Consider the following 144,179-nt stretch of genomic DNA (forward strand, 5'->3'; position numbering starts at 1 on the left):
AACTGACGAATTCACATTTTAATCTATTAATAGTTTAGTTTGGAAATATCGCATTATCGTTTGGGAATATTACCACAGATATGTAGTATCTATAAGGACATGGAAATAAGCTATACAATTAATACAATAAATTTCAAAAGCTTTCATTGAAATATCTCGTTGCGGATACAATTAGCATTTCATTATGAGCATTTTTTATTCACAGCGGCACCGTGGTGCTTTGTAGATCAACATAAGTCCGAGCAGATAATTTTGAATGAGGTTTCTTTGAAACACGGCTCCACCTCAATCGAACGGACAAATGGCGAATGACAAAACTACAACTATATGAATAGACATCCAAAAGCGAAAGATTAGACTATACTTACATAACAAAGACTTCCTACTTTACGTGTAAATCGAATCTTTTACAGGTAGGAATTAAGACAGAATGAGAAATAATGAGAAATAACTAGCATCTAGCGTATTTCCCCTTGTGTTCTACAAGTCTTGCATTGGTTATTTAAAGGCAGTTCTGCACGTTTGATAAACCGAAAGTGATGTCGTAACGTCATTTATCCTGAAAACGTAGAATAAAGCCTGGATTTGCCGCACGGAAATGAAAATCATTTTATGAATTAATGGCAACCTATTACTATCTTTATAAAGTTAAGATATGATATTAAAACATCCGACACGTTAAATAATTCAAAATAATGGCTTAAAACCAGCTTTAAATGTTTGGATCATTTAAATTATGGGCAAATACATAAAAAAAAAAACAAGCACACGGATTTATACATTTTATTTCACCATATTATAGGCCATATGTTTTACAACTGTGAAAAGTTTCATTAAACTCTACATGGTAGAAAAAATGCACAGGTTCCTATTTTTTTATTTGCTGAATTTTCTTAGTACGTTCTGAGGTTTAAAAAAATGCAGATTTCATTGATTTTCTACATCGTAGAAAAATGACCTGAACGTTCAGAACTACCTAAAGAAGCTGACATAACGATTTTTGAGCAATTTTGTCCGAGCATTCATTTTAAAATGCTTAGACATGACACAGGGGACACTTAATCTACCAGAGTCACATTATTTTACTTAGTTCACATCCGCTGATATGAAGACAAATCACAAGTGTGAAGCAATCTAATTCGATATATTTTGTTGGGTTTAACGTCGCACCGACACATTTATAGGTCATATGGCAACTTTCCAGCTTTGATGGTGGAGGGAGACCCCAGGTCCACATCCGTGCATTATTTCATCACGAGTGGGCACCTAGGTAGAACCACCGACCTTCCGTAAGCCAGATGGATGGCTTCCTCACATGAATTAAGCAATCTAACGCAAAGCCGAAGCTTCAAAGAAAAGTGAAACACTTTGTGTTCGCTTACATGACACTAAGACTTTGTTGTCTTGACAACAATTGTTAAGAAACTCTTCCGCCCATGCACTCTATATGCAAAATAGAGAAATAATTCTAATATACATTCCAACTTTATCTTAATCAGTTTCTACTGAATGTCTGTTAAAATAATAAAATATACTTGCCAACCCTTATTCTTTTCGGCGAGCGCGATTGAAGCGTAATTAATCCAAAGTAATCAGGCTGTTCACCTAGTTCGTTTCAGGTGTTATGCCTTTAATTAAGTATCAAATGCACTCTACAACCCCTTTGAGTATTTGATATAAGTATATTTAAATTTTAACAAATCACATGCTATATATAGCATACACTACTTACGAAGTCTTTCCAAGATCAAATATTTTGATAATATTTACCGGCATAAAATTTTATATTTCCAGGCTCGTCTCAGAGTCAGAGACTTATGGAAAGTATAAAAACATCAGAAGGTACTATTAAAGAGGATTTAAAGGAAGATAAGTGTATTTTAACAGAACAATAGCGGAAAATGTCAGTCTAGCTCTAGCTCGATGCCTTCAAAAGTAAATGATATCATTTGAGAAGGAGAGTTCCGATATAATAATGAAAATATCAAAATACGTATTCCATTAAGTTTACCTGTATATAAAACAATTTTGATTCCATACGACAACTCACATAACATGAGGTCCATGGTTAGGTTTCACGTAGCACCGACACAATTACAGGTCAAATGGTGACTTTCCAGCTTTGATGGTGAAGGAAGACCCTAGGTGCCCCTGCATGAAAAAATTCATCACGAGTGGGTACCTGGGTAGAACCACCGACCTTCCGTAATCCAGATAGATGACTTCCTTACATGAAGAATTCAACGTCCCCACTCCCCTCAATAAAACGAGGCTCGAACCCACATTGGTGAGGGGCAAGTGATCTGAAGTCAGCGACCTTAACCACTCACCCCTTCCATAAATTACCATCATTATCATTATCATTATTCCATATTTATATAGCAGTATGTTCATGATAAACACCTTCAAATGTGCTTTACGTATAAGGGAAGACATCTAGTGTGTCAAATACCTCTACTAGTATAGACATGGAGAGATCTTACCAGAAGTATGAAGCAAGAGAAAGTCCAAGAGGTTTCCACAAGGTCGTGGTTCAACATAAACAACCCTAGCGTGAAATATACTAGATGGGGTACCTGTGGTTTACCTCTACAGTGAAGGTGAACATTTATTATATTAACTGTTTGGGCTGATTTAAATTCATACTAAAAAGGAAGATATCTTATATTTTGAATAAGAGATAACAAAACGATTTTAATCATTTTTTTTTCGACCAAAAACATATATGGGTACACTTATTCATTCATTTTCATTTTTATCAAAAAAATGTTCAGCATTATCTTACTAATAGTTTGTACTTATTTATTTTAGCTCGGTTGTTATGAAAGTTTGAAGCTGATTGAATCTGTCTAGAGTCTGCTGTACTGGTGCCATATTGGTGTAAGGCAGTGGACCTGACCACACGGTGAAATCCCCCAGAAGAGGAAAAATCATACTGTACCTTTTTTTGACTGACGGATTATCTCTAGTCGTCAGGACAAAGCCAGTGCCAGGGGTGAGCAACCATGATGCAGTATTTGTAGATGTCCATGTACGTGCTTTACGTAAAAGAACACCAAGAAGGAAGATCCTACCCTGGAGGAGAGTTCAGATCAGGGCTATATCCCTTTCAAATTCAAGAATTGTGCATCTCAGTATACAAGTAAACACACCAATGACACAGACATAGTGACATTATAGGAGGAGTTAAAAAAACTCATGTATGTCCATTATTGAGGAGAATGTTCCATCCAAGGAAATTACTTACCGCTTCAACCAACCATGGGTCACCAGAAATATAGCATATAAAAAGCCAAACACAGTCGACTTCAAGAAGATCATGACAAATACAAACATATACAGAAAGACACCCAATATGAATGTAAACAAGCCTATCAAAGTTACATCAACAACATGGTCACCGAGGAGCAAAGCCCAAAGAAACGTTACACTTTGATCGACAGCAAGCGGTGTAGCACTACAGAAAAAGAATTGTGTCGGTCATGCTGATCTCAAAATGAATGCTACCATCTTGAACGAACAATCTAGTAGCGTGTCTACTAATTCAAAAAAAGAAGTCCATTCTAGCATGCCATCAATGGACACAGATTCAGCTCCCAAAATGTATGTGTTTACCATCGACATCAATGCCATACAGAAAGTGTTCAAAGACCTTAACCCACATAAGGCACAGGGACCTGACAACATCCCATTCCAGTTTCTTAGAGACTATGCCAAAGAACTAACTCCCACTGTTTGAAGCCTCATGGAATGAAGGTAGAGTACCCAAAGAATGGATACTGGCAAATGTAACTCCTCTGTGTAAGAAAGGACATAGAACTCCACAAACTACAGATCCATTTCCCTGCGGTCAGTCTGTTATAAGCTAATGAAGCATGTCGTCCACAGTCACGTGATAAGACCTCTCTAGACTGACCAGCAACACGGGTTCAGGAAGCGGCAAAACTGTGAGACTCAGCTCGTACATACAGTCCAAAACTTTGCTGCTGGAATCGAAGATGCTGAGCAGATCACCGCCATAACTGTCGATTTCAGCAAGGTCTTTGACAAAGTACCACATCAGCGCCTTCTGTATAAGCTCCATCATTACGGTATACGAGGTAATGTACAAACGTGGATAGAGAGCTTTCTGTCAAACAGAAGCCAACAACTTCTTGTTGAAAGACATGCTTCCCATCAGCTCCAGTTGTTTCAGGCGTACCACCAGGAAGAGTCCTGTGACCCTACTGTTTCTGGTCTACATAAATGACATGCCAGAGAAGGTCAGCTCAAAAAACCAACTGTTTGCTGATGATGCATTACTATACAGGCGAATTCGGACAACGCGAGACACCGAAATCCTTCAGTTAGACCATCCAAGATTTAGAACAGTGGAAGAAAGACTGGATGGATGGATTTAAGTTACCTCAAGAAAAGTTCTACAAACGGTACATACTCCATTCACCGGCACACATTGTAGATTTCTCCAAACGGGAAATATCTTGATGTAACACAACGAGAAAATGTCCTGAAACAGTCATGCTGACGCCATTATCAAGAAGGCCATCTACAGTCACCCTTGCTTCGAGGCTATAGTGACATCGGTCAAAGAATATGCCTCACCAGTCTTGGACCCTCACACTATTAATAATATCCAGAAATTCAAAGCGGTCTAGCAGAGAGCAGTCAGGTTTGCATTGGATGACTTCAGAATGACAAGCACACCAGCGATATGCTCTCTAGACTACAATGGCCTTCACTTCAAGATAGACGCCAAGGGGTCAAAATCATACTGATGTAAAGAATCAGTTACTTCCGATGCATGCTGCCTCACTGCCGCACAGACATCTACTTGAATAGTTTCATCTCACCTGATATTCGATTGTGGAACCAGCTGCACGAGAGCCAAGTTACCCCCAAGCGTTGGACGCTTTCAAAACTGGGTTGGTGGCCCACCATTAACTCAACGCCAAATAACTATTTTAACAGGTTTTTATCTGCACATTTTGGTTCAGCTTTCACAACGATCTTGTATAGTTTCACCAAATGCGTCGATGCTTTTCAAAGGCAGGCATGGTTGTGACTTCAGTGGGGTTAGAACCCACGATCTCTGGGATAAGCGGCTGACGCCTAAACCACAACAACACCTCTACACTTAATTTGCTAGTTTATCTTAATGAATAAAGAAAGCAGTAGCCTGGTCTTGAATGTGGGTAACATTGATTTACTTTAAAGCGAAAAAGTACCAGGGAATGGCGGTGATTCCGAGAAAAAGACTTCCTTACGTTTCTTATACGTGCCAAAAATTAAGGCTACCACATCACTAAGATTTGATATATGTCTTTAATTTCTGATCCTGTATCATGGTCCAGTGTTAAAAAGCTCGGCTTGGAGACCAGTCTCTAAATTTAAGCTTCTGATTGGTTGATTTTGAGCTCGAACAAGTTCCTGTATTCATGTTTAATGTCTGGCTTACGAGGGATGTTCGAAATGAATTGCTTATTTCTATCTGGAGACTTCAAATTTCAAGTTAGCCCAAAAGGGCTCATTTCATGCCCTCGAAGTACTCCCCGTGGCTAGAAATGCAAAGTTTCAGCCGATGTATCCACTTCTTGAAGGCGTCACGGTACGCTGATTTGGGCACAGTAATAAGGTACTGATGAATAGCAGATCCAAGTGCCTGTCGGGACTGGTATTTCCGCCCAGCAAGGAATGATTTCAATTTCGGAAACAAAAAGAAATCACATGGGGCAAAGCCTGGGGAATACGGGGGGTGAGGCAAAACAGTTACTTTTTCTTTCTTCAAAAACGCCGTAACTATTGCGGAGGTATGAGCGGGGGCATTGTCATGTAAAGACGGACATGTTTAAAACCAGTGGCAGGGCGTCGTTTCTGATAATACTTTTTCAGTTTCTTCAGTACTACGTCTTTGTAGTACTTTCCGGTGATGCTTTTGCCCTTTTTCACCGGAACTTTTATTGCGACTCCTTCACCAGTGAAGAAGATTGCATACAAAACCTTCTTTGCACTCAAAGAACGTTTGGCAATTATTGATCGTTTGCTGTGTTTAGTGGCCCAGATCTTATTTCTAACCTTTCTGACGGGCTCAAAATAATGAACCCAGGTTTCGTCACCTGTGACGACATTGGCAAACTGCTTTTTGTCATATTTAGGAAACATTTGAAGCAGCTTTTTGGCCACTTTAACCCGTTGCCTCTTTTGCTCATCAGTCAACAGATGTGGCACTCATCTAGCAGAAATCTTTCTGACTTTCAAATGCTTCTTCAAAATAAGGTGAACCGTTGATAGTGATATGCCTACCTTTCGTGCAATATCACGAACTGTAAATCTGGCATCTCCTTCAATGATTTCCTTTATTTTGGAAACGATTTCTTTACGAGATGCAGATTTTGGCCTACCTGATTTCGGTGCATTTTTGATGGACTCTACACCAGACTCAGATTTCTTTTACCACCACCGAACTGTGTCATAAGACACACAAGAAGGACCATAAGCAGTAGAAAGTTCAGTCATCAGCTGCTTCAAAGAACAACCAAGTTTTGAGCGAGCTTTGATGTAAGCCCGTATTTCATCTTTCTTGTCGACGCTTCTACCAACCATTTTTACTACAGTGGTCAATGATTGCGTGTATTCAAATGGCAAATTTTATGTCTTACACTTAGTCTAACATTTATACACCGTTGTGTAGGTATTGAATAACCCTATACAGGTAGGTATTGGTTTTTACCGTGTCCCACGTGGATATCGAGCTAGAGGACAATAAGCAATTCATATCGAACACTCCTCGTAAATGCATTGTGTTTTTACCGTTCCTGACTTCCGTCTGAGGCCGATTACACAACACGGATTTTTATTTTACGCAAAACTTGGTTAAAAATAACAAAATTCACTACAAATGTACTTATTTAACCTGATCAAATGTTTTATCCTGCACAATTAATATTGATTTGAGACATTGACATATCCTTCGGATTTATGTACTTAAGTGCAAATACGTAAATTGGGTAAACTGGCGTAGAAGACCAAACCAAAATATCAGCATTGCAACTGTCAAATTGTTCTAAGAATTTTGAATTGATATATAAAATACACTTTAAAAATGGAATAAAAAAAACTCCTTTTATTAGATAATTACATCTTTTAACGTTAACGGAAGCACATTTCTGAAATTTGAATATTTCTTAAGCCAACCTATAATTTAACTCCTTTTAACGAAAATACTCCATTTTCAAAAAAAAAATCACATATTTTGAATTTTTTAAACACAGGAAAATTAGTTTTTAACATATTTTTTGAGAAAATTAAGTGTCCATAATTTCGTGTCCATTCAATAATGTTCCGCCCATTTCAGCCGTACGCATACATTTTTTCGGTTACTAACGTGAATATCTTTAAAAAACGAAGCTTTCGAAAAAAATTAACATGAAAATAGTTCCAAGTTTAAAAACTTTGTGACCTTGACCTTGGGTATAATGGGCCCAGCCCCTGCACATACTTTGTTTGTATGCTGAACAATATTTATGTGAATTTACAGTAAGATATAAGCAAAAGTAACAAAGATATGACAAAAAAACAAAGGTTGCCAAAGAACTTTAACCTTGAAAAATAACCCAAGTATAACACCTTGGTGACCTTGATCTTGAGTATAATGGGCCCAGCCCTTGTACATACTTTGTTTGTATACTGGACAATGTTTATATGAAGTTATAGTAAGATATAAGCAATAGTAACAAAGATATGGCAGAAAAACAAAGGTTGCCGAAAAACTTTAACCTTAAAAATAACCTAAGTATAACACCTTGGTGACCTTGACCTTAAGTATAATGGGCCCAGCCCCTGCACATACTTTGTTTGTATGCTGAACACTATTTATTTGAACTTACAGTAAGATATAAGCAAAAGTAACAAAGATATGACAGAGAAACAAAGGTTGCCGAAAAACTTTAACCAAGAAAGGCCGGGGCGAGTAGAACAGCACCCCCCCCCCCCCCCCCCATTCTCCGAATAGTGGAGCTAAAATGGTTCAAACAGTATTGTATTTCGATCAATTGAGTTATCCTATATATTAAGTAACACATGATATATTATGAATTATTTTCATCGTTCAATTATATATAAATGCTCTGTATAATTTGTTGCATTCAAGTATTTCATACTGTATTTATTATAAATATCATATTTTTGATAGTTCTCCTTAATGGAGAAAGTAAAGAATCCATCAATCTATCTATCTATCTAATATGCTACGACAAAGAACATAGAAAGGACCGTCGTTTATATGACTGAAAAATTGTTGAAAAAGACGTTAAACCCGAACATACACATAGAAATTTAAGTGCATTGTACAAAACAAAAAAAAATAAAATCTGAAAAGTAGATCCTTCGGAAACACCGAGAACAAAGCAAAGAACCATAACTCTGCATATCTTACTTTCTGAATTATCTCCGTTGAGATAATTTATGGAAATTATCTAAACTCTACGAGCGTTAGTAAAGAACAGTTAAAGAACTTTAATGTGTGTAAATTATAGCTATTGCATACATAATTATTAACTAATACGCATACAACTCATTATTTCTTTTCTTGTACACCTTTGCTTTGGCGGTTGGATAGCCATGTCTAACATGGCACATGTGTACATTCCGGATTATACGTTAAAACTTGGCCTCGTATATTTCTATGCACTTACAAATACCTTGATGCTCTTGGTCTTTTTACGGATTTATAAAAGACCGTTACTCTATGCGATATAACATGAGATTGATCACTGGTATGATCAGTCTAGGTATTCTGAAATAATAATCAGTTGTCATTTTAAAATAGCTAGCTAGGCTAATACCATATTTTGCGCTCTGGATAGTTTTTGTAACTTTAATCTGAATGTTTTGGGCATTTTTCTATATTTCTTTCCAGATCTCTTCGATTAGAGTGAACAAAATATATTTCTGCACTTTTATTCTATTTTACAATGCAATCATTCTGCATCTCTGTGATGTATAAAATTCGTCATCCTATAGCAGTGGAAGCATCCTGATGGCATTGCGTAAGGAAATCCGACAATCTGTTGGTGAAGCTAAAATGAAAAGTAATTTTATTATTACTACCATATCGATAATCAAAATTTATAGAATGATTTATTATTAATGCATCGTCTAATGTTTACCATATATGCCTACTGTATTTTAAATGGACAATCCTCAAAAGTCATATCCTGCTATACTGTGTTTATACTTAACATACGTTGTTATTTGTTCTAATATTTTGTTAGAAAGTTTGATACGCCTTAATTAAGTCCTCTGTTTCAAAAGAAGCAAACATACCGCTGACAGTTCCAACGCAGAAAACCATATCGTATACCCTTGTTTGTCCAGGCCACCTCAAACTCTCCGACTCTGTCTGGACAAGACGTAGTTCTAGAAGTTTGACGGGTACTTGTCTGGACACAGCAAGCAAGAGCTTGGTCGTCGCATGACAAATGTCTCTGTGTAATAACAAACACATTAGACTCTATTACCTTTTTATGGGAGTGGGGTTATACAGGAAAGTGCCGGATACATATCTGTCCCTTGTAGAGAAAACATAAAAGAAACAATTTTAAGATCGAATTGCCCCTTCGCCTTTTTATAAATCGAGAGAATTTTACCTTGAAGCTATTTTTGGACCTCGTCTATACAGGTATCTCCGCTTAATTTACGCAACAAGTCGGTTAAATACACTGAATGAACTTGTTGAAACGGTTGTAGATAATAATCGTCATTTTAATCTTAAATGAGTGCACACTACATTTAGGTCGCGTGAATGTGAAAAAAAAGAACCAGGCATTGTCTTGCCTAAATTCCAGTGCCTTTTGCTGTAGACTTTTCTTTAAAATAAAGTAGGCCTATCTCGTGTTTAGCTTTCATGATAAAAAATGCGACAGACTCGTGGTTGATTTATTGGAGTCGCTCATTTTAAATCACTGTAACCTATCATAAGTTCAATTCCCGGAACCGACCATGCCTCTTTAGTTGAAAAAGTCGGTAATTTCTTACGGAATATGTGAGTCTAGAACTGGTTCTTCCCAGGAAAGAAGACAAGGCTTATCCAATGCCTGTCTGTAAATAACTCAGATAGTATACAAACGACGGGCGTGAAACCCTTCAAATAGATAATAGATAAATTCACATACACGTAAAGGATCAGACTGAAGACTCCCCTACCCCACACATACACAAAAACAAAACAAAAACAATAGTCTAGGCCTAAACTAAAAAAAATATCATGGACTTACATTTGCGATAGTTAAATTATGGAACATTTTATAATAAATCTTTATGTAGACAAAAAAGTATCAACCGCATTCTGCAGAAGTTTATCAGATTTTTGTGGATATTACAAGTGTTGTGTGTAGCTTGAATGTTCTATGATTGCGTGGCCGGAAATAACTATAGACGCAAATGACTGTATCTTTTTCACTTTTCTCTCGTCGATAATAATTGTCAAAACAAACAAAGTTGGACGTAGTTTAAATATAAGTATTTTACCTTTAAACAACGTAATCCAATAGCACAAGGACGACAATACTATCAAGTTAAAAAGAGATCTCTACATTTGGAGAAATTTGTTGAAGAATTTTAGTACTGAGGCAAATTTTCAAAACAAAATACTCTTGGAATTCTTTATTTTAAATAGCAAGTTATTTAAATGAAACATGAGCGAGGACACAGGACCTGTGACTTTAGTGTGAAAATATTTAATGGAATATGACTAATATGACCAGCATAGATATTATGTTGACGTCGCGTGAACGTGATGTTTAGCGCCATGTATGCAACTAGAAACAGCTAGCACTTTCAAATTTGATCAAATATTCTACTTAATAGCATGTTTGAAACGAAATTGGGTTTTCGCTTTGCAGAATAATTCGTTTGCGCCCTAATGATTCTCTTCCGCAAGATGTTAACCGTTTCCGGTCCTGGCATGTATAAAAAGAGCTTGGCGACCTAACATTTAGCACTATACATGCGCGAAGACACAGTCCTATCATATTCGATCTAAATTTTATAATACAAGACACGTCAGAATCGAATAATTTATAGCAAAACCGTGTTTGAAGACTATCTATACACTCCGGCTGCGCCCAAGTGAAATCATTACGCCCGACATATAACCGCCCATCGTGTATAAATAGTGTTAAAACACGTTTTGCTATAAATCATTTCTTAAATATTATAAACTTATTTAGTTAATAAAGGCGCATACCTGAAAAATGTATAACCGGACAAAAAAATGCATAACAATATGCGCTTGTCCACTTCATGTCGATGAAGAATATCGAGTTTCATTCGAAATAGATAGAAAATGCAGGTGTACAGATGTAGTTGTAATATTGTTAGGTCCAAAAAAGGGGCATTACTAAGAACACGGACATCGCAGTCCTGGAAATATGTGCATGTCCACTTAAGGTTTCGGCGGAATCTACTGGAGTTGAGTACACAAGATAGTGTGACGGACAGACGGTTGGACAAACGGTCTTAATCGTGGCATAAAAATATACCCGCAGGGTAAAATCAGTCTTTTTATGACGATTTCATGTTTATTAGAATCTTTTAATAGAAGGATAGTTTTGTATTTCGAATAAAAAAGAGTCTGCCTGATAAACAGTTTAATTCAGATTAAAGAATTTACTTTGACAGCCTATAACTATAACTGACTCCATGTCAAGTTGACACGTTAAGAATCGGGCATGTTAAAGACCCAGCACAACCTAGTGACCTGCTTTCTCCTTCTTTACAACTATACAAGAAGGCGGCAGGTGGAGAGTTTATGCCCTCCCTGACTTAATATGTTTACACAGCTTCATCTGCAAATTTATTCAGTCTATCTCCTTTCAGTACAGTAAAAAACACAGATAAAAAATCATCTTACACTGTAGAAACTGAGTGTGGTCTAAACCCAGTACAGTGCATACTGCTACATTGATTTGATAAAGTGTTTGGACATTGTCTTGGCCTTATATATAGGAAGCAGATACTGGGTTTTCTCAATGTTTTTTATGCAAAGCATGTAAAAAATACCATCATGGTTATATAAAAGAATACATTTATTCTGTAGCTCATCTTTAACACTTGTAAACGTAAGCACAATAAAATGTCCTCATTCATCTCAAGGATACGGAAGCATGGAAGTGACATTGTCGAAGTTGTGGGAACGACATAATATTAAAGGTATTTTTAGTAACGTGTGGCCATAACTTATTTATTAACAATAGTTTATTTTTAGTAGCTTGTGGCCACAACTTATTAACTGGAGTTTATTTTTTAATAACTTGTGGCCACAACTTATTAACAATAATTTATTTTTTTAGTAACTAGTGTCTCTAATATTATGTCATTCCCACAACTTAGTAAAATATCGACCATGTCACTTCCATGCTTCCTTACAATGACATACAATGTAAACATTACGCAATGAAGCGAATTACTCAATATTTTCGTTCTAAACATAAGAGATATCTGGGAAGAAACTTTTTATTTTCGTTTATGTTATTTTACAGAGTTTTAATATGTTATATGATAATACCCAGCAAACAAAAGACGTCTTGAAGACGTCTTTATTTGGTTATTTTATGGTCATGACGTCTGTGACCAGAAAAAGACGTTTTTCTATGTCGTTTCTACCTATTTACTAGGGTTCCAAAATTCATGAAAATGGACTAAATGTAAATGATATTTTTTGCACGTCCGAAAATATTTCCAAAATATTGGGCTGTTGTCTATATATAGCTATTTTCAAAATTGTGTAATTATTACTTTTAATAATAATATTCATACATTTTAAAATACTCAGGAAAGCGATAGTATAATGATTAAACTGGAATTCATTGGGAACATTTATAATACATGTTTATAACTATGGTAACTAAGGGTCCGTCTCTCTCTCTACACACGTTATCTATTAGTCACGCCTGTATACTGGTAATGGTTTACACACTATTCAGTTAATTTGATAGAGTGTAAGACAGAACAAGTTTATCATGTACAGAAGGGTGATGCAGAAAAAGTGAGTACAATACTTTAAACATTATTATAACATTATAATTATATTCGTCAATAACATTATATCTAAAAGACTGACGTATTTATAAAATATCTATTTTAACATGATATTAGCTTTTGTTAAATCTGCTTTTTCTTCTTAAAATATCTCGTACTTACAAAGTCAGAGAGGATATTTTAATCAGAAAATGTTGATAATAGATAGTTTAAATATTTCCATTAACTGTTTTATAAGTACTTTATTTAACAAACTTCTGTTTTTGCATTTTTATTTAATTTACGGGAAAATGATGAATGATAATTATAAAACACTCGAATTTAATACATTTTAGGTAATTCCAGGTCCAGTGGTTTTGCCATGTACTAAGCTATTAAATTACGACTCATTTATTGGATTACCTATTGGAAATACTTAGATAAAATACGATCACAGATCTATGAAGTAAAGATCAGAAAATACATGCTGATTACAAGTGCTGGATAAGCAAAAAAGGTCAATGCCTAAAATACTAGTTCTTTATCCGTTGGATTATGGTTGGAATTCACATTTCAAAAAGATGATATCTTATTTTTTCTTTCATAAAGACATCATTATAATGCAAGACAAAGATGTCTTTTAATAAACGTCATAAAGACGTCTCTAAAAGACGTGATCGCACCTTTTAAAAACAACCGAAAAAAGACGTCTCCAAAAGACGTGAACGCACCTTTCAAAAACAACCAAAAAATGATATCATAAAGACGTCCCAAAAAGACGTCATAACAACCAAAAAGACGCGTTTTTGTTTGCTGGGTATGCTCCAAGTAATTCCAAAATAATATTTAAAATATAACCGACGTACATGTAACAACAAAAGCTGCGCCTCGGAGCAATTTGTTTACATTGTATAATTTAATTGTTTCGATAATTACTTCTTATAACGACAGTTAAATTCATTCAAATGAAGCAAATATATTCCGGATATGAAAATTGAGATTTTTTTCTGACAGGTCAACACTATATCTAGCTAAAATGTGGGTATGAACACACGAGTAATAAGGTTTGTTCACATTTCTATAACTGCAAAAAATCTCCATGAAAAATGCTACCAAAATGTCAAGTGTAGCTCCACAATGACAGAAAAACAGGAACTGGCTTACTTAAAACATGAAAATGCCACTTTGACTGGGAAAAAATTGAGGATTTTTTTCTTTCCGCAATTATCCGATTACCTATTTACTACTATTTTTCCTACAATACATATGCGGCGAAAAAAGTCATCAGTGCAAAACGTAAATAATTAGAATAATGTATAATTTGTTTCACAGTAAAGAGAAATTCAATTACCTAGAAGTTCTCTATTATTTTTAAATTTGCTTTTTTTTGGCGACTTAATTAAGATGGATAATACCGACTTGCATATTCTCTATACATACAGGATAATTCCAGTTTCCCCAATCATAACATGTTGATTCTATCTGTAGGTATGTGTGGGAAATCCCGTAGTCTAAATCCCGCTTACTGCTTGAACAGTCTTTATTACTACTTGAGGATAATGATGATGCTGTTGAAGATAACGGACAAGAATAGACGTGAAACGTTGTTGCCTCTGCAACACCTGAAATTAGGTTAAATAAAATAATGAAATCGCAGTGTGTGGTTTTCATTTTGATATTGACTACATGTGTGTTTTCAAAGTCATAAAACGTGAAAAAACATTTTGAAAATGAAACTTTTTGCAAGTTTTAATGTTCTATCAGGTTCATTGATATATGCAACAAATATGAGGAGTTTATTCAGTTTTTCCGTTCAAACTTCTCACCTATATTCTTGTACTGAATGCGATCTGAATACGTTATGTTACAACAGTCATTGTATTTGACTGAAGACATTTCGAAATATTCAAGTCTTAAAATGTACATAAATTGTAATTTTCGAATAGCTGTTCTACAAAAAAAGTCAAATTTGTGTTTTATAATACAAATATATACTTACCAATAAGAGCCGTCAGAACAAAATGTAACACAATCTTCATTCTTGTCTCCGTCGCTGGACTCAGTAATAATGGCGTGAAGCGACGCTATTTATATCTAAAGACTATCTTTGCTATGACCTTTGTTGCGTAACTTCCAGATTACATTTTTCTGTTGCACTTATTTACCATATCTTACTATTCTAACCGGTCCTATTTTTCACCTGTAAGTTCATGACAAACTTGATCAACTTTTGTCTATGATGTTTTTATGATGTTTGGTTGTATAAAAATGTTAATAATGCTGATCACTTTTAGTGAAACAAAATATTTAAGACGGCTTATAATGAACTAAAGTTGCTGAACGGAGGATATGAGTTTGAACATATATTCGCACAATTGAAAACAAATACCGCATTGAAGATATTCCTGCAGACCAAATTCAAGAGTCCATTATCATCTGCCTAACAGACTGTGAAGATGACATTGAAATATTCATACACGGCAAGCAAAAGTAAAATGTAGACTGTCGATAGCAATATGAAAGGAATTGAAATACCATAAATATGTAATGAAAAGATACAAATATAAAAAAAAAGTTAAACATCGTTAAATTTAATCATTGATTTACGATTACATTGTTTTTGCATTTAACACATGCGGGTTCTGTCTGACGAATGAATTAATGTGCACTTAAATTTCACTCACTCATACTCTGATTAAAGGTCTATACATTAATATATATAATTTTTTCTATTCGTTCCATTGGAAATTGTGACGTTCGTTTTGTATGAAGCAAAAAGAAAAGGCACCAAATTTACGACAACGTCGCTGATTAATGCCGAGAAGGTTCCTTTAGATGACGTCGCAGTTGTTCCATCTGGTAAACAGAATAACCGGGAAGAAGATTCTAACGTTAAATGCTACAAAATAGGTGCAATTATATATAACAAGAGGGCCAAGATGGTCCTAGGTCGCTCACCTGAGAAACACACCATAACAGTGTAAACATGTTTGACCTAGTGATTTCGTGGAAACAAATATTCTGGCCAATTTTCATTAAGATTTGACCAAAAATGTTGTCTCTTGAGTTTAAACAAGTATTTTCTTAGATATGACCTAGTGACCTAGTTTTTGACCCAAGATGATCCATATTCGAACTTGACCTTGATTTGATCAAGGCAATCATTCTGACCAAATTTCAAAAAGGTCAATTGAACAAGAGGACCATGATGGTCCTGAATCGCTCACCTGTTCCCACATGACCCAGTTTGGAGTATGACGTCGTTTTTTCTATTATTTGACATAGTGACATAGTTTTTGAGCTCATGTGACCCAGTTTTGAACTTGACCTAGATATTATCAAGATAAAAATTCTGACTAATTTTCATAAAGATCCATTGAAAAGAATGGTCTCTAGAGAGGTCACAAGGTTTTTCTATTGTTTGACCTATTGACCTAGTTGTCGAAGGTACATGACCCTGTTTTGAACTTCACCTAGATATCATCAAGTTGAACATTCAGATCAATTTTCATGAAGATCCATTGACAAATATGGCCTCTAGAGAGGTCACAAGGTTTTTCTAATTTTAGACCTACTGACATAGTTTTTGACCGCAGTTGACCCAGTTTCAAACTTGACCTAGATATCATCAAGATGAACATTCAGACCAACTTTCATACAGATCCCATGAATATGGCCTCTAGAGAGGTCACAAGGTTTTTTTATTATTTGACCTACTGACCTAGTTTTTTATGGCACGTGACTCAGTTTCAAACTTGACCTAGATATCATCAAGGTAAACATTCTGACCAAATTTCATGAAGATCCATTCAAGGGTATGGCCTCTAGAGAGGTCACAAGGTTTTTCTATTTTAAGACCTACTGACCTAGTTTTTGATTGCAGTTGACCCAGTTTCAAACTTAACCTACATATCATCAAGATGAACATTCTGACCAATTTTCATAAAGATCCCATGAAAAATATGGCCTTTAGAGAGGTCACAAGGTTTTTTTCATTATTTGACCTACTGACCTACTTTTTGAGGGCACGTGACCCACTTTCAACTTAGATATCATCAAGATGAACAATCTGTACAACTTTTATGGAGATCCATTCACAAGTATGGCCTCTAGAGAGGTCACAAGGTTTTTCTATTTTTAGACCTACTGACCTAGTTTTTGACCGCACATGACCATATTTCGAAACTGATCTAGATATCATCAAGTTGAACATTCAGACCAACTTTCATACAGATCCCATGAAAAATATGGCCTTTAGAGAGGTCACAAGGTTTTTCTATTATCTGACCTACTGACCTAGTTTCTGAAGGCACGTGACCCACTTTCGAATTTAACCTAGATGTCATCAAGATGAATATTCAGACCAATTTTCATACAGATCCCATGAAAAATATGGCCTTTAGAGAGGTCACAATGTTTTTCTATTATTTGATCTACTGACCTAGTTTTTGATGGCACGTAACCCACTTTCGAATTTGACCTAGTTATTGTCAAGTTGAACGTTCTGACTAATTTTCATGAAGATCTTATGAAATATGTGACCTCTAGAGAGGTCACAAGGTTTTTCTATTTTTAGATCTACTGACCTAGTTTTTGAAGGCACGTAATCCAGTTTCGAATTTGACCTAGATATCATCAAGGTGAACATTCTGACCAATTTTCATGAAGATTTTTTGAAATATGTGGCCTCCAGAGAGGTCAAAAGGTTTTTCTATTTTTAGACCTACTGACTTAGTTTTTGATGGCACGTGACCCAGTTTCAAATTTGACCTAGATATCATTAAGATGAACATTCTGACCAATTTTCATAAAGATCCCACAAAAAATGTGACCTCTAGAGTGGTCACAAGCAAAAGTTTACGGATGCATGGACGCACGCACGGACGCACGCACGGACGACGGACGCCGCGCGATCACAAAAGCTCACCTTGTCACTTTGTGACAGGTGAGCTAAAAATACAGTCTCTATCACATACACAAGATTTTTCTTTGATTTGACCTAGTGACCTACTTTTTGACCCCAGATAATCCATATTCAAACTCAACCTAGATTTCATCAAGGCAATTATTCTGACCAAATTTCATGAAAACCAATTGAAAACTAGAGATGCTTTTGAGAAAAGCGCATGTCTCCCACAACTGCCCCTATGAAAAATGTCTAGTTTCTCTAGATGGTTTAGACGAGTGGATCCAATTAGATGGTCTGGACGAGTGGATCCAATCAGTAATTCAAGGGCCATAATTCAAAAGTGCCTGGGCGGATTTGGCTAGTTATCGAACTTGGCTGAGGTCTTATGGTCAAACACATTTTGTTCAAGTTTGGTGGAGATCGGATGAGAAACGATCGACTTAGAGTGCGAACAAGAGTAAAAACGCTGATTTTTCGGTAATTTAAGGGCCGTAACTCCAAAATGCCTGGACCGATTTGGCTAGTTATCGAACTTGGCCGAGGTCTCATGGTCAAACATATTTTGTTCAAGTTTGGTGAAGATCGGATGAGAAATGTTTGACTTAGAATGCGGACAAGAATAAAAACTCTGACTTTTTTAGTAATTCAAGGGCCGTAACTCCAATATGCCTGGACCGATTTGGCTAGTTATCGAACTTGGCCAAGGTCTTATGGTCAAACATATTTTGTTCAAGTTTGTTGAAAATCGGATGAGAAATGTTTGACTTAGAGTGCGGACAAGCTTTGTGACAGACACACACACACACACACAGACAGACAGACAGACAGACAGACAGACAGACTGGAGAAAATCAATATGTCTCCCACACCACTGTGTGGTGGGAGACATAAATACAGCCTCTATCGCATACACAATGTTTTTCTTTGATTTGACCTAGTAACCTACTTTTTTGACCCCAGATGACCCATATTAAAACTCGACCTAGATTTCATCAAGGCAATCATTCTGACCAAATTTCATGAAAATCAATTGCAAAATACAGCCTCTATCGCATACACAAGGTTTTCCTTTGATCTGACCTAGTGACCTAGTTTTTGACCTCAGATGACCCATTTTCAAACTTGGACTAGATTTCAACAAGATAATTATTCTGACCAAAATTCATGCAGATCAGTTGAAAAATACAGCCTCTATCCTATACACACGGTTTTTCTTTGTTTTGACCTTGTGGCCTAGTTTTTGAACCCAGATGAACCATTTTCAAACTTGGCCTAGATTTCATCAAGATAATCATTCTGACAAAATTTCATGAAGATCAGTTGAAAAATACAGCCTCTATCGCATACACAAGCTAAATGTTGACAGACAGACAGACGACAGACGACGGGCGCCGGACATCGAGCGATCACAAAAACTCACAATTGCTCAGGTGAGCTAAAAATGTGAACAAAAATGTAAAGAAAATATAATGTAGCGCAATTAATGGATTTGCATATCATACTTAGATGTTCATTTCACATGAACTCCGAGAAAAACAAATTCATTTATTAAATGTTCTAATTACATGTAGTTTGTGCGCAAATGAAATTTTAAATGTTTGTATACATATTTAATGTTGTTTGTGTTTGTTGTTGTCTGATGAACATGTTTATGTTACGTATATCCATAGAAAGACTTTGTTATAATTTTCATCATTTTTGGAATTCGATGAGGTGAAAATTACTCGAATATTGAAAATAAATGTGTGTACACATATGCTTTTGACACACACCTGTAGTTGTCAAGTATTCCAAATTTTGCCAGTTATGGAATGAAAATTCTTAGGTCGGCATTTATTCTCCCACATTGAGTGTACGCACGCATTGAATATACACTATCAAACCTATGTTAAACCTAACCCTAACACTGTAAACTCAATACGTGTGTACATCCAATAGGGGCGGAAAATCTTAGGTGCAGACTGTTGAAATGATTTATCTGTACTTTACATATAATATTCTATTTAAACAATTACGTCCCTCGTGACCTGTCCTCCATTAAGAAGTTTATCACGTTTGTGACTAGTACGTTTCCATTTCGTAGAAATCCATTTTTGAAACTTTATCTGACTAAACTCCTTTACCTCCAAATGGCATTGAAAGAACTGTTTACGAAAGCATTCATAGTTCTATTTATATCATTGTAAAAGTTGTTACTAAGTGTATATTTGACCTGTGTTCTTTCCTCGTTTTTTACATACGTCACGTTGTCATGCATGTTAGGAAGGTGCACTTTCCGAGCAGTTGCATATGGAAAGCGTACGTTGTGATGCAAAACTCGAATGTTTAATATTGCAACAGGCGCCGTTATTTGACTGTTTTGTCGTTTCAGTCAATATTGAATCAAATAAATCAACTTAACAGTCCAGATGCACACTGGCCATAGCATTATCAGATGAAGTGGTTCCAACGTAGTTTGAGTGATGAATTTTACAAGTGGAGAAATATGGTCGAAATTACACATTTCCAGTCTTGTAAGTATGAATTAAAGGAATTTATACCCGTTTTATATCGAATTAAATGAAAGCGATTGGTGCACATGGAACACACATGTGTCCATTTCTTAGCACATGTATTCGTTTAGCTGTGACTTGTGCCGTATATTCAAACACTTATGTACAGTCTGGAGGGTGAAGCAGATTTTTGTAAATTTTTGAGAGTATCGCCAAATATGCAGTGCTTATCGGAATAAAGTAAGTTAACTTAAAAACGAGTATAACATAATCGTGGCGTTGTCTTCCATAAGAAGTTATATGGTAGGCTCGATTCATACAACACCGAGCTATCCCGCTCACGTGATCAATACACCGAATTATGCCATGATGTTTCAACCGGGCTATTCGGCATGTCCCGCAGGTGTATCGAATATATGCGCCCGCATCTAGCCAGACTGAAACGAGTAAAAATTGGGCGAAATCGTTGTACCGGGCGAAAACGGGGTACACAATCGAGCCCACGTATTCTTCTTCTATTTCTTATAGGTATCTTCACGAACCTTAACTTTGTAAGAGAATAAAGATGGCAATAAAACACTGAATTTACTCTATAGCTGGAGCTATAATAATCTGACTTGATCGATTACGTCAGCGATGCGGCAGCCATTTTGTTTTTAGATAACGATAACTTTAAATACAATGTATCTTTAGATATCACAAAGACATTTAATAAATATTATTGATATCAAAAAGTAAATTAAGCATATCACGAAATAAATTTAGGATGATACAAAACAGTAAATAAATAGTATATAGAACAATATAACTCTGTCTTACATATTGTCTAACACTTATCAGACCTGCCCTTACACCGGAGGGGGCATTCGTTAATAATATAACATGACCATAATTAATAATCGCTTCAAAAATAACATTGGCAAAATACTTAATGCTTGTTGAAATGCGAATAGTGTACATGTACGGCGGTCGTGCTGATAAATACCGATATTATAAAATTGTGCACTAAAAGGAACCCCAAAAGTGAGTGCATTGTCTTGAGACTTACTAAAATCACGGTGAGAATTAAATATAGTGACCAGCTACATGTGTCTATGTAAACAAGTTGCTTGACGTTTGTTTCGGCACGTATCCAGATCTAATTCTATAGTTTTCGAAATTAAGGTAATGCTTTCATTAGTTACATGTATACTGTAAATAAAACGAAAAAAAGGGCCATGTTGAACATGGCCATATCCGTGCCGAAGTAATTTCTAACGTGTAAGTTGAACAAGAAAAGGAAATAGTTCAAAATAACAAAGTCTATGCTTTTTAGTTAGAGAAGAAAAGTGCGTTTCCAAGAACCACTGTGTTCAATGTGCATGCAATATTATAATATTCTTTCACTAGTTCCGCCGAGTTACCGCGTAAACATTTTCCACGAGAGCTAGATATTCCCGTCTGCACCTACAGCCAGTGATCGAATCTTTTTCTTGCATACCATATTCAAGATATTATTGTAGAAATAAAATCAATCGAACGACTTTTTTAGAACTATATCTTATAGTAGCGTATTTAAACAAAGTGCGGGAAAACAACGTCAGTAAACAGAAAAGACGTCATGGCGAATCAAAGACAATGGCAAAGCTAAGTTCAAGTTTTGTGTTATCAGTTGCAGAGTAATGTAATGATTTTTGCATTAATTAACGTTTTTTAATCGAGAAATATACTATTAGGAACAAAGTGGGACTGTCAAGGTATTTGATTTCCATTCTGTTTTATGAAATGACATATAAAATACTACATAAATCTTCTACATATATGTGAACCGTAACTGGTCATTTACTGCACGAGAGTGGTGTAAGATGGATTTTTCCAGCACCGGTAAAAATGCCGGAAATGGCCGTCTATACTAAGGCGATTAATGGATTTGCCGATCCTATTCTGTCGTTCATTTCGCATGAACACCGAAAATTTCTTAAATAAATTCCTTTCAAACGTTTCAAGTAAATTTACAAAATGGAGATCATTCAAGAAGTAACGAAATTAGAGTGATGGTTCTTGTACAGTATATTACATCTCAAATGCCTCTGTCTTTGTGAATCTACTTAGCAAAATCCGTTCACAGAGTTGTACGAGTAAAATAAAGAGAGATAATTCAAAACGTAAGCATGGTTGATGAATGATTCTTATATTGTGCATTTCTCTACAATGTTCTTCATCTTTGAATGCAACCCTTGATCCTAAAGGGCTAGTAAATACAACAACACTTGTTGTTGGTCATCTTTCTATGGTGGTCAGTCAGGCCTTACACATGTTGTTAATTTCATTGGAAGCTTCAAGCCAGTATAATGAACATACCTTCAGCACTAACAAGAGTTATGCATCGGATAGGTAAATTAATCGAAGCCAGTGAGATAATTAAAAAAGTAAGTGTAGCGAATATACTACGGTAGGTCCGTACAGGATTAGTATATTAATAGATTCAGACAGTCGCGTAGTGGTTTCCCTTGAATTCTGCTACGCCATTTGTAAGAAAATACAACGAGTATCTAGGTGACACTGGGTAATTTCATGATTTGTGACCATAATATATAATGATTCCTATAAATATTGATCTTGTTTATATCAGAAATGACAACATTTAACTTAAATCAGGTTAGAATTTGTATGTATATTGTATTTATGGTGATATAGGGTCAAATAGCTAGACGCTGTAAAACGTAAGAATAACAGACGCTTACTACTTGAAATAGAAAGATATTAGCCAGTCAGAACGAAACAATGGAGGGCGCTACTGACAGTCATTATAAAAGTGAGTATCTCTGAGTATTTATTCAATGTTGTGTTGAATTTCGAAGAGGACACATACTATACATTGGCTTGACCGTGTTTTCTATTGGTGCATTATGCCGTAGAAAGGTTGTGTCAGTAAAAGTAGACAGAAAACGAGGTTTGCAGACAAATAGACGGGCAAGGTAAAGGTACAAATTAGATAGTTTGTTAGATGTGTTCATAGGGACAGAAACCTTTGTTACAATCTATAGAGGACAGAAGCCTAGATTGGTCTAAGGCAAGAATAGTTGTGAATGTAAATACACTATATAGGGTCTAATTAAAAAGCAAGGAAACTTGTAGGAAAAATTGTTAATGCTTGCGAGGGACGCATGCTTCATTTACATTATTTCGAAATAATTCTTTTCTACTACGTAATCATTTAAAAATCATTTGATCATTTGTCCATAATCAAATAATCATAAGAGAAATAAGTCTGAGGGAAAATTCTGTATTATTATATCTATTCCTCGGTGCACGTTACATAAGCAAGACATTGTTATGGTTCTTGTACACTACATTTTTCCGCAATAGCTTCTGTCAATATTAAAATTTATAACAGAAATCCTTCCGTAGTTTTAGAATGCTCCGAACAAGAGTTTAATAGCTAAATTAAATAAAGGGAGGTAATTCAAAAAGTAAGCAAGTTATGGTGCAGTGCACTTTCGCTCAGTAGTATCCATCTTTATATGCAGTTTAAATCTTCAACACCTGAAGCTTTGTTTTGACAAGTATATTTAATAAAGAGAGATGATTAAAAAGTGAGCAAACCTGAGTAACTGTTATAGCTCTTGTACAATGTTCTTCCTCTTGATGGCCTCTGTTATTGTTTGAAGTTTTAACAAAATTGCTGTAATTATTTTGGAGTTACGTTCTGGACAAAAGTATAGATCTTGTGAAATTCACTTTCTTACGATACCCTCTGTCTTTGTGTGTGAAATTTCAACAATATCCCTTGAATGGTTTTTGAGTTATGCTCAGAACAAAAGTGTGACGAGTAATTATTAAAAAGGGAGATAATTCAAAAGGTAAACAAAGACTAAGGTTCTTGTTTATTGCACTTCCACTCAATGGCCTCTGTTAAAGTATGAAGGTTCAACAATATCCCTTCCAAAATACTGTAGTTATGATTCAGACAGACAAATGTGTTGTGAGTAAATCATAAAAGTAAAGTTATGGTTTTTGCACATAGCACTTCGCTTAGTGGTCTCTGTCATTTTGTGCAGTTTAACATTATCCCTTCAAATGGTTTGGAGTATTCTCCGGAGAAAGGGTTATAAGTACATCATAGAAAGCGAGATACCTAAAGTAAGCAAAGTAGAGTTATGGTTCTTGTGCATTGCACTTCCTCTCCTCTGTCATTGTGTGACGTTTTAACAAAATACCTTCAATAGGTTTGAAGTTCCGGAGAAAAAGTGGGACTGATACATAGACATACGTACGGACGGACGGAGACCATCACCATATACCTTAGCCTTCCAGCGAGGGGGTAATAAAGCGATTCAGAGTGTTCCAAACAGTATTTATCTGTAGACAGCCGTGAAGTCTGTAAATAATATAAAGAATACTTCCGAAAGCAAGAGTCAGTGCATTGATATAATATTTCTTATGATGTGAGATAGAAGTTGTTATTTTCATACATGTATCGACTTAATAGCATTTATTTATAATTCTACATATTCCGCAGGTTTTGAAGATTATAATATGATTATAATCAGAGGATCAGCCTGACTCAAAATAAATGTACAACGGGACCATAATTCTGATTTTTTCACAACTGAATAGTACAATTACCGTTTGCTGAATTTTATCTGTAACCCTTAAAAGGTTTAAAGCTTGCATACATTGTGACCTCAAATTATCTAAACCTTTGTACTTGCTTGATCTGAGATGTCAATTGCCACAGAATGGCATATGGCAATTTTCCCTTTAAAATGTCCCTATTTTGAAAGCAAACTTCATTAAACTGGTTTAAATTTTCTTTCAGTTAACATTTTCATATGTGCTCAAAGGGAGCTGTTGTGACCAATCACCATCCGGCGTGTTGTGGCATCCGTCTTCCGTATCTTTCGTTCACATTTTCTCCGAGCGACATCTCCTCTGAACCCGTTTAATGGAAGCTATGGAAATTTGACATGGATGTATTTTGATTAGTCTCCTTCCAATGTTTTACAAATTGTTCCATTCGACAGCATATAGGGGTTTTCAGAGTTAAAAATAGAAACGTCTTCAAAGGATATTTTAACCTTATTGGCTTTGAGGAACCTGAGATTTGCACTTGATACCCTGTCTCATTAAAGCAAACTTTCTGTTATGTCAAATACAAATTGATTGCTCAATGTTTGTCAAAGTTACAAGCTCTAAAATGAACTTTGACCTTTGTGAGTGGGGTCTGTGTTTGCGCGTGACACTCAGTATCATTGAGGAAAATATTCCCGCCTAATAAAATCAGCATTGCTCCATGCATGTCAGAAAGTTAAGGCCCAGACAAGATCGTACATGACCTTTGAACCCCAACTGCGACCTTTACATTTCAGATAGGAACTTTGGGTTTAAGCGCGTTTAAACACTTATGCCAAATATAACAAGCAAATTCGATGAATTGGTCTCCCCCGCCGAAAGGGTTTGTGGTGAGGAATGGCAAAAAATTTATCTGGCAAAAGTTAAGGATGTCAGTAAGAAGCAAATAATTACGTAAGTCAAAACCAATTTAACAGAAAATGAATGTTTTTTTGGAGGAGGTGGGGGGGTGGAGGGGGGCAGAGGGGGTGTCCAAGTGAGGGTACAAAACTTCACATGTTGATTATAAATATTGAGGGAAAATTAAAAATGAAAAAAAAAATGGGGTGGGGGATGCATGATCGGGGTGGTGGGCATGACTGGGTGGAGGACTGAGGTGGGGGAACGGTACAACTTTGCATGTTGATAAATATTCATGGAAGGTTTGGAAAGAAAATTAAAAAAAGGAATGATTTTTTTTTCGGGGTGGGGGGTGGGGGTGGGGGAGGGGGTGTGACCAAGGCAAGGTGGTGACCAGGTGTGGGTACACAACTTCACATGTTTATAATAAATGTTCATGGAAAAGAATGAAATAAGTTTATTGAAATTCTACCAATTGGTTGGTTTGTTACGTATAAATCTATGGATTTTTAAACAGTTAAAGGGCAATAACTCTAAGGAAAATTGACCAACTAAAAAAATGACGGGCATCATCGAAGTATGTTGGTTCATATTTATTTCAAGTTTCATGAAATTCTACCAGCTTGTTACTGAGAAATGGCTGCAGACGTGGATTTTTCATTAAATCAAGGGCAATAACTCTAAGGGAAATTGACCAATCCAAAAAACAAACTTAACAGGCATCATCGCAATTTGTTGGTTCATGTTTATTTCAAGTTTTATGAAATTCTACCTGCTAGTTACAGAGAAATGGCTGCGGACGCACGCACGCACGCACGGACAACGCCATTTCAATACCCCGCTCCCGATTTCATCGGCGGGGGATAAAAAGGATGGCTACATGCACTTCGAAGTTTTTGTTCTAGCATAATCGCACGCACGCACGCATGCACGCACATAACCGAAGAGTTATTTTAACAAAAATGTGCAAACTGGCTCGATAAAAATAGTCTTATTTCACGAATATGGGGTTTGGAACGTTTATACCCTGTATTGGTGTTTTGCCGCTGGCTGTTTCAAGGCGGTACCCAACTGTAGTCCTTAATTTGTTTGTTTTGTCCTTGTGTAACTCTTTTACTTGGTCTATGTGTTTGGTATAAGTAAAACAAACCGAGCATGCGAAAACAAATTGTCAGAGATCAAGGTAATGTGTTATCTTATCAAATGGTTAAACTAATATTGTACAAATTTTGACCAATATATTTACCGCAAACTACGTATTGTCAAACCAATATGCGTTTGGCAGTAACACGTTTGTACCACTACGTTTATACAGCACAGAGATATATATATGTTTTGATTCAAATTTGAAAGTTTTCAACAATACAAAATAGCAACCTGTTCACACGAGATAATGAAATGTGAAACACCCTTCACACCCCATACCACTGGCTAAAGAGGAATTTTATTATAGTGCAACAGAATGGAATCCCTTAAAGACCTTTGGAAGCATAGAACATATTCAAGCTAATAATAACGGACCTAGTTCAAATGCGTCTGTTCATAAGAGGTAATAAACTTGCAACGGCTTAAGTAGAATTCTTTGCTCCCAAAAAAACCCAGAAAAATATAACAACACTGAATCTAAATACAGGGAGACATTTTATAGTCGCCACTCGGCACTTAAAGACTACTGGAACTTAGAGACTGCAAACATCAGTAAATATGTTCCAAACTCGAAACAGGACAGATTATGTTTCATTTATCTAAACAAAATAGAAAAAGTGGAAACTCCACAGGTCACGAAAATGTTGCAGGCTCGGTTTGATTGAGCCTGTTCACGGACATTAGAATGGAAATGCTTGCTACCATCCACGCCCTCTAGCCCCGGGTTGAGCAGAACTCAACGTTTACACATGCTACAAGTACAAAAATAATTTAGAGACATCCGCAGATGTTTTCATACGGCGGTGCACATGGAGCCTTCAATAATACACTTGCATGTAATTCCGTGAAAAGTGGCGTATGGTCCCCAGTTAAAATAATGGGTTTGTCCTAAACGAGAATGAGCAGAACTAAATGAACTGGAATTTAGAAAGGGGAGCTGAGGTTATGGAGCCTGCATATCACAGGAACTGCCAAAAGACAAAATTAAAAAGCAGGCACCATATCCAAGGGATGATTATACAATACCCAAAGCTGTGAAAGCGGGAGTATTGGAACCATCCAGGCCGAAACATCTCAATATATTTTTTATTTTTTATTTTTGGTAAGAAGACGTGTTATACCAACTGGCTATATATGGTTTCCATATTATTGAAATGCTCTAAAGTACTGAAAAAATGAGGTCTACAGATTTTATTGTTTACGAGGGGCTATCAAAAAATACGTAGACACATGTAACTGACTACTGAAATGTGGCGTTGTCTATAATTCATTTGTTAATTTGTGTTTATTCATGTATAATTTACCTAATATGAAAAACAAATAATATATTATAACGTTATAAAAATGTGTTTCTTGCTTTTAAACGACCATATGTACGCTCCTATGGCGCAAGCCGAAATAATAACCAAATAAGAAAAATACTCCAACTTGTTTATGCATATTGTCCTGGTGATTAAAGTCAAATTGCGCCAAAACATCACGTTTACGTTGTCTGACGTCAGTATAATATGTGTGCAATATTATGACGTCATAATATAACACGTTATTGAAATATTCAATGTTTTGTAGTACAGGTGTGAAATCGTAAAACGAAAAAAATGACAACGCCGAAATTGACGGAGCAGCGCGCTGCTATTAAATTCTGTGTTAAACTGAATAAAACGCCCTCGGAAACCATGAATATGTTGTCAGATGCCAATTTGAAACCGCCGGTATGTAGGGCACTTGTGTATAAGTGGCACAAACGTTTTCGAGAAGGAAGGGAATCACTCGAGGACGATTCCGGAAGAGGACGGCCCAAAACTTGTGTCTTCTGAAATGATTCAACGAGTGAACGACGTCGTGGATGAAGACAGGCGAATCACTATAGGGGAAATATGCGATAGAATTCATGTGAGTTACGGAACTATACAAACAATATTAACTGAGAAACTCTGTATGCACCGTATATGTGCCCGTTGGATACCTCGTTTACTATCTGCTGATGACAAAAGCCGTCGTGTTGTGGCATCCAGGGAATTTCTGCGCCGTTACAACAACCAAGGCGATGCGTTCTTGAAAAGAATCATCACGACAGACGAAACCTGTCTGTTCTTTTATGACCCGGAAAGTAAACAACAATCGTCCCAGTGGAAGAGATCATCATCACCACCTCCATTAAAAGCAAAAGTTGTGAAATCGGCAAAAAAGAATATGTTTATATTCTTCATGGACATGGAAGGAATGATCCTAAGTCACGCAGTACCACAAGGACAGACGGTCACAGCAGCATACTATTCAAAGGTTTGTTATGATATTCTATATAACAATGTAATATGAATATTTGTATTTTTGAAACTACTATTATTATAATAATCTAAAGTAATTCAGTATTTGAATAACATATATGAAGTATTTAATTTGAACAAAAATGCGTAAGCACGTGATTTGAAGATAAGACATCTCTCAATTTTCAGGTCATCAGACGAGACCTGATGCATGCGTTACGAAAGAAACGACCACACATTGCAGCTGAACATATTATATTTCATCAGGACAATGCACCAGCCCATCGTGCCGAATCAACCACCCTTGAAATGGATATTCTGGGGTTTGAACGGCTGATTCATCCTCCATATAGTCCGGACCTCGCACCCATGGATTTCAGTGTTTTTCCTGCCTTGAAGTCCGAATTGCGCGGTCACAAATTTGACAATCTTGATCAGTTGCGATACGCCACGAGAACTATACTTTCCCAGAAGTCATGTGATTGGTACAGAGGTATCTATAACACTTGGGTCCGGAGACACACGAAATGTATAGAGAAAAACGGCGAGTACTTCGAAAAAGTTTAAATGACTGACGTCGTTTTACTTGCACCGTGTGCGCCGTGCTGTAAGCAGTGACTAATTTTATAATACCATGAAAATGTAACTATTGATTTGTTTACTGTAAAATATTCAACATTTATTGGGTGAAAATTAAATATTTATGCTGTGTTTATTTCGAATATCTATTACAAACCATTTGCTTAATATACCGAATGTCTACGTATTTTTTGATAGCCCCTCGTATATGAAATAAAAAAAGGAACTGAATAAGTATACGACAACCTAAATACAGACATGTTTCGTTCAAATTACAGCATGTGCTTAATATTCACTGAAATCATGTAGAAAATGAGAGAATTTTCGGAAACATATTGAACGTTTCCAGTTTCTTTAAATTTCATATTATTATTAACAAGAGGACCAAGATGGCCCTAGGTCGCTCACCTGAGTAACATACCATAACAATGTAAACATGATTGACCTAGTGATTTCATGGAGACAAATATTCTGACCAATTTTCATTAAGATTGGACCAAAAATGTGGCCTCTTAAGTGTAAACAGACATTTTCTTTGATTTGACCTATACCCTAGTTTTTTACCCCACATGACCCAGATTAGAACTCATCTAAGATTTTATGAAAACAAACATTCTGACAATGTTTCGGGAAGATTGGAGCAAAAAAAGTGGCCTCTAGAGTGTAAGCAAGCTTTTCTTTCATTTTAACCTAGAGACCTAGTTTTTGACCCCAGATGACCCAGATTCGAAATTGACATAGATTTCATCAAGAAAATCATTCTGACCAAGTTTTATGAAAATAGATTTAAAAATGTGGCCCCTAGAGTGTACACAAGCTTTTCCTTATATTTGACATGGTGACCTACTTTTTAGCCCTATATGACCCAAATAAAAACTCACAACAAATGAAAAATGCAGCCCGTATTGCATACACAAGGTTTTTCTCCGATTTGACCAGGTGACCTAGTTTCTTACCTCAGATGACCCATATTCGAACTTGACCTCGATTTTATCAAGACAAACATTCTTTCCAATTCTCATGAGTTTTAAACTTAAAATGTGGTCTCTATAGTGTTAACAATATTTTCCTTTGATCTGGCCTAGTGACCTAGTTTTTGATCACACATAACCCAAATTCGAACTTAATCTAAAGATCATCAAAATAAACATTCTGACTGTGTTTCATGATGATAGGGTCATAAATGTGGCCTCTAGAGTGTTTACAAACTTTTTCGTTTGATTTGACCGTGTGACCTAGTTTTTAACTCCACAGGACCCAGTTTCAAACTTATCCTAGAGATCTTCAAGAAAAACATTCTGACTAAGTTTCATAAAGATTGGGTCGCAACTGTGGCCTTTAGACTGTTCACAAGGCACATGTTGACGGACGACGCACGACGGACAATGACCGGTCACAATAGCTCACCTTGAGCACTTTGTGCTCAGGTGAGCTAAAATATGACCTGTCATAAAGGAATTAATGTAACTTGCTTTAGCATAGAGTGTGTTAAAACAACATGGCTCAACTTCTATACAGACCATGTACAGGTTATATGCAATCTACTTAGCAGATTTTGCTAAAAGGAGACCTATGATGAGTATAGTGTTATCAAGGTTTTACAATAATCATCGTCAGCTAAAAACAAATGGAGGTTATCTGACATCAATCAGTTCAGAGGTTTCTAACTTGGTCATCTGAGTACCCTGATGACAATGATGAAATTTCAAATCAGTCTTGTCAGAAGTTAATGAGAAATATCCATTCAAACTAAAAAAAAGGGAGATTATTTGTCAAAAATTCACTCCGGAGTTGACTACCCTGATTGTCTTGGTCCATTTGATCACATAAATGAAATTTGGAACCAATCATGTAAGTAGTCACCAAATTATGTTCATTTTAATTAAAGACAAAGGGAGGTAATTTGAAATAAGATCAGTCCAGAGTTATTTACCCTGATAATCTGACACCACCTGAAGACATAAACTTGAAACTGAATACTGAAACTGAATAATTTGATTAAACGCCTATTTCTATACAACGACATATTCAATGGCGTTGTACGTAATAATAATAATAATAACAGTAACAATAAACGACAATAATAATAATAACAATCATAACAGCCTTATTTAAACAAAAAGTCATGACCGCACCCTGAGGTGTTACATAACCCTGAGGTTATTGACCCCTATTGCGAATATCAGTGCTATAAGCCTTACATGATACGTCCAGACGGGCTGCATATAGAGGTTCAAACCCCCTGGTTAATGGTGCCATAACAGATTATTTGAAAAAAAAAAAGAAATACTGTTAACTTCCCTACCCATAGAGCCGTTACCAACAATAACGTTTAATTAAACAAACCTTAAAATTATAAATGTTGAAAATTAATGTAAAACCTTTTACAAAAATTTAAAAACAGTTAAAACTATCACCTGCTGATATCGCAAATAAAACAGTTATCAAAAAATTTAAAACATTGACACGAAGTCTCTGAAATACAGTGTCTTAAGATTTTTCTTTAAATTTGTCAAGTGATTTACTTTTGCGTAGTTCTAACGGCAGTTCATTCCACAGTTTGGACCAATAGTACAGAAACTTCTATCATTGAATGTTTTGCACTTGTTGTATGGAACAACATAACGACATTCAGAATTTTCTGACGATCTCAAACCTTGTCTTCTAGGAGTATAGTGTGTAAGCAATTCTGTTAAATACATTGGTGCTCTGCAAATGTGACAGCTATACAAGAAAGTATCTTTAACTCAATCCTTGCTTTCATCGGCAACCAATGTAGGTCATACGATGCTTGTTTAGAACTCTCAAATTTCCTTCTGTTAAGGACAAGTTTTTCGCACATGTTTTGAATACGTTGCATCTTACGCATCTCACCGCTAACTGCAACCATACGGTGACCATACAGTATGACATTGCAGTAATCCAGATGTGAAATAACTAGAGACAAAACTAAACTTTCAGTGGCTTCTTTTGTTAAATATTTACGGAATGATGATGTTCTTAATTCGTAGGTAATTCAACATGGTTGTACGACATGTGCGATTTACATGATCTATCAAGTTCAAGGTTTCGACAAGAAATGCACCGAGATAATTAATTGTGCTTTCACGTTTGAGAACATCACCAGCAATGTTAATCGAATTTGTAAAACATTTGTTTAACTGAGGTCTGCTGACAGACATGATAAATTAAGTTTTTCAGTTTGTTACTATTCAGTCATTGATAATAACTGCGCACCGTTCAAGGTCTCAGATCGCTTGTGATTCTACGGAAACAGATGTGGGACGAAAGTTTTTATTTGCTATATGATCATCAGCAAAACCATAGACTGATATGGATTTTGGAATGAATACAAAAAGAGTTCCAGCATAGGTGAAATACAACCACGGACCAAGGAACTGCCTTTGGGCACACTGCATTCAAGATGGCGGTCTGATGAATATACATTGTTGATATTAATCTTAAAAGTACGAGGCCTAAAGTAGGAGTCTACCCATTGAAGAGCTGTTTCACAGACGCCATAGTGTGCTTTTAGGACATCTATAAGAATGTCGTGGTCGACAGTGTCAAATGCCGCACTTAAGTCAATTGCAATAAGGGCCGTGACTTCCCTTTTCTCCATACTACTTAGAAGATCATTAACCTACTGAAGCAGCGCAGATTCAAAGGAGTGGCATTTCCTATATGCAGACTGGTTCTTAGGCAAAAGACTGTTTTGATTTACATGTTTGTTTAATCTGTAAAGAAGAGCTTTCTCAATAAGTTTTTATAGAAATGAAAAATTACTCACAGGACGATAATTGGAAAGCTCTAGTTCAAGACCTGCTTTTTATCCCCCACCGATGAAATCGGGAGTGGGTATTGAAATGGCGTTGTCCGTCCGTGCGTGCGCGCGTCCGTCCATCCGTCCGCAGCCATTTCTCAGTAACTAGCAGGTAGAATTTCATATAACTTGAAATAAACATGAACCAACAAACTGCGATGATGCCCGTTAAGTTTTTGTTGGACTGGTCAATTTCCCTTAGAGTTATTGCCCTTGATTTAATGAAAAATCCACGTCTGCAGCCATTTCTCAGTAACAAGCTGGTAGAATTTCATGAAACTTGAAATAAATATGAACCAATATACTTCGATGATGCCCGTCCATTTCTTCTTTCCCTTGGTCACACCCCCCCCCCCCCCCCCCCCCCCCCCCCCCCCCCCCACAAAAAAAAAAATTATTCCTTATTTTAAATTTGTTCAAACCTTCCATGAATATTTATCAACATGCAAAGTTTTAGCGTTCCCCAACCTCGCTACTCCACCCAGTCATGCCCACCATCCCGATCATGCATCCCCTCCCCCCCCCCACCCCCCAACATTTTTTTTTCATCAATATTTATAATCAGCATGTGAAGTTTTATACCCTCACCGGGTCACCCCCCGCCTACCCCACCCCCACCCCGATTTTTTTTCCATTCCTTCTTTTAAAAAATGTTATAACCTTCAACATAACACACCCATTCCACAGCCAGCCATGTTTAAGATATCTTACTTGATTGTGCTCCCTTAAGGACATCTGTTCTTTTAAGTTCAAATGTTCATGTTACATAGCAACACTTGGTGCCAAACTACTCGAAGACAATATTTCATTCTACTTACACTTCAAGCTCACATTTCAAATAACTCCATTTAATTCTTAAAGCTACGCTTATTACAGTTAACATATTCCATTCAAAATAATTTCATTAGTCAGGATCAACATAACATACATTTATTACGTATACTTAAAACATTCATTTTCTGTTAAATTGATTTTGACTTAATTAAATGAAATTATTTGCTTCTTAGTAACATCCTTAACTTTTTGCCGGATATATCTTTTTGCCATTCCTCACCACAAACACTTTCGGCGGGGGATACCAACTCATCGAATTTGCTTGTTTAGCAAAGGTCTAACAACTGCTTGTTTGTATTTCACAGGAAAAACACCTTGTTTTAATGAGAGATTTACCATTTTAGTGATACTAGGGAGATTTCAGAATACGTTTTAGCATAATATCTAGCTCTGAAGACGTAGTATTCAGTTCATTGATGAGTGTTTTCACTTCATCTTGAGTCAGTTCAGTAAATTTGTTTAAAGTTTGTACATCCTTTACTTGAGGTTCAAAGTTCTCCTTGAGGCAGTGGGTTTTCGGATTTGGTGCCAGTTAGTTCAGATACTAATCTATACAGAGCCTTGAAATCTACTTTTATTAGCGTTCTCTATCTTTTCACTGAGTGTGTTTCTCTTTTGACGTTTGATTTCAAAATTGTATTCGTTTCTTACTGCTTTATACGACTCAAACTGATCTGTTTTACCGTAACGTGTCCATGTACGCTCGGACTTCCTAACTTGTTGTTTAAGATGTTGCAAATTTTTATTGAACCATGGTTTGTGTGCTCTCTGAATTATAGTTTTCTCTTTTATGGGAGCGTGCTTATTCAGGACATCCTCTGTCTCCGATTCAAACTCATCCACAAACTTGTTGATATTCTGTGAATCAACGTTTATTGCACTTAGGTCGCTGGAAAATTCTGATTCATTTGAAGTTTCTAAATGATACGCTCTTACAAGTAATAGTATCTTTTTTAACATCTAAGAGCACCTTAACAACACAGTGATAACTTAAAGATACAAATGGTCCAGGCTCACATTTATCAACTTGAAGACCACTAAGTGACTCCGTTATGACTAGATCCAAGCTATGTCCTCCGGTATGAGTACTGAAATCAACTTGTTGTTCCAGGCCCATTGCTACTAGGGAGTCCTTGAAGTTTGTAATAGAGCTGTTATCACCGTTAATATTCAAATTGAAATCACCCATTATAAGTCAATTGTCATAATGTGGTAAAATGTTTTCGGTGAAATCAAAGAATTCAGCAACGAACTGGTTACCAGTTGATAGAGCCGGAGGTCTATACACACCCACTACGTGTATGGTCAAATTTTTGAAAACAAGTTTCCAAATACCATATTCAAAGCTTCGAAAAGTACCGTGAGTTAGTAATACCCTTCGCATATTGATCGTGTTTCGACAAGTGATCTCAACACCACCACCTTTTTGATTTTTTCTATTAGTTACACTTAATTTATATCCATTCTGGTTCAAGCCAGACGTTTCAAACTGATGTTGCTTCTCGTCCGAGTACCAAGTTTCAGTCAAAAGAGCGAAATCAATTCTCTCATCTCTGAGGTGTTGACCCACAAAATCATCTTTGTTCACAACAGATCTACAGTTCAAAGTAATGCATGGTACATGTTCGCGTATATTTTTTGTACTGATTGCATTTCTTAGGGTATATCAAATTATTAAATTTCACACCATTTTGTGTAGGAATTTCTTTACTTTTACCACCTCGTTTACTTCTGTGTGTTTTCTTTTTACAGGCTATATTGTGTACGTTTATAATCCTATATGCTGCAGGGTCTAGTTTTAAAATTTCCTAATCCGCTATTGTTCGATACCGTAGATCCAATATCCAATAATTGATCTCTAGTGTAGGTATACTTTACAGGTGAACGACGGTAATGTCTGATGTAAATTCATGAAGAAAATTATCAAAACTTTCACTGGATGCAAGCCACTCAATCACTGAATATACAGTAACATAGAAGGACACACAGACGCAAAGTACATTCATATCCATTATACCCAATTTTTAGCACAAACTCAGCACAAATAACAGAGTTATTATGGTAAGATTCAAGAGCAAAGTAAACACGTCTGCCTCATACGGCGACAGTGTTCACTGTATACTTGAACTTTCAAATCAATCACATACACATGATTAGGACTGGTGAAGAAAAAATGCAAAACAATGTGAAATATAGCATTTTTTGTAAATCAAGGGCACATAACTCTGGTCCTATTAAACTGATTTAGCTCTTGGAACACATCCACGATCTTTTAATCATACACATTCTGTGTAAATTTTATTTGGATTGGTGAAGAAATGAAGTTGCTTGAGTGTAAACAAGGGAAAATATAGCAATTTCTGTAATATCAAGGGCGAGTAACTCTCGTCCTAATGGTAAGATTTCACTCATAATCAAACTCATTTGAGATCTTATGCTCATACACATTCTATATAAATATGATTTGGATTGCTGAAGGAATGTAGGTGTTATAGTGTAAACAAGGTAAAATATAGGGATTTTTGCAATATCTATGACCCATAACTCTACTCCTACTCGTCTGATTTTGGCGAAAATTGAACTCATCCAAGATCTTATGGCTGCACATATACTTTGTTAATATGTTTTTAACTGGTGAAGAAATGATGGTGCTAGAGTGTAAACAACGTACAAAATAGTAATTTTTGTAAATCAAGGGCACATAACTCTGGTCCTACCAGCCCAAGTTTGCTCATAATCGAACTCACCTAAGATCTTGAGGTCAGTCAAATTCTTTGTAAATATGATTAGGATTGGTGAAGAAATGAAGATGCTAGAGTGTAAATAGCAAATTTTGTCTATCAAGGGCACATAACTCTTGTCCTACCGGCCTGATTCCGCTAATAATCTCAAGAATCCAAGATCTTGGAGTTATACACATTCTACCTAAATATGATTAGGATTGGTGTGGAAATGAAGATGTTAGAGTGTAAACAAAGTGAAATATGGCAAAGTTTGTCAATCAAGGGCACACAACTATTGTCCTACCGGCCCGATTTCGCTAATAATCTAACTCGTTCAAGATCTTCAAGTTATACACATTATACTTAAATATGATTAGGATTGGTGAGGAAATGAAGATGCTAGAGTGTAAACAAAGTGAACTATAGCAAATTTTGTCAATCAAGGCACTTAGCTCTGGACATACTGATCCGATCTAGCCCATATAAATTGAACTTTTCCGAGGTCTTGTGACCAGAACATTGTGACCAAGTCTGATTAAGATTGCTTCAAAACTGTGGATGCTAGAATGTAAACAAACTAAATGTGAATGGACGACGGACGGACGACGGGCATTAATCGATCCTAAAAGCTCACTATGAGCCTTCGGCTCAGGTGAGCTAAAAAGGTAAAACATTCATGATGTCTTCATCAGAAAATGAAATAGTCAAGTCCACAGACTGTAAAACATAATTACAAACAAGATTCAAAAGTCGACAAATTCCATTTCAGCAGCTCAGAACGACACTTCTCAGCTTGCCAAAGCAATCGCAGTTCAATTATAATTGCTCGCACATAAAGCAAAGGTAAAAACTGTCACAATAGGATTCGATTTTTTTGTCTTTAAACAAATGTCTTTTCGAAATACCGTCCCGTCGAGGCGGGCCGTAATATAGTATCTGTTTTGTGCAATCATCTGTGCTAGTCTCGATAACATGACAGAGAAATACTGAAAACGAGGTTCTGAGAAAATCGTAATGCGGCTAGAGAGCCATTTTGATTTTGGAATTAATATATTTATCCTTAATGAAATGACAATGTTGAAAAGTATATCAATCCATAGACCGCTTAAACCCAGGCACAATAGAAACACGGTCACTACTGACATCTAGGCACACTGTCTACCGAGCAGAGATTTAAGAACTTTTACAATGTACATGAACACGGAAAATGATAAGTGATAGTTAGTAATAGTTTAAATAGAGTGGTTGACTTGAAGAATATGATAACCCTATGGTCATGGGTGCGCTGGCTTATTTAACTTAAGACAAGACATGCGTGCAAATTGAGAGGAAGAGCTACACTGCTTTTCACAGTATAACGTGATATACAAAAGACTTTAGTTACAGATCGTGCTTCGTGATAGGATTTAATTCCTTAATCATAAATACTCGTACTACATTGGAAATGCTATCGTTAAACCTGAAAATATACTTTGGCTTTTAAAATTATGAATAAAAAGTGCTATAAGATAGAACATTCATTATTCGTTTCTGCTTGGTCTTATACTACTAAACTTCAATAATACTTCATTGAATGTTTACCTATTCATTGTCCACCATTGTAAGACATAGGTAAACAATGAAATCCCAACATTATCATTATTCAGACTACTGCATACATGTAACATTACATTTACACACATTATTGTAGACAAAGAAGTCTTACTTTTCAGAAGCCACTTCAACGACCCACAGTTACTGCATTTAATGACCCATATTTGAAGCAAATATTTGTTTTAGAAAATTGTGTTCTTCTTGTAAAAATATAGGTTACTGACGACATTTGAAACAGCACAGTTAATATATCTTAGGAATTTTAAGCTTATATTAGAATCACTGACGATTCTGTCTTCTAGAAAAGTCATTACTGGTGTGTTATGATAAGGTACGTTCATGACCCCAACAGAACTCGAACCTCTTGCATATGGTTCATATGATGATACAATGATTCGTGCACAGAAAGAGCGTGAAGTTCAATAAGCATATAAGGAGAAATGTCCTTTGAAGATGTTTCTATTTTCAGCTCTGAAAACCCCAATCTGCTGCCCATCGGAACCATTTGTAACACATTGGAAGGAGACAATTCAAAATACATCAGTGCCAAATTTCCCTAGCTTCCATCAAACGGGTTTAAAGGAGATGTCGCTCGAAGGAAAATGTGCACGGAAGACGGATGCGGACGCATGCCGGACGTCACAACATCTCACCTTTTGCACATATAAAAATGTTAACCGAAAAAAAAAATTAAAACGGGTTTAATGGTTTGTTTAAAAACTAGGGGCTTTTTTAAAGGGAAAATTGCCCCCTGCCTTCCGTCAAATCAAGCAAGTACGAAGTTAAGATTATTTGAGAAGATAATCCCACACAAGCCTTATACCTTTAAATGATTAAAAGATAGAATTTAGCAAAGTGTTTTTGTATTTTTCAGTTTTGAAACTTCAGAAGTATGGTTGCGTTGTACACGTATTTTGAGTCGGGGCTTACACCGATTAAAGTCATATCACTACTTTTCAAACATTAAAAAAAAATCTGCGGAGTATTTAGAATCACAAATAAATTTATTAGTCGATATATGTATTCATGAAAGTAGCAACTTCTTTTTCACATATTAGGAAGAACACTGACTCTTAGTCGGCTATCTACAAAATAAATACTGTCTTGAACGCTCTGGATCGCTTTTTTAAATCTCTCGCTGGAAGGTAAAGGTATATGGAAATGGATTCCGTCCGTCCTTCCGTACGTACGTATATGCATAAGTCCCAATTTTACACCGGGGGCATAATTCCAAAAACTATTAAAGGGATTTTGCTAAAACGTCACATGATAGAGATCAAGTGAAACTGTACACGGACCATAACTCTACTTGCTCACTTTTTCAATATGTCGCTTTCTATGATGTAACTTATAACCTTTTTCCGGTGCATAACTCCAGATCCATTGAAGGGATTTATGCAAAAAATGTTTTTACAAAACAGAAGCCATTGAGAGGAGAGGAAGTGAAATGCAAAAGAATCATAACTCTACTACTTTTTTATGTAGTATCGTGCTTTCTATGGTGGTACTGTTAACCTTTTCTAAATTAGAAAAAATCTCCAAACCTATTAAGGGATAATTTTTAAAACGCACAAAAGGGACGAGGCATTAAGCGAAGTGCTTTTTCAAACACCATAACTTACTTTAATGATTTTACTCACAACATTTTTTCTGAATAACTCCATTGGAAGGGATATTGTTGAACCTTCATACTTTAACAGAGGCCATTAAAGGGAAAAGTGCAGTGTACAAGAACTTAACCCATCTTATTTACGGGGGCCTCCGTGGCCGAGTGGTTAAGGTCGCTGGACTTCAAATCACTTGCCCTCATCGATGTGGGTTCGAGCCTCACCGGGGCGTTGAATTCTTCAGTGAGGAAGCCATCCAGTGGCTTACGGAAGGTCGGGGTTCTACCCAGGTGCCCGCTCGTGATGAAATAATGCACGGAGGGCCACCTGGGGCCCCCTACCCCACCATAAAGCTGGAAAGTCGCCATATGAACCTATCTTGTGTCGGTGCGACGTTAATAAAAAAAAATCTTATTTACCTTTTAAATTATCTCCTTTTTCAATAATTGCTCATCAGACTTTTGTTGGGAGCATAACTCAAAAACCATTCAAGGGGTTTTGTTGAAATTTCACACATTGACAGGGGATATCGTAAGAAAGTGAACTGTACAAAATTATAACTCTTCCTTCTATAAGTTTTAATTATCTTACTTTTATTTACTCCTAGAACATTTTTCCAGAGCATAACTCCAAAACAATTACAGCGTTTTTTTTAAAAAGCTTTGCTCACTTTTTAATTATTTTCCCTTTATTAAATATAAATTGTCAAAATTAAACCTTCAAGTGTTGATATTTAGGTGGATGCTATGAGCGAAAGTACCCCGCACAATAAAGATATATTCTAACTGGCCTACTTTTTGAATTACCTCCCTTTCTTTAATTTAGCATTAAACTCTTGTTCGGAGCTGAACTCTAAAAAAGGAGGAAAATTACAGTGTACAAGAACCATAACATTTTGTCACTTCTGAATTATGCCCCTAAATTTAAATTGTCCGAGACACAACTCTTATTATTTGTTGTAGCTAGGGATTTGTAAAGGAAGTGCAATATTAATGATAGAGGACATAGAAGAGGAAAGTACAATAAAGGAACCATACATTTACCATCCCGCGTTTTGAATTATCTCCATTTATTTTACCTCGTAAAACTCTGTGAATGGATTTTGCTAAACATTTTTTTCCCAAATGACTAAGGTTTTGAAAGGAAGTGCAGTGTACAAGAACTATCACTCTACTTTCTTACTCTTGAATGACCTCCCAATGAAAGGTATTTATTTAAGCATACGGCGTTGTAAAGAACAGTTAAAGATTTGTAGTGTGTAAATACCATAAATTTTTGCATACACAGTGGTTTCTTGGGAACGCTCTTTTTTCTACACTTAAAAGCATACACTTCAATATTTTAAAACTTTTTTAAAAACGTTTCTGTTCTTGTTCAACCTTTTACCGAAAAAAACTATTTCGACATGGAGAAGGACGAGCTTGACATAGACACTGCAAAATGGTCACTTTATATAATTCTCAGGGCCATTTTGAAAGTCCCAAGAAAATTTGCTATCGCTTCTGGGTTCCCTTTATGCACGCACGATTTTATAATATCGGTATTTATCAGTACGAATGGCGTACATGTATACAATTCGCAGATCAACGCCGAAGTATTTGGCCAATGTCATTTTAAAGCGATCATTAATTATTGGTCATGTTATATTTATAAAAGAATGCCACTTCCAATTGTTATTGTTAATAGTTGCTGGTTTTTTTTTTCTGTTACTTTACTTACTGTAAAAAGCAATTGTTCCCCTCAGACGTAACAGAAATTGGGGGCTCGTCCGGGATATGGACTTATCTCGATGTACTAAGGCGAATCTAGTAAGTGTCAGACGTTAGGCAATATGCAGACAGAGTTATGATTCTTGTTTTTTCCCTTACAGATGTTGCGACAATGTGTTGTAGATTTACTATTTATTTACTATTTTGTATTATCCAAAATTTCCCTTTTGTGATAAGGTTAATTCTCTTTGTAAATTTTCCACAATTCTTATAATAATTAAATGTCTTTGTGATATCTAAAGATACAGTGTATTTAATGTTATCTCGCCGTCTACAAGTTTCTTGTATTCCTATTGGTCAAAAGACGCCATGTTCAGATAGAATATATTCCATATCCTGATATGAATTTTGATTAAAACAAAATGGCTTCCGCATCGCTGACAAATCGAATCAAGTCAGATTTAAAGCTCAGCTATTATAATATCTTTCCCGAGAATAATTCAGTGCCGTTTAATTCTCTGCTAGTATAGGTTCGTGAAGATAGCATAAGAAATAGGAGAATAATATGCGGACTCGATTGTGTAACCATTTTTGTCTGATTTTACTCGTTTCAATCTGGCTAGTTGCGGGCCCCATCAATTCGATACACCTAGGGAACATGGCGAATAGCCCGGTTGAAATATCATGGCGCTTTCCCGGTGTATCGATCACGTGATTGGGATAGCCCGGTGTTATATAATCGAGCCCACCTTGTAACTCTTTATGGTATACAATGTCACGGTTATGTTGAATTCGTTTCTAAGTAATTGGTCTGCAGGAATATCTTCATGCGGTTTTTGTTTTCACAGTACGAATATTGTCAAACCCCTTTTCTTCACTCAGCGGCATTGGTTCTTTATAAGCCATCTTCGATATTTTGTTTCACTAAAAAGAGATCAATATTACCAACATTTTTAAACAAACCAGTCATAAAAACATCATAGACAAGAGTTGATCAAGTTTGTCATGAACTTACAGGTGAAAAATAGGACTGGTCAGAATGGTAAGATATAGTAACAACCTGCCACAGAAAACCGCATTCTGCCACATTACGATTTAAATTAAGCGACGAAGGTCATAGCAAAGTTTGTCTTTAGATATAAACGTGTCGTTTCCCACACTATTTTTGGTCCAACCCCGGGCCCGACAAGCATGAAGATTCTGTTACTTTTTGTTCTGACGGCTCTTTGTGGCAATTTACATATTTGTATTATAAACCAAAAATTGGACTTTTGTAGAAAAGCCATTCAAAAATTACAATTTATGTCATTTTAAGTTTTGAATTGTCGAATGTCTAAATCATATTAAAAAACATGACTGTTTTAGCGTAACGTATTCAATGACATTCAGTAAAAGATATAAGTGAGAAGTTTTCAATGCAACAATTATTAACTGCATAGATCAATGTACCTAACAGAACTACACTTGTAAAAATTTTCATCTTCAAAATGTTTGACAAAGTGGTGTTTTCTCACGTTTTTATGACTTTGAAAACACGCATATAGTTAATACAAAGCCGCGAATAAAATTTATTATCTTTCCTAATTCCAGGTGTCGCAGAGGCAAAAACGTTTTACCTCTATTCTTGTCCGTTATCTTCGTCAGCTCACTTACCCTCAAGTGGTAATAAAGACTGTTCAAGCAGTAAGCGGGATATAAAACCACGGTTTTGTCCACACCTACCTACGATAGGATCAACATGTTATGTTGGGGAAACTGGAATTATCCTGTATGTATAGAGAATATGAAAGTGGGAAATTATCCATTTTAATATAGTTGCAAAAAGCAAACTTAAAACCATAGAGAACTTCTAGTAATTAAATTTCTGTGAAACAATTATACATTATTGATTTTTTCTAATTACTTGTATTTTCGTTTGCCTGATGTCGTTTTCGCCGTAATGTATTTAAAAGAAAATAGTACTAAATAAGTAATCGGATAATGGCGGAAAGAAAAAAAAACCTCCATTTTTTCCCAGTTAAAAGTGGCTTTTTTCATGTTTTTATGTAAGCCATTCCTGTTTCTTTTCATTGTGAAGCTATACTTGACATGTTGGTACCATTTTCGGGAGTATTTTTGCATTTATAAATGTAACCAACCTTATTACTCGTGTGTTCATACCCACATTTTAGCTGTCAGTTTGGATAGAATTCCATAGTGTTTAAATTCAATTTTCGTTTCCGGATATATTTTTTTTTGGGAATGATTTTAAATGTCGTTATACGAAGAAATTTTATCGAAACAATTTAAATTATACAATGTAAACAAATTGTTCCAAGTTGCAGCTTTTTTTGTTATTTGTACATCGGTTATATTTTAAATATTATTTCGGATTATTTGGAGCATGTTATCATATATTCTAACCAGGGACTCGATTTGTTTCCAGTTAAACAAGAAGGAAATCAAGCTTTGTATATTCTACGAAAAACAACGGTTGACGCGCGGACCGGTAAGGAGCATTATGACGTCACTGACGTCAAATTGCCGCATGACGTCCGATCTTTTACTCCTCGGGTAAATGAAGTCCAGCATAATATCTATTACATATGTCATGAGCATGTCAGAATGAAAACAATCAAGCCCTTCTTGTGATTTATCGTCTAATTTACCACGGTTCGTCGTTCAGATGCTTCAGTATTTAACCACTCGGGCTGACGCCCTCGGGTTCAATTCCTACGCATCTGAACTCCAAACCATGATAAATTAGACGATAAACCACTCGAAGGCCTTGATAATTGTTAAACTATTAAACTAAATAACATAACGAAATAAAATTTCTTCCCAGATAAGGCTCTTGTTTGCACGAAAATATTGTTATTCGCTTCATTGCACAATATTTACATTGTTGTCATTATGTTTGAGTGAATAGGGACATTTTATTGACCTTAAGCCCAATGCAAAAATTTACAAATGTTAACATGCCTGATTCTTAATGGTCAACTTGACATGGAGTCAGTTATAGAAAAGAAACATTAGGCTGTCAAAGTAATTTCTTTAATCTAAATTAAACGTAGGTCAGATTCTTCTTTATTCAAAATTTAAAAAAATTATCCTTTCTACTAAAAGTTCAAATAAACATGAAATCGTCTAAAAAGACTGATTTTAACCCTGCGGTATATTAAGTATTAAGACTGTCCGCCCAACAATCGGTCCGTCACAGTATTACAATTAATCTGACCCCTATATTTTCTATCTATTTCGAATGAAACTCGATATTCTTCTCGACAGAAGTGGACATGCGCATATGTTTATGCATTTTCTTGTCCGGTTTTACGTTTTTCATTATGCGCCTTTATTAACTATATAAGTATATAATATTTAAGAAATAATTTAATAGCAAAACCGTGCTTTAACATATTTTATATATGATGGGGGGTTTTAATACGTCAGGCGTAATAATGGCACGAGGGTGCATCGGAGTGTATAGATAGGGGTTCAAACATGTTTTGCTATAAATTATTCTATTCTAATAGTCTTTTATTGTAAATTTAGATCGAGTATGATAGAACTGTTTTTTTCGCGCATGTTTTAGTGCCAAAGTTAGGTCGTCACGTTCCTTTTTATACACACCAGGCCCGGGAAAATGGTTATACATCTTGCGGAAAGGTTCCATTAGGGCGTCCATTTGAAAGACCTTTGTCATTATGCATATTAAATCGTAGGGCACACTTAGAAGAGGATTTTACGATGATGAAAAACACGAAAACACGAAGGTGGAAAATGCGAAATTGATATCGCGTTTTAACATCGTAGTTTCTTTATTTCGACTTTCACCGTCCCTAGTTACGTCTTTTCATCATCTTTATTGACTATCACCACGTGATTTTGACTTTCATCATCGTAGTTTCATGATTTCGACTTTCGAAGTATTTGGGGGTTTTTAGAATAAAAATCTCGATGGTCCAAACGGAAAAACGTAGTACTACCCTTTTTTATAAGGAGATGTGGAAAAAAATAATAAATAATAAATTTTAGATTTTTAACGTCTTTGTTATTACACAGAGACATTTACCAGCGACGAACCAAGTCTTGCTTGCTGTGCCAGACAAAAGCTTTATTAAATTTTAGAACTTTCGTCTTGTGCAGACGAGTCGGAGAGTTTGAGGTGGCTTGACAAACAAGGGTATACGGTATGATTTTTGGCTTGGAACTGTCCCGCGGTAAGTATGTTTGCTTCATTGAAACAGAGGACCCTTTAAAGGGGCATCAAACTTTCTAACAAATATTTTGAACAAATAACAAAGTATGTTAAAGCACAGCTAATAAATGCTACCTCTTCTTTTGTGTGACTGACGCTTCCTGTGTTTCTCGCAGACAATACAGGTGTTTGAGTACTAGTATATCAAGTAAATAATTTCTGGAACTCACTGGCTTCATGTCATCATGCTAATGAAATCACTAATTAATTTCCACAAATAAAAATGACATGAATCTTGAAAAATTTTCCATTAAAACGATTGCAATGAATAAATTATTCGATGAATTTTAATTATCGAAATGGTAGTTTACATGTAGATAAAATTTATTTCTTTTCATTTCAGCTTCACCAACATGTTGTTTAAATTCCTTGCGTCATGCTTTCCGGTTTCTTCCACTGTTATAGGATGACCTTTTATACATCACAGAGAGCAGAAAGATTGCATTGTAAAATAAATAAAAGTGCAGAAATATGTTTTGTTCACTCCAATCGAAGGTCTGGATGTTTTTTTTTTAAAAAAATGCCCAAAACATTCAAATTAAAGTTACAAAAAAATATCCAGAGTGCAAAATTTGGTATTAGCCAGTTATTTTAAAATGACAAGTGATTAATGTTTCAAATTACCTAGACTGTTCATACCAGTGCTCAAGCTCATGTTTGTTTAAATGCATAGAAACCATTAAAAAAGCCAAGTTTTAACGTATTTTCCGAAATGTACACGAGCCTGTTGGGCACGGCTATCCAACCGACAAAGCAAGGTGTACAAGAAGGAAATAATAATTTGTATGCGTAATTTGTTAGAAAGAAAAGAGTGTTAACAAGAATACTTTGTTCAATACCCGGGATGCAATAGCTATGATTTATACACATTGAAGTTCTTTAACTTTTCTTTACTAACGCTCGTAGAGTTTAGATAATGGAGATAATTCAGGAAGTAAGGTATGCAGAGTTATGGTTCTTGTACACTGCTCTTTCTTTCTATGTTTTTTTTTGTCATTCTGAAATGTTTTAGCAGAATCCCTTCACTAGTTTTGTTTTTCGAAATTGTATGAGTAAGATAATGGGTGATAGTAAACCCTTATCATGCTGGACACGACTGATTCTGCCTCTGCGACCAGCGTAGATCATGGTCCAGCCTGCACATCGGTGCAATCTGATCAAGATCTGCACTGTTCGCCATTCAGTCAGTATCTTTTTGGTAAGCATCTTAACAGTTAATGGTCTTGTCCAGATTGAAAGATGGACAAGTTCATTATAAAGATTTAGCAGGGTAAGGGTTAAAAAAATAGGGATAACAGAGTTTTGGTTCTTATACGATCCGCTTTCCAACCGTGTTCTCCATCATTTATTGTTCTCCATCTATGTATACAGTTTCAATAAAATTATTTCACCATTTAAAGAGTAATGCTTCGGACAAAATACAAGCGAGTAGGTTCTCGTAAAACAACATTTTCTCTAATTGGCCTCTGTTATTGCTCAAAGTTATAACATTACCAATTCAAATTTATTAAAGTGTTATATGTTATTTATCCCTTCAAAAAATGCCTTATTTGAACATTCCATCATACACCTTGATAATATCAATTAAACCTATAACAAACATGTACATTACAAAGACAGTAACTAGAGATCAAAGTTTAAAAACTCCTTAACTAATCCGCACTGAAAGGTATAAACATATTCAGAATTTTGACATTTTTGTTAAAAAAAAAGTACTTGACCCCTGCACAGTTTAAACCCTAAGTAAAATTCATTTTATTATTGAAGAGTTAACCGTTAAAGGTATATTAGATCCAAATTTCATTTTTAACGAACCTGATATGGGTTGGAAGGGGTGAGGTTCTCTTGGATCTCTAAAATTATCTATCTTATTTCGTTGAATTCAAAGACAACGTTCATTGATTTTCTGGTATTCTTATAAAAATTAACAATAAAATCTCCTACCTGCATAAAGTAAAATATTTATCTCTTGAATGAAGCAGAACTTTTTTAGGATTTACAATGATCGCAACCCGACTTTTGTACATTCTTTCCGAGGCCTATACGGGTACACGACATTTAACCTTCCACAAAGACGCATTACTCGGGATTGAAACGCCAGAAAAAACAAAAAGCCGCATAGTTCTATCGGGAACTGCGGATGTACGCAACTCGTACAATTCACATTCTTATTAATATCTTTCCCGATGCTGTAAGATAAAGTTTTCTGTTTATTCAGAATAAGGCAACGGAAAATATATTGCTGTTGTTGTTGCTCGTTCTAAATGTAAACAAACGACGTTTCCATTCATTTGTGTAGACCTCTATAATAAACAGAAAATTCAAGTCTTTATCATTATTGAGGTTTTTTTTTCATCAAATGGTATGGAAAAATATCATTCGATGAAAATAACAACCATATTCATGAAATAAATTGAATATCCTCTATTTATTCCACATTTTTAACAGCTTAAACAGCAACATGTCCCAAGCATTGATTTTTCACTTCCAGCCTCAGTCAGAGATACTTAATATATAATAATAATTAGAATAAGCACTTTTGCTCTAAATTATTATAATAATCAAAATAAATGTTTAAACCCAGGAAGGGGGTAAATAAGAATGCACAATTAAGTGTAAAAACCTTTCCAAGAATCGATCATGTGGACATTGTGATGTCATGATGTATGTTACACAACATTGTTTGTTCGATAAAAATGAAGACAGGTAGAGTTTAGGAAATTGCAAGTTGAGATTGTTTAGAACATTTCAACCGGACTCTAAGATAAAATTGAATTTCGAATGGAACTGATACAAAAAAGTAGTCCATAAATATAGACGGAGCGAACTTTTGTTATCAGGTTATTGGCGTGATAAAAAGATAAATGAAGCAGTTTCATAGTACTTGCATGATAAAAATTGTTAAAAGTTATTTCAATCAATGTTGTATCGTGATGTGCTATGTTATAATTGAAATTAAAAGTATATATAAAAAACGGGACCTAACTTTTATATATTATTAAAGACACTCGCGAAGAATAACGAAAGAACAAACTGGTATGCTCGTGTTTTCAGTTTCTAGAGCTAGTGCCTAACCCATTAAACAGCTCCACTGAGTGCTGCTTACTGGTAGCTTGTAAATATATTTCAATATTATTCAAACTTCAAATATCTTTGCAAATATTTTGTACTCGTAAACAATTCATCGTTGCAAAGGTATCAGTTTCAATCTTCTTTTTTCATTTACTTTGGACTTTTAAACTGTGTTTTTCGCCCCGCTGTTGTTACTTCCAACACTATCAAACTACAAGAGAAGAAGTATAACATTCAAAAAAATTTGATCTAACAGTTTTAGTTGTTTGACTTTAAATCGCACTTGTGCGTAATTTCCAAATTGATGATCCCTTACGACAAGTCATGTTACTAAGTAGGGAAAACAGCCATTCAGAAAGTTGTCACGAAAGGAGTTAAAGCTGACATATGAAATGTTGAATTTCGGAACCCCTTCGTTCCTTTTCGTTTGACTGAATTTATCGCGTAGTTTGGGAATTTCCTACTTTCGATTCAAAATCAAACAGATGAAAGCTTTATCGTAAAAGTGTATTTAAAAAAATTTTTAAAAATCCATCGCTTTAATGTGTTAACTTTAAAGGGTTTTTCTTGTCAAAAGTGAAAGGGAAGAATAGTTTTCTTTAAAACCTTTATAACAGTTTTACCGTTTTGTATGCTTCAGGGAACAGTATGGGGGTTTAAAGAAATACTAAATGGGACATGGAGCTGGAGTGGATCCTTACAATGAAATATTGTCAAATTCCAGTTTCTATAGAACAGATCGTGAGATTAGTTCTTTATTATCGCCCCTCCTCTGGCAGTTATCTTAGATTTCTACACAAGGCATTTGGATCAATCGTTCAGAATAGTATACATTGTGACATTTTATAATTTTAACATATACTTTGGCCTTACTCGATCATGACTCTTTGAATTAAAACCCAATAAATTGATTCAGTATTTTCATCGTACTACCAACATCGACAACTCAAAACAATGTCGATAACAAATATCTAAATTCGAAATATACAAATAGCTATGTCAGATATATGGCAGCAGAAAATCTCTACTGTAAGGGGAAGACTATTAATTCAAGCAGACATCATTTCTTTGTAAACACAAATTATTACTACACACATTAGGTGACTTAGTGTAACAAATACCAAATTATATACTATTTGATTACAAATATGGTATAAAGACCCATAGCTTAATAGTGACCAGCAGTGCCCGTCACGTGGAGTCAATTTTCTGTTATTTCTATTTCATGTTGGAGTTTTAATTTCACTCTTCTTGTTAATATGACTTATAAGCCAGTTTAGAGTTAAAATAGAAATGAAAAACTTTCTAGTTTAAGTTTTTAGTCTATACATTGGTATTTCTGAATCTACTCCGCATCGTCTACAAAAGAAATGGCCAAAGAACATTCGTTAAAGTTATTCTGTATGACCTTGACAGAGACGTAGCTTAAAGAAATAGAAACATGAATGAGATCTGGAATTTAAAAATCTTAGCCAAGATTTGAACCACAGCTATATACATGTAATATTATGCAATCACTTGTAAACGCCTGACGTCAATACCAATTGCTCCACGTTTCCGATAGGGAAAAAGGTACTACAATAATTACAAATATGAAAATTATCATCAAAGCTCGATGATCACTTTTATAAATACACCTGAATACGTCATATCTGATGACGCACATACAAGATATCATAAAATCACTGTAGTATCAGACACAAACATTTGATAAAGCTTGTTGCATATTTAAAAAAAAAAACAGTGTGTAGGCTACATTAGTATAACATAATTGACAGGTTTAATTTAAGGGTCTGCTAGCATGTAAACAACACTGTGAGAAAAATACGAATTCCAAATTTTCCTTTTTTTCTTGTTCATAAATTGGTCCCCTACAATGTACAAAAATGTCACTTTGAACATTGATTTGCATATTTCTTTTTTCTGTTAGATGATGAATGTATTTCGTTCTCAGCTGTCAAATAATATGAGTTTTCCAATATGTTTAACTTTCTAAGCACCATATACATTTGTATATCCTCCAGCAATACAAGAACAAATATCGGTTAGATATATTCAGTTTTGTCAGTATTTTTGTAGGTTTATATTTATAAGTATGTTGTACTCTACTAACGAATGTGTATTATCTATGATATTTGATAAGGTTTAAGAGTGGTATTTTTTTATCAAGATAAAGAGGGTTTTGATTATACATGTTTATATTTTTTGAATAATAGCTATGTTTTGTAATTTTGATAACTTCTAATTATAGGTTACGTTTAACGCCATTTATTAATTGTTACCTTGTGAAATTAAAAGTCACCATACCATCACTGAAAACTATCATAACACACTGTAAACTTTTTTTTTGGGAAAAAGATAATGTTTATCATGGACCAATGCCACCATTAAAATCTAATTAATGGAAACAAGGTAATAAATGATGGTAATAATGTTATTGTTGTTGTAATTATTATTGACGATGATGATGATAATGATGTTGCTGTAATCAGTTTAAACAAATTTTCCAGGACCACCAACGCCCCCTACCCATAACACTAAAAAATGTAAAACTACCATATACATATTAAACATCATTTTTCAACAACAGTCGCAACCTTTTAAAGAAAACCGTCCTTTTCTACCCGTCATCTTGCATGAAATACATTTAAATTACAAGGAAAGAGATTTTGACTCCAGTACATCACTGAAGATTTCACTCACTCCAGTGTCTCCAATATCTACAAAATTTAACACTTTCATACTGTTCAAAAGCCAGTAACATATTTTATTTCAAAACCCAAGACGGATGGCCCTAGATATACAGAATGCCTAAATACACTTGCCACAGGGAAACATTTTCACCGTTCACTAAAACCCACTGAGATCTGTGAAAAATAACCTTTCTCTACCACGTTCCGGGACGTTGATTATTAATTTTGTTTAGAAAGTGTCAGAATATTAACGTTTAATCCCGTCCTGTCATTTATTTGTACATGTAACATTTTTTTTTCAGATTTTAAAAAGGAAGTGAAGATGGCAAAACGGAGAAGAGTTTACACCTATGCCCCTATGGAAATAAACGACTTTGTTCAATTTTGACAGAAGAAAGAAGTCAATTGATGTTTTATACGACATCATTTCTGTAGATAAGACGACAAAAGAGCTTCCAGAGACTTGTCGACGACACTCTGAAAGCGATTGTCGGGCACATTAGAAACAACCAGTTGTACGGCTACATATACGACCATCGTATTGGAAAGCCGGAAGTCATCCTATTAATGCCAAATAGGATCGGCGGACGAATTTGACACTAATATCCTTCTTAATCTTGACAAGAATTCTTGGTATCGATGTATGATTCTAATGAAGGAATAGATTACAGTTATGTCACGGTTTAAAATGATTAAAATAAGATAAGCTGAAATTGTATTACTGGGTTATAATTTAAGTCTACTTTACTTTAGGGTTTGTCTCCCTCGATAATTATTTCCCCCTGCACAACTGGGCCCTGTTGTGAAACCCCATCTATCATAGATTTCGGTGGTGTCACACGGCAATCTATATGGGTATCCTTTGAAATTTCAAATGTTTGGTTTCATTATTAATTGTGATATAGACAATGGACTAACAAAAGTACATTCAAACAAAACAATGCATAAGTACGGCGTAAACAGTGTTATATTAAGTCTAGAATACATTTTGTGTTATCCTGTTATCTAGTTTTAAAGAAAATATATGTATTCATTATAACGATATCGCCAGAAAATATGTCATTGTTTACAATTGTCTTGATGAAATTGGCTATCTTCCTGTTCAAATTGAACAAGGTCAAAATAAGTGTTTTCAATAGAACTGACAATACTTGGATAATAATTGAGTAATTAATAAGGATTAGTGTGTTTACTGTTACAAATGAACATTTATTTTTCCTGATTGTATGCATTTTTATTGTAACTTTGTAATAATTAGGAAATTAGTGAATACCTTTTATTTCATGCTGTTGCTGATATTTTTTATATCATATATATATGATATATATAAGTTGTGATTCGATGGATATTTGACATCTTGAAATTTGAATATCATCAAATCATAAGAAGAAAGAGTTGTTTTACATGAATATTGAACAGCTTATAAAATAGGTATATTATTCTAACATGAGGGTCATGATGACCATGGATCGCCCATCTGAGTAATATGAGCTATATGTTTCAAATGTCAAACTGATGCTAAATTATTAAGTAGGTCAGTAGGTCACATTCTAGACGTACTGGTTCAGTCAAGCCCATAATCGAATTCTTCCGAGGTTTTGTGGCCACATACATTGGGACAAAGTTTGATTAAGATTGCTTTGGATTTATGGATGCTAGAGTGTAAACAAACTAAATGTGGACGTACGACGGACCACGGACATTCATCGATCATAATAACTCACCATGACCACTTCATGGTCAGGTGAGCTAAAAATCGATTGTCAATGAACTGATGGATGCTTGAATTCCCGAAAAGGGACCACATTAAAGGGCCACACTTCTGGACAGTGTAACGCCTTTAAAATCTCACCATTTTCAAAGAAATGTTGCATATCTTGATATTGATGTGTTTGCAATGTCCAAGTGCTGAAATTTTGTATAACTAGGTTAAACATCGTTTTCTGGAATTTTAAAAGTTGTTTATTTTCATTTCTTTACAAATGGACTGGTTTTTCAAAGGGGGACAACTTTTTTGAAAATATTCTAAATACGAGACAGTACGGGATACAGCGGGAAAACATGTATTGAATAACTGAATAACTAGAATGTCGGTAAAGATGTTGCTCGTTTGCAAACAATTATAAGAACTTAATTTATCTTTTTATGGATTAATCATGTCCGTTTCATGAAAGACATTATGCACATTTGCTTACAATAGTTGTTTCCCCTAGATTTAATTGCAAATGGCAATCTGTCAAAAATGTGTATGGCGGACAAATAGAAACAATAAGTAAATCAACGAAAAGCTTACATATTTTTCAGGTTTAGTACTCATTTTTCTATTTGTCCGTAATATGCAATATTTCACAGTTTGTCATTAACAAATGAACATAATGACTTTCATGAAACAGACATGATTATTCCATAAAAAGATCTTATGAACCGTAAATTGAACATCTCACAATTGTTTGTAAACGAACAACATCCTTACCAAATAGTCTCGGTCCGATACACGTTTAAACGCATCGTCCCGTACTGTCCTGAACATCAAATATTTTCAAGCAGTTGTCCCGCTTTAAAAAAGAATTCTATTTGTAAAGAAATAAAAATAAACAATTTTCAAAATTTCTATAAACGATCTTTAATCTAGGTTTTCGAAATTTCAGCACTCGGACAATGTTGCAAATGCATCAAAATGAAGATACGTAATATTTCTTTGAAAATGGTAAATTGTAAAGGCACTGAACTGTCCAGAAGTGTGGCCCCTTTATGTTGTCCCTTTTCAAGAACTCAGGCATCCATCAGTAAATTGTCCATCGCTTTTTAGAATAATGTATTTATTTTGTAAGCTTTGCAATTGTCATGTAAAATAACTGTTTCTTTCTATAATTAGATGATGTTCAAATTGCAAGAAGTCAAATATCCATCGAATCCTTAACTTGATTATTTGACATTCTCGAATACTTTACATAAAGAACATATTTGCTAATGTGTTTTTTTTTTATTTTCAATTTTCGCTTCAATGGGGATTATTAAAAAAGGGTCTCGATTCATAAATGCTAAAGTGTTTTCTGTAATTTCATTTTAGAACGAAAATTCTAATATGCGTCATTGTCGAAGGCTTTCCACTGGTTTTGATGTTCCTATTCCTAATGGATGTGCCGTTGTTGAAGTGCAGAATATCGGTAATACACAGAGGTTTATTCATACAGCAGAGAGAAAAATAACTGTGCTTAAGCCAGTATTTCGTGGATATGGATTTTTCACTGTACCTCATTATGAAACCGTTAAAACAGAAATCAACAGAAACAGCGACGGAAAAATTGAAATACTACCAAGGGATATAAAACAAGATTTCCACGCCAAAATAAGGACGGCAATAAGTGATTTAAGAATGCATAGTGAGTATTTAAAAACATTGTTAAGATCGAGAACATTATTACCTGAATATTTTACACACTAGTGATCCGCAATAATCAAATTGTTAAGCAGACTCCTTCGACGCATAGAACAAAACTAAACAGACTCTGTGTGATTGATTCTGTTTAGTTAATGAAAAGAATGGTATATGAAAAAAAAAAGAAATAAGTAAATTTAGCTCATGTTATTATTTTGAATAAAGTGATTAGTTTGGCTGACACGTAAAGAGTTTAAGGTCCGACGTGCTTTATTTGAAACGAATCTTTGTTAACGAGTGAATACTAATGAACAGGAAAAAGCAAAACAAATGTAACACCGGCTTGCACATTGAAGTATCCTCCCAGTATCTTATGTTTTAGAGTCATGTTTATAGATAATAAAATGGGAATTGAACTTCTGTACTATGGTATTTTACAATAGTATAGTATTTTACTTAGTACCTTACTTGATCAACTGGCATACTTTTAACAATGAATCTTTTTCATTTAAGTGATGGTTTTACATTGTGTCTGGACATTTAGTAGAACACACACACATATATATATATATATATATCTTGATGATTCTATCTTGGTAGTTTTTGTAAATGTTAAGCGTCAGTAAAAGTAGTGTATGCACGAATTGTTGAACAAGGTTTGAACAAATGCAATCGCTAGATAGTCTTTATTTCATCCCGCAATTTAACATACAGCCATTTTGTGAAAGAAACAATAACAATCAAAATAATTTTCTTTTTTATCTTCAGATGTCAAATTAGATGAAAATTCCCATGGACCAGCATTAACGTTAACCTTATCACCAGACAGAAAGAGAGGTGTCCATCATAACATAAGCGTAGACCTGACGGTTTCGCTTAAATGCTCTCTTCAGCTTCAAGAATTTAACTGGCCTAGGTCTGCAACATTGAGAGCATTTGATGAAGAACTGATTGAACGTGCCATCGGAGCCGGAATCCATCTCGTTCCAAAGAAGGACCTGTTTTGGTCAATATCGTTCTCTCGTGCAGAGAGAGCTCTGTTATCTGGTATTGACGCAGACTCTGGTTGCAGAAAAAAAGATCCTTAAGATACTGAAGTGTTATCTAGAACATTGCAAATCTGAGTCTCCAAGTGATCTGCAAGGCATCAGTTCACACATTTTAAAGGTATAGAATATTGATCCCTTTCCATATTACTATCCTGTAGTCATAATTTATCTGTTCGCCTAGAAATAATTTTTCTTTGATAAAAAAATAATTAACATGGTAAGCTCAGTGTGCTTCTACACTACATAGTAATAAGATAATATAGAACAATCATAGATTTAGCAAATTACTACAATCGCAGGTTTATTTGAGATAATTTCATTATTTTTATCTTGGGTCTGGTACAGTTTGATGATCATTTGCGCTGTAAATAAATCATTTCCCTTTATACTGTTGTCATTTACATACACGGCTGATATATTTTAACACACTGTTATCAGATGCCGATCTATAAATTACTATATGCAAATATAAATATTTTGTTTATTTCTCAGTACACTTTCATGTAATGTTAACTGTTTTTAAAATTCAAGGGCAAAAATGGTTTTGAAATTTCAAGTAAAACATTTAATCATGTTTACAGACCCAAGTGTTGTGGTCTTGTGAGACTCATGCAGATGATCCAGACTACTGGAACCATGATAACAGAGTTGTGTGCCTCAGCAACACGATGCGTGAATTGGAGCAGTCCTTAATGGAAGCAGATCTAGATGATTATTTCAATGACTCGATTAATCTTCTTCAGGGGAAAGATATTAGAGTTCTTCATGAATTGGCGCACTATTTGAACACAGAAAGGAAGAAATTGTAGCGTGATAATGTGCTGAAACACGCGCCTAGTAAACATTAACATTCGACTTTTAGTTTACATTTCTAAATAAACACATTCCTGTACGTAATTCTTGTTTCAACAGAATCATTATGACATAATTATCTATTTCATCAAAATATCAGTGGTACATTTTATGTAATGCTCATGTATTCCAACTAATGGTAAATTGTTTTATTAGTCGTCATTATGATATAAACGCTAAATGTGCATCCTGTGAAGTACGTAACCATACGGTCGTCAATTACATCGTGTATATCACAATTATGCCAGTGTGGTAAACATAACGAAAATGCGTGTCGAAAGAAATTGTACAAACGTTTTCTCCAATCGACATTGAATTTCTTACTTCCTTTAATTATTAATTTGTACTTTGGTTTTTTAGTATGACTGAAATACTATACGTATCTACCTGTTGGTACTGTATAAAAGACATCTGGTAATCAGTCCCTCGTTACCATAGAGGAAGTTTATGTGAGAGAAAAGCAGTCCCTCATTTCATCACATATTTGATTGAAAAAAGACATCCTGAGCTGCTGAAAGTAACGCAGTTTTATGTCACTGGATGAAGGAAAAGAGCCCGAGTTTGTTAGAAAATAATTTCTTCTTTAGATTGTAAATGTCTGCGGATTTGCTAAAAAAGTAGGCTCAGCTGCTTCACTTCGGAAAATTGCAATACACTATTCATTCTGAGAAGAAGCGGGCCAACAGGTCACTTGATAAAGATGATTGTGTTTCTCTGGCATAGCTACTAGTATCTAAAGAATGTCCATAGAGCACAGTGACAAGGCAGTGTGTTGTTATATCTATATGTAACTAAATGAGAAATTGATTGTCTTTTTGGGCCATCTGATGTACAAATGTAATTAAAGTTACGTGGAATTACTCTGAATTTACTAATAAACTAAAGCAAACATACTGTAAAACGACGGAATTTTTTTTTTATAATTCATTCGCGAACTAAAAAAGATACATGAGAAAGTAATAGTCTTACATATTTCACAAGTTGGCCTTACATTGTGAATATTCTACCTCGCGACTTTAAGCCTCTTCAGAATAGGTTCCGCTTCATTAATAACGGCCCCCTAAATTTTATCCTTTACACTTTTCGGAATTTAAAATTCTCATATGGCATTTTTATCTAGTATGAGACAGAATGCTATAAAACAATTTTAAACGCAGAAGAGCAAAATAAAAACACTATGCTATTGAGAATGTGTAAAGGAATGGAAATGGAAGAAACATTTCTTGTATTTTGTTCAAAACATGCAAGTTGCAATAACAGTTACAATAACAGGCAATAGTGTCAGTTACCAGGTTAAAAGAGAACAAAATGCGGTTGTAGGGTCCTAGCTATATATATATATAGAATAGACAAAAATATGGCAATGTGAATGGATATTAGGTCTATATCTGAATGTGTATCATTAATGAGTTTTGAGCTATGAGCGTCATGTTACCACTTGTGACTTATTCTGTGTAGGCTTTGACTTTGTAATGATAATCATGTTGGACTTTTGCCTTTTTCAAAAAAAAAACAAACTCATTTTGTGTATATTTAAATGGCCACGAAATTACCATGTTTATTTATAAAACATGTCAGAAATATTTTAAAGCGATATAATGTACTGAAATGTATAAAACGTATAACTGAAATCATTCTGAAACTGACACAAATACATTGTATTTTATTTAGTAAACCGACTATATTCGTTTTATCATTCCTCAAATCTAAGTACGTAATGGTTTTTACTTTGATATTCATGTAAATATCTTGTTCAAAAATTCAAAATGAAGCAACAATAAAGAATGACATTTTTTTCATAACAGCATAATCTTATGACTTATAAAGAATATGAAGTAATTTCTCTTTAATATGACCATATCGGCGTGTTAAATCATAACTTCCTTTTTCAAAGGCTTGGTTTAACATTTATCCTAAAAGTGTTGTAAGATAACATCAATCATTTCAAAACATGATTAATAAATTTAAAAAAGAATTAATCAGATTGAATCATTCTAAGTAGTTCAAACTCCAATGATATCATGCAATATACATATCGAAATTTCTAATGTCTCCTCTATAATTTTATCACTTTCTTCCATTATGAAAACACTAAGATACATGTAGAATGATATGTTGTTAATAAAATGTACCATTCATCAAAATCGAATAGATCATAGATTTTATTATTTTTTATTTTTTATTTATCATTAGACTATATTATCATATGTATTTTACTACCTTAATCATACTTTTTGTCCGCCTTTTTTGTATCTTGTCACATCGTTATATCTTGGAAACGAGTTAGAATTCGAATGAATATTCGACCAAAATTTGATATTTTTGTGTTTCTTTATAAGTGATATTTGTTCCTTGAAAACAAACAAAAAATGTATGATTTTGATTACTTTTAAACAATGGGCACGTGGCAAAAAACTGTAATTTTACACAGTTTGGTAGAGTCGAAATAATCATATGTCCTTAACAATGTCTGAGAAAGTTCAGAAGTAAAATTATAGTGTTATTTTAGATATTACCAGAAAACAAAAAAAAATCTGGGGGCGTTAGAAGTTTCGGTAAAAGTATAATTCATTCCATTTAATTGAATATATCAATAATTATAGTTATCAATATATTTCCATGTAATGTCTTAAAACGAAATGTATCACCGGACTTTCAAACATTATAAGGACGATATTTTTTTTAATGATTCTCATTGACAAAGTCGATCGGAAATACATTTGAATTTTATTTGATATTTACATTATGCAAATAACTGGAATAAGTTTCAACTTTTTCAGTAAAATGTGATAGCTTTCATTGCCGCTGAGGCTCCGATAGCTCACTCTCTTTTAAAGTTTTGAAACAGCCAAGTTATGGGACTTTTTTTGTTAATATCCTATATACATACAGTCTACATATGCAATTTTTTGCGCGCCTAATCTCCCGAACCCTTGCACACAATTTAATGAAACTTCACACAAATGATCAGTACCAACCCTAGTTGTGCATGGTGTATGTTACGTTCTTTTAGATAAATATTCTGCAGAATTATGGGACTTCGTTTTTTGTTACTATACTGTATACATACAGTCCACATAATTATGCAATATTGTGTGCTTCAAATTGCAATGTACTGTGTTAGTGCGTGTGAGGGTACATTCATCATCTTCAGTGATAGCTCAAGTTTATAATGCACTAATAGTGCCTTTTAATTGAGGGAACGTATAATAAGATTGAGACCTAATGGTTTTCAAACAATGTATGACATATCTTTGCACTAAATATCGTTATATTTCGTAGTTTGATTTTGGCGCTATTAAAACGACATTAATTTTACTATTTATTTGACCAGTTTTAAGCAAAGTTATGTATAGTTCATATAAAATATATATGCCAATAAAAGTGAGAGAAAATTTACTCAGAAATAACAAATTAAGGTTTACTTTCTTAATTAGAGAAGTACGTTTGCGTATATAAGTATGTATGTACATGACCATTAGAGTGATAAAAAATAAAGTTAAAATAGGAGGAAAATATAATAGTTTATAGCTTATTTTCGCACTTATATAACTACCTTTGTAATCGAATTTGACATAGGTAATTAATTTAATGGTTATGTTCTTATTACTGGTGAAAGATCATTTATGTTTTGTTTGTAAGTGTGTATTGATAGGATTTATATAGTAACATAATATTAGAACAAATTAGATATAAAACAGAAAGAAGATGTAGCTTATTTTCGTAATTATTTCTTATTTCGCACTTTAGGCCTATCAATTTTAAAGAGGTATAGATGAATTTTTTGTTGCATAATGGAACAACAGTACTAAATAGGTAATCAAGCAGCACTTCCGGGGGTGGGGGGAGGGATTTTGGTAGCATTTTCAGTAAGCTTATTTTGCATTTTTAGAAATGTAAACAAACCTTATTACTGATGTGTTCATACTCACATTTTAGCTGTCGGTTTGGAAGATATTCCATAGTATTGACCTGTCAGACAAACAATCTCTCTTAGATGATACATGACCCCTACTTTTTTTTTTTTTTTTTTTTTTGTGTGTGGTCTATAGGTCATTTAAGAACTTAAGGCAAGTAAATCTTTTATAAAATGTGCCTGGCTATGTGTTTCAGCTCTCAGAAGATTGTTAATCTTATATAAAACATATAGCAAATTTATTTACTATTGTACAGCCTATTCATTCGCCATTTTTCCAGTTACCCATAATCAATTGCAGCATGGTGACTTCCGGTTTAGATTTCAGCTGATTACAAATTCACGAGCGATAGCAGAAATCATTTAAAATGATGACCCATTAAATCGCTAGGTATGTAAAAATTGCCAGAAATCATATGTCGTATTCATTAAATTGAAATACATATTACTGTTGTTAAATATTAATAATAGTGAAAATCTTCGTCTTACAAATTACAACGACTAGATGGAAGGTGGGTTGGGTAAATTAATGTCATTATTTGTAAGTGTTGTTAAACCCAACACTCGTTCTAAAGAAATATGTATGTGCAGTACAGTTTCGTTTTTCTATTGTTTATTAGCCTATATTATCATCTTCAATTACTTATCTTGTGTTAGGAATAATACATTTAGAGACTTAAAGTTATCATTATCAGTGTTATTTTTAGATTGTTGGCCCTCAGTGAATTAGGCTATTTAAAAAAAGGGTAAGGCGTAAAGGATAAGATTTCATGTGGGCTGGGCAATGCCTATTCCAAACTGAAATGGAAGGAACATTTGTCTCCAGATGAACCAATAGCTGTCTTAAATGTCTTCCAGGTTATGCATATTACTGCTGAAAACCAAATCGTACCACCAGACACTGAATGCTTGTTGGGCTATCCATACATCTATGAAATAAAATACAGATGACACTCAAATAGGAACATACTCTGAATACTCCAGAAAACTTATGACGGTCGAGTGGGAATATTATTTATCAATGAAGAAGCTGTCATTGCACCAAAATGCAATTGAAAATGGAGTCCAATTTGTTAATACTGTAGTGCAGCATCAGACATTTGTGACAACTGACACAATACATGAGTGTTAATAAAATCTAGGGTGTACCATGTTTAATTATAAAATATGTCATTTGTTGTTTTTTATATTTATCATAACAAGTTGTGACCACCTTTTCATTTTTTTCTAGATATACCATACTTTGAATGGGAATATTGAATTTATACCCAGTTAACTTCCATTTGCTGGCAGATATGGTGTACTTTCATTCTTGATGAAGCATAACTCTCAAGCATGTCAAAGTCAGAACTGGACATTTTAAGTATGCCAATATATTGAAATATCTATTGATTTAAATACTTACAGGTTAGCAAGTGTCCAGCTGTCCTGTAACCGGATGCCTAGTCTGACTTCTAGTCACCCGGAAAAATACCTTTGTCATGACATATTGATTACCAGACACCTAGAAAACCCTTCGAGGACAAGCTAGGTGTCCGGTTACTGGACAACAAGAAGACAGGATAGGCATTCGACTACCGGACGACTAGACACTTCCCTGAGATTAAAGTATCGTTTAACTAACATAAATTTGTACTTTGATAGAACATAATACTTTGGACTGAACCACGGCTACAGTGCATTCGTTCATTAATTAATAACACGACTCTTGAGTATTATTAGTGAAGTCTGCAAAAGCTATGTTTTAAGATGATGTCCTTTGAATATATTGAATGATATGCAAAATGTAGATTGGACTTGGTTTCTTTGTAGATGTCCTTTGCAGTATCATATAATAATATGCAAACTGTATTGAAGACTACCGAGAAATTGTTACAACAGGGTTACCGTTATCATAAGCTACGGAAAGCTTTCAGAAAATTTTACTACAGATCGTCGGAACTGTTAGAAAAATACGATACAAACCTAAAAACACTTTTAAAACTTGGACTTACACATCCGGAATATTATGGAGATGTTGTTTATAAAATTCGGACTTATTTTAATCAAATAGTTGTAAAATAGGTTAAAAAGTTTATCAAAAGAGGATACGATGCGAAAATCGTGAAGCACAGTACATGTTTAGTGATTGACCCCTCTACAGTTAATCGCTACGCTTTCCTATAATAATTATGATGGTGCGATGACTAATAAAATGTAAGACTTCATGATGCTTTCTCCTAAATCCTACATACAATGGACGGAGGGAGTTGATTTTTGTCTTGCAGTTTTCTTAGTCGTGCCCTTAAATGTTAGGCTCTTGGTGCTCTGACTTCAGACAAGTTGTTGAGTACATTGGTGTAATTACACCTTAGATTTACCTTAATTTTATGTTTTACTTTATTAATTTGTTATTTTTGCTCTAATGTTAGAGCCTTTCTCAGCGGGGATTTTATTTACATTGTTTTGTCTAACTTGTTGAAAGTAGGGTAAGTGCGAGGTTGGCATGCCCTAAACGCGTTTAAACCCCTAGTTTCCTTTATATAGGTTACTGACCGTTCCAAGGCGGTGCCCCTATTTTCAACTGGTTTTCTGTCTGTCTTGTATTGTCTGTTGCGTATGTTTTCTTGTTGTTGTATGCGTTTTTCCTCCTCCTTACTCGACCTATTGCCCCCCCCCCCCCCCACCTCCTATCCCTTGCATTTGCGCTATTTTTTGCATCCCTCCCCCTTTACTTTGAGTTAGTTTTTGTGGCTCCCCTTTATTCAGGTTGACGGAATCCTAAGGCGGTACACAATTGTTTTTTCCTGCTTGTAAGGGTGCGTTTGTGTGATTGTGTGTCTAAAGACGGTGCCCTACTGTTTTCAATGTTATTTAGTTGGGTGTGGTTGTGTGTTTGATTTTGGTACAGGAGTGTCTGCGCTTTTTTGGTTTACGTTGTGTGACTGTTATTAAGGCACGTAGCATTCCCTTGGTATATATTCATCCTTGTTCTTCTTTCCCCTTCAAATCCACCCCCACCACCACCACCACCATTTTACCACTTCCTCCCCCTCTATCTATATTTCACATAAATTAATATGTACTTGTTAGATGTTTGAAGCAACCCGTCTGTAATATTTTTCCATTACAGCTTCTTTTTGTTGTGGGCCTACTTGCAATTGCGTGGCTCTGAGGCTGTGTTTTAGGTGCTCTGTGCTTCCGAGCAATCTACCCTTACCTATTATCTTTCATAAAAATGGTGAAAATTGATAGACCAGATATGTTAATGTGATTTACAGGGCAATAAGGTGACTTGCCACTTGACACATTTTTTTATAAAACGCGAAAATGAACTAGTTCATAATCAGATCAGAAAATGAATATTTCATAGTAAGATCTGTAAATCCAAAAGTTTACACAAAAATGTTTTCAATTCTTTTTCAGAATAGAGACCTCTCAACATCAGAGATTACTGCTGGTTGAAAGCTGATAAACTAAAAACTATGTCAGCCCCTAATTAACAATTAACAAAGAAGGCGGTATTGTGTTGTTGTTATTATTATTATACCAGATTATATAGCGCCCTTTTCATGATCAATTTCACGTTCAAAGGCGCTTTACATAGTTCAAATGCAGCCACACAGGGCGCATAATTCATCCTCTACTAGTACAGACACAGAGCGATCTGACCAGAGGGACAGAGTGAGCAAAGCCCCCCGACAGAGGTCAGAAATCAGATACAGGCTTGTCCGGCAACTTAGCCTAGCTCGTTGCGAATAGACAGCCTGGTTCTTTATCGTCCCCAGTGTATAGCTTTGATACACGCAAGGATTGCCTGGGTTCCTGACCAGTACACCTCTAGTTGGGTGGGAAACACTGAAAAGCGTTTCTGAAAATTCCCGAGAAAACTCCCGGGGGATCTAACCCCGACCTCAGGATTGGAAGGCCAGTGTGAAAACCACTGGCTATCCTCCCACCATTTTGTGTCATATTCTAGGAAATTTAACGACAGGTCATGTACAACATGTTACAAATAGGAGTGATGCTACCAAATATCTAACTGACAGTCAGAAACAGGAATTAGCAGGTATTACCCCAGCTTACATGTGTCAGCTAAATGAATGTGGAAAAAAACTTATCAGTTGTACCAAACATTGAGGAACCTGCTGTGAAAAACTATCAAATTAACACTGAGTGTCATTGATGCCAGAACGTATAAGACATCAAGGCCATTTGTATTACAGCAGTTTGTGTATTCAGTCTTGTTTAATGATAATAAATGTTCTGTAACATTCATATTAATTCGAGCACAGTGCAACTCGTCACAATCAACAAATCCAGATGAGGTGAAAGTTGTTTTTGTTATTATAGACAAATATTTGGGAGAACCTTACGATGGGCTCTGTATATACACTGTAGGGAACAGTGAAAGGTGTGGACACGTCGGTGCGGTGTTGTTCAAACTTGCTGAATTGCAAGCAACAGGCGTGTCAAAGGGCCCTTCATGCACAGAATATTTGTTCATATGGGTGACAAGTTGGTTTTTTAAACCTTATATTTTACTGGTCTTTTTTAAAATCTGACTGTTATGGAAGCTTGGACTTTTAATTGAATCACTTTCAAATTGTTTCTAGGAAAACCAGTTCTAATATGAAATAAGGCACTGCCTCAATCGGGAATCGACCAGACTTCAGCTCATCCCTTTAACATTTAAAAAAAACTGTCTACTAGGGTGTTTAATAACAGGCAAATTGTTGAGAAGCACAATGACAGACTTAAGGTGATCACAACAGCTCACGCTGTGCTCAGGAGAGCTAAAATCATACAAATGAAAATTTACTAGATTGCAACTCATTTTAACGAGACTTAACAGACAGACAACATTAACAATCTTTTTGCACCACGGCAGGTTAAGAGCTCGTCTAGGGAGACATTTAGCCTTCTTGTGCAGGCTTGGTTTTTCTATCTTTTGTTAATTGTAATTCTGAAATTACTCGTAAAAACAAATCCAAATTTTTGTTTTTATATTACACATCACAAAGACTTGCATTACACTTTATTTATTGAATAAATTTTCCCACATGTTTAAGTTTTATCTGTATACACATTATAATGATCACAGATCACAAAACTTGTTTTTATTATACATGAAATATAGCTGAATTTTGTAACAGTACTGGATGCTTTTTCAGGTTTTGAAATAAGTAAGTAAAAATAAAGAAAATGTGTCTTGCTGTAATCTGTATCTAAAATGTAAATTTCTTTTACAACAAGAACAAATAAACAAGAGGGGCCATGATGGCCCTTTGTTGACCTCACCGACATACTGGACATAAAGATCATCAAGATCAACATTCTGACCAAGTTACATTAAGATTTGATCATAATGTAGCCTCTAAAGATTTAAAACAGCTTTTCCTTTGATTTGACTTGGTGACCTAGTTTTGACCCCACATGACCCAGATTCAACTTGCTGAAAGATCATCAGATTAACATTGATGAAGTTTATGAAGACGCCCAAAAGTGCCCTGGAGTGTAACAGCTTCCTTGATTGACCTAGTGCCTAATTTTAATCTCACCTGAACTAGATTTAACTTCCCTATAGATCATAAAGATTAAAATTCTGACAAAGTTTCATTAAGATATGGTCAAAAATTGTGGCCATACAGTGTTAACAAGCTTTTCCTTTGATTTGCCCTGATGACCTAGTTTTTATCCCAGACGTCCTAATATCAAACTTGTCCAATATTTAAGTGAGGGTAACATTTTGACCAAGTTTCTTTTAGTTTTGGGCCCAAAAAAATTGTGACCTCTAGAGTGTTAAAAAGCTTTTCCCTTGTTTTAACCTGGTGACCTAGTTTTGCCCCCATTTGATCCAGATTTGGAATCTGGTCTATGGATCATTAAGATTAACATTTTGACCAAGTTTCATTAAGATATGGTCAAAATTTGGCTTCTAGAGTGTAAACAAGCTTTTCCTTTGATTTGACCTAGTTTTTGCCCCTACATAACCCAGATTCAGACTGGACCTTGAGATCGTCAAGATTAACATTCTGACCAAGTTTCATGAAGATATAGCCTTAAATGTGACCTCTACAGTTTTAACAAGCTTTTCCCTTTGATTTGACTTGGTGACCTAGTTTTTGACCCAAAGATAACCCACATCAAAAGTGACCAAGATTTTATGAGGGTAACATTCTGCCCAAGTTTCATAAAAGATTAGGTCAAAATTGTGACCTCTAGAGTGTTAACAGTAAAAATTTTTGGCGACGGAGGGGACACGGGGGCGATCACAAAAGCTCACCTTGAGCACTTTGTGCCGGGTGAGCTAAACACTAGATTTTGTCACAGGAGTGACGAATTATACCCTACAATATGGCCTTATCACAGAACTAAGCCAATATCAAAGCAGCATTTTCTTGAGTTATAAACTAATGACCTAAAATTCAATCTCTATAGTTTCATGATCCTCTGCCCAACTGTTCTCAAGTTTTTGTATGGAAAAGGTTTAAATGTTCCGGGTCATCCTGACCTTTAGAACTCTAAATCAATACAGGTAATTGCTGGTCAAGACCAATTTGTACTAAATTTTGTGTTTCTCATCCCAAGCATCCTGAAGTTATTGCCCAAAAACCATTTTAAAGAACCGTTATTTATTTTGTTAAACTTAACATCACACCGACACAGGATAGGTCATATGCGTCTTCCAGTTTTAATGGTGGAGGAAGACCCCAGGTCCCCATCCGTGCATCATTTTAAAGAACGGGTCATTTTGTGACCTTGACCTGTGACCTACTGCCCTCAACATCATGAGGGGCCACCTGCTGGTCAAAATAAAACCCCCCAAAAATTTTTTATGATCCATGTTCAAGCATTCTCAATTTATAATCTGAAAACATTTCACTGTTTTGCCTTATTGTGATCTTGACCTACTGACCTCAAAGTAAAACTTGACCTGTTTTTCATGATGTGACACCTGCGTACCAAACTTTATCTCCTAGGCTCAAGGTCTCAAGTTATCATTCGGAAACGGTTCAACTTTTTCAAGGTCACTGTGACCTTGACCTTTGATCTATTGACCTCAAATTAAAAACAACCTGTATTTTATCATTAAAACCCTGTGTTACAAAAGTATGATCCGGGCCCCAAAGCTTTTGCAAGTTATCTTGACCTTTGCCCTACTGACCCCAAAGTCAAACTTGACCTGTAACTATGTACCAAAAATATTTAAATCGGTCAAGCTTTTCATGAGTTATCTCTGGAAGCCATGAAAACCTACTGACTAAAAGACAGACAAGCTTACTACAGGGGGGGTATAACAGAACATTCTTTTTAAAATTCTTTGAAAAATATGAGAACTAGATGCCCATGGGCAATATGTCAAGCCCCCCAGCTGTCAAAAGGACTGGGAGTTGTGCAGACACCCTTGTCTCACTGAGGCAAACTTTTATCCCAAAATAAAAGAGATTGCAAAAAGTTACAATATAAGTTATTAACAGTAACAACAAAGGAACGTAAAATTAAAAAAAAAAATTTTTAAAAAAATTAAAAAAAAAAAATTTAAAAAAAATTTTAAGTCCACACAAAAATCCACACCAGCAGAGATAGGTCAAAATACACCTGAAAATTTGACGTAACATGCATGTTGTACTACAGAAAAGTGGTCTTGATTTTTCCCTATGACCAGTAATAAAAAAGTTACAAATGTAAGCTATTTATAGTAACAACCAAAGGTAAGTAAATTCTAGGATATTATGCATGACACTCCGTCGCATGATGATGAACAATTGTGCAAGTTACATCAAAACCCCTCTATGCATCAAAAAGAAATGCTCCAGACAAAGTAATTCTTGTATCTGATTTTTGACCTCCAAGTGTGATCTTGACCTTAGACCTAGGGACCGGTTCTTCTGCATGACACCCCGTCTCATGGTGGTGAACATTTGTGCCAGTTACATCAAAGTCCCTCTGCATGAAAAAGAAATGCTCCAGACAAAGTTGTCATTCTTGTATCCTTTGACCTCTGAGTTTGCCCTTGACCTTAGACCTAGGGACCTGGTTCTTGTGCATGACACTCCATTTCATGATGGTGAACAATTGTGCCAAGTTACATCAAAATCCCTCCGTGCATGAAGAAGAAATGCTCCGGACAAAGTCATTTTTGAATTTGCCCTTTTGACCTGTAAGTTGATCTTGACCTTTGAGATAGGAAACCTGGGGCTTGCGCAGACACTCCGTCTCACTGAGGTTAACATTCATACCATATATAACAAGATTGCCCATGCATGTCCAAATTAGGGGCCGGACAAACAAATCCGGACGGATGGACGCACGCACATACACCGAATAGACATTTGGACAACTATGTCTTCGCTTCCGCAAGCGGTCTCGACAATAACAAAACCAATGTGATAATACACTATCTCTTAAAGTAACAGAGCGTAGTCAAACTCTGCTGTTCTCAAAACAAATTTAGTTTCTAAACAAATCCTGAATTCCTATCCTTAGAAGTTTTTTTTTATTAAAGTTTTCCCCTTTTTCTTCTGTCTTTTTATATTTTCTGGTGTTTCTTTCTTGCTTTTCAAGTACTGGATTGTTGACCCTTTCCCTTTTGTAGCTGCCTGCTCTCAAGAAGTGAACCTGTAAAACAGAAATCAAATTTGTAAATTGATAAAAGAGACCCCCAACCAACTTTCATAAAAAATCCTATTTAAAAATGTGACCCATAGGTGGTCACAAGCAAAAGTTTACCAACGCATGGATGGACGACGGAAAGCCGCGCTATCACAAAGCTCACCTTGTCACTTTGTGACAGGTGAGCTAAAAAATCAATATCTGAGAACCGCTTCCTCCGGAAACACTAAATGTAAATAAAATTAAACCATTTGTTGATGTGATTTTTGGGAAATGTTACCCTTTCATTTTGGGATGTTGGGCAAAAATGCAATATTTTTGGATTGGGAAGTGGCCGAATATAGGCCCCTGTCATAAGGACAAGAAATCATTTTTTAAAGTTTTTCTTTTCGGTGAGTTGTATATGGAATTAAATTCTTTGGGTAATTTTGACAGAGGACCACCCATGATCATTCTGTGAAGTTCGGTGTAAATCTGCCCAGTGGTTCTGAACAAGATTTTTACAAAATGTTGGCACATGACGGACATCAACTCATGTTGTCACACTGTGACAGGTGATCGAGCTAATAATTGTTTAATTGCATACATGTATTAAATTTTTTTGGTTTTGTCCAGAAATGCTTTATCATCAAGAAAATGAAATGGAGTCTTTACTAAGGTCTAAAAAAAATTTGTTTCCGGTAACATGCTAAAAAAATTAGGGTAGCTAGGTCGGAAAAACTTTTTCTTTGGATTTTTTTAAAAATTTTTTTTAGGGAGACTTTCTGGAAATTATTTTTGTTTTCAAACAATGGGAAAACAAATAGGGGGGTTATGCCTCTAGAGCATCAGTAAGTTGATTTATAACATCCTGTCCATGTTTAAAGCTTAAAAAGTGCAGAATTGCAACTTTTTGTCAAAAAAATTGAAAAAAAAGTTCTCAAAGACAAAGGCGGACGGACCGTCCATTTAGGCTCGGACCAAAAATTTATGGTAGGTCAGGATACAGAGAAAACAGACAATTTTTTTTACGCCTAATGTTCCTTGGTATTTGATTCTATGCACTGACTCAGTCGCAAAAATCTGTTCACACAAATACTAATTTTTATACAGTATATCTGCTTTTGAATGACTGAAACTGCTTCCCCCAGCTGCAACTATATAATAAAGAAACAGAAAGATAGAAATACCTTATGAGCCGCAAGCAAGTGGTTTCAGTCTGTCAACAAGCACTTTGGGGCAGTACAACAATACTCGTAAATAGACCAAGATGCCTGAAAATAGTGAAAAGTGAGCAAATTAAGAAAACACGGACAACCATCTGTTTTGAAATTTCAAAGGTCTAAGAGCTAACATCCTTTTCGCAGTTTTGCAATTTTCATGCCAATAAGATGACCCCAATTATATCACTGGCATGGCGGGAGAAATTTGTTAAATAAAACTTTTTTAATGAAAAAAACAGTAGCAAATTTTGTCAAAATGTATAATGAAACGAAGTAAATGTGGTTAAAAAATTTCAGTTTGAAAAAAGAAAAATCACTGTATGAGTAGGTTTGTTTACACGACTGACCAGCAGAACAGCCAAACATTACTTAACCCAGGTACCTTTTTGACTTGGTGGTCAATGACCTTCACTTTGCTCGTATCATTAAAGGCAAAAACAGACTGGTAAAGCAGCTAGAAGAATCTGTTCTGCCTTCCTCAGTTTAGTATGAACACAGGAGCCGACAAAATGCTACAATTATTTATTGGTATCCGACGGTTTATGATTCATAAACGTATAAATTTAAACGTATTTGAGTATGTGTGCAGTATACACAATTCAGATTTCAACTAACCCATGCTGGCAACCAGACAGAAAATTTTTCCCAAGCCTGACACCAATTTCACATGCCTGAACTTAAAGCTGAATTTTGAACCCTAAAAACAATGGTCTAGCTCATACCCTCAAAATACTTCATCATATTGTTTGGGACATGCTCGACTGGGGATTCCTAGGAGAACAGGAACGATGCATCGGGACCGAAAAGTAATGTGACGGCTTCAGTTTGCATTTGCAGAGCTCAAATTTACTTTTTGACCAACGTACTGCAAATTTTAGCATGTAGCTTTTTTTTCTTTTTGCTTAATCTGAAACTACTTTGCCCAAAATTTAGACTTTTAATTTAAGAAAGTTAGAATATCCCAAAAAATCATGCTAGAACATCAATATTGTTTGCACAGTTTTCCTTCGCATATAATTTTGTGCGTTATAACTCAAATTCAAAATGACCTTCAAAGTAATTCGGAACGCATCATTGATGGCGTAACTTAACTACTGGCAGAAACTACGGCAAGGCAAATTTTCGTACCAATATTATAAATAGCGATTCAACTGTATACATGTACGAATTAGTAAGATAGCCTGCGTTTAGATTTAATTTAAGATGACCTCTACATTTCTTTATAATCAGTAATCCATTCAACAAAAAATGGCCCAACCAAAAAAGTGTTGTGTTTTCTGTTATCCTCAAATGAAAGCGAATCTACAAACTTAACAAAAACCGCAACAATTTTGACTATTATTTGTATTTGCAAAATAAATTGTGTGAAATTTTTATCTTAACTTGCATTCCATGAAACTGACTTGCATTTAGGAGTCCAAAATTTGAGCCCTGTGATTTGTGAAAGAATTACATCTTCTGCGTGATTTTGGTTCTGACTAACTCTTAAACTCTTTCATTTATGGAACAGTTTGAATTCAATTCCTTCATAATTCTGACCAACTAATCGGCATGCTTCGAACTCCAGATAAGGGCTGTATTTTGTAATTACGAACTTGTTAGGGATCGATTTTGACTTTATTTTTAAAAAGTGGACGTATTCAATACAAATTTATTTTAAAATGTGGTTGTATCGTTACGACATGTAAACAGTATTACATATATAATATTGCAAAGAAAGACCAAGCCGAATTGCATGTCTACGCCAAGTTGCGCTTATCAACGCTATCCTGACTGTTGACCCAATTGCACGTGTCAAATGAGTGTGGATATACAAACAAATGCCAATAGCATAATGTAATGCATTAACACATAATTTTTTGGACTTCAAAAATTATGCGTCATAAAATTGAAAAGGGGAAATTTAATTCTACCCCAAAATGAAGGCAACCAAGTTATTTTTATTTTAATTTTGGTGTCATATGAACAGATTAACCAAGTTTGAAAGAAATATCTTACTATTTTTAAAGAAATGTTAGTTTTTATGTTGAAACCCCGATCAGGCAATGTTACCAGCCTGTTTAAAATCTATATTCTTTTCTATAAGCCAAAGAACTTAAAATACACAGAAAGGCAACTTTGGATAATCCCGCGTCATTCGTGTTAGCGTGTTTCTTATTTCAAAGCGTTTGCCAACTTGATCAATCATAATCAAATCAACAGACGCTTACTGAAGTATAAAACTGGTGGTACGCCCGGCATGTAATAAACCAGTTTGTGTCCGTTGACTTTCAATCATAAATTCATTCCTTCCTCGTGCAGTAGTACTGTAAATACTAATAACATTAAAAATGCACAATTATCATGATAAACAAATGATCCGAAAGTATAACCTTAATTTCATTTTTTGCGTTTGCTGACTTGATCAATCATGATCAACAGATGCTTACAACGATATCTCATTCAGATGTCACAGGATGTTGACGAGATTTGCTCTTTATATGCCTTTCAAGTTGCCGATCTGTTTATTTTATAGCTCTTGTAGAAGCCGATCCGATTCCCTATAGATATTTAGGCCGAGCACAGCTTATCTGCAGAATCATAAGCTCAACTTAATTACTGTGTATACATGCTGAGAGCCTTAAGAAACAATAATCTAAAAGGCCCATTTCAAATTGATGAATAGAGTAACTTCGGGAAAATTCGACAGTCGTGTATATTCGACACACTGAATTAATATCCACGTGGAAAAACCCTAATGTCCCTTTAAAAATTTTTCTTTAAATAATTTATATGACGTCATATTTATATATGACATCATGAGAAAAAATTTTTATCCCCACAGGCGTTCTTTCCCTTTTCCCATAGCGCATCGGGGTAAAAAAATTCGACATTCAAATTCATTTTGAACGAAATCGTTTGTTACAGTTTTCTGTAAGAATGGTCAGGGAGCTAAGGTATGTAAAACGATTCTTACAATTTCATTTGACTTTATTAACCCAAATACAAACAGAAATTATTTTATGTTGATATTTAGAAACAAATAATATTCCCCGGTTTCCAAGCATGGGCCTTGGCTAGGGGTGACGAATTTGCACGACAAGATATAACACTGTTGTGCAAATTCGACATACTATCAAAGTTATTCGATTATATCGTCTTTAAAGGATATTTACGGCATACAAATGATTTAAGTGTGTTTTTTAACCATATCCACGCTTTCCTAATTTTGTCCACGCAGATTCTTAAAGTATGTTAACCTAAGCTGACGTCGCTAATTACGTCACTGATTTGTGCATTTAATTAGCGTGCACATATTTACATCTGGGACCAGTACGAATTTATGACAATTAATTATCAATAGACAATCAAAATTCGTGCAAAGTAAAATATATTGAATAGGATATAATAAGAACATATCATCGTTATTTAAAACAATCATAGCCGAGTAACTCACAGGTTTCGGTAACAAATACACCTTATTTGAGATTAAAATGTCCAGACAAATTCGTGCAAAGTGTTGCAGAGCTCTTTCTCTCCATCAAAACTTGCCCCCACCGTTCAGATGGTAGAAAATGGTACCATTGTCAAAAAAGAAGGCAGCAGCGAATAAATAAATAAACATAATTAATGAGGCTATATTATATTGTTTCCCGAAACAATTAGCCGGCGTTTGTATAATCTGCTGAACAATTAATAAAGATTATGTTTTTGTTTTACTTTTTATAGCTTGATCGAGTTATGAAATCTGAAAAAATTAGAGCCTACTCGTCAGCATAAAAACTGTTGTGTTATGTCTGTTGCGACATTTGCTGTTTTTAATGTAGCTATATAAAAAAGATAAATGTTCAACTTGTATATTTTTTAAAACTCCACCAGGGTGCCGAATTTGCCCGAAAGATGTCGAACTTACACGACGACAACAATCAGAATAATATCCATCCTACTGACGATGTAGATGCAAACACTGGGCAGTGTTTTATACTGAAGACGCAGAAAAGGTCTACTTTCGTTTCCATGAAATGTTCGCACCGATCATTCTGAACCGAAAATTGCTTCACCGTTTTTATGCTTAAGGTGTCGAATATACCCGAAGTTACTCTAAATAAAAATGTAAAAAATAAGGAATTTCTATGCTTTTTATGGGTGGGGTGTTTGTTTACATTATTATACAATGGAAAGTTAGTTACTCACGTTTCTAAAAATGTCAACAGATCCAACCATGCACATGCTGTACTGGAGTGCCGTCCATATTCTATATAAAAGTAAAATAATTCCATTAATCAGTCATGCCTGCAAGTAAAATCACGGATTTCTTAATTTTAAAAATTCAATATAGGCTTAGTAACAGAGAAGTTCAAAGAAACTAAAGTACCGAAAAGGAATTAAAATACGATCTGAAAAGCGACACAAAGGTGAATCTATTCTCTCATTCCCCGAGCTGAAGAACTCGTTGGAGAATATTTTTGTTTCCTCAAATTTTCAAAATGTCGGCGGCAGTGTAACGTGGATCCACTCTCACTCTAAATATAAAAATGTTCAAAATGTCGCCGTTTAAAAAATGCTACTCAGTATTGAATAACTATAAAGCATGTTTGTATCACAAATTATATCAGTGTAGTCACGATACCGGCTGATTAGCTTCTGACGCAACAAAATTAACAGCTTACTCACTGGCACTAGAACCGCAAATTTAGCTTTGAGTGGCCTATTTTCATAAATATGTGCATTATTTTTCAATTTATAAAGAAATATAAAAGAAATGGTGCCTTATTATATATTACGTCCCACCCTCTTTTCTTATATTAAAACATGGTAATGAACGGAATCCGACATCACTCCGTTTCGCCGGTCATAACTTTCCGTAGAAATAAGCTGTCGCTGATACTCATGTACCGATCGGAAGGTCTTACATTTATTTAACAATGACAACAAAAAATCCCACCAAAGAATGCTATTTTTGCAGAAATCAAGCGAATTTTATCGCTTTAGGAATTATTTACATCTCGATCACCCATCAACTTCCGCTTTTACCAAGTGCGAGCGATCTCATTGGACGGAACAAAAAGAGTCAAATGGCGCGATATTTGAATATAAAAAATCCAAACAAACCAGAACAGTATATTTTTCTGTATAACTTCTTCTGGAAAAAGTCATGAATGAGAAAATATCCAGAACGATTTGTCCAACAGAAATAGTATAGTGGTATCCTGCTTTTATGAATAAAATAATATAATTTTTCAATTTGATTTGCCGTGGTACTAAGATGTAATTGATGGGGCAAATCAAATTGAAAAATTATCTTATTATATTCATAAAAGCAGGATACCACTATACTATTTCTGTTGGACAAATCGTTCTGGATATTTTCTCATTCATGACTTTTTCCAGAAGAAGTTATACAGAAAATATACTGTTCTGGTTTGTTTGGATTTTTTACATTCAAATATCGCGCCATTTGACTCTTTTTGTTCCGTCCAATGAGATCGCTCGCACTTGGTAAAAGCGGAAGTTGATGGGTGATCGAGATGTAAATAATTCCTAAAGCGATGAAATTCGCTTGATTTCTGCAAAAATAGCATTCTTTGGTGGGGATTTCTTGTTGTCATTGTTAAATAAATGTAAGACCTTCCGATCGGTACATGAGTATCAGCGATAGCTTATTTCTACGGAAAGTTATGACCGGCGAAACGGAGTGATGTCGGATTCCGTTCATTACCATGTTTTAATACAAGAACAGAGGGTGGGACGTAATATATAATAAGGCACCATTTCTTTTATATTTCTTTATAAATTGAAAAATAATGCACATATTTATGAAAATAGGCCACTCAAAGCTAAATTTGCGGTTCTAGTGCCAGTGAGCTTACTTTGAATATTCTTTCGGGTCGCAGACATCTTATTGTGCGGATATTGCGTTTCGCCTACTGATCTGACGGACGCTTATTAACATTAACGAAGACCGTGATATCCCGAATTTCATCGGGGTCGTCGCACGCCCATGGTCTAAACCGGAACTCCATATTTTTTTATTTGGATAGTATGTGTTGTTTGGATACCCTCGTATGTTACCGTAGTGGGATTCGATCCCGATTTTCGTCGCTTCGCGACGAAAATCGGTAAGATCGATTCCCTATTAAGGAGGTAGGTTACCTTCATATTTGTACGTGCGCATGTCCAACCGGAAGCTAACGTGACGATTTACGACGACGTTTACGACAAACTAAATGTGTTTGTATATTCATTCTTCTGAAACAAATCATGAACCTGTCTTCGATCTGATGCTTTATGGTTTAATAATGCAGAAATAATGAATAAATTGCCGCAGAAACGCTTCAAAACATTGTTGCCTTACAATGACGTCATTGACGTCATGACGTTACGTGTCAGTTACCGCGCAAAATTAATAGCTTTTATCTTGAAAGTACGTAATTCTGTGCATTTTCTTTATTTTAACTGTTTTCAAATAACTATTATTTGCTGAAATATTTTTTATGAGTCTTTTGCTCTGAATAATAATCAATATTTTGCTTCTTTTATGTAGTTATATTGAAATGTTATGCGGAATGTAAGAAAATAGATGATGATAAGCAATGTTATTTGGAATAAAGTTGGGTGAAAGGTTACTTGTTACGACCATTTTCAAATAGAAAATCTAGCAGTTTGATTTGTAATACCTATTTTTCAGGTTCCGTTGATAATTTGTTACTTATGTACTAAAACTAAGATCTAAAATTGTTCAAATTTCAGTAGAAAATTGTGGTTTCTTGAATTGATTTGATGTTACCATGGAAACGAAGCCCGTGACCTGTGTATCTAAATGTAAAATTTAAAAGCGTTGACACTGGTCTATTTAAGAAACACAGCTTCGGCTTTTTATTTTCATTTCAACAATATCCATGAGAATAATATCAGTATGCTGAACGATTTTTCCATGAAAAAATCCAGACGAGGGATACTGCTGTAAGTATTCTAAGCTGTGAAATTTGTTTGAATAAATGCAAATAACACGAAAATATAACTTACGTTATAAATAATATGTTTTAAAGCTACATCAACTAGAAAGATAATCTTATTCAATACTTTTTATAAGAAATTACGACAAAAAGCAAGATATAAGCTATTTTAAACATCTCTGTTGCCATGGTTACTTTAAACTTTAAGAAAAATAGGGTACCATGTAAAGTGCTTGGTATTTTGCTAATAATATTACCCAAATATTCCATGTTGGTCATTAACAGAATGGCACTGAAGCCGTCGAAAACCCCTATGTTTATACATAGTTGTTTAAAAATGAGAGAAAATGCGTTACCATGGAAACACGAGCCCCGCGACATATACATTTTAAGCTTATATTAGAAAGCTAACGTGCATATTAGTAAAATTATCAATTATGCGGACTTCTACGGACATCAATGAAATTAAAATACACTGAAAAGTGTTAAATATCCGTATTTTCCTTCTTCTTTCAATATGAAATACCTTTGGAGGGTCATGTTCTTCAAACCTGGATAAAAAATGAACTTGAAGGGACAGAGACAAACGAAATTGAGGTTGTAGCAGTTAAAACTTCATATTACACGAAATACAAAAGAATGCTGCGGTTCAACTAATTTGAATTTACCCTTGTAACAAGGTAACCTACCTCCTTAAACGAGTGGTGTGGTTGTGACCCAAGTAAGAAACAAACCCGCAAATAAATATACATACTTGCTACCTGTGCTCGTTTAGTTTGACGTTTCAGTGTGCTGTTCCTGGGGAAGATGCTTGAAACATATGCTGCACTATGAGGACTGCTTGATCTAGAACCTGAAGTAGAAATGCATATGCTGTTACCCAAGTTTTGACCCTTAATCTTACAAATAATTTGAACATCAATAGTGAATTGTTACAAATAGCATGTCCAATTTTTGAGAAAAAATACTGCCTCTCACAAGAGAAGTGGATTACGTGGAAATGACTCGCTGTGAGTAATTGGAAACAGCAGAATAGAGTATGACGTTAAGAAAAACTCTCAGTTTATTCTGTCAGGTCTCAGACATTGCTGTTCAGACGTTTGAATTTTAAATATGTTTACTGATGACCATTATCGATATTTAATAACTATTTTTGCATGAGTGGCCAGATTAAAGATTTGTCAAGATTTTTGGGTGGTAGGGGGATTGTGTCATGTTTTGTCTTTGACTTTACTGATGTCAATAATACTTTATCGCAACATATTAACTTAACTATCTTATAATACAATCAACAATTTGAACAATTACAGCCTAATATAACAGCCACAGACTAAACGTATGCTGGCAGCTCGCCCATATGGTTGCCATATGGTTGCAAGTGTAAATACACTCAAAAGACACAATGCTGGCAGTCAGCCCTTGGATGTTGCCATTAAAGTAAAAAGGTAATATATATGATCAACATGCCCCAATTTCACGAAAAAAACTTAAGTAATTACTTAGTTGTCACAACAAAGAGCGAGAGCTGTGGTCCTAAGAAGGGTGGTTTACTTCCTCAGATATATTTTCGTTGTCACCGAACGCAGAACATGGTACCGCGACAGGATAACGACAGTCAGCTTGAGAAGTCGCCCGTTGACGCTCTAGGTCGGACAACGACGGCGCAGATATTCTCGCCCATATGTTTTCCGGCGGCGAGTATAAATAAATTTATACACAACAACATCAATTTTACATTATTTCAGAAATGTTTAAACAGTCGGTGAAGAAAATGCCTTGTAAAATTTTACTTAGTGACCTGTGCTTTTTCTGCTCTTGTTTGTCTTAGAAACTAATGTTCTTTAAGCTCACAAAGTATGAAAAAAATCTTAACGGTAGAAAAAAACGACACTACTTCCTTAACTTCTGATGCAAAGTATTTCTGAGACCTAGAATGTGTCTGTAGAACACAGGGTGTGCCCCCACTGTACATTTGTCACAAATAAGGGGCAATAATTCAAACGTTTGCAGTCTTAAGGGGGTATAGCCTCAACAAACATTTTATATAAAGGATTCATTATTTTAGGCCATATACTTTTTGAGCTATCAGCATCACAAACAAAATATCCACTATTTTTGCTATTTCAAGAGCCATAACTCTGTAATAAGCGCTAAGATTCTCAAGAAGAATGCCATGTGTGCAAGGTCACATCATGATCAAGACTCGGGCAAGGTTTCGTGAATTTACATCAAATACTTCTTGAGCTAGGCACATCATTAGGTGAAAAATGTGCATTTTTGACTATTTCAGGGGCCATAACTTTAAAATTAAGGGGTGGAGCCAGACGAAAACAAGAGGTGCGCAAGTTTATATCATGATCAAGACTAAAGCAAGTTTTTATCAATCTATATCAAATACTTCTTGAGCTAGGCGCGTCACAAGGTGAAAATGTGCATTTTTGACTATTTCAGGGGCCATAACTTTAAAAGTAAGGGGTGGAGCCAGACGAAAAATAAGAGGTGCGCAAGATTATATCATGATAAAGACTAAAGCAAGTTTTCATCAATCTATATCAAATCACTGATATTTTAATGAAAACAATTATTAATTATGTCATAGACTAATTGTTAAAAAAAACTCAGAAAAGTGTAAGGTATAAATCAGCTGCAACACGGCGTGTGTTGTGAACATGACGTTTGTGTACTATAGACATGGACAATGAACACAGTTTTAAAAAATATATAACACTTTACTGCTGATGACTTACAGGTATGATATCTTCTGTAGGAAAGAAAACACCATTCATAAGGAACAACCTATAAATAGACTACATATATGAATTTTACGACACTGAATACTTTGACGTCGTTTTCCAAGAATAATCAAGAGCATAAAACCGTAAAAGAAAAATCAAACGAATACAAAAATATATATTCTATCTGACGCTCACGCCAAAACCAAAACAAAAATTGCACCAGAAGAATTATTCCACTTTTTATGGCACGCACCTTGTGTTTACAAATGTATCTAATTTGCATACAGTGCGTGACGTTCGAAGTCTGTTTATGCAAAGCAAACGTTCTCTGGTTTAAATAAAATGTCAGTGTAAGTAAGAAAGAAATGGCAATCATCTTTCATCTACAAATTCGTCAAAAACAACGAAGCCGGTGTCGCTGTCAAAATATTCCGTTTTTACCGGATGGTGCTATCTTAAGATATTGCTATCGAAGTAAAAGCGGCAAAAAACAAAAAAACCTGCACATACAAAGTGTATCCCTATGTATCCTATGTAACCAGGATACAAAAAACGAAGGGTGTGGAAAGTGTTGTGTTTTGGGGCCATATATGAAAAATGTAGCCTATGTAGCTTTAGGTATCATATTTAAGGATATATTTAAGTACATTTTACATTTATCGGGGCGACGGTTTCTGTTTTACGTAATCAAAAGAAAAAAAGAATTACCAAAATGTTGAATCATCAGTAAGATATTTTTATAGAAGATATTAACACTAACTCAAAGTAAATATCGTTAGGAAGACATTTATTTTCGCATTTCTGAATGATAGCATTGACCTAAACGAATACTTACAATCTTTTATCATATACCTACGAATTTCTGTCTGAAATGCAGGCTTTATTTTACTTATGAATACAAAACACTGTATTCAACGCCCGTCAAATAAGGAAAAAATATTCAATGGTGGGACTACTTGTTTTAGTTGCGACGTTCTATACACGTCAAAAAAATCACAGTTTCAAACGAGTTTTTAGCCTTATTTGTCCAAAATTTTAGTCCATTTTGGCTGAATAACATTTGAAATAGGTATATGATATTATATGTATGTAATAAAAAGGCCATTAAAACAGTACCATGATCTGCAGTGATGCGTTCGGCTCTCGTGGATTTTGCCAGACAGGATCAAACTCGGCGCTAACGCCGTTCATTAAACCGCAGTTCTGGATTAACATGAGCACTTTTAATGTATTGAAATAGCAAAATCGTTCTTGTTAAAACATGTAGTCAGCAGGTATCTCTCAAGTTTTGCTTTGTTCGGCGAATTACAAAAATAATCTATTAAAGTTTGTGCAGATTGAAATTCAAGAGTTACAAATTACAGGTCTGTCGTCCGGACGTTTTTATAATAGTGTAAGCCGTGCTCTAAAACAGGTGGAATGAAATCATGTTTGCTACTTCTAATTTAAACGAATCATACACACTAAGTACTATGTTTAAGAAAACGAAAAGTGTAAATAAGGAATACGCAGTGACACATGAATAATAGATAACAGCACTAATATATAACCAATAAGTGGAAATAGCGTGCATAAATGTGTCTCTATGACGTCGTTACTTCTATTAAGTTGTGTAGAATCTTCATCCGGAAGGTGAAGCTGATAGTCGTGTATTTCTGACACAGAATTTTAATTGTTTCGTATCATTTAGATTGTCTAGAATTCCGACTCGATTGGTTTCATCAATATTAAATACAATTTATGTATGTGGTTGCGTGAAATATGTAAGCTGATAAAGGTAAAGTTGAAGATAATCTTTATTTCATAATAAATAGACCTCAAATATGTTGTGTGACAAACTACGTGTCAAGTAACAGATACTTACCTGAGCTTATTTTACCTCCTGGTAAACCCCTTTAAATACCATGTGCCAAAAAGGGGGCGCTACCGGTACCATTTTTCACGTCTTTGACATGGCGCGGCTAGGGATCGAGCCTCTACCTCCCGTGCTCAAAGCGGATACTCAATACAATTATACATTTTTTGTTTTGTTTCATTGATTTTTTATCTCTTTTATTTGCTGAAAAATTATTATTTTAGATATACGCCTTTGTTACCTGTTCTTTTCAGTTGAGTTCGGTAGTTTATATCCGTTGTGTTCAACTGAGACGAAAATACTATTTTCACTTTCGGTTTGAACAGGAGAATTGCTGACGCAGAAATTGGCTATATTCTTTAAAGTATGTATATCTGAGATAAAAGTTTTATCAGTTTAAAATAATAAAGTGATTAAGTTATCGTGGAACATAGTTTGTGTGCATGTGCAAGTCTGCTATCGGTAGTATCAAAATCACCACGTTTTAAAAAATTTTAACATGTGTCATTTTGAATAATGATGGTAATTTTCCAAAAACGAAAAGTGCCGTTTGTTTTACTTGTAAATCAGTTTTCCTGTATTACCATATTTTCTTAAAATCAGATATATGGTACGACAAAAAAGTTAAGGTGCTGAAGTTACCATTACTGTGCATAGTAGGCCTAATGTATTTTGTTGAAAAGGTATTTTTTGAAGTTGAACATGCAAAAAAATGAGCAAATTTGGTCATTTCTTGAAGCGTGGACGCATGCAACTGGCATTCATTATGTATTTCCACCATTTTTTGAATGTGAAATTTATTGGGCGTAAAAAAAAATGTTTGTTTCCGGTATCCCGACCTACCCTAAATTTTTGGCCCGACCCTAAATGTTTTTATGGCCTTGGAGAATTTTTTTTCTTCATCTTTTTAACAAAAAGTTGCAAAACTTCACTTTTTATGCTTTAAACATGGCCAGTGATGTTAGAAATCAACTTACTGATGCTCTAAAGGCATAACCCCCTTATTTGTATTCATTTTTGACACAAAAATAATTTCCGAAAAGTCTCCCTTAATAAAAAAAAAAATCCCCAAAACAAATTTTTTTTCCGACCTACCTACCCTAATTTTTTTGAGCATGTTACCGGAAACAAAGAATTTTTTTAGGCCTAATGTCAAAATTAGACACCAAACCATTTTGACACCAGATTTTTTTTTACATCAAGGGCAGGTCCGAAGAACGCAGTCAATAAAATCCAGTTAAAATACAATTTTTGATAGCCTAAATGTGAGGTATCAGTCATTTTCAGTCCGCTTCGCCCGCAAAAAATTATATATCAGTGTTATAAAAAATATTGCTGAACTAGTGAGACCAAAAGACAGTCAACTACAAAGATGCATGTATTTTTTTTACAAAATTAATAGATGACATTGTGTGAAATATTCACACTCGAACCATGTCAGTTATATATTATGTCAAATTACACCCTTTGACAAATATTTTATGAAATGGAACATGCCTCTGGAACCCTAGGAACTTTGCCCCAACACCAAAATTCTGGATCCGCCCACGAAGTTACACTTCAAGCTGATACATATGCCATGAAACTGTATTACAATACTCTATTTTGAAGATTATTCGTACTTTATCAGCAAGAAAAATGAAATGTATTAGTTGAGTGATATTTTTCATCATCCATTATTTACATATATGGGGTAAAGTTTCTGAATAGTGAACGAATGTGGTGCTAATGCATGAATGTCTATAATATTCCATTTGAAATATAACTGCGATGTCTCACATGTGACATTCACACTTTTACATGAAACGTAAAATACATTTTACATAATGTATCATGATAGTCTTAGTTTTGTACTGCAGAAATAAGGTTTGCATTGATGTTAATTTTCAAGATCAAGTTTAAGCTGTTGGGGAAACATATAATGTGGCGTGCGAGAATTGGCTTTACCGTACATGTATTTGCTGCACAACGGAGATCATGGTGTTTATTCAACTTTTTTTCAATGTAAAGCAAAAATTATATATTTCTTATTGTAACATGATATTTCCCCACTGTCACACGTTAGGCTTTAACCTTAAATTAATGTACTTTGTAATATAGCTATTTCTGTTGAAGATTACGATGCACTTAAATGTTAAATACTAGAAGCAGGAAACTAAAATGCCAAACTAAAAACATAGATATAGAAATAAGAAAAATACGTTAGTCACAGGAAGGACTTAATTTTATTATGCCCACTTTGGGGGGGGGGGGGTGCATATGGATTTGCCCTTGTCCGTCCGAGAATGTTGTGTCGCGCCTAGCTCCAAAAGTATTTGACGTAGTGTCACAAAACTTTACAGGAATGTTGGTCAGATGTGTAGTTGTGCACCTGGGGTTTCGCGTCCGGATTCATTCAGTCATGTAGGAGTTATGGTCCCTGACTTTGTAAAAATTGGTCATTTTAGTGTTGTGTCGCGCCTAGCTCCAAAAGTATTTGACGTAGTCACCAAAGTTAACAGGAATGTTGGTCAGCATGTGAAGTTGTGCACCTGGGGTTTCGCGTCCGGATTCATTCAGTCATGTAGGAGTTATGGCCCCTGACTTTGTAAAAATTGGTCATTTTAGTGTTGTGTCGCGCCTAGCTCCAAAAGTATTTGACGTAGAGTCACCAGAGTTTACAGGAATGTTGGTCAGCATGTGAAGTTGTGCACCTGGGGTTTCGTGTCCGGATTCATTCACTCTTGTAGGAGTTATGGCCCCTGACTTAGTTAAAAATTGGTTATTTTAATGTTGTGTCACGTGTAGCTCCAAAAGTATTCGACCTAGAGGCACCAAAGTTTACAGGAATGTTGGTCAGCATGTGCAGTTGTGCACCTGGGGTTTCGCGTCCGGATTCATTCAGTATTGTAGGAGTTATGACCCCTGACCTAGGAAAAAATTGCCATTTTAATGTCATGTAGTGGGGGCATCTGTGTCCTATGAACACATTTCTAGTTCTATTGAAATTAATACTTTTTAGCAAATACTAGATTCACTAAGCTTACCACATGATGGTTTAAAACAGCTATAACAGCGATAAAAATACGAAAATCTTATACATAATATGAGTTATATTTTTTCCTGTTTTCAAGTTTCCAGGACAAATATCCTGCGAAAAGATATAACTAATAAGCTAATGATCACAGGCCAGATAACGGTGACTAAACTTAGGGCCGCTTAATTTAAAAGTCTGGATGCCATAAAATTTATAAAGTAGAGTCAAGTTTTATTTACAATATGTGTAACACAATGGTTCAGTTAAGTTGCATTATAAAGGCCGAACGATTGTGTCAAGTATATACTGAAATACATCCGGAAAAAAGATTACCAACTGGTAAAATCACCATTAGTGTTCTAGCTTATATAGACTGATAAGGGTCTTCAAATGTAAGGAAATCTTATATCAAACTCTTGAGTATATGAATGTATAGAGGAGTTTGTTTCAGTGTACGACTGAAATCATCTTTCACGTGTGAACACCAGATGCAATATATTCACGAGTCTTAGTGGCATACCCACGGGTGAAAATGTGTGGTGTTTGTGAGTGAAAAATATTTTGATCTTGCATATAAAACAAACAAATTTCCTTTTATTTCATGTTTTGACTAAATTTACCCATTTTATAGTTTCTTATGTGAATACCAGCTATGTTTCATTTTAATATTTCAGTAATTCATTAAAAAAAAAAAACATGTAATAACAATCAAATGTTTATACAATATGTGAACTAATATCTCCGATGAGTTTGAACGTACACGAAATGCTGGTCACCATCTAATTGTTTCCTTCAGGGAGGATACTTGAACAATGTGGCCCGTAAGTTACAAACGCCCTACAGATGATATGGTATACCAAGCAGGGGCCAAACGACAAAAAACTGGCAGTGAGAGAGATAAAAGGAAGCGGTTCATTGACGACATGTATGACAGACTATCTCTTGATGCCGAAGATAAAAAGAGGTCAAGGGCTTATGTTGATAAAATACTTGGAGAAATCATTAGCCATGTCAGAAAGCAGGAAGATGGCAAAATATATGGTCACCAAATCGTAAAAGCTGGAAGCTATCCTATTAACGCAAAGATTGGCAAAGCTGACGAATTTGACACCAATATACTTCTTAACCTAGAGCCAAAATGTGTTGACCGAAGCGGACACGTCAAGTATATGTTCATGGAAGTCGGTAATCAGGTTAGTGTATGAAGTTAGTTTTTCGCCTAAATCAGATTACTAGTATTCACAATGACTATTATATAAACATGAGATGTTGGTTTTTTTATATTCCACAGGTCTATAAATGCATTGCAGTTAATAAGAGAAAATAAACTTATACCTGAAGCTAGCGGCATATGAATGATATGAATGTTCTAATACGGGTATGCAGACCACTTTTTTCGAAAGTACCAAGCGTAAGTATCATGAATATCTTTGACCTCATAACACCAGCATCGATTTCTATGTATTTTAGGGTGCACATGCATCTAGCATGTCCACTGACCTTAGGCTCGTCAAGACAGATGATGGTGAAAGTATACCAGATGGATACGCTGTTGTTGGAGTTTACAAGAGTGAGATACCGTCAAAATTTGTACATTATGCAGAGACATCCTCCAGATTTCTCCAAACGGGATCAGCAACAAGTTCAAACTTCCTAACTTTCCCAACAGCACACCCAAACTTCCTATTTGGAGGCGCACTCCGCCAGCCAAACTATTTCTATCCATGGTCATCGGCATCCTACCTGGCTGCAGGGGAACCGTCTTACCTCTTACCTAGACAACTAACAGTAAGCCGATTTTAATCTCAGCTTAGCACTATTGCTCAGGTGAGCTACTATGATCACTCTCTGTAATATATACTTATTTTATAAAAAATAAGAGTCGTGTTGTCCCCTTTTTGATGTCTGTATCATACTAATTGAATTTCGTTTAATAAGTCATGGATTTCCAGTCTTGAAGACTTATCTAAATTTGATTAATCCTTGTTAGCAATTTATGTATACATTTATTAATTGATTTATGTTATTTTATTTTTGGATAAAACAAGTATCATAGGACATGGTATACCACTGACGGAATAAACAAGAAAAACATTTAAAAAGCCTTTTTTTATGCTTTCCGACTGGAAAGGGGCACGTAGAGTTGCCCTTGTCCGTCCGCCTGAATTTTTGTTTTGCATATCTTTTTGTATTTGATCTGAATTTTTAATTGGAATTTCACACCAGAGTCATGGCCCTTGACTTAGTCTAAAATTTGCATAAAAGGGCCAAAAAGTTTGTATCGCATGTATCTCAAAAAGTATTTGATATAACATTGTGAAACATTACAGGATTGTCATTCGGCATTCGAAGTTGTGCACCTGGGGTTTTGTATTAGGTTTCACATAGCTGGACCAGAGTAATGGTCATTGATTCAGTTTTTAAAAAACGTGTTAAAGGGCATAAATTTAAGTGTCACATGTATCTTAAAACGTATTTGACCTAATGTCAAGAAACATGAAAATGTGCACCTGATATTTCGTTTGGGATTTCTGTCGGTCGTAGATCAGATATCAGATTATGGCCCTTGAAATTTCCATAAAGGGCATATAAGCCAGTATCACAGCTTAATAAGTTTTTGAATTAGTCATAAAACATTAGAGGATTGTTATATAGCAAATGAAGTTGTGCACCTGGTGTTCTGTTTGGTTTGGATTTCACTCAAAATGTGCTGCATATATCATAAAAACTAGTTTACCTAGATTCACGAAACCCTGAACGGTGATAAGAAGTGTAGGCACCTGTTTCCTATGGACACACATCTAGTGTAAAAATATATGGGAAACGTGCTGCATATATCTTAAAAACTAGTTTACCTAGATTCACGAAACCCTGAACGGTGATAAGAAGCGTAGGCACCTGTTTCCTATGGACACACATCTAGTGTAAAAATATATGGGAAACGTGCTGCATATATCTTAAAAACTAGTTTACCTAGATTCACGAAACCCTGAACGGTGATAAGAAGCGTAGGCACCTGTTTCCTATGGACACACATCTAGTGTAAAAATATATGGGAAACGTAATCGGGCTATATTTAGTATCTTTATCATATTTTATTGTATATACAGAAACATTTACGATACAGTGTAATAGCAAATGGGTTGGGCCGAAACTCTTAGAGATCGATCCTCTCCAGAAATGGATGAATGTTTATTAATAACCGGAAGCGATTGCAATATTAATAGCTATTTCAACATGCATAAGAATAAAAGTAAAATCCATTATCAAGTTAGAAACATAGAACTTTTATAATGATGACTGATTGCTATGTTCATGTTTGGAGATGTTACTTTGAAGCAAGGTGCGATGTTTCTTGATATTTCATTAATTTTATTCTACAGGATACAGTGGTCATTAACAAAGGTCCACAGTCTGAATGCATTCACATCATACCACGAGATGTGAAACAGGACCTGCATCAAAAAATCAAGAAGGCCAGGAATGAATTGGATTTGAAAGGTTAATGATATATGAAACATATACGAAACAGATATGTTGAACCATTTCCGGCCTAGCCCGCTCGCTTAGCTCAATAGGGAGAACGCAGATCTACGGATCTCGGGGGTCGTGAGTTCGAGCCCTGGGCGAGGCGTATGTTCTTCGTGACGATTTGATGAAAGACTTTGTTTGAAAGTAGAGGACGAATGATTTCAGAAACTGTTTCTGAAATCATTCGTCCTCTACTTCTGATTCATGTGGGGAAGTTGGCAGTTACTTGCAGAGAACAGGTTTGTACTGGTACAGGATCCAGGAACACTGGTTAGGTTAACTGCCCGCCGTTACATAACTGAAATACTGTTGAACAACGGCGTTAAACCCAAAACAAACAAACAAAATTTTCGGGCTAGAGTACTATAAAGGAAAGGACTGTACTCATGTGTGCAGACTGCCAGTTAATCTGCCTCTGTTAATAAGTATCTCACTCTGAATGTATTCTTTGTTTTGACGATACCTTATTTATGGCAGAACAGATATCCATATTCTGAAGAATACTCTGCAGTTGATACATTTTTCTCAAACTACTGAAAAACAAGAACGGGTTCGACTCTCTTCGATCTCTGTGAGCTGCCGGTATTTTGCAGGGCGAATTACATACGCAGTTTGTTACAGATAATTACTGTTATAATATATGATTAAATTGATAGTCTCAATCACAACGCTGTCAGTCTGACAAATGCGAAAATTAGATGCAAAAAATCCAGGAAATTCTATATATGTTGGCTTATCGTATTAATAACATTACATGTACTATATAAAATATTTGATTTTCATCAAGAAGTACGTTGCCAACCACAAGTTATCTTTTTTCAGATGTCAGCATAAAAAACACGGCACAAGGTCCAGCGTTAACGCTTACGATATCTCCAAACAGAGAATTGGGTATCAGTCACGAAATAAGTGTAGATGTCACAGTTTCCTTGAAATGTTCAGCCAAGCTTGACTTTGAACATTTTGGATGGCCAAGAGCAAAAACGAGAAAAGCATTTGATCAGGACGTCATTGATGCTGCAATAGAAGCCGGAATTCATCTGGTTCCCAAAAAGGATCTATTTTGGTCTATATCATACTCGCGTGCTGAAAGGGCACTCTTATCAAGTATTGACAGAGAGTTTGGATGTAGAAAGCGTGTGCTTAAGTTACTGAAGAAGTATGTTGAGAAATGCAAATCTGGTTCAACAAGCAAACTGCCTGGAATTAGTTCACACATTCTGAAGGTAAATTTAATGTAAAAAAATAAATACGTATCAAACTGATCTAACGTCTTTGACACATTGGTATATCAAGATCCTATGCGCCATACAGTTATTACTAAGACAGTATAGTTTTGTATTTTAACTAAGTTACTTCCCTTTTTAGAGTAATACTTGATTGTCTTAACAGGGTTGCTTCCCATTCCTATTCTGTGTTAGCTTTTGAATATCAATAATAAATCTTTATTAAACTTCTCAAAACTGTGGTTTACTATTAAGTACTGTTTTCTTTTCAATACTGGCGGTGTGTAAATGAAAATAGATGGCACAGAGCACATTGATGCACCAATGACTACAAATATACATGTGCAAAAATATAGTAGAATGAGATTTGAGATCCGTGACACTTTGGTCGTCTGGAAGCATAGTTAGCAATAAACCATGCTCTACAGACTTTACTGTCCGAAATGATAATTTACTAACTGTACAATATATTTTTAGCAACGGTTATACTTAAATCAGTTGATTTTTGTTGTTGATTTTGCATACCCGAAGGAATCGGAGGATATGTTGATAGCCAGTTAACATTATTTGCATTCTTATATTACTACGCGACTCTTTACATAAATTGCTTGTCAATAGTTTGTGCTACTGAACAGTCTATAGATAGAACATCATAGGTCAGATGGGCTTATGTCAATTGCTGAAGAACACAATTTTGAAATTTCTTTCTGAATTCATGTAATAATACATTTATTGAATGGTGTTCCAGTAATAAGATGTATACTAGAGCCGTGCCATGGGAAAACCAACATAGTGGCTTTGCGACCAGCAGGATCCATACTGTTCGCTAACAGTTTCTCTAATAGCAATAGGCTTTGAAAGCGAACAGCATGGATCCTGACCAGACTGCGCGGATGCGCAGGCTGGTCTGGATCCATGCTGGTCGCAAAGCCACTATGTTGGTTTTCTCATGGCACGGCTCACTATTTCTTCCCTTCACGCTGTGGGCTCGGAACCGTGTTTCGGATGTAGAATTCTATCATGAGAGGAAGCCATCAAGCTGGCTAAATAAAAGTCGGCGGCTCTACACAGGTGCCGTATCGTACCGGAAAAAAAATGCCCTTGGGAATACCTGTGGTCTTCGTCCACAATAAAAAGCGTGTGTTGCCATATAACCCAGTAAAAAACATTATTTTATTATTTGACAGACACAGATACTTTGGTCATGTGAGATACATGCAGACGACAATATTGACTACTGGAATTATAACAACAGAGACGAATGTCTTCTGAATACAATGATGGAACTGGAAAATTCTTTAAGACGAAGGGAAATTCCTGAATATTTCAACGACTCTCTCAATGTACTGGTCGGGAAGAAACTTGTTGTAGTTGATGAACTTGCAGACTATTTAAACAATGAGATGAGGAAGATAAAACAAATGATTTGAGATATTTAAAATTGTCAACAAATTACCAATTGATTTAAGGACAGTTAGATACATAGTTACTCACTGCCTTACATTTTAATGATTTTCATTTTTCATTTAGACAAGATGATCGGTCTTCTTTACATACAATGTAACTGTATGTTTTGTCTTTTTGCAAACCTCATTTACTGTTATCAGTGTACATATCTAGATACGAATCCTACGGACAATTTGGATTTAGTCACAATGAACTGATCATCCCTTTAGGTATACAATGTCCAACTATTAGTTCAAGTTAATGGCTGTTATTAATTTTCTTTAAGGTCGGCTATTGTAATTGTCCAATGTCCGATGTCCATCCAATGCCTGCCAATAACATTTAGATTAAACTAATCTGTCACCTAAATTGATATAAATGACATTTTCTCATATTTTATCGACTGAATACAAAATGTAATGTTTTCACAAATGTGTACCTACTCAGTCAACACGTACATCGAATGGTTTATTTAATTGTTGATGATATTAGGCCATAAATACACTCATTGAAGCATATAATTCATTGCTACATTTCAGTGTAAGCAAATGAATATCACGAAACAAAGGCTATTAAATAACTCTTATAGAAACTATTTAGGCTATAATTTGGTAAAGAAATGTATTTTGATATAATATCAGACTAATTAAATCGTATATGATATGATGAATGTCAAGGACCTGAGACAATAGTTTCCGTCTATTAACATGATGTATCAGTTGTTAGGAACGAAAATGAATCCGGGATTCGAATATATTCCAGCGGCAAATATAATGACATATTCAGTCTTCTGTCTATAGTCAAAAATGTAGTATTCCAAAGATTTTGTAAATAAATTAAATTAAAAAAAAATCTGTTGAAGTTTTCATTTCTTTTAATGTAGAGATCACCCCTTTCATTGCTATCTGGCAAATATTCATCATCAGATTTCATCATCATCTTTATCATCATCGGTCATGCTGTCACTGTCAGTGGCACTGAAGTCTTCCAATGGCATGCAGGCGTAGCAAGTTTTCTGAAAATAGATTATTTTTTACTGGGGTTTCTTCCGTTGAATTATTATTATTATTATTATTATACCAGATTTATATAGCGCCCTTTTCATGATAAACACATTCAAAGGCACTTTACATATAGCAAACGCAGCCACACACAGCGCGAAATTCATCCTCTAATAGTACAGACACAGAGTGATCTGACCAGAGGGACGGAGTGAGATAAAGCCCCCAGAATAGATAGGGAGAATTCCTTTTTAGATACAGACTTGTCCGGCTAACTTAGCCTAGCTCTTTGCGAATAGACAGTCTGGTTCTTTAACGTGCCTGGTGTATAAAATTCTCACAATACCGATTACTTAACTCATTTGAACAGAATATCGTGATATCATCTAAGGTATTAATGTTATTTTTTGTGCGTTTCCACAAGTATAAACTGGCAAATCCATGAATCATACTGCCGACTCTAAGATGTTTAATTTGCAAGATGTACCGATGTGGTGTGTGTATGTACGCACAAGAAATAAATTCACTCTTTATATTTGCACTTTTACAGTAGTTTACTAAAATATGAGGTCCTTTTCCATAAATATAAGAAAGTCATACACTAAATCTTGACTATCGATATTTACAAGAGAAAGAACAGCCAAAATGACCCATCAATGCTGATTTTTAGATCGCCTTCCGATAAAGATACAGTTCCTGATTTTGATTGAAATACCCTTAAATCCATGGAAAAAAGTCCTAAGTCATGTAAATTCTGGTTTTATCATTACCTTTAGAAAAAGTTTTAATTATCACTGTATAATCTTTTTCGATATTTTTCAAATATGTTTTTTTAACGACATCAGATCGCACGTACAATCTCGCGGAAAGGACCACTCTTGATATTAATGGACAAATGTATATGCGAAAATAAACGTTATTTTCTTTTCTATAAAAATACATTGTGAATGTAAATATTTATTGATCGCGGCCGGCGATCATATTGAATAGGTCAAGTATTTGTACGCTGGGGAAAATATTTCATGATGGACCTGTCAATTCTTTACTTTATGGGTGAAACAGGTCTCATAAGCGTAAATACGACTAGCTTCTACTGATTATAAAAACATACCGTACGATTTGTTGTGAATTAACTGTTGTTGTACTTTTAGTAGTTCAACCGCCACCCTTGTTTAAGAGCAACATTTAAAAAACACGTTTTTTTCATCCTCAAGTAATAAGTAAGTAGACTCGCCCAGTTTAATCAATCTAGACGCATACTCTAACTATACGAGCGTCTATTTCACCCGATTTACATTCGGAACATTTTCACGCGTTTCGGGCTTTATCGTATGTTTAACATGGGATTTTTGAACCGTCCAAGATGTTGGAAATGTTTGTCTCATTGTTTATTTTTTTTAATAAAACTGTTACTGCTTTCATTGTTTACCACTTTTTTTTCCACCCTTGCCCGAAAAAACAGTAATGAGTTTGTACACTGTTCAGACAATTGTGCTCTGTTGAAATTTAACCAAACACAAGTTTACCTGCATAAACAGAAAGCATGATATGTCACCATGCGCGGATCCAGAGTGGGGGTACCGGGGGTCCGGACACCCTCTGGAAAATCTTTAAAAAAGGAAAGAAGACAAGAAGGAAAGAAAGTTTTTCGAAAAAGGCAACATTAGGACTGCATGTAAATACAGGTTAGTCCATAAAACTGTCCCAGAATGCAAAAAATGAACAGCTAAATTTCAAAATGTCCAGGGGCGGGGGGGGGGGGGGCAAGGGGATCGGCCCCCCTCTGAGAAAATTGGCTGTGTCCGTGCATGGTCACTATACCTGTCCAGTACTGGACATTACGGTAAACGCTTCTTTCCTGCACAAATGACAATTTCGCAACTTCTGTCCGGTTTGTACAAATTTCTGGCCGCGATAAACCATTTGACTTGTACCCCTCTTAGAAGAAGATGGGGTATATTGTTTTGCAGATATCGGTCTGTTGGTCGGTATTTAAACCAATCCGTTTCCGGATGATAACTCAAGAATGCTTGGGCTTAGGATCATGAAAGTTGATAGGAAGGTTGGTCATGACTAGCAGATGACCCCTATTGATTTTGAGATCAGTAGGTCAAAGGTCAAGGTCACAGTGACCCTGAACAGTTAAACCGTTTCGGATGATAAGTGGAGAACGCTTGAGCCTGGGGTCATGAAAGTTAGGTAGGTCAAAGGTCAATGTCACAGAGGAACTGTGTACCTCTCTAGATATTATTTTAGTACGACTGACCATCAATCACTCCACATTGCTGTTGATTGACTTTCTCACTTTAATAACATTTAGCCGTTGCAAGGCTAGATCCTACTTTGGTGAACAAAAATGATTTTAATCCAACAAGCTTAATCGCTCAACAACAAATTCCCTTAGCACATTACCTTGATATCACGCCAGCATTCTCGGCAATAGACAAATTTACAGTCTTCGTTGTCACACTTCTTGAAATCTTTCTTTAGTTTCTCTTCACATATTAAACACTTGTCTCTGCCGGCGCTGGTTCGTGTCAAACAGCCACACAAACCTGGACACTGGCGACCTAGAGAATACATTAAACCGCTCCGCGCCTGTAACATATACAGACAAATTATTACTGTCAGGTTGTAGGTAACTTGAGTTTTATAACAAAAATATCGCGGATAAATACATGCAGTTCCAGTTTGGGTATGAAATGCTAATGTGCATTTTAATATGTATGGAAGCCCGTAATCACTTTTGCGTACTTCATACACGGTCACGTATTTAATATGCAAAATGACAATAACCCAACTGCAATTTATGTTTTATATGTACAGTTTTTAAATTTTGCAATTCTTTCAAGTAATATATTTCTGGAATGTCAAGATCATCAACCAACAGTGGTTGTTGGAATATCAATCGTTTTCATGTTGCAACAAAATACACGCTGTCCAGGACTATCGTCTATAGCTTTATATTTTGTAGCCTTTGCTTAACTATTTTAGATTATAGTTCTGACTGTTTAATTTTTTTCTGTATAAATATACTTACAGATAGTTCCATCTTTTTCGCTTTTCTCTTGACATTACGCCTCATGTCTTGAAGGAAACATTTTCTCTTTTTCAGCATAGTGTTGTACAAGTAAAGAATTCGTTGTTTCTCTCTCTGGAAATGTTTTAATATGAAACTTTTAATATCGAAACTGTTATTGACTCATGTGATGACTTGCTAGGAATGTGGTTGCATGCAGTTTCTTCTTTTCAAAGCATAAATTGGTATATTGCAATACTTTTCGAGTAGAATGCTGATGTGATAGTTGCATTGTACACATATTAATTGTCTCACGGTTATGTTCCATACACTTGAATTGTTAATATTTGTAAATCCCTATACATGATAAGCTACTGAACATTTCAAATTGTCCAATAAATTTAAAGTAACTGTCCACTTCTGCATAGGAAAATTGTCACAGAATTATACTACTGCAATCGATAAGGGAAAGTTACACTTTATTGGCGTTCTGTAACTATATAAAAGCTATATTACTTTAATAACTTGCAGTCGTTGGAATAAAAAAGGAATATCCAAATCGTACCCGTTGGTGCGAGGTATACAATTTTGAAACCACAACCTTTATTATCTTAAAATTATAGTGCTTCTAGATTATAATAAGAACTAGAAGATGCTTTTGTAGAAAAGCGCATGTCTCCCCCAATGCATAGTCATATAGGCAAGAAGTCAATAGGAGACAGGAGCAAAAGTCAAAGACACTGATGGTTGGCTGCAATAGGGATCATGTACTTGGCATGTCCAATCATCCCACTAAGTTTAAACATTCTGGGCCTATGGGTTCTCAAGTTATGAATTGGAAACGGTTTTCCATGTTCAAGCCCCTGTGACCTTGACCTTTGATCGAGTGACCCCAAAATCAGTAGGGGTCATCTACTCTGCACGTCCAATTATTAAGTTTCAACATTCTGGGTCAAGTGGTTCTCAAGTTATTGACTGGAATGAATTTTCTACGTTCAGCCGCCTGTGACCTTGACCTTTGATGGAGTGACCCCATAAACAATAGTGTCATCTACTTTGTAAGTTCTATCACCCTATGAAGTTTGAAGGTTCTAGGTCAAATGATTCTCGAGTTATTGACCGAAATTGGATTTCCATGTTCTGTCCGCTGCGACCTTGACCTTAAATAGAGTAACCCAAAATCAACAGGGGTCATCTTATCTGCATGTCCAATCATCCTATGAAGTTTCAACATTCTGAGTCAAGTGGTTCTCAAGTTACTGACCGGAAATTGTTTTCCATATTCAGGCCCCTGTGACCTTGACCTTTAATAGAGTGATCCCAAAATCAATAGGGGTCATCTACTCTGCATGTCCAATCATCCTATGAAGCTTCAACATTTTTGGTCAAGTGGTTCTCAAATTCAAGATGAAACTGTATGAAATACCAAGTACATGTAATACCGTATGATAGATAATAATAATGAACATTTGTTATTGAATGAACAGCTCAAGTACTTTCAAATTCAAACTATAGCATAGGAGATCATGAAGACAAACCGGGCGGTTAAACAGTCAGACAGGTGCACAGTTTTGTGTAAAACAATTTATTATACACCTATATAAAATCTGTAAACAGATCGTTTTGTATTTCACAATTAAATATGAACAAGCAGAAAAAAATCCGTATTGTACATTTTAAATTCCGTGTTGTACCTTACCGTATTGTATGCTGCCGGACTACTTTCATAAATATGCATGACCTGACACAGTTAGCACATGAAAACTTCACTTAGTTCCATTTTAATATCGATAAACATTGAAGATTTCGTTCAATAACAAAACAACAAACAAAAAGGTAGAGGTATATAATAAAATGGTCATTATAACAGTATAGCTAGATCTGGGATTTTGTATTCGGCTCTCGTGGATTTTGCAAGGCCGGATCACACTCGGCGCTTGCGCGTAGCAAAATCCACTCGAGCCCGATACAGCATCCCTGATCGAGCTACTGTTATAATAACTCTATTATATCTCCCAAAAGTAGCGGAGATGAAGTAAAAGACTTTTCCTGGTTGTTGAAGTTTCAGCTGTTCAATCGGAAGGTCGTGGATTTGTGCACTGCTAGGGTCTTTGGACACGACTACACTGTACAGGTTTTCCAGAGGCGATCTAAATATTCTGAAGGCTTTCATTACAGTTAAGCTTATTTTTAATATAAACTAACAACATAAAGTAAGTAATAACTAAGTATACCTGTTTGTCTGTGATCAACCCTGCTGTGTGTGCGTATTATGTTTAACACCGACGATTCTGTCTTCTAGAAACATTATTACTGGTGTGTTATGATAAGGTACGTTCATGACCCCAGCAGAACTCGAACCTCTTGCATATGGTTCATTTATGATGATACAATGATTCGTGCACAGAAAGAGCGTGAAGTTCAATAAGCATATAAGGAGAAATGTCCTTTGAAGATGTTTCTATTTTTAGCTCTGAAAACCCCAATCTGCTGCCCATTGGAACCATTTGTAACACATTGGAAGGAAACAAATCAAAATACATCAGTGCCAAATTTCCCTAGCTTCCATCAAACGGGTTAAAAGGAGATATCTCTCGAAGGATATGTGCACGGAAGACGGATGCGGACGCATGCCGGACGTCACAACATCTCACCTTTTGCACATATAAAAATGTTAACCGAAAAAAAAAATTAAAACAGGTTTAATGGATTTGTTTCAAAACTAGGGGCATTTTAAAGGGAAAATTGCCACCTGCCATTCCGTCAAATCAAGCAAGTACGAAAGTTAAGATTATTTGAGAAGATAATGCACACAAGCCTTATACCTTTAAATGATTATAGATAGAATTTAGCAAAGTGTTTTTGTACTTTTCAGTTTTGAAACTTCAGAAGTATGGTTGCGTTGTACACGTATTTTGAGTCGGGCTTACACCCTGATTAAAGTCATATCATACTCTTCAAAACATTTTAAAAAAAATCTGCGGAGTATTTAGAATCACAAATAAATGTTATTAAGTCGATATATGTATTCATGAAAGTAGCAACTTCTTTTTCACATATTAGGAAGAAACACTGACTCTTAGTCGGCTATCTACAGATAAATACTGTCTTGAACGCTCTGGATCGCTTTATTATCCTCTCGCTGGAAGGTGAAGGTATATGGTAATGGATTCCGTCCGTCCGTCCGTACGTACGTATATGCATAAGTCCCAATTTTACACCGGGGCATAACTCCAAAACTATTGAAGGGATTTTGCTAAAACGTCACATGATAGAGATCAAGTGCACTGTACACGGACCATAACTCTACCTTGCTCACTTTTTCAAGTATGTCGCTTTCTATGATGTACTTATAACCTTTTTTCCGGTGCATAACTCCAGATCCATTGAAGGGATTATGCTAAAATGTTATACAATAACAGAAGCCATTGAGAGGAGAGGAAGTGCAATGCAAAAGAATCATAACTCTACTTACTTTTTTATGTAGGTATCGTGCTTTCTATGGTGGTACTGTTAACCTTTTGTCATTAGAAAAAATCTCCAAACCTATTAAAGGGATAATGTTAAAACTGCACACAAGGACAGAGGCCATTAAGCGAAGTGCTTTATTCAAACACCATAACTTTACTTTTATGATTTTACTCACAACATTTTTTCTGAATAACTCCATTGGAAGGGATATTGTTGAACCTTCATACTTTAACAGAGGCCATTGAAAGGAAGTGCAGTGTACAAGAACCTTAACCCTATCTTATTTACCGGGGGCCTCCGTGGCCGAGTGGTTAAGGTCACTGACTTCAAATCACTTGCCCCTCATCGATGTGGGTTCGAGCCTCACTCGGGGCGTTGAATTCTTCATGTGAGGAAGCCATTCAGCTGGCTTACGGAAGGTCGGTGGTTCTACCCAGGTGCCCGCTCGTGATGAAATAATGCACGGAGGGGCACCTGGGGTCCTCCTCCACCATTAAAGCTGGAAAGTCGCCATATGACCTATCATGTGTCGGTGCGACGTTAAATAAAAAAAAAATCTTATTTATCTTTTGAATTATCTCCTTTTTCAATAACTGCTCATCAGACTTTTGTTCGGAGCATAACTCAAAAACCATTCAAGGGGTATTGTTGAAATTTCACACATTGACAGAGGATATCGTAAGAAAGTGAACTGTACAAGAATTATAACTCTTCCTTGCTAAAGTTTTTAATTATCTTACTTTTTATTTACTCCTAGAACATTTTTCCAGAGCATAACTCCAAAACAATTACAGCGATTTTTTTAAAAAGCTTTGCTCACTTTTTAATTTTCTTCCTTTATTAAATATAACTGTCAAAATATAAACCTTCAAGTGTTGATATATAGGTGGATGCTATTGAGCGAAAGTACACCGCACAATAAAGATATATTCTAACTGGCCTACTTTTTGAATTACCTCCCTTTCTTTAATTTAGCTATTAAACTCTTGTTCGGAGCTGAACTCTAAAAAAGGAGGAAAATTACAGTGTACAAGAACCATAACATCTTGCTCACTTTCTGAATTATGACCCTGAATTTACTTGTCCGAGAAACAACTCTTATTAGTGTTGTAGCTAGGGATTTGTAAAGGAAGTGCATATATTAGAGAGGACATAGAAGAGGAAAGTACAATAAAGGAACCATACATTTACCATGCTCGCGTTTTGAATTATCTCCATTTATTTTACTCGTAAAACTCTGTGAATGGATTTTGCTAAACAGTTTTCCAATGACTAAGGTTTTTGAAAGGAAGTGCAGTGTACAAGAACTATCACTCTACTTTTCTTACTTCTTGAATGACCTCCCTATGAAAGGTATTTATTTAAGCAATACGAGCGTTGTAAAGAACAGTTAAAGATTTGTAGTGTGTAAATACCATAAATATTGCATACACAGTGGTTCTTGGGAACGCTCTTTTCTTCTACAACTTAAAGATGTTTTTCACAATTATTTCTAGCGGACAGAATTTTTTGTAATTTTGCATATTTATAGATTGATGTATGACAAGTTAAAATAAAAAATAAAAATGATAGGTACCCGTGCTTCTTTTTTCAATATTTAAAGTTTATTAAGAACACCAAATCGGTATTTTTGTCTGCAGAAACAATACATACATGTCATAATAAAACTACTGCAAACAACTATTCATTCAAAGTTTCACTTTGATGTTACTGTTTATGCATTACAATTAATGAAACCACTATAATTATGCATAAAATGTCAACATATAGATATATTAACCGAGAAAAATTACTCTTGAAAGATGTCGAAAGTATCTGAAACTGAGAAAAACACGAAGTATTTCTTAATGATATGAAAAATCTAGCGGACAGAATTTTACCAAATTTTATATTATGTAAGCTAGAACTAAGACAAAAAAATATAAACCAAAAAAATAATATCAACCCGTGCTTGTTTTCAAGAAAAATTAAAAAATATTCACTCCACCCACAAAAGTATTTTTTCATTACCCCACCCACCTAAGAATTATGAACATTTTTTTCTTACAAAACAAACTGCACAATGTTATTATCAGTTTCTTAACCAGTTTTCTTACTCGCATGCGGAATAATACTCCTTTAAGGTTGAATGCCTCTAGGTCAAATACTTTTTGAGATACGTGCTACACAAGCTTTCACATGCCATTTACGTATATATTTGACCACGTCAAGGGAAATAAATCTGTTTTTACTGAGTGAAACCTCAAATAAAAGCACTGGTGCACAACTTCCATGCTGAATTTAATTCTTGTGTGGTTTCATGACTCTTGGCGCATATACTTTTGAGGTACATGCGACACAAATGTTTAGGCTCTTTATGTACAATTTGACTGTCAAGGGCCATAACTCTGGTCTTACTACGTGAAATGCGTGATGGGGCACAAAAAGTATAACAACATTTTTAGGAAATCCCATTTGAACTTGAAGGAGATAGATCTACGTAAAATTTTCTGGAATTTTATTTGACTTGCAGTCGGCGGCATCATCTACTGGAGGAAACAGTTTACTTTCAAATTGGCTGTCCACAATGTATTCGATTCGAGCACTTCCTACGACTACTCCTCCAATAAAAACCATCACTTTTAAAGGTAAAATATGGATGCACGACCCATATTGTCAGTACATACGATATTTTTGCGCGAGTGCTCTGCATATCCGACAATTACGCACTTTCGGCGGCGAATCCTGAACTTTACAGTGGTTATTGCTTGCTGCGCGATTGAGCTGCGCACAAAATATTGTGATGAACTCCTTTAAAAGCATACACTTCAATATTTTAAAACATTTTAAAACGTTTTCTGTTCTTGTTCAACTTTTACACGAAAAAAACTATTTCGGCATGGAGAAGGACGAGCTTGACATAGACACGTGCAGATGGTCACTTTATATAATTCTCACGGCCATTTTAGTAAGTCCCAAGACAATGCTATCGCTTCTGGGGTTCCCTTTAGTGCACGCACGATTTTATAATATCGGTATTTATCAGTACGAATGGCGTACATGTATACAATTCGCAGATCAACGAACGAAGTATTTGGCCAATGTCATTTTTGAAGCGATCATTAATTATGGTCATGTTATATTTATAAAGAATGCCACTTCCAATTGTTATTGTTAAATAGTTGCTGGTTTGTTTTTCTGTTACTTTTACTTACTGTAACAAGCAATTGTTACCCTCAGACGTAACAGAAATTGGGGGCTCGTCCGGGATATGGACTTTATCTCGATGTACTAAGGCAGATCTAGTAAGTGTCAGACGTTAGGCAATATGCAAGACAGAGTTATGATTCTTGTTATTCCCTTACAGATGTTGCGACAATGTGTTGTAGATTTACTATTTATTTACTATTTTGTATTATCCTAAATTCTTTTGTGATAAGCTTAATTCTCTTTGTGATATCCACAATTCATTATATATAATTAAATGTCTTTGTGATATCTAAAGATACAGTGTATTTAATGTTATCTCGCCGTCTACAAGTTTCTTGTATTCCTATTGGTCAAAAGACGCCATGTTCAGACAGAATATATTCCATATCCTGATATGAATTTTGATTAAAACAAAATGGCTTCCGCATCGCTGACATAATCGAATCAAGTCAGATTATTAAAGCTCAGCTATTATAGATATCTTTCCCGAGAATAAATTCAGTGCCGTTTTAATTCTCTTGCATAGTATAGGTTCGTGAAGATAGCTATAAGAAATAGGAGAATAATATGCGGACTCGATTGTGTAACCAGTTTTTGTCTGATTTTTACTCGTTTCAATCTGGCTAGTTGCGGGCGCATCAATTCGATACACCTACGGAACATGGCGAATAGCCCGGTTGAAATATCATGGCGCATTCCGGTGTATCGATCACGTGATTGGGATAGCCCGGTGTTATATGAATCGAGCCCACCTTGTAACTCTTTATGGTATACAATGTCACGGTTATGTTGAATTCGTTTCTAAGTTAAATTGGTCTGCAGGAATATCTTCAATGCGGTATTTGTTTTCAACAGTACGAATATTGTCAAACCCCTTTTCCTTCACTCAGCGGCATTGGTTCATTATAAGCCATCTTCGATATTTTGTTTCACTAAAAAGAAATCAATATTACCAACATTTTTAAACAAACCAGTCATAAAAACATCATAGACAAGAGTTGATCAAGTTTGTCATGAACTTACAGGTGAAAAATAGGACTGGTCAGAATGGTAAGATATAGATAACAACTGCCACAGAAAACCGCATTCTGCACATTACGATTTAAATTACAGCGACGAAGGTCATAGCAAAGATAGTCTTTAGATATAAACAGTGTCGCTTCACACTATTTTTGGTCCAACGCCGGCGACAAGCATGAAGATTCTGTTACTTTTTGTTCTGACGGCTCTTTGTGGCAAGTACATATTTGTATTATAAAACACAAATTGGACTTTTTGTAGAAAAGCCATTCGAAAATTACAATTTATGTACATTTTAAGACTTGAATATGTCGAAATGTCTTCAATCATATTAACAAACAATGACTGTTTTAGCGTAACGTATTCAAATGACATTCAGTACAAGAATATAAGTGAGAAGTTTTCAATGCAACAAATGATTTAACTGCATAGATCAATGTACCTAACAGAACTACACTTGTAAAAAGTTTCATCTTCAAAATGTTTGACAAAGTGGTGTTTTCTCACGTTTTTATGACTTTGAAAACACGCATATAGTTAATATCAAAGCCGCGAATCAATTAATATCTTTCCTAATTCCAGGTGTCGCAGAGGCAACAACGTTTTACCTCTATTCTTGTCCGTTATCTTCGTCAGCATCATCATTATCCTCAAGTGGTAATAAAGACTGTTCAAGCAGTAAGCGGGATATAGACCACGGATTTGTCCACACATACCTACAGATAGGATCAACATGTTATGATTGGGGAAACTGGAATTATCCTGTATGTATAGAGAATATGAAAGTCGGTATTATCCATCTTAATATTAGTTGCAAAAAAGCAAACTTAAAACCATAGAGAACTTCTAGGTAATTAAATTTCTGTGAAACAAATTATACATTATTGATTATTCTAATTACATTGTATCTACGTTTTGCACTGATGTCGTTTTTCGCCGTATATGTATTAAAAGAAAAATAGTACTAAATAAGTAATCGGATAATGGCGGAAAGAAAAAAAACCTCCATTTTTTCCCAGTTAAAAGTGGCATTTTCATGTTTTTTATGTAAGCCAGTTCCTGTTTCTTTTGTCATTGTGAAGCTATACTTGACATTTTGGTACCATTTTCATGGAGTATTTTTTGCATTTATAGAAATGTAAACAAACCTTATTACTCGTGTGTTCATACCCACATTTTAGCTGTCAGTATGGAAGATATTCCATAGTGTTTAAATCTCAATTTTCGTTTCCGGAATATATTTGCTTTATTTGAATGATTTTAAATGTCGTTATACGAAGTAATTATCGAAACAATTTAAATTATACAATGTAAACAAATTGTTCCAAGTTGCAGCTTTTATTGTTATTTGTACATCGGTTATATTTCAAATATTATTTCGGAATTATTTGGAGCATGTTATCATATATTCTAACATGACTCGATTTGATTTCCAGTTAAACAAAAAAGGAAATCAAGCTTTGTATATTCTGCGATAAACAACGGTTGACGCGCGGACCGGTAAGAGAGCATTATGACGTCAATCATGACGTCAAATTGCCGCATGACGTCCGATACATTACTCCTCGGGTAAATGAAGTCCAGCATAATATCTATTACAATATGTCAATGAGCATGTCAGAATGAAAACAATCAAGCCCTTCTTGTGATTTATCGTCTAATTTACCACGGTTCGCCGTTCAGATGCTTCAGTATTTAACCACTCGGGCTAACGCCCTCGTGGTTCAATTCCTACGCATCTGAACTCCGAACCATGATAAATTAGACGATAAACCACTCGAAGGCCTTGATTATTTGTTAAACATATTAAAACTAAAATAACATAAACGAAAATTAAAAGTTTCTTCCCAGATAAGGCTCATGTTTGCACGAAAATATTGTTATTCGCTTCATTGCACAATATTTACATTGTATGTCATTATGTTTGAGATGAATAGGGACATTTTATTGACCTTAAGTCAATGACAAAAATTTTACAAATGTTAACATGCCTGATTCTTAAAGTGTCAACTTGACATGGAGTCAGTTATAGAAAAGAACATTTAGGCTGTCAAAGTAATTTCTTTAATCTGAATTAAACTGTCAGGTCAGATTCTTCTTTTATTCGAAATACAAAATTATCCTTCTACTAAAAGATTCTAATAAACATGAAATCGTCATAAAAAGACTGATTTTACCCTGCGGGTATATTAAGTATTAAGACTGTCCATCCAACAGTCGGTCCGTCACAATATTACAACTACATCTGTACCCCTATATTTTCTATCTATTTCGAATGAAACTCGATATTCTTCATCGACATGAAGTGGACATGCGCATATAGTTATGCATTTCTTGTCCGGTTATACGTTTTTCATGTATGCGCCTTTATTAACTATATAAGTATATAATATTTAAGAAATAATTTATAGCAAAACCGTGCTTTAACACTATTTATATACGATGGGCGGTTATACGTCAGGCGTAATAATGGCACGAGGGTGCAGTCGGAGTGTATAGATAGTGTTCAAACATGTTTTGCTATAAATTATTCTATTCTAATAGTCTTTTATTGTAAAATTTAGATCGAGTATGATAGAACTGTTTCTTCGCGCATGTATAGTGCCAAATGTTAGGTCGTCACGTTCCTTTTTATACACACCAGGACCGGAAATGGTTATACATCTTGCGGAAGAGTTCCATTAGGGCGTCCATTTGAAAGACCTTTGTCATTATGCATATTAAATCGTAGGGCACACTTAGAAGAGGATTTTACGATGATGAAATCACGAAATCACGATGGTGAAAATGCGAAATGATATCGCGTTTTAACATCGTAGTTTCTTGATTTCGACTTTCACCGTCGTAGTTACGTCTTTTCATCATCTTGATTTCGACTATCACCATCGTGATTTTGACTTTCATCATCGTAGTTTCATGATTTCGACTTTCGAAGTATGGGGTTCTAGAATAAAAATCTCGATGGTCCAAACGGAACAACGTAGTACTACCTTTTGTATAAGGAGATGTGAAAAAATAATAAATAATAAAAGTATAGATTCTAACGTCTTTGTTATTACACAGAGACATTTACCATGCGACGACCAAGGTCTTGCTTGCTGTGTCCAGACAAAAAGCTTTATAAATTCTAGAACTACGTCTTGTGCAGACAGAGTCGGAGAGTTTGAGGTGGCTTGGACAAACAAGGGTATACGGTATGATTTTCTGGCTTGGAACTGTCAGCGGTAAGTATGTTTGCTTCATTTGAAACAGAGGACTTAAGGCGCATCAAACTTTCTAACAAAATATTAGAACAAATAACAACGTATGTTAAAGCACAGCTAATAAATGCTACCTTTTCTTTTGTGTGACTGACGCTTCCTGTGTTTGTCGCAGACAATACAGGTGTTTGAGTACTAGTATATCAAGTAAATAATTTCTGGAACTCACTGGCTTCATGTCAAGTCAATGCTAATGAAATCACTAATTAAATTACCAACAAATAAAAATGACATGAATCTTGAAAATTGTCCATTAAAACGATGCAATGAATAAATTATTCGATGAATTTTAATTATCGAAATGGTAGTTTACATGTAGATAAAATTTCTTTTCATTTCAGCTTCACCAACATGTTGTTTAAATTCCTTGCGTCATGCTATCCGGATGCTTCCACTGTTATAGGATGACGAATTTTATACATCACAGAGATGCAGAATGATTGCATTGTAAAATAGAATAAAAGTGCAGAAATATGTTTTGTTCACTCCAATCGAAGAGATCTGGATTATTTTTTTTTTAAATGCCCAAAACATTCAAATTAAAGTTACAAAAAATATCCAGAGTACAAAATTTGGTATTAGCCTAGTTATTTTAAAATGACAAGTGATTAATGTTTCAAATTACCTAGACTGTTCATACCAGTGCTCAAGCTCATGTTTGTAAGTGCATAGAAACATATAGAAGCCAAGTTTTAACGTATTTTCCGAAATGTACACGAGCCATGTACATGGGACACGGCTATCCAACCGACAAAGCAAAGGTGTACAAGAAGAGAAATAATAATTTGTATGCGTATTAGTTAGAAAAGAAAAGAGTGTTAACAAGAACTACTTTGTTCAATACCGGTATGCAATAGCTATGATTTATACACATTGAAGTTCTTTAACTGTTCTTTACTAACGCTCGTAGAGTTTAGATAATGGAGATAATTCAGGAAGTAAGGTATGCAGAGTTATGGTTCTTGTACACTGCTCTTTCTTTCTATGTTTTTTGTCATTCTGAAATAGCAGAATCCCTTCACTAGTTTTGTTTTTCGAAATTGTATGAGTAACATAATGGTTGATAGTTAACCCTTATCATGCTGGACACGACTGATTCTGTCTTTGCGACCAGCGTAGATCATGGTCAGCCTGCACATCGGTGCAATCTGATCAAGATCTGCACTGTTCGCCATTCAGTCAGTATCTTTTTAGTAAGCGTCTTAACAGTTAATGGTCTTGTTTAGATTGAAAGATGGACAAGTTCATTATAAAACTTTAGCAGGGTAAGGGTTAAAAAATAGGGATAACAGAGTTATGGTTCTTATACGATCCGCTTTCCAACCGTGTTCACCATTTATTGTTCTCCATCTATGTATACAGTTTCAATAAAATTAGTTCACCATTTAAAGAGTAATGCTTCGGACAAAATACAAGCAGAGTTAAGGTTCTTGTACACAAGGCTTTCTCTAATTGGCCTCTGTTATTGCTCAAAGTTATAACATTATCCAATTCAAAGTTATTATATGTAGTTATATAGTTATTTATCCCTTCAAAAATGCCTTATTTGAAGCATTCATCATACACCCATTGATAATATCAATTAAACCTATAAACAAACATGTACATTACAAAGACAGTACTAGAGATCAAAGTAATAACTCCTTAACTAATCCGCACTGAAAGGTACTAGAACACCTATTCATAATTTTGACATTTTTGTTAAAAAAAAAAAATACTTGACCACCTGCACAGTTAAACCCTTAGTAAAAATTCACTTTATTATTGAAGAGTTAAACGTTAAAGGTATATAAGATCCAAATTTCATTTTTAACGAACCTAATATTCCCTGGAAGGGGTGAGGTTCTCTTAGATTATCTATCTTATTTCGTAAAAAAAAAAAAGATTTCTACTGCAATAATAAATAAATTTAAATTTTACAGATTTGAAAATTCACACGCTCCTGAAACATCTAAATGAAATAATACGGCAGTCATGTTGAATTCAAGTCAGACAACATTCATTGATATTCTGGTATTCTTATAAAAAATAACAATAAAATTAACTCTTATCTGCATAGAAGTAAAGTATCATCCTCTTGAATGAAGCAGAACATGCTTATGGAATTTACAATGATCGCAACCCGACTGTTGTACATTCTATCCGAGGCCTATAAGGGTACACGACATTTAACCTTCCGCAAAGACACATTACTCGGGATTGAAACGCCAGAAAATAAAACCGCAAAGTTCTATCGGGAACTGCTAGTTGTACGCAACTCGTACAATTACACATTCTTATGTAATATCTTTCCTGATGCTGTAAAGGTAACGTTTTTCTGTTGAAATGTCTAAAACAAGACTACGGAAAATATATTGTTGTTGTTGTTGCTCGTTCTAAATGTAAACAAACGGCGTTTCCAATCATTTGTGTAGACCTATATAATAAACATAAAATTATTGAGTTTTTTTTTCATCATATGGTATGGAAAAACAATCATTCGATGAAAATTATAAACAACCATGTTCTTGAAATAAATTGAATATCCTCTATATATTCCACATTTTAACAGCTTAAACAGCAACATGCCCCAAGCACTGATTTTTCACTTCGATACTTAATCTATAATAATTAGAATAAGCACTTTTGCATCTACTTATCTTAAGGTTGAGAAGTAGGCCTTGAGAAACAAAAATCAAACAACACCAAATCATAGAAAGAAAGAGTTGTTTGACATGAAAATTGAACAGCATGTAAAACATGTATATTACTTTACGAAACGAGTGCCAGTATACTGATATAAACATTGAATTCCGGAAAAGGACTGCCTAAAGGGGTTCCACTTCCGGACAGTTAAACGCCTTTAAAAACTCACCATTTTCAAAGAACAGTTAAACATGTTCGTTTTGATGCATTTGCAATAGCGTGCGAGTGGTGAAATTTCGCATAACAAAGTGGAACACAGTTTTCAGCAATTGTTTATCTTTATTTCTTTACAAATGGTATTCATTTTCAAAGGGAGACAACTTTTTCGGAATATTTTAAGTACAAATGGCATTCATTTTCAAAGGGAGAAAACTTTTTCCGATTATTTTAAGTAATCGTCGAGAGAATGTTGTCTCCCTTTGAAAATGAATGCCATTTGTAAAGAAATAAAGATAAACAATTGCTGAAAACTGTGTTCCACCTTGTTATGTGAAATTTCACCACTCGCACGCTATTGCAAATGCATCAATACGAACATGTGTAACAGTTCTTTGAAAATGGTGAGTTTTTAAAGGCGTTTGACTCTCCGGAAGTGGGGTCCCTATAGGCAGTCATTTTCTTTAATTGATGTTTATATCAGTATACTGACACTTGTTTCGTAAAGTAATATACATGTTTTACATGCTGTTCAATTTTCATGTCAAACAACTCTTTCTTTCTATGATTTGGTGGTGTTTGATTTTTGTTTCTCAAGGCCTACTTCTTTACCATAATAATCAAAAACAAATGTCTTACATGAGGAAGAGCTAAATAAGAATGCACAATAAGTAGATTGTCTCAAGTGTAAAAACCTTTCCAAGAATCGATCATGTGGACATTGTGATGTCATGATGTATGTTACACAACGACGTCATTAAGTACCATTGTTTGTTCGATAAAAATGAAGACAGGTAGAGTTTAGGAAATTGCAAGTTGAGACTGTTTAGAACATTTCAACCGGATTCTAAGACAAAAATGAATTTCGAATGGAACTGATACAAAAAGTAGTCCGTAAATATAGACGGAGCGATTTTTTGTTATCAGGTTATTGGCGTGATAAAAAGATAAATGAAGCTGTTTCATAATACTTGCATGATAATAATGGTAAAGGATTATTTCAATCATTTAAAGAGAGAGTGAAGAATGTTGTATCGTGATGTGTTATGTTATAGTTGAAATTAAAAATAAAACGGGATATTATTAAAGACATTCGCGGAGAATAACGAGAGAACAAACTGGTATGTTCGTGTTTTCAGTTACTAGAGCTAGTGCCTAACCCGTTAAACAGCTCCACTGAGTGCTGCTTACTGGTAGCTTGTAAATATATTTCAATATTATTCAAAATTCAAATGTCTGTGCAAATATTTTGTACTCGTAAACAATTCATCGTTGCAAAGGCATCAGTTTCAACCTTCTTTTTTATTTACTTCGGACTTCTAAACTGTGTTTTTCGCCCCGCTGTTGTTACTTCCAACACTATCAAATATACAAAGAGAAAAGAAGTAATTACATTCAAAAACTATTTGATCTAACAGTTTTAGATTGTTATGACTTAACTCGCACTTATGCGTAATTTCCAAATTGATGATTCCTACGACAAGTCATGTTACATATAGTAGGGAAAACAGCCATTCAGAAAGTTGTCACGAAAGGGGTTAAAGCTGACATATGAAATGTTGAATTTCGGAACCATTTCTTTCCTTTTCGTTTGACATGAAATTTATCGCGTAGTTTGGGAATTTCCTACTTTCGATTCAAAATCAAACAGGTGATAAAGCTTAAATCTTAATAGTGTAATAAGATATTTATAAAAATCCATCGCTGATGTGTTAACTAAGGTTATTCTTGTCACAGGTGAGGTAAGAATAGTTTTCTTTAAAACCTTTTACAACAGATTTTACCGTTTTGTATGCTTCAGGTAACAGTATGGGTTAATGAAATACTAAATGGGACATGGAGTCGTGGAGTGGATCCTTACAATGAAATATTGTCAATTCCAGTTTCTATAGAACAGATCGTAAGATTAATTCTTTATTATCGCCCCTCCTCTGGCAATTATCTAAGATTTTTACACAAGGCATTTGGATCAGTCGTTCTGAATAGTATACATTGTGACATTTTATAATTTTAACATAAGCTTAACTCAATCATGACTCTTTGAATTAAAACCCAATAAATTGACTCAGTATTTTCATCGTACTACCAACATCAACAACTCAAAACAATGTCGAAAACAAATATCTAAATTCGAAATATACAAATAGCTATGTCAGATATATGGCAGCAGAAAATCTCTACTGTAAGGGGAAGACTATGAAAACGTCCATTCTACAGATAGAGGAGCAACTTGGACAGTAAAAATGTGCCCACATCTGATGTTCCCAAATATAATCAGATATGTTTTTATTTAGTTGTTTCATGCCTTTGGAGTACACAAATCAAATCTTTTAGTTAACTATCGACAATTTTTCGTTATTTCATCGATTTTGCAAAGATAGCTGTAAATCAGCGACAGATACGTCACACTGCGAATTTTCATTAAAAAAATATTTTAATATAACACATAGAGGCTATTTGTTTGTTTTGAGTGAATATGGAATATATCTCACCTCGAAGTGAGAAAATTTCAAATATTTTCACGAGCGCGTAGCGCGAGTGAAAATGTGAAAATTTTCTCACTTCGAGGTGAGATATATTCTATATTCACGAAAAACAAACAAATTTTCTTTTTATTTTATGCTCAGTTTTAATCTCAGACATGACGTCAGACGTGCTGTGACGCTATAAAGACGCATGCAACATAAAGTTCCATTTTGTTTTATTTTTTGCTGCATAACGGTATGAAATTCTCTTTAAGTAAAATAATTTGAATCGAGAAATATACTATAAAGAACAAAGTGCGGCTACAATTTTCATCCTGTTTAAAGCAAATAATTTAAAATTCATACACAATGTAATGAGGGGGCGGAGCTATATCTCTCACAGTGTGAAAATATAGATTTCATATTTTCACAGTGTGAGTGATGAAATATGAATATATTTAACTGATAGAATACAGTATTTCATTAGTTAGCATAAAATAAATAACAATATTTGTGTCCGTTATTTATCTGTTCAGACTAAATACTCTTTATAGTTTAATAAGAAATGAAGTTGTTTATATATTATGATTGAAAAAATAACGTAATTTACACAAATATCAGTTGTCATAAAACGCATTTTGTATTAGATTATGAAATAAGATCTATATCATCATGTAGATTAACGTACTTGAACTGATGAGGGAAACATACTATATGAACAATATAACTGTTGGTTCTTAGATATATCCGAAAATACAGTCTTTTTAGTGAAAATTGTCAACCCATTTCGTATAAACGTATCTGTCGCAATTTTTAAATTGACTAATTAGCGTTACATTTGCTTTATATTTCTTACATTTTTATATGATTCTATTTGAAAATAAAGAAATATAACACAAAATGTTAATGTTTTGTATAGAAAACTTTAATTTGAACATCTAACATAAAAAATGAAATTGTAACGTATCTGTTTTATTCAATATGATTATATAAACAATTCAAACATTTTTACACTTTTATAGCACAGTCGTATAACGTATCTGTTGTTTGTAACGTATCTGTTTTTAATATGTTTTCTCAAGTGAAAAATATGAAATCTGGACTGAAAGTTAAATACTTTAACTCGGATACAAAGTTTAAAACGTGTTCTACTACACTGTCCAGTAACATTTCTAGATAAATGCCATATAAATGCATGCTTAATGAAACACTACGTAACGTATCTGTTAAAAACAAATTGAAACACGGTGGCAGTTGAGCATCATCTTATTTTTTTCTACAATATGTTTATTTCGTTAATAAATATATATATATTTTTTTTTGATGATCATATCATTAAACACTGAAACTGTTAATAGTCGATCCGGAACATGCATTACGCACCTGAGTACTTGAAGTGAATAGATGTTGTAACGTATCTGTTGTCCAAATTGCCGATACAAAAGGTACACGGTCAATATACAAATGATTGACACATACTGAAAAAGGCGATGTTTTGTTCAAGATGGATATCATTAACTAATCATTTGAGCATAACAGTTTAGTAATTGTCCCGATATTTAAATTTCAGTACCATGAAATTTAATTTAACCCTTGATCGCCGACATAGATTTTTGATCTCATGTGCATGTGTTAAACGTCTGATCTCCACGTTTCCGATAGGGAAAAAGGTATTACAATAATTACAAATATGAAAATTATCATCAAAGCTCGATGATCACTTTTATAAATACACCTGAATACGTCATTATCTGATGCCGCACATACAAGATATCATAAACGCACTGTAGTATCAGACACAAAAATTTTATAAAGCTTGTTACATATTTAAAAAAAAAACAGTGTGAAGGCTACATTAGTAATAACATAATTGACAGGTTTAATTTCACGGGTCTGCTAGCATGCAAGCAACACATGTGAGAAAAAATACGAATTCCAAATTTTCCTTTTTTTCTTGTTCATAAATTTGAGTCTCTACAATGTACAACATGTCACTTTGAACATTGATTTGCATATTTCTTTTTTCTGTTAGATGATGAATGTATTTCGTTCTCAGCTGTCAAATAATAGGAGTTTTCTAATATGTTTAACTTTCTAAGCACCATATACATTTGTATAGATACATTCAGTTTTGTCAGTATTTTTGTAGGTTTATATTTATAAGTATATTGTACTCTACTAACGAATGTGTATTATCTATGATATTTGATAAATGTTTAAGAGTGGTATTTTGTTATCAAGATAAAGAGGGTTTTGATATATACGTGTTTATATTATTTGAATAATAGCTATGTTTTGTAATTTTGATAACTTTTAATTATAGGTTACAGTTTAACGCCATTTATATAATTGTTACCTTGTGAAATTAATAGTCACCATACCATCACTGAAACTATCATCATCACCACACTGTAATACTTTTCTTTTGAAAATGATAATGATGATCATGTGACCAATGCCACCATTAAAATCTAATTAATGGAAACAAGGTAATAAATGATGGTAATAATGTTATTGTTGTTGTAATTATTATTGACGATGATGATGATAATGATGTTGCCTGTAATCAGTAATCAAATTTTCCAGGACCACCAACGCCCACTACCCTATAACACTAAAAAATGTAAAACTACACATATACATATTAAACATCATTATCAACAACAGTCGCAACCTTTTAAAGACAACCGTCCTTTACTACAGTCATCTTGCATGAAATACATGAAATTACAAGGAAAGAGTATGTTTGACTCCAGTACATCACTGAAGATTTCACTCACTCCAGTGTCTCCAATATCTACAAAATTTAACACCTTTCATACTGTTCAAAAAGCCAGTTAACATATTTTATTTCAAAACCCAAGACGGATGGCCCTAGATATACAGAATGCCTAAATACACTTGCCACAGGGAAACATTTTCACCTGTTCACTAAAACCCACTGAGATCTGTGAAAAATAACCTTTCATCTACCACGTTCCGGTACGTTGATTATTAATTTTGTTTAGAAAGTGTCAGAATATTAACGTTTAATCCCGTCCTGTCATTTATGTTGTACATGTAACATTTTTATTCAGATTAAACAGGAAGTGAAGATGGCAAAACGGAGAAGAGATGACACCTATGCTCCCTATGGAAATAAACGACTTTGTTCAATTTCTGACAGAAGAAAGAAGTCAATTGATGTTTTATACGACATCATTTCTGTAGATAAAGACGACAAAAGAGCTTCCAGAGAACTTGTCGACGACACTCTGAAAGCGATTATCGGTCACATTAGAAACAACCAGTTGTACGGCTACATATACGACCATCGTATAGTGAAAGCCGGAAGTCATCCTATTAATGCCAAAATAGGATCGGCGGACGAATTTGACACTAATATCCTTCTTAACCTTGACAAGAATTCTTGGTATCGATGTAGTGATTCTAATGAAGGAATAGATTACAGTTATGTCACGGTATGTGATTAAAATAAGATAAGCTGAAATTGTATTACTGGATTATAATTTAAGTGTACTTTACTTTAGGGTTTGTCTCCCTCGATAATATATTTCCACCTGCACAACTGGGCCCTGTTGTGAAACCCCATCTATCATAGATTTCGGTGGTGTCACACGGCAATCTATATGGGTATCCTTTGAAATTTCAAATGTTTGGTTTCATTATTAATTGTGATATAGACAATGGACTAACAAAAGTACATTCAAACAAAACAATGCGTAAGTACGGCGTAAACAGTGTTATATTAAGTCAAGAATACATTTTGTGTTATCCTGTTATCTAGTTTTAAAGAAAATATATGTATTCATTATAACGATATCGCCAGAAAATATGTCATTGTTTACAATTGTCTTAATAAAAATGGCTAACTTCCTGTACAAATTGAACAAGGTCAAAATAATGTGTTTTCAATAGAACTGACAATAGTGTGTTTACTGTTACAAATGAACATTTGTTTTTCCTGATTGAATGCATTTTTATTGTAACTTTGTAATAATTAGGAAATTAGTGAATACCTTTTATTTCATGCTGTTGCTGATATTTTTTATATCATATATATACTAGTATGGTATATATAAGCTGTGCTTAAGGATTCGATGGATATTTGACATCATGAAATTTGAATATCATCAAATCATAGGAAGAAAGAGTTGTTGTACATGAATATTGAACAGCTTATAAAATAGGTATATTATTCTAACATGAGGGTCATGATGGCCCTGGATCGCCCATCTGAGTAATATGAGCTATATGTTTCAAATGTCAAACTGATGCTAAATTATTAAGTAGGTCAGTAGGTCACATTCGTGGTCACTGAAAGTCAATTTTAAGATCAGTGTGCAAAACTGTATATGTCATCCAAATTTCAAGGCTGTATCTTAACAAGACCAATATACCTGTGAAGTTTCAAGGTCCCAGGTGAAACCCTTCTCCAGTTATTGAGTGGAGACCATTTTCAATGTTCAGGTCTCTGTGACCTTGACCTTTGACATAAGGACCCAAAACCCAATACGGATCATCTACACTTTAAGACCAATAAACCTGTGAGTTTCAAGGTCCTAGCTGAAACCCTACACCAGTTATTGAGCGAAAATCATTTTCAATGTTCATGTTCCTTTGAGCTTGACCTTTGACCCAGTGACCCCAAAATCAATAGGGGTCATCTACACATCAAGAATAATAAACCTATGAAGATTCAATGTCCTAGAAGAAACCCCTCTCCAGGTATTGAGCGGAAACCATTTTCAATGTGTAGGTCTCTGTGACCTTTACCTTTGTACCCAGTGACCCCAAAATCAATAGGGGTCATCTACACATCAAGACCAATATACCTGTGAAGTTTAATTTTAAGCGAAAGGGAGGTAATTTGACATAAAATCAATCTAGAGTTATCTACTCTGATCATATGAGACCACCTGAAAGACATAATAAATTTAATCCCATAAATATTTTGAGGACTGGTGAAGAGACTGGTGATGCTAGAGTGTCAACAATTTAATATAAAGCAATATTTGAAATTCAAGAGCCCATAACTCTGGTGATACTTGTCCAATCCAGCCCATACTCAAACTTGACCAAGATCTTAGAGTTATACACACTCTATATAAATATTATTAGAACTGACAAAAAAATGAAGATGATAAGACGGTAGACAATGTGAAATAAAGCAAGTTTTGTAAATTAAGGGCACATAACTCTGGTCCTACTAGTCCGATTCATTTCATAACCGAACTCATCCAAGATCTGAAAATTATGGACATTGTGTGTAAATATGATCTGAACTGAAGAAGAAATGAAAGGGCTAGAGTGTAAACAAGGCAAAATACAGCAATTTTTGTAAAATCAAGGGCGCTTAACTCTGGTCCTTCTATTCCAATTTCGCTCAAAATCGAATTCATCCGACACATTAAAGTCATAAATATTCTTTATAAATATGATTAGGATTTGTGAAAGAATGAAGGTGCTAGAGTGTAAACAAAGTGAAATATAGCAATTTTTCAATTCAAGAGCCCATAACTCTAGACGTACTGGTTCAGTCAAGCCCATAATCGAATTCTTCCGAGGTTTTGTGGCCACATACATTGTGACAAAGTTTGATTAAGATTGCTTTGGATTTATGGATGCTAGAGTGTAAACAAACTAAATGTGGACGTACGACGGACCACGGGCATCCATCGATCCTAATAACTCACCATGACCACTTCATGGTCAGGTGAGCTAAAAATCGATTGTCAATGAACTGATGGATGCATGAATTCCCGAAAAGGGACCACAATAAAGGGCCACACTTCTGGACAGTGTAGCGCCTTTAAAATCTCACCATTTTCAAAGAAATGTTGCACATCTTGATATTGATGTGTTTGCAATGTCCAAGTGCTGAAATTTTGTATAACAAGGTTAAACATCGTTTTCTGGAATTTTAAAAGTTGTTTATTTTCATTTCTTTACAAATGGACTGGTTTTTCAAAGGAGGACAACTTTTTTGAAAATATTCTAAATACGAGACAGTACGGGATACAGCGGGAAAACATGTACTGAATAACTAGAATGTCGGTAAAGATGTTGCTCGTTTGCAAACAATTATAAGAACTTAATTTATCTTTTTATGGATTAATCATGTCCGTTTCATGAAAGTCATTATGCACATTTGCTTACAATAGTTGTTTCCCCTAGATTTAATTGCAAATGGTAATCTGTCAAAAATGTGTATGGCGGACAAATAGAAACAATAAGTAAATCAACGAAAAACTTACATATTTTTCAGGTTTAGTACTCATTTTTCTATTTGTCCGTAATATGCAATATTTCACAGTTTGTCATTAACAAATGAACATACTGACTTTCATGAAACAGACATGATTATTCCATAAAAAGATCTTATGAACCGTAAATTGTAATTAGATGATGTTCAAATTGCAAGAAGTCAAATATCCATCGAATCCTTAACTTGATTATTTGACATTCTCGAATACTTTACATAAAGAACATATTTGCTAATGTGTTGTTCTTTTTTAATTTTCAATTTTCGCTTCAATGGGGATTATTATAAAAGGGTCTCGATTCATAAATGCTAAAGTGTTTTCTGTAATTTCATTTTAGAACGAAAATTCTAATATGCGTCATTGTCGAAGGTTTTCCACTGGTTTTGATGTTCCTATTCCTAATGGATGTGCCGTTGTTGAAGTGCAGAATATCGGTAATACACAGAGGTTTATTCATACAGCAGAGAGAAAAATAACTGTGCTTAAGCCAGTATTTGCTGGATATGGAAGTTTCACTGTACCTCATTATGATACCGTTAAAACAGAAATCAACAGAAACAGCGACGGAAAAATTGAAATACTACCAAGGGATATAAAACAAGATTTCCACGCCAAAATAAGGACGGCAATAAGTGATTTAAGAATGCATAGTGAGTATTTAAAAACATTGTTAAGATCGAGAACATTATTACATGAATATTTTACACACTAGTGATCCGCAATAATCAAATTGTTAAGCAGACTCCTTCGACGCATAGAACAAAACTAAACAGACTCTGTGTGATTGAGTCTGTTTAGTTAATGAAAAGAATGGTATATGATCCAAAAAAAAACAACAAGAAATAACTACCATATTTACGCTATTTAAGTAAATTTAGCTCATGTTATTATTTTGAATAAAGTGATTAGTTTGGTTGACACGTAAACAGTTTAAGGTCCGACATGCTTTATTTGAAACGAATCTTTGTTAACGAGTGAATACTAGTGAACAGGAAAAAAGCAAAACAAATGTAACACCGGCTTGCACATTGAAGTATCCTCCCAGTATCTTATGTTTTGGAGTCATGTTTATAGATAATAAAATGGGAATTGAACTTCTGTACTATGGTATTTTACAATAGTATAGTATTTTACTTAGTACCTTACTTGATCAACTGGCAGACTTTTATTAACAATGAATCTTTTTCATTTAAGTGATGGTTTTACATTGTGTCTGGACATTTAGTAAAACATATATATATATATATATATATATATATATATATATCTTGATGTTCTGTAGTAGAATGATTCTATCTTGGTAGTTTTTGTAAATGTTAAGCGTCAGTAAAAGTAGTGTATGCACGAATTGTTGAACAAGGTTTGAACAAATGCAAATGCTAGATAGTCTTTACTTCATCCCGCAATTAAACATACAGCCAATTTGTGAAAGAAACAATAACAATCAAAATAATTTTCTTTTTTATCTTCAGAAGTCAAATTAGATGAAAATTCCCATGGACCAGCATTAACGTTAACTTTATCACCAGACAGAAAGAGAGGTGTCGATCATAACATAAGCGTAGACCTGACGGTTTCGCTTAAATGCTCTCTTCAGCTTCAAGAATTTAACTGGCCTAGGTCTGCAACATTGAGAGCATTTGATGAAGAACTGATTGAACGTGCCATCGGAGCCGGAATCCATCTCGTTCCAAAGAAGGACCTGTTTTGGTCAATATCGTTCTCTCGTACAGAGAGAGCTCTGTTATCTGGTATTGATGCAGACTCTGGTTGCAGAAAAAAGATCCTTAAGATACTGAAGTGTTATCTAGAACATTGCAAATCTGAGTCTCCAAGTGATCTGCAAGGCATCAGTTCACACATTTTAAAGGTATAGAATATTGATCCCTTTCCATATTACTATCCTGTAGTCATAATTTATCTGTTCGCCTAGAAATAATTTTTCTTTGATAAAAAAAAATTAACATGCTAAGCTCAGTATGCTTTTACACTACATAGTAATAAGATACTATAGAACAATCATAGATTTAGCAAATTACTACAATCGCAGGTTTATTTGAGATAATTTCATTATTTTTATCTTGGGTCTGGTACAGTTTCATGATCATTTGCGCTGTAAATAAATCATTTCCCTTTATACTGTTGTCATTTACATACACGGCTGATATATTTTGACACACTGTTATCAGATGCCGATCTATAAATTACTATATGCAAATACATGTATAAATATTTTGTTTATTTCTCAGTACACTTTCATGTAATGTTAACTGTTTTTAAAATATTCAAGGGCAAAAATGGTTTTGAAATTTCAAGTTAAACATTTAATCATGTTTACAGACCCAAGTGTTGTGGTCTTGTGAGACTCATGCAGATGATCCAGACTACTGGAACCATGATAACAGAGTTGTGTGCCTCAGCAACACGATGCGAGAATTGGAGCAGTCCTTAATGGAAGCAGATCTAGATGATTATTTCAATGACTCGATTAATCTTCTTCAGGGGAAAGATAGTAGAATTCTTTACGAACTGGCGCACTATTTGAACACAGAAAGGAAGAAATTGTAGCGTAATAATGTGCTGAAACACGCGTCTAGTAAACATTAACATTCGAATTTTAGTTTACATTTCTAAATAAACACATTCCTGTACGCAATTCTTGTTTCAACAGAATCATTATGACATAATTATCTATTTCATCAAAATATCAGTGGTACATTTTATGTAATGCTCATGTATTCCAACTAATGGTAAATTGTTTTATTAGTCGTCATTATGATATAAAAGCTAAATGTGCATCCTGTGAAGTACGTAACCATACGGTCGTCAATTACATCGTGTATATCACAATTATGCTAGTGTGGTAAACATAACGAAAATGCGTGTCGAAAGAAATTGTACAAACGTTTCCTCCAATCGACATTGAATTTCTTACTTCCTTTAATTATTAATTTGTACTTTGTTTTTTTTTAAGTATGACTGAAATACTATACGTATGCACCTGTTGGTACTGTATAAAAGACATCTGGTAATCAGTCCCTCGTTACTATAGAGGAAGTTTATGTGAGAGAAAAGCAGTCCCTCATTTCATCATATATTTGATTGAAAATAGACATCCTGAGCTGCTGAAAGTAACGCAATTGTATGTCACTGGATGAAGGAAAAGAGCCCGAGTTTGTTAGAAAATCATTTCTTCTTTAGATTGTAAATGTCTGCGGATTTGCTAAAAAAGTAGGCTCGGCTGCTTCACTTCGGAAAATTGCAATACACTATTCATTCTGAGAAGAAGCGGGCCAACAAGTCACTTGATAATTTAAAAGATGATTGTGTTTCTCTGGCATAATTACTAGTATCTAAAAAATGTTCCTAGAGCACAGTGTCAAGGCAGTGTGTTGTTATATCTATATGTAACTAAATGAGAAATTGATTGTACTTTTGGGCCATCTGATATAGACAATTGTACAAATGTAATTAAAGTTATGTGGAATTACTCTGAATTTACTAATAAACTAACGCGAACATACTGTAAAACGACGGATTTTTCTTTATAATTTATTCGCAAACTAAAAAAGATACACGAGAAAGTAATAGTCTTACATATTTCACAAGTTGGCCTTACATTGTGAATATTCTACCTCGCCGCGACTTTAAGTCTCTTCAAAATACGTTCCGCTTCATTAATTACGGTCCCCTAAATTTTATCCTTTACACTTTTCGGAATTTAAAATTCTTATATGGCATTTTTATCTAGTATGAGACAGAATGCTACAAAACAATTTTAAACGCAGAAGAGCAAAATAAAAACACTATGCTATTGAGAATATGTAAAGGAATGGAAATGGAAGAAACATTTCTTGCATTTTGTTCAAAACATGCAAGTTGCAATAACATAGTGTCAGTTACCAGGTTAAAACAGGACAAAATGCGCTTGTACGGTCCTAGCTATATATATATAGAATGGACAAAAATATGGCAATGTGAATGAATATTAGGTCTATATCTGAAGATGTATCATTAATGAGTTTTGAGCTATGAGCGTCATGTTACCACTTGTGACTTAATCTGTGTATGCTTTGATTTGGTAGTGATAATCATGTTGGACTTTTGCCTTTTTCCAAAAAAAACTCATTTTGTGTATATTTAAATGGCAATGACATTACCATGTTTATTTATAAAACATGTCAGAAATATTTTAAAGCGATATAATGTATTGAAATGTATAAAACGTTGACTGAAATCATTCTGAAACTGACACAAATACATTGTATTTTATTTAGTAAACCGACTATATTCGTTTTATCATTCCTCTAATCTAAGTATGTAATGGTTTTTACTTTGCTATTCATGTAAATATCCTGTTCAAAAATTCAAAATGTAGCAACAATAAAGAATGACAGCATAATCTTATGACTCATAAAGAATATGAAGTAATTTCTCATTAATATGACCATATCGGTGTGTTAAAACATAACTTCCTTTTTCAAAGGCTCTGTTTAACATTTATCCTAAAAATATTGTAAGATAACATCAATCATTGCAAAACATGATTAACAAATTTAAAAAAAGAATTTATCAGATTGAATCATTCTAAGTAGTCCAAACTCCAATGATATCATGCAATATACATATCGAAATTTCTAATGTCTCCTCTATAATTTTATCACTTTCTTCCATTATGGAAACACTAAGATACATGTAGAACGATATGTTGTTAATAAAATGTAAAACATTCAACAAAATCGAATAGATCATAGATTTTATTATATTTTATTTTTTATTTATTATTAGACTATATTATCATTACATGTATTTTACTACCTTAATCAAACTTGTAGAAAGTCACAAAATACGTTTTTGTCCGCCTTTTTTATTGTATCTTGTCACATCGTCATATCTTGGAAACGAGTTAAAATTTGAATGAATATTCGACCAAAATTTAATATTTATGTGTTTCTTTATAAGTGATATTTGTTCCTTGAAAACAAACAAAAAATGTTTGATTTTGATTACTTTTAAACAATGGGCACGTGGCAAAAAATGTAATTTTACACAGTTTGGTAGAGTCGAAATAATCATATGTCCTGAGAAAGTTCAGAAGTAAAATTATAGTGTTATTTTAGATATTACCAAAAAATCTGGGGGCGTTAGAAGTTTCGGTAAAAGTATAATTCATTTCATTTAATTGAATATATCAATAATTATAGTTATCAATATATTTCCATGTAATGTCTTGAAACGCAATGTATCACTGGACTTTCAAACATTATAAGGACGATAATTTCTTTAATGATTCTCATTGACAAAGTCGATCGGAAATACATTTGAATTTTATTTGACATTTATATTATGCAAATAACTGGAATAAGTTTCAATTTTTTCAGTAAAATGTGATAGCTTTCATTGCCGCTGTGGCTCCGATAGCTCACTCTCTTTTAAAGTTTTGAAACAGCCAATGGAGAACCTTTTCACGGACCTCCAAAAGCCTGGCATGGTGCATGTAAGGTTCTTTCATAAAAAATTCTGCAAAGTTATGGGACTTTTTTGTTAATATCCTATATACATACAGCCTACATATGCAATCTTTTGCGCGCCTAATCTCCCGAACCCTTGCACACAATTTAATGAAACTTCACACAAATGATCAGTACCAACCCCAGTTGTGCATAGTGCATGTTACGTTCTTTTAGATAAACATTCTGCAGAATTATGGGACTTCGTTTTTTGTTACATTACTGTATAAATAAAGTCCACATAATTATACAATATTGTGTACTGTGTTAGTGCGTGTGGGGGAACATTCATTACCTTCAGTGATAGCTCAAGTTTATAATGCACTAATAGTGCCTTTTAATTGAGGGAACGTATAATAAGATTGAGACCTAATGATTTTCAAACAATGTATGACATATCTTTGCACTAAATATCACCAACAGGAAGTTGGCAGTTAGCAGTTGCAGCAGTTACAGCAGTTAACTGTTAGAACTGCTGGCAGTTACAGCAGTTAACTGCTACAACTGCTAGCAGTTACAGCAGTTAACTGCTACAACTGCCAGCAGTTACAGCAGTTAACTGCTACAACTGCCAGCAGTTACAGCAGTTAAACATTGCGAATGTATGAAATTTCAATAATTACAAAGCTGAAAAATAACAAAGCTTTTAGTAAGAATGTAACATCTATACAACGTATACAGTTTGAAGTAGCATAAACCTACGGATCACCGGAAGTTTGCTCTTGAGTAGTACTTGCAGTTTTGCTGCATTTAGGTTTTAATAGCAGTTACGGTAACAACCGATGATTCTTTATTCTATTACTGTTGTAACAACAAACATTAAATTAACAGAATCCATGTTACTACTGTATTCCCAATTTTGAGGGCGAACCATATGTAGCTACGTTGATTTTTGAAATAATATCTAGCATAAACATATTTTAACATAAAAATTATATAAACAATACGCAGAGTATAGGGCCTACACCTGCGAAAGAATTCCACGTGACTTGTCCGAGTGAATTATCCACGCAGCGTGTAACTGACTAGTATGTTTGGATAATTAAAACATGGTTCCGCTGATTATTATTTCGATCGATTGTAATATGTTTTTTTTTATGTAAAAACGTAGATGGAAGAATGGGGAAGCACTAGTTCACGTCTCATTTAAGGCACCAAATATTGTAGGTGGACACGTCACCGTGCAACGTGTATTTGTGCTAACAACGCTGAAAAAAACGTAGGAGTGCGTAGAGTGAGTTCTATCCTGCGTACCTAGTAATCCATACACTGCGCGTAAATTAGCTTTTAAGTTTAACAAGCCTTTCATATGAAATAGAAGATTAAATGTATATATATAACAGCACTCTTTATTCGTACCTGTTAAATGTAATTTTCATATTAGAATCAAACTATCATGTATTGCTTCAGCAACAGATTGTCAGTATGCCAGATACCTAATTACAAAATGTGCACATATTTAGTGCTCTGTCATTATACAGCATTAAAAGGCTGGTTCATGCTGAAAAAATGTTACAGTTTTAAATTGTTGCGACATCAACCATTTCTGTCAATTCAGCATACAACGCCAACATCATGTCTTTGGTACTGAATTAATAGAATTATTGTGTCTAATACCTTTATAAAGAAAAAGACCTCAGTATGTTTAAATTGTAGTTACATTAATGTAACTGTTATGATATTACATTGTTATAGTACGTATAATATCTTGTCGGAACAATGTTGTCTTTTTTCACCTAGTATCGTGTGCGCGGAACTAATGTGTCAAGTTTCCAATTTCACTGGTTGCAGTTCCAATGTGGTTTGTCTTTCGCCCGGCATTAAAAGATAGTCCCGACTGGAGATCACATGAAGTTTAATTTTGGCTGGATTGATTAAAAAAATATTTAAACGGGGTCAATGTCAAGGTGTTTGCCTTTCGATCCTGGGGTTGTAGGTTCAAGCTCTTATAGGGTTGCGACGACACCTTAATCTTACCTTTTTTCAAGGAAGTGGACAGAATAAGTGTGAATCTTTATCACAATTAGGGTGAAAGAAATAAATAAAAACGGGAGACCATGGTGAAACGCAGTAGGAAATCATTACTGCTACAAAATCTAACGTAAATTATACTCTGGTGATGAAAAGCGCATCTGTCATCATTCTATGTACCTAGACTCATTTTACTTTATATCATTATTTTGTGTGTGTGTGTGTGTGGTGGGGGAAGGTGGGGGGGGGGGGGGGGGTATTATATGAACGTACTAGACGAATGCTATTTAGAGAGAGATACGCAACGAGATACCGGTACAGCTTTCTATACTGAAAACCTGTCCTTGGAAGTGAAAACATGGTGTCTTCAGTCAAAACTACACAACGATTATCACACTGAGAAACATTAGAAATAAGAAAATAAGGAAGTCAAAAAAGGGGAGGGCGTTCCCGGCCAAACACCAAAGTCCACTCTTGCTCGGAAACCAGACCTTAACCAGGATGGCCACCACCCGGGCGTGTCGGGCGTCCACCCTCTCTACAACGACCACCCGGTGCCTCCCCAGTTTCTTCTACTGTTGCGGGACTGGACCCCGACACCGAAACTCGCCATTTTACGTTCTCCCCAGACTTTGACGCACGCTCACGAAAAAACCAGACCTTAACCGGGATGGCCGCTATCCCGGTCCGCATGCACGGACCCCCTCTACAACGCCCACCCGGTGGCACCCCAGTTTCTTCTACGGTTACGGCCAGGCAATCAACTGCTGGAGGCGAAATGGCGTTTTCGAGCGTTCCCGGCCAAACACCAAAGTCCACCCTTGCTCGGAAACCAGACCTTAACCAGGATGGCCACCACCCGGGCGTGTCGGGCGTCCACCCTCTCTACAACGACCACCCGGTGGCACCCCAGTTTCTTCTACTGTTGCGGGACTGGACCCCGACACCGAAACTCGCCATTTTACGTTCTGCCCAGACTTGACGCACGCTCACGAAAAAACCAGACCTTAACCGGGATGGCCGCTATGCCGGGTCCGCATGCACGGACCCCCTCTACAACGCCCACCCGGTGGCACCCCAGTTTCTTCTACGGTTACGGCCAGGCAATCAACTGCTGGAGGCGAAATGGCGTTTTCGAGCGTTCCCGGCCAAACACCAAAGTCCACCCTTGCTCGGAAACCAGACCTTAACCAGGATGGCCACCACCCGGGCGTGTCGGGCGTCCACCCTCTCTACAACGTCCACCCGGTGGCACCCCAGTTTCTTCTACTGTTGCGGGACTGGACCCCGACACCGAAACTCGCCATTTTACGTTCTGCCCAGACTTTGACGCACGCTCACGAAAAACCAGACCTTAACCGGGATGGCCGCTATGCCGGGTCCGCATGCACGACCCCTCCTACAACGTCCACCCGGTGGCACCCCAGTTTCTTCTACGGTTACGGCCAGGCAATCAACTGCTGGAGGCGAAATGGCGTTTTCGAGCGTTCCCGGCCAAACACCAAAGTCCACCCTTGCTCGGAAACCAGACCTTAACCAGGATGGCCACCACCCGGCGTGTCGGGCGTCCACCCTCTCTACAACGACCACCCGGTGGCACCCCAGTTTCTTCTACTGTTGCGGACTGGACCCCGACACCGAAACTCGCCATTTTACGTTCTGCCCAGACTTTGAAGCACCCCCACTCATTTCGTTTCTTGTCATACATTATGTTTATTCTTTTTACCTCTCCTTTGTTCAATTATAATGATAAATAACTACTTGAATATTAATGCATGTAAAATGTATATACGTGTTATATATAAATTTAGTTATATATAAATTTAGTGCCCGGGACACATGCGAAACTATCAAAACCTTTTCAGTTTCCTCTTTGAAATTTGGAATTCCCTACTTTCGTTTTAGTGAAAGATAATTATATAATGGTTTTGACTTTTCTTTATGCTAATATGAAGTTTAGTAACTCTTACTTAATTCTGTAATATCACATGAATTAATTCCCTTTTATTCTGAAAATTTAATTCCATTTGTTTCATAGCATATATACAGTTTGTTAGAATTACATATTAATAATTATTCTAAGAGCAATTTTATTTCTCTTTAAAATGTAAAAGAATTCTGATTATGATATAAGTAAAATATTTATTACTTATGAATTTGTTAATATGCTAATTTCATACCAGTTTAATTGTTACTGAAAGTTTACATAAATACTAATGAAATCGAAGCAACCAGGTCAGCACATCTGACCCTACGTCCAGCATATTTGTTTGTCACAAATCCGTGGGTTAAGGGCAGCCATTTTCTGTCATAACCCAGCTGATCACATAAATTTCTACATCTAAAAGGGTACAGGCAGCCCAATTCTGTCATAACCCTTATATAGTATATGGTACATTATTACGGACGGCCCTCTTCCGTCACAACCCGCAAATTCTTAGCAAAGGCTCATCTATGAACTGTACCTAGTATTCATGATTTTACTTGTCACATTTTATTTTATGATGTATTAACTTAGCTGTTCGCTATTGCTAAGGGTTTTGTAAATATATTTGAAAACTGCTATTCAGCTTGGTTTTTACTTGGTCTAACTTTAGAGTAAACTTGATATACCCAGTGTACGAACCTAGGGTAGTAAACACCCCGCTGAAATATCTGCTCTTTGGAGCTATAGCATGGCTGGAAAGTTGCATGCTTAGTGAAACTTGAGTGAACTTGAGGGTTGCTAGTTAAGTGCATCCTACAAGATCAGCTTAAGTTGGCACTATTTTAAGTCTGAGCAGATGGAACGGTTACAATTATAAGGGAAGGCAATTCCGAGGAATTCTTTCTGATTAATTTCCCTTTGATGGACTATAATACAAGTAGCTGTAAACTGCTGCAACTGCCAGCAGTTCTAGCAGTTAACTGCTGTAACTGCCAGCAGTTGTAGCAGTTAACTGCTGTAACTGCCAGCAGTTGTAGCAGTTAACTGCTGTAACTGCTAGCAGTTCTAGCAGTTAACTGCTGAACTGCTGCAACTGCTAACTGCTCACTTCACACCGATCTAAATATCGTTACATTTCGTAGTTTGATTTTGGCGCTATTAAAACGACATTAATTTTACTATTTATTTGACCAGTTTTAAGCAAAGTTATGTATAGTTCATATAAAATATATATATGCCAATAAAAGTGAGAGAAAATTTACTCAGAAATAACAAATTAAGGTTTACTTTCTTAATTAGAGAAGTACGTTTTCGTATATAAGTATGTATGTACATGACCATTAGAGTGATAAAAACTAAAGTTAAAATAGGAGGAAAATATAATAGTTTATAGCTTATTTTCGCACTTATATAACTACCTTTGTAATCGAATTTGACATAGGTAATTAATTTAATGGTTATGTTCTTATTACTGGTGAAAGATCATTTATGTTTTGTTTGTCAGTGTGTATTAATAGGATTTATATAGTAACATAATATTAAACCCAATTAGATATAAAACAGAAAGAAGATGTAGCTTATTTTCGTAATTATTTCTTATTTCGCACTTTAGGCCTATCAATTTTAAAGATGTATAGATGAATTTTTTGTTGCATAATGGAACAACAGTACTAAATAGGTAATCAAGCAGCACTTCCGTGGGGGGGGGGGGGGGGATTTTGGTAGCATTTTCAGTAAGCTTTTTTGGCATTTTTAGAAATGTAAACAAACCTTATTACTGATGTGTTCATACTCACATTTTAGCTGTCGATTTGGAAGATATTCCATAGTATTGACCTGTCAGACAAACAATCTCTCTTAGATGATACATGACCCCACCTTTTTTTGGTGTTTTTTTGTGTGGTCTATAGGTCATTTAAGAACTTAAGGCAAGTAAATCTTTTATAAAATGTGCCTGGCTATGTGTTTCAGCTCTCAGAAGATTGTTAATCTTATATAAAACATATAGCAAATTTATTTACTATTGTACAGCCTATTCATTCGCCTTTTTTCCAGTTACCCATAATCAATTGCAGCATGGTGACTTCAGGTTTAGATTTTTACAGCTGATTACAAATTCACGAGCGATAGCAGAAATCATTTAAAATGATGACCCATTAAATCGCTAGGTATGTAAACATTGCCAGAAATTATATGTCGTATTCATTAAATTGAAATACATATTACTGTTGTTAAATATTAATAATAATGAAAATCTTCGTCTTACAAATTACAACGACTATATGGAAGGTGGGTGGGGTAAATTAATGTCATTATTTGTAAGTGTTGTTAAACCCAACACTCGTTCTAAAGAAATATGTATGTGCAGTACAGTTTCGTTTTTCTATTGTTTATTAGCCTATATCACAAATATTTCATCTTCAATTACTTATTTTGTAAAGGATAAGATTTCATGTGGGCTGGGCAATGCCTATTCCAAACTGAAATGGATGGAACATTTGTCTCCAGATGAACCAATAGCTGTCTTATATGTCTTCCAGGTTATGCATATTACTGCTGAAAATCAAGTCGTATCACCAGACACTGAATGCTTGTTGGGCTATCCAAACATCTATGAAATAAAATACAGATGACACTCAAATAGGAACATACTCTGAATACTCCTGACGGTCGAGTGGGAATGTTATTTATCAATGAAGAAACTGTCATTGCACCAAGATGCAATTAGAAATGGAGACCAATTTGTTAATACTGTAGTGCAGCATCACACATTTGTGACAACTGACACAATACATGAGTGTTAATAAAATCTAGGGTGTACCATGTTTAATTATAAAATATGTCATTTGTTGTTTTTTATCTTTATCATAACAAATTGTGACCACCTTTTCTTTTTTTTTCTAGATATACCATACTTTGAAGGGGAAATATTGAATTTATACCCAGTTAACTTCCATTTGCTGGCAGATATGGTGTACTTTCATTCTTGATGAAGCATAACTCTCAAGCATGTCAAAGTCAGAACTGGACATTTTAAGTATGCCAATTTATTGAAATATCTATTGATTTAAATACTTACAGGTTAGCAAGTGTCCAGCTGTCCTGTAACCGGATGCCTAGTCTGACTTCTAGTCACCCGGAAAAATACCTTTGTCATGACATATTGATTACCAGACACCTAGAAAACCCTTCGAGGACAAGCTAGGTGTCCGGTTACTGGACAACAAGAAGACAGGATAGGCATTCGACTACCGGACGACTAGACACTTCCCTGAGATTAAAGTATCGTTTAACTAACATAAATTTGTACTTTGATAGAACATAATACTTTGGACTGAACCACGGCTACAGTGCATTCGTTCATTAATTAATAACACGACTCTTGAGTATTATTAGTGAAGTCTGCAAAAGCTATGTTATAAGATGATGTCCTTTGAATATATTGAATGATATGCAAAATGTAATTGGACTTGGTTCTTTGTAGATGTCCTTTGCAGTATCATATAATAATATGCAAACTGTATTGAAGACTACCGAGAAATTGTTACAACAGGGTTACCGTTATCATAAGCTACGGAAAGCTTTCAGAAAATTTTACTACAGATCGTCGGAACTGTTAGAAAAATACGATACAAACCTAAAAACACTTTTAAAACTTGGACTTACACATCCGGAATATTATGGAGATGTTGTTTATAAAATTCGGAAAATTAAATAAATTATGTCCTTATTTTAATCAAATAGTTGTAAAATAGGTTAAAAAGTTTATCAAAAGAGGATACGATGCGAAAATCGTGAAGCACAGTACATGTTTAGTGATTGACCCCTCTACAGTTAACGCTAACGTCTTTCCTATAATAATTATGATGGTGCGATGACTAATAAAATGTAAGACTTCATGATGCTTTCTCCTAAATCCTACATACAATGGACGAGGGAGTTGATTTTTGTCTTGCAGTTTTCTTAGCGTGCCCTTAAATGTTAGCTCTTGTGCTCTGACTTCAGACAAGTTGTTGAGTACATTGGTGTAATTACACCTTAATTTACCTTAATTTTATTTTTTTACTTTATTAATTTGTTATTTTTGCTCTAATGTTAGAGCCTTTCTCAGCGGGGATTTTATTTACATTGTTTTGTCTAACTTGTTGAAAGTAGGTAAGTGCGAGGTTGGCATCCCTAAACGCGTTTAAACCCTAGTTTCCTTTATAATAGGGTTTTCTGACCGTTCCAAGGCGGTGCCCCTATTTTCAACTGGTTTTCTGTCTGTCTTGTATTGTCTGTTGCGTATGTTTTCTTGTTGTTGTAGCGTTTTTCCTCTCCTTACTCGACCTATTGCCCCCCCCCCCCCCCCCCCCTCCTATCCCTTGCATTTGCGCTATTTTTTGCATCCCTCCCCCTTTACTTTGAGTTAGTTTTTGTGGCTCCCCTTTATTCAGGTTGACGGAATCCTAAGGCGGTACACAATTGTTTTTTCCTGCTTGTAAGGGTGCGTTTGTGTGATTGTGTGTCTAAAGACGGTGCCCTACTGTTTTCAATGTTATTTAGTTGGGTGTGGTTGTGTGTTTGATTTTGGTACAGGAGTGTCTGCGCTTTTTTGGTTTACGTTGTGTGACTGTTATTAAGGCACGTAGCATTCCCTTGGTATATATTCATCCTTGTTCTTCTTTCCCCTTCAAATCCACCCCCCACCACCACCACCACCATTTTACCACTTCCTCCCCCTCTATCTATATTTCACATAAATTAATATGTACTTGTTAGATGTTTGAAGCAACCCGTCTGTAATATTTTTCCATTACAGCTTCTTTTTGTTGTGGGCCTACTTGCAATTGCGTGGCTCTGAGGCTGTGTTTTAGGTGCTCTGTGCTTCCGAGCAATCTACCCTTACCTATTATCTTTCATAAAAATGGTGAAAATTGATAGACCAGATATGTTAATGCGATTTACAGGGCAATAAGGTGACTTGCCACTTGACACATTTTTTATAAAACGCGAAAATGAACTAGTTCATAATCAGATCAGAAAATGAACTATTTCATAGTAAGATCTGTAAATCCAAAAGTTTACACAAAAATGTTTTCAATTCTTTTTCAGAATAGAGACCTCTCAAACATCAGAGATTACTGCTGGTTTGAAAGCTGATAAACTAAAAAACTATGTCAGTCCTAATTAACAATTAACAAAGAAGGCGCGTATTGTGTTGTTGTTATTATTATTATACCAGATTTATATAGCGCCCTTTTCATGATCAATTTCACGTTCAAAGGCGCTTTACATAGTTCAAATGCAGCCACACAGGGCGCATAATTCATCCTCTACTAGTACAGACACACAGCGATCTGACCAGAGGGACAGAGTGAGACAAAGCCCCCACGACAGAGAGATCAGAAATCAGATACAGGCTTGTCCGGCTAACTTAGCCTAGCTCGTTGCGAATAGACAGCCTGGTTCTTTATCGTGCCCAGTGTATAGCATTGATACACGCAAGGATTGCCTGGGTTCCTGACCAGTACACCTCTAGTTGGGTGGGAAACACTGAAAAGCGTTTCTGAAAATTCCCGAGTAACTGCCGGGGATCGAACCCCCGACCTCAGGATTGGAAGGCCAGTGTGCAAACCACTGAGCTATCCGTCCACCATGTTGTGTCATATTCTAGGAAATTTAACGACAGGTCATGTACAACATGTTACAAATAGGAGTGATGCTACCAAATATCTAACTGACAGCCAGAAACAGGAATTAGCAGGTATTACCCCAGCTTACATGTGTCAGCTAAATGAATGTGGAAAAAAACTTATCAGTTGTACCAAACATTGAGGAACCTGCTGTGAAAAACTATCAAATTAACACTGAGTGTCATTGATGCCAGAACGTATAAGACATCAAGGCCATTTGTATTACAGCAGTTTGTGTATTCAGTCTTGTTTAATGATAATAAATGTTCTGTAACATTCATATTAATTCGAGCACAGTGCAACTCGTCACAATCAACAAATCCAGATGAGGTGAAAGTTGTTTTTGTTATTATAGACAAATATTTGGGAGAACCTTACGATGGGCTCTGTATATACACTGTAGGGAACAGTGAAAGGTGTGGACACGTCGGTGCGGTGTTGTTCAAACTTGCTGAATTGCAAGCAACAGGCGTGTCAAAGGGCCCTTCATGCACAGAATACTTGTTCATATGGGTGACAAGTTGGTTTTTTAAACCTTTTATTTTACTGGTCTTTTTTAAAATCTGACTGTTATGGAAGCTTGGACTTTTAATTGAATCACTTTCAAATTGTTTCTAGGAAAACCAGTTCTATTAAACGAGTGGTGTGGTTGTGACCCAAGTAAGAAACAAACCCGCAAATAAATATACATACTTGCTACCTGTGCTCGTTTAGTTTGACGTTTCAGTGTGCTGTTCCTGGGGAAGATGCTTGGAACATATGCTGCACTATGAGGACTGCTTGATCTAGAACCTGAAGTAGAAATGCATATGCTGTTACCCAAGTATTGACCCTTAATCTTACAAATAATTTGAACATCAATAGTGAATTGTTACAAATAGCATGTCCAATTTTTGAGAAAAAATACTGCCTCTCACAAGAGAAGTGGATTACGTGGAAATGACTCGCTGTGAGTAATTGGAAACAGCAGAATAGAGTATGACGTTAAGAAAAACTCTCAGTTTATTCTGTTAGGTCTCAGACATTGCTGTTCAGACGTTTGAATTTTAAATATGTTTACTGATGACCATTATCGATATTTAATGACTATTTTTGCGTGAGTGGCCAGATTAAAGATTTGTCAGTATTTTTGGGTGGTAGGGGGATTGTGTCATGTTTTGTCTTTGACTTTACTGATGTCAATAATACTTTATCGCAACATATTAACTTAACTATCTTATAATACGATCAACAATTTGAACAATTACAGCCTAATATAACAGCCACAGACTAAACTTATGCTGGCAGCTCGCCCATATGGTTGCCATATGGTTGCAAGTGTAAATACACTCAACAGACACAATGCTGGCAGTCAGCCCTTGGATGTTGCCATTAAAGTAAAAAGGTAATATATATGATCAACAGGCCCCAATTTCACGAAAAAAACTTAAGTAATTACTTAGTTGTCACAACAAAGAGCGAGAGCTGTGGTCCTAAGAAGGGTGGTTTACTTCCTCAGATATATTTTCGTTGTCACCGAACGCAGAACATGGTACTGCGACAGGATAACGACAGTCAGCTTGAGAAGTCGCCCGTTGACGCTCTAAGTCGGACAACGACGGCGCAGATATTCTCGCCCATATGTTTTCCGGCGGCGAGTATAAATAAATTTATACACAACAACATCAATTTTACATTATTTCAGAAATGTTTAAACAGTGGGTGAAGAAAATGCCTTGTAAAATTTTACTTAGTGACCTGTTCTTTTTCTGTTCTTGTTTGTCTTAGAAACTAATGTTCTTTAAGCTCACAAAGTATGAAAAAAATCTTAACGGTAGAAAAAAAACGACGCTACTTCCTTAACTTTTGATGCAAAGTATTTCTGAGACCTAGAATGTGTCTGTAGAACACAGGGTGTGCCCCCACTGTACATTTGTCACAAATAAGGGGCAATAATTCAAACGTTTTCAGTCTTAAGGGGGTATAGCCTCAACAAACATTTTATATAAAGGATTCATTATTTTAGGCCATATACTTTTTGAGCTATCAGCATCACAAACAAAATATCCACTATTTTTGCTATTTCAAGAGCCATAACTCTGTAATAAGCGCTAAGATTCTCAAGAAGAATGCCATGTGTGCAAGGTCACATCATGATCAAGACTCAGGCAAGGTTTCGTGAATTTACATCAAATACTTCTTGAGCTAGGCACATCATTAGGTAAAAAATGGGCATTTTTGACTATTTCAGGGGCCATAACTTTAAAATTAAGGGGTGGAGCCAGACGAAAACAAGAGGTGCGCAAGTTTATATCATGATCAAGACTAAAGCAAGTTTTTATCAATCTATATCAAATACTTCTTGAGCTAGGCGCGTCACAAGGTGAAAATGTGCATTTTTGACTATTTCAGGGGCCATAACTTTAAAAGTAAGGGGTGGAGCCAGACGAAAAATAAGAGGTGCGCAAGATTATATCATGATAAAGACTAAAGCAAGTTTTCATCAATCTATATCAAATCACTGATATTTTGATGAAAACAATTATTAATTATGTCATAGACTAATTGTTAAAAAAAACTCGGAAAAGTGTAAGGTATAAATCAGCTGCAACACGGCGTGTGTTGTGAACATGACGTTTGTGTACTATAGACCTGGACAATGAACACAGTTATAAAAAATATATAACACTTTACTGATGATGACTTACAGGTATGGTATCTTCTGTAGGAAAGAAAACACCATTCATAAGGAACAACCTATAAATAGACTACATATATGAATTTTACGACACTGAATACTTTGACGTCGTTTTCCAAGAATAATCAAGAGCATAAAACCGTAAAAGAAAAATCAAACGAATATAAAAATGTATATTCTATCCGACGCTCATGCCAAAACCAAAACAGAAATTGCACCAGAATAATTATTCCACTATTTATGGCACGCACCTTGTGTTTACAAATGTATCTAATTTGCATACAGTGCGTGACGTTCGAAGTCTGTCTATGCAAAGCAAACGTTCTCTGGTTTAAATAAAATGTCAGTGTAAGTAAGAAAGAAATGGCAATCATCTTTAATCTACAAATTCGTCAAAAACAACGAAGTCGGTGTCGCTGTCAAAATATTCCGTTTTTACCGGATGGTGCTATCTTAAAATATTGCTATCGAAAATAAAACGGCATGTACTTTAATTTGTTGTTGTTTTACTTGAAAGTGTTAAAAATGTAGCCTATGTAGCTTTAGGTATCATATTTAAGGATATATTTAAGTACATTTTACATTTATCGGGGCGACGGTTTCAGTTTGACGTAATCAAAAGAAAAAAAGAATTACCAAAATGTTGAATCATCAGTAAGATATTTTTATAGAAGATATTAACACTAACTTAAAGTAAATATCGGTAGGAAGACATTTATTTTCGCATTTCTGAATGATAGCATTGACCTAAACGAATACATTCAATCTTTTATCATATATACCTACGAATTTTCTGTCTGAAATGCGGGCTTTATTTTACTTATGAATACAAAACACTGTATTCAACGCCCGTCAAATAGGAAAAATGTTCAATGGTGGGACTATTTGTTTTAGTTGCGACGTTTTATATACGTCAAAAAAAATCACAGTTTCAAACGAGTTTTTAGCCTTTTTTGTCTAAAACTATAGCCCGTCATGGCTGATATAACTGTAGAAATAAGTATATGATATTATATGTATGTAATAAAAGGGCCATTAAAACAGTACCATGATCTGCAGTGATGCGTTCGGCTCTCGTGGATTTTGCCAGACAGGATCAACCTCGTCGCTAACGCTGTTCATTAAACCGCAGTTCTGTATCAACATGAGCACTTTTATTGTATTGAAATAGCAAAATCGTTCTTGTTAAAATATGTAGTCGGCAGGTATCTCTCAAGTTTTGCTTTGTTCGGCGATTTACAAAAATAATCTATTAAAGTTTGTGCAGATTGAAATTCAAGAGTTACAAATTACAGGTCTGTCTTCCGGACGTTTTTATAATAGTGTAAGCCGTGCTCTAAAACAGGTGGTTACTTCTAATTTACAACGAATCATACACACTAAGTACTATGTTTTAAGAAAACGAAAAGTGTAAATAAGGAATACGTAGTGACACATGAATGATAGATAACATCACTAAATATATAACCAATAAGTGGAAATAGCGTGCATAAATGTGTTTCTATGACGTCGTTACTTCTATTAAATTGTGTAGAATCTTACATAAATTGTATTTTATATTGATGATACCAATCGAGTCGGAATTCTAGACAATCTAAATAATACGAAACAGTTAAAATTCTGTGTCAGAAATACACGACTATCAGCTTCACCTTCCCCTTTAAATACCATGTGCCAAAAATATGGAGCTACCGGTACCATTTTTCACGTCTTTGACATGACGCGGCTAAGGATCGAGCCTCGACCTACCGTGCTCAAAGCGGATACTCAATACAATTATACATTTTTTGTTTTGTTTCATTGATTTTTTATCTCTTTTATTTGCTGAAAAATTATTATTTTAGATACGCCTTTGTTACCTGTTCTTTTCAGTTGAGTTCGGTAGTTAATATTCGTTGTGTTCAACTGAAACGGAAATACAACTTTCACTTTCGGTTTGAACAGGAGAATTGTTGTACGCAGAAACTGGCTATATTCTTTAAAGTATGTATATCTGAGATAAAAGTTTTATCAGTTTAAAATAATAAAGTGATTAAGTTATCATGGAACATATAGTTTGTGTGCATGTGCAAGTCTACTATCGGTAATATTAAAATCACCACGTTAACACGTGTCATTTTGAATAATGATGATCATGGTAATTTTCCAAAAACGAAAGTGCCGTTTGTCTTTACTTATAAATCAGTTTTCCTATATTACTATATTTTCTTAAAATCAGATATATGGTACGACAAACAAAGTTAAGGTGCTGAAGTTACCATTACTGTGCATAGTAATCAGGTAATCTGGTAATGTATTTTGTTGAAAAGGTATTTTTTGAAGTTGAACATGCAAAAAATGAGCAAATTGGGTCATTTCTTGAAGCGTAGACGTATGCAATTTATTGGGCGTAAAAAAAAAATGTTTGTTTCAGGTATCCCGACCTACCCTAAATTTTTGGCCCGACCCTAAATGTTTTTATGGCCTTGAAGATTTTTTTTTCAACTTTTTAACAAAAAGTTGCAAAACTGCCCTTTTTATGCTTTAAACATGGCCAGTGATGTTAGAAATCAACTTACTGATGCTCTAAAGGCATAACCCCCTTATTTGTATTCATTTTTTGACACAAAAATAATTTCTATAACTAGGGAATTCTTTATTTAAAAAAAACTTTAATTTATAAATCATTTGTGTTTTTCATATCACATTAAACTTGAGGAACTTCACGTGTAAAATCTTAAAAAATCAATCAACCGTGAAGTCAATAGTCCTACAATAGCTGTTTCGCACGAAATTCACGTGCGTTATAATTAACAATTTTCTTTGTGAAATTTTATTATCATTGGAAATATTGATATTTGGCTAACTCGAAAAACAGCATAAAGTTTTAAAAATATTGTTGGTTGCAACACACAACTGAATCAAATTTAGCGCGAGCGCCCAATTGCAAAACTGCCCTTTTATGCTTTAAACATGGCCAGTGATGTTAGAAATCAACTTACTGATGCTCTAAAGGCATAACCCCCTTATTTGTATTCATGTTTTGACACAAAAATAATTTCTATAACTAGGGAATTCTTTATTTAAAAACTTTAATTTATAAATCATTTGTGTTTTTCATATCACATTAAACTTGAGGAACTTCACGTGTAAAATCTTAAAAAATCAATCAACCGTGAAGTCAGTAGTTTCGCATGAAATTCACGTGCGCCTATAATTAACAATTTTCTTTGTGAAATTTTATTATCATTGGAAATATTGATATTTGGCTAATTCGAAAAACAGCATAAAGTTTTAAGAATATTGTTGGTTGCAACACACAACTGAATCAAATTTAGCGCGAGCGCCCAATTGGGATGTTACAATGAAACTGACGCGCAGAAGATATAGCCTTTCAAACGGCTATTGTGGGACTACTGACTTCACGGTTGATTGATTTTTAAAGAATTGTCACGTGAAGATCTTCAAGTGTAATTTTGATATGAAGAAACAATTCAAATTTGAAAAATTATTTCAAAATATACCAGATATACATCTGGATAGTTTCATTTGCTGTTCAGTATAGTTTAGTCAACATCTTTTTTCTGTCCCATGATCAGTTTTACTGTAAATATTCCGTACACAAATAAGGTTCTGCCTGGTGCATTTATTTGTTTTTGAAAATAATGTTCCTGTTACAGTCATTGCACATCAACATTGAAACCGAAACGATGCCGTTTTATTCCTTTCAGGATCGACTAGGGCTTTCACATGTACACCGAATTTTAATTCAAATCTCTTGGTAAAATATCGAGAAACATAGCATAATAGATATAAACACATGTGAAATTACCCTAATGTTCGTGATAATGATATGTTAACTGCTTTGATGTTAATAACATATAAGCGCCGAAGTTGCGTTCGGAGATTGAAATGATTACAGAGAGGAACGTGGAGAATACCACAAACTTATCAAGGAATTACCAGAAGATCCTGGACAATATTTAATCGATGGTTTGCATTAGCAAAGACGAACAGTACGGATATGTCTGTCTCGGTCAGAATGGCTAGAACGGGCAGGGTTACAGTCTCATTCAAAACTTCAAAGACTTTGTCTTGCTCCTCCAGACATAAAACCTGATCATCTGATGTCACTGCATAAAGAGTTTCTGTTAACTTCTAAACGGTCTTTATAGAATGTATATGTTCATAGTTAATAGTCCCATGAACCGCTTTACGTGCTTTAAATATGTCGGAACCGGCTATCGCTGGAACACTTTAATGACAGTATTTGACAAAGCTAATTATTGCGTCCGTGACCATACGGTTATAGGTGCTCCTGCTGTGCTGCCAGAAATGTTCCGATTAAATGGATCCACCTCACCACTACCATGTATCAATGCACAAGTCAATGCCTTTACCTACCGACACAGGCCATCTGACCACCCACAAGGCTCGACATGTCTACAACACTTCAAATCAAAAGCTTCCTAAGCGCACTTACCATCAATGACAAAGGTTTGGCAAAAAATACGATTTTTTTGCGCGCTGGCTATAGTCAGCTACCTCTCTCTCGGGATGATGAACTACAAGCATTAGCTTTACCATTAAATTACTGCTAGTCTCCCAAGTGGAGTCGACTGTAGAAATTCCTTGGAGTTTTTAATCCAGATATACATTGGACTCAGGGGTGGCCATGTCTGATGAACCCTCTTGCCTAGTATGGGCATCTTCGTCTTTGGCATCTGATAATAAACTGGGTTTGTTTTTAGTCTCAGTCTCACTATCATTTAGCGCCAACCATTTGATAGTCTCACCCCCACCCCCACCCCCGCCCCCATTCCCCTGCCCCAGAAGATCAAATAATTGGCCCTGCTTTATTCTGGGTAAAATAAATAAAACCTAACTCAACCAAACTAGACTCCATCAATTCTTACGATACAATAAGTATAGACAGGAAAGTATTCCTGTTCCGTCAGACACAATCAAAGAGGAAAGCGTAGCGTCCAACTGTAAAAGGGCTGAACACCAAACATGCGGTGTGTCTCAAAACATTTGGGTCATAACCTCTTTTAATAAAACGTTTAATGACTACTAAATACATTTGAAAATGTCCATGATCCAAAATCTTACGAAGTTTGTAAAAACAAAGACAAATATCAAACAGGGAATGCAACGTACCAAAAACGCAGCCTCCCCAAAGCGAAACCCACAGCACGCAGACGTGCACACCACAAACACACAGATACACACTCGCAAACAAAGACAACACACGAGAACAAAACGAACTAACAAAGGAACACAGTGGGCCACCGCCTTGAAACGGTCAGTGGCAAAATACCACTTGGGAGCTTAAACCGGTTTATGGTACGCACCCAACCTCACTCTTACCCCAATCATGTTCCAAAGACATGGGACAGTGTAAATGATAGTAATCCCCTCCAGGTGAATCTCTAACACACGTAATGGAAACAAAAGGCATGGCATGTTAAACACAAAAATGCTCGTTTATAAATATATAGAAAGCAAACCTTAATAACCAAAAACGTATCTGCTCAATGCCTTTGCAGAAGACAGAGCAACAAGAGAAACACCCTAAAGGGGCCGACGAAACAGATGCCACATCCCCATCAAAAACGGGTTTTGATATACCTACTCGCAGAAGTGCCCTTAAATTGCTATTGTATTTCAAACCCAAATCTGAATTACGATAGTAAAATTTAGCAAAGTATTTACGTAATTTATAATAACGGTAGCCCTGTTGAAGAAGCTTATTTGTAATATATTGGTTACGTTCATTGAAATCCTCAATATGACTAAACGCTCTTGCAAACCGAATTAACTGAGAAATGTATATCCCATAAGATGTAGCCTGGGATACATCCCCATCCAAATGGGGGAATTTACAATATTAGAATTAAAATCATCCCTCCTGTCATACATTTTGGTATGTATAAAATTGTCGTAAATTAAGAGATGTAAATCCAGAAATGAAGCAGTAGTATCCAAATTGTTAGAATATCAAAAGAGCTATTGATTTCAAGGTTAAAGGCGGCACACATGTAAATCTTTTATGACCCGAGTTGAAGAGCTGTTTGAATATAAAACTATTGTTTTTGCTACAATTTTCAAAACGCTTGCTCCATTCAAATCAACCCATGAGGTGTCTATATAAAAACCAAAATTTACAACAATTGAAGATGTTAACGATCAACTTGTCTGCTATTTCTAGCCACTACAGTTTCTGTTTGTGGTTGCCCGTCTGTGCGATGTGTGGGTTTGGCTGTGTTTGGTGTGCTTAATACTTCCAGACAGTCTACATTCAGCTTTTACTTTTAAACGCTCTGCATTTCTTACTAACAATGAAAAAAAAAGCAGTTTAAGAAGCATATCTTGAAAAGGTAGGCTATGGTCATTAAACCGTTTACTAACAAAAAAAATGAACGATTTTCTAACAAAACATGTTACAAGACATTGTTCATAGAGACAGTATTCGCGCTGAGTACTAGAAGGTTATAGCTTTCAATGCTGCTGATGCTGCGATAGCCAATAAGTCTAACAGTGCGCTTTTAAAAGTGTTCCAACAACCAATGATGAACCTTTTCAGGGACCTCCAAAAACCACGTTTCTGCCAAACCATTTGTGGGGAGCCGTAATAGTTGTGTCCGATGTAGACTTTACCAGAGGGATTCTCTGTTGCTGATAGAACAATACATTCCTGGTCTTCAAACTCGACAGTGATCTCCGCATCATCTATATCTTCTTCTGCAATTTTGATTCTTGCGAAATTATAAAGTCTTCTATCTCGGTTAGACATTCCCCAGCGAACTTGTCGGACTTCCCTAACGTAGTGGTCTGTTGTAACCTGACAAAATATACAGATTAATCATTTCTGTATAAAGCTGAATTTGGAACAATGACTAGCGTTGTAAGTATTGTCGAGGTAGCTAGTTAGCAATATATCCTAGATTCTAATAAGAATCTTCGATGGACCTTTTTTCACAGACAGCGTTTTTAACTATATCTACGTCCAACTAATTATCATCGAGGAGCCGATGTAATAGCATTATCTCTTCCGAACTTGTATGTTCATTTCATACTTAATTAATGACATAATAAAAGATTACAAATTTTATTTGCAATTATAAAAATAATTTTATTTGTAACATTAACTTGCCACTTTAAATATTAGCCAAAGTTATATGTAGTTCGATTTGAGTACTTTTATGTAAAAAGAAACGAAAAACTTTAAAATAGCATGAAATATTAACATTCTAACATTGAAGTACTCACTCTTTTACTTCCTGTTTTACATGCTGTTTTGCTTTCTGTTTTACTTTTACTTTCTGTTTTACTTTCTGAATTTCCCATTGTTGTTTTGGTGCAACTTGTGTCCACTTCTAACAGGTCGGTCAACTTGAAACGCAAAATCAGAAGAAAATCAGTTGTTAAGTAAATTAAAGTGTATCTAAATATTCCTTCCTATCTAACGATTTTGAAACTGATTTTGAGTTCCATTTCAAAACGTTAAAATGTCATCTATTTCTTTAATTTGGAGTTAAATCACAAACACATTAAATTAGTTGTATTGCTACTTTCTGGATATAATGAAAGACGAAGGGTCAGGTGTTATTTTTGGCGTTATTTCAAGCACACTAGGATGCCCAGATAGAACCACCAAACTCCCGCAAGTTATCTCGATTACTTCCTGCCATGCAACAATTTTACACTCCTACCAAGGTTAAAACAGAGGTCAAAGCAAAATAATTTTGAGCTCACATCCTCAATATAAATGAAAATAGTTTGTACGTTTCCAAAAGTAAAGGCAGTCGGGTATTAGGTGTTTTTTCTAATTTATTGATGTTAATATTTATCTTCTCAGTCTTTTATAGTGTTTCACGTAGTATACATGTACGTACAAACATCAAAACCACAGGAACAATGCAGCAACCATGTTGAAAAGAAAAGAAAAATGGAAAACAAATTATTGCCAAATCGACTTTACAGTTGTAACAAATCTCAAAATCAACTCCTATTTTA

The 144,179-nt window shown here is 35.1% G+C and overlaps 6 protein-coding genes across 8 annotated transcripts; 4 read left to right on the plus strand and 2 right to left on the minus strand.

Annotated features, from left to right (window-relative positions):
- Window positions 1–8,941: 8,941 nt before the first annotated feature.
- Window positions 8,942–15,133, minus strand: LOC128557663 (uncharacterized). The gene is made up of 4 exons (XM_053545555.1): window positions 15,014–15,133; window positions 14,455–14,636; window positions 9,322–9,482; window positions 8,942–9,074 (listed from the first exon to the last, which is right to left on the minus strand). Exons 1-4 carry the CDS (start codon window positions 15,051–15,053, stop codon window positions 9,008–9,010), a joined length of 450 nt encoding a protein of 149 aa, XP_053401530.1. The 5' UTR covers window positions 15,054–15,133; the 3' UTR covers window positions 8,942–9,007.
- Window positions 15,134–49,313: 34,180 nt separating this feature from the next.
- On the plus strand, window positions 49,314–121,567 carry LOC128557661 (uncharacterized). 3 transcript variants are annotated; one of them, XM_053545552.1, is made up of 5 exons: window positions 49,314–49,423; window positions 115,233–115,616; window positions 118,759–119,071; window positions 119,894–120,291; window positions 120,762–121,567. In XM_053545552.1, exons 2-5 carry the CDS (start codon window positions 115,251–115,253, stop codon window positions 120,987–120,989), a joined length of 1,305 nt encoding a protein of 434 aa, XP_053401527.1. In that variant the 5' UTR covers window positions 49,314–49,423; window positions 115,233–115,250; the 3' UTR covers window positions 120,990–121,567. The 3 variants fall into 3 exon arrangements, with proteins under 3 accessions (XP_053401527.1, XP_053401525.1, XP_053401526.1); XM_053545550.1 differs by lacking the exon at window positions 49,314–49,423 and adding an exon at window positions 110,233–111,432; XM_053545551.1 differs by lacking the exon at window positions 49,314–49,423 and adding an exon at window positions 110,233–111,427.
- Window positions 52,725–62,033, plus strand: LOC128557662 (protein mab-21-like 3). Its single transcript, XM_053545554.1, has 4 exons — window positions 52,725–52,833; window positions 55,223–55,535; window positions 56,300–56,698; window positions 57,162–62,033. The coding sequence occupies exons 1-3, from the start codon at window positions 52,792–52,794 to the stop codon at window positions 56,617–56,619; spliced, it is 675 nt and encodes a 224-aa protein (XP_053401529.1). The 5' UTR covers window positions 52,725–52,791; the 3' UTR covers window positions 56,620–56,698; window positions 57,162–62,033.
- On the plus strand, window positions 82,964–92,739 carry LOC123549236 (uncharacterized). The gene is made up of 6 exons (XM_053545548.1): window positions 82,964–83,034; window positions 86,483–86,879; window positions 87,157–87,474; window positions 89,070–89,187; window positions 90,040–90,443; window positions 91,631–92,739. Exons 2-6 carry the CDS (start codon window positions 86,499–86,501, stop codon window positions 91,871–91,873), a joined length of 1,464 nt encoding a protein of 487 aa, XP_053401523.1. The 5' UTR covers window positions 82,964–83,034; window positions 86,483–86,498; the 3' UTR covers window positions 91,874–92,739.
- LOC128557665 (E3 ubiquitin-protein ligase DCST1-like) lies at window positions 92,766–96,038 on the minus strand. The gene is made up of 3 exons (XM_053545557.1): window positions 95,931–96,038; window positions 95,303–95,488; window positions 92,766–92,904 (listed from the first exon to the last, which is right to left on the minus strand). The coding sequence occupies exons 1-3, from the start codon at window positions 96,006–96,008 to the stop codon at window positions 92,812–92,814; spliced, it is 357 nt and encodes a 118-aa protein (XP_053401532.1). The 5' UTR covers window positions 96,009–96,038; the 3' UTR covers window positions 92,766–92,811.
- On the plus strand, window positions 103,653–107,323 carry LOC128557664 (uncharacterized). The gene is made up of 4 exons (XM_053545556.1): window positions 103,653–103,804; window positions 104,172–104,353; window positions 106,653–106,813; window positions 107,191–107,323. The coding sequence occupies exons 1-4, from the start codon at window positions 103,765–103,767 to the stop codon at window positions 107,255–107,257; spliced, it is 450 nt and encodes a 149-aa protein (XP_053401531.1). The 5' UTR covers window positions 103,653–103,764; the 3' UTR covers window positions 107,258–107,323.
- Window positions 121,568–144,179: the final 22,612 nt, after the last annotated feature.

The sequence above is a fragment of the Mercenaria mercenaria genome, chromosome 6 (assembly GCF_021730395.1).
Source record: "Mercenaria mercenaria strain notata chromosome 6, MADL_Memer_1, whole genome shotgun sequence".
Taxonomy (NCBI): domain Eukaryota; kingdom Metazoa; phylum Mollusca; class Bivalvia; order Venerida; family Veneridae; genus Mercenaria; species Mercenaria mercenaria.

What these genes read in the sequence shown, in the direction of transcription:
- LOC123549236 (XM_053545548.1), top strand. Translation starts at nt 86,499, where the DNA reads ATGTGGCCCGTAAGTTACAAACGCCCTACAGATGATATGGTATACCAA. An exon ending in TCATGGAAGTCGGTAATCAG is followed by an intron (nt 86,880 to 87,156) that starts GTTAGTGTATGA and finishes TATGTATTTTAG; the next exon opens with GGTGCACATGCATCTAGCAT. An exon ending in TCTTACCTAGACAACTAACA is followed by an intron (nt 87,475 to 89,069) that starts GTAAGCCGATTT and finishes TTTATTCTACAG; the next exon opens with GATACAGTGGTCATTAACAA.
- LOC128557661 (XM_053545552.1), top strand. Translation starts at nt 115,251, where the DNA reads ATGGCAAAACGGAGAAGAGATGACACCTATGCTCCCTATGGAAATAAA. An exon ending in TAGATTACAGTTATGTCACG is followed by an intron (nt 115,617 to 118,758) that starts GTATGTGATTAA and finishes ATTTCATTTTAG; the next exon opens with AACGAAAATTCTAATATGCG. An exon ending in TCAGTTCACACATTTTAAAG is followed by an intron (nt 120,292 to 120,761) that starts GTATAGAATATT and finishes TCATGTTTACAG; the next exon opens with ACCCAAGTGTTGTGGTCTTG.
- LOC128557662 (XM_053545554.1), top strand. Translation starts at nt 52,792, where the DNA reads ATGTATGATTCTAATGAAGGAATAGATTACAGTTATGTCACG. An exon ending in TAGATTACAGTTATGTCACG is followed by an intron (nt 52,834 to 55,222) that starts GTTTAAAATGAT and finishes ATTTCATTTTAG; the next exon opens with AACGAAAATTCTAATATGCG. An exon ending in AAGTGATTTAAGAATGCATA is followed by an intron (nt 55,536 to 56,299) that starts GTGAGTATTTAA and finishes TTTTATCTTCAG; the next exon opens with ATGTCAAATTAGATGAAAAT.
- LOC128557664 (XM_053545556.1), top strand. Translation starts at nt 103,765, where the DNA reads ATGAAGATTCTGTTACTTTTTGTTCTGACGGCTCTTTGTG. An exon ending in TGTTCTGACGGCTCTTTGTG is followed by an intron (nt 103,805 to 104,171) that starts GCAAGTACATAT and finishes TCCTAATTCCAG; the next exon opens with GTGTCGCAGAGGCAACAACG. An exon ending in GGGGAAACTGGAATTATCCT is followed by an intron (nt 104,354 to 106,652) that starts GTATGTATAGAG and finishes GTTATTACACAG; the next exon opens with AGACATTTACCATGCGACGA.
- LOC128557663 (XM_053545555.1), bottom strand. Translation starts at nt 15,053, where the DNA reads ATGAAGATTGTGTTACATTTTGTTCTGACGGCTCTTATTG. An exon ending in GGGGAAACTGGAATTATCCT is followed by an intron (nt 9,483 to 14,454) that starts GTATGTATAGAG and finishes GTTATTACACAG; the next exon opens with AGACATTTGTCATGCGACGA. An exon ending in CTGCGTTGGAACTGTCAGCG is followed by an intron (nt 9,075 to 9,321) that starts GTATGTTTGCTT and finishes TTTTCATTTTAG; the next exon opens with CTTCACCAACAGATTGTCGG.
- LOC128557665 (XM_053545557.1), bottom strand. Translation starts at nt 96,008, where the DNA reads ATGCTGAAAAAGAGAAAATGTTTCCTTCAAGACATGAGGCGTAATGTC. An exon ending in CGAAAAAGATGGAACTATCT is followed by an intron (nt 95,489 to 95,930) that starts GTAAGTATATTT and finishes TATATGTTACAG; the next exon opens with GCGCGGAGCGGTTTAATGTA. An exon ending in AATGCTGGCGTGATATCAAG is followed by an intron (nt 92,905 to 95,302) that starts GTAATGTGCTAA and finishes ATCTATTTTCAG; the next exon opens with AAAACTTGCTACGCCTGCAT.